Raw genomic sequence first — 144,179 nt, forward strand, 5'->3', positions numbered from 1 at the left:
TAGAACGACACTGGAGAGCAAGAGAGCAGCTCTCGTAGTTAAAAGCTGAGAAAATCTGTGATCTGAGGGGATTACTCAGAACATCTTAGGAGGCTGTAAAAACCTTACCCTGATAAAAGTTACTTTGAATATATCATCTAATCTTCTTGTGTGAAAGAATGTTTTCCTCTCCTGTCCTCCTAGTAAATTCTGGCAAGCTCCTTATAGCACCTAAAGCCACTAGGATTTCTGCAGCTTCAGGAGACAATCTACAGAATCCCAAGGAATCTACATTAGCATCTCTGGAGTTTGGCTAGGTTTTGTGTTCCTTGTAGACTGCTCTGGGGATTGTATACATTTCATGCCAGTGTGTTGATGGATGTTTCGTGATGCTATATAAATATTTTCCTACTTTTCTGTTATATTAAACATTACAGGTGGAGAGTAGGTATTTAATGTCTCAGCTAGGGTGATTGTGACAGACTTTATCAGAAAGGCCAAGTTAAAAGGACTGCTTACATTTTAAAATTCACCAGAAAAATGCTGAGAATGCCACATCTACTTATTCTTTGTTTATATACTTTGTGGCTGTGCCACTTTCTCTAAATATTCCGTTATGAAAGCATATGGACATATTCAGAGAAATATATATCACACTACAGGACACAGCTTTGTCTTAGCTCATTTGCTGTAGGGTGACTGGTATAGCAATTTTCAATATTAAAAAGGCACTGCATTCTATTTCTGTAGGACCACAAGAACGGGATTTTATAAAGAGCTATTCCCAAGGGCAGGCCTGTGGGAAAAGTTGTAATAAACTGCCTCCCACCATTGTGTTGTCCAGCAGACAAAAAATAAACAAATACGTCTTCCTTTCTTTTTAAAGAAACATGTATCATTGCAATTCTTTTTTTCGATCTCCATGTACATGAATAAAAACTATCCAGATCTAATCACAGACAGTTGCAGGATCACCAAAAATGAGACTGGTCTCTCCAAAGAAAAATGATACAACACTGTCTCAATTCATTGTGAAAAGGTCAACAATCTTAATCCCTTTAAAAATATTCTTGAGTGGCCTTCTAGTACTTCTTTTACGATCACTCTTCTTTTTTAAAGCAGTTCTAATTCAAGAAGACCACTTAACAGCACATCATTCAAAGCTAATGACATATCATCTCATTTTCTAGAAAATCATGCAGAAGAAGAAAGAGAAGAAACACCGAATTTTTTTCCACAGGCTACATTTTTTATATCTTTTTTTATTCACATTTTTACATTATTGTATAAAAACACAACAAGAGCCTGAACAGCTACAAAACCTAGAAACACTTAAAGCTCCTTCCTGAGAAGGATTACCTGCATGAGGAAAATTGCCAAAAGGCATTAAACCCATAGTCTATGTTGGGGAAGACAGCAACTGAAAACATGACTCAGAGAGGCAAGGATGATCCCCTCAGCCCAAACACCATTTCATTCTTGTGGGGAAAGCACAGATTGGGATATTTAGAGGATTTCAGGCACCTGGGCATGGCATTGCCCCTGCTTCAGGCAAGAATTGAGAAAGAAATCTACTCCAGGACTATGCCAAGGTTTTCCTGAAAACCAGCAGGCTTGGGAGCCCTTGGCTCACTCACAGAAGCCTTCTGGAGGTACTGAGCCAGGATGTGGTATCATGCCCTTTTGGACCAAATTCTAGGGTAGCTTTTGCTCCCTTTCAAGGTAATAAAAGCCATAGCTAAATAAGACAAAACTAAGTCTACTCAATAAATATTCACTGAAAAGAATTTTCCTATTTAAAAGAAAAACTATTTTTTATATTTTCTTGGGGCAATGTCAGAAGACTACTCGTTATTAAAAGTTCCCTGAAGCAAAGCAAACAGCAAACAGCAGAAGCCTGTCTGCAAACTTTGTTTTTGATATAAAAATGTAATCCTAAAACTAGAAAATAAAGAGAAACTGTGACAGATGATGCAGACTGTGTTACATGCTGCCAGGTTTTGGTAGGTGAGCGACAGGTTCACAAATCCTCTTTGGAATTTGGAAAAGACAAGTGTGCCTCCAGCTCAGAGCAAGCAGACAGCTATCTGGGAAGACAAGCTGCCAGTGACTTCACTCTGCTTTTTCCTCAGGCCCCATCTTCTTTAGCACAAAATAAACTTGGTAATTATTTCCTAAATTCTTGTTTGGAACAAACTTGTCAGTTCTCCCTCTGTGATGGAGCTCAGGAAGTGCTTTGGGCAAGTAATGATTTCTCAAAGTTTCTCTGGACAAGGTCTGAGTCTCCCTGTTGTGTCCTGCCTTTAACACTGCCTCAGCAGGTTCAGACTCCTCAGCTAACTCTCCTCACCTTTACTCCATACCTCAATTAATGGAATGTCTATCATGACCATCCCACCATCCTGTTGGGCTCTTCAACAATCTCAGTTTGGTGCTTTCAACAGCACAATCACAACAAAATAATACAGCTTTCAGCTGGATACCACATGAGCATGCACACCCCCCATACTCAGCATGCATACAGCTTGTGTTCTTCAAAGAGCATCACGATCTGCAGCCCGAAATGTGACTCCTGCTCAGAGACTTGGCCTGGGCTTCAGGGAATGCTCCCAGGGGACATTGTCACTGGCAGTGCAGATGAGGCTAAAATCCAGTAAATATGTGCTTTCAGTGAAAACTACTGCTAAAAAGCTGGGTGCTGTTTCGTGGGCAGCTTAGGAGTTCCAGTTGATGTGTTGGGGCTATATAAAGGCATGAGGGAGACAATTTTATTCCATGAAAAGCATCGTGGAAGCTAAGGTGAATAGACACATTTAATACTTCCTTCCCAAGCATTAATGAAATGGATTTGGGCCAGCCTGTTCTCTCTCTTTTTCTCTCATTTTCAGTACCATTGATGTGACATTTAATCATATAAAACTTCTAGGGATATCTATTTCTTAGTTGTAGCTCAATGTGTATGTGAATACTTGATGAGAGTTCTGAGTTTTCACAAGATTATGAGGGAATTATTTCCATCTGGCATCCTCAAAATAATAGCCAACATACTTTAACAGGAAGTACATTTTGCTTTTGAAATGCAGAATTACTCAAGCAATGACTGAAATGCTGCTAACTTCATAGGCTGTGTTCATATCAGATGGTGCTTCTGTACGTTTCAATGCTGTTTCATGTAGTGAAAGCTGATGTCAGTTTTGATTAGTGTGATGTGGTAATTTTTTAAGGATTCAGGTAAGACCCTGCAAAAATTAAGAGCTTCAACACAACGCTTATACTCCTTCTGAGAAAAATTATCTGATCTGGCTTGTTAGCAGGTAATGCGTGAATAAAAAGAAAAAGCTGCTTCTATTTGAGGTTGAGTTATTTTTAGCCTGCCTTCCCTCGAATCTAAGTTTATGCAGCTTCATTCACACAAGATTTTTTTATCGATTTTTCTGAGGGGGGATGGGAAAGGGAGGGTGGGAACAGTGTAGTAGTAACTCCCTAGTTATTTGTGGGCTTTCTGACTAAGATATTTATACTCCCTATCTGTAGTGATTCCTCCACTTCAGCCCATTATGGGTTTACATAACAATTTTGTTCATTTAAAAATGATCCCAATATGAAAACTGGCAAAATTGCAGTTTTATAAATAAAAATACTGTTATTATATTGATATACCAAATCCTTGAGTTGAGCAAGGGAAAAAGGAGTTAACAAGCTAAACATATCTGAAGTGGCTACTGTTGGCTGTTCCTCACAGTATTTCAGAAATATTCCATATGGAAGGAAGCAGATTTGATAAGGCTCTTCGAGAGGGAATCAAAAAATAAGAGGATGAAAAAAGACAGAGAATCTTCTGTCATAATTAGAAGCATTTGGTCCCTCAGTTTTGACAAGTTTGCCAAGAGAAAAAGTAAGTTTCCTAGGAAGAGATGGTAGGGAGGAAAGAGAGATGACAGTAATGCTATCAGTCTGAGATACTAGAATCAGAAAAATAAAAAATGTGAAATCAGTCTTTGACACTAGGATTTTTGAGGAATAAATACTATTGTGTGTATTTGAGGTCTTTTTGCCTTTCTCATGTTTTTAGGGTTTCTTTTAAATTTATTTTGCAGTATTTCTCCAATGAGATGATATAGATTTAACATTTGTATGTGGAGTTTGTAAATAGTGGAGTAATACCATATGTAAACAGTCTCCTACAGACAATTGTCATTATTGCATTAATGCCGTATCCTAATTAAATTTAAATTCCATTGTAAAACAGTTTGGTTTGATTTTGAGCAGAAGGCTATGTGTCATGGTCTCGGTTAATGGTTCTGGGCACCCCTCTTTCACCTGGCTTGTCATGGTTCTTTATGTTTTTCCCTGCTGACCTGTTTCTGTCAGATACCTCTGGCAATCCACAGAAAGTATTGCAAAATCCTACACTCAGACTTTATATTTGCATCCCCCTAGGCTGAAGCTGCATGCCTGCAAGCATCTGAGTTGATCTTGCAGCCTGCCAGAGCAGATGGAAGTCAGGCAGGCCTCAGCAGGTCCTCCTCCTCATTCCCAGCTCCTTGCACCCAGTCTTATCCAGGAAGGGCCCTTGTGTTGGGTCCTCCTCACACCCTTCCTTACTGACCCAGCTGCTCCTCCATGAGGCGAGGCAAAGCTTTGTGGGAGCTAGAAAGAGTTAAGTGGAAGCACATAATAGAGACATGGTGTGTTGAATAGTTTGGTGGGGATGAGCAAAGGAGGAGAGGGCAAGGGGAGAATTGGACACATGCAGGACATGTATGTTTAGGGGCAGTAGGAGAATAAAGTGAGGGGTGGGCACACCACCATGGAGGACAGGACAGACTATGGTCATTGAAGGCCTGCCAGAAACTCTCTAAGAGTCTTCTGGTACTGTTTGTGGAAGGAGCAATGCTGGGAGCTTGGGGCACATTGTGATGCTGCCAGGTGTCCCCACAAGCCAAGAGCTGTGCTGGCTCTCTTCTACCCACCGCTATAACCTGCTTGCTGTGCAGAGCTCTCATTTGCTCCCAGCTTTCACTGAGATAAGGGAAAGCCTGAACATTAGCTGAATGGATATTTCTCTCTTTCTGTTTGAAGTCTGCTAACTGCTAAGCTGCCCTGAAATGTACTTTTGATCCTGTAAGCTTAGTGAAGGCAGAAGATAGGGCAGGATTATAGAAAGGTCTTGATTTTCTCTTGATACTTCGGTGTTACACTAAGTAGATTGCCAATTTGTAGATTCCCTGGTCTACAGCCTATCTCACTCATAAATGTACTGATGTTTCAGAGTTTGCCCTACCTCAGTGCTTGTTGTGACTTGTAGTGAGAGGTGATCATTACATATTTTTTATTTCAATCAAAAAACAGCTTTTTGCCTGAGAAGTTTAAAACTTTAAGTGACAAAATACTTACATGGTTATAAATACATTAAAATGCGAATAGAAGGAATTAAGGTACGCAGAGTCAAGTCTCTAACCTGGGCTTTATGTCAGGGTCTGCTTTTAAGAAATTATGGAGAACAACACTACTTACGGTCTTCAATAGTTGTTTTTGATGTTCAGCAGCTAAGTGAGGTACTAAGTATCTGAAGAATTAGGTCTTGTGATCAAGTTTGGCAGTTAATTTGTGGCAAACACCTTTTAACACAGATATTGTAATTTCTGGTGTATCTACAGATAAATTATATCTATAAATGTGCTCCTATTTCATTTCAGTACAAAATAAAATAGATTGATTAAATCTTTTGCACATGAAAATTTTGCCAAAATTTTGCAGTTAATGTTTTAAAAATATATTGACATTATTAAAGGCCTAAATAGAATCCTGCTATTTTTTTTTCAATTAAGATGAAAAGCTTATTTTATGAAACAGCTATGTTTTTAGTAAAATTTTTATTCACAATATAATCACAATGTCTTTTTTGCATAGCTAGAGAAATAAAAATACCAATAAGACAGTATTTTTCTTGCTCAGAAATACTCAGGTATGATACCTGAGCAAGCTTTTTGCTGAAAAAGCTTTGTCTTCTTTCCTTCTTCCTAGCATCATGTTTTAAGTCCATCTGCCTTTGCCCTCTCAGAAACCCACAGCTGGTGTTGATACTGTCAATCCTACACTGAATCCTAGATTAGATTTGGAAAAAGCTCATGATGAAGTGCTTGAACAGTACCTCTTTTCATCTGCATCTTATTTTATTCTGGGCTTGTTGTACAGACATGATAGAATATGAAACTAAATGGAGACTTATGAAAATCCTCATTGAATGTTAGTATCTACCATCTCAGTACTCTGGCATTTCCTTCCAAATTAGTTGTTGTTTTAATATTCAAAAGAGATTAATTGTTCTTCTGTTGAGCCTGATGACGTGTTGCTGGGAAAGTCACTGGCTGTATGAGTTGTTCCTTTTGGTTCAAGAACTCGAGTCATATTGCAGCTATTTGCCCCCTTCTGCAAAACAAGATGTTGTAAATAAACATAGACTTAGTAATACTACTCTGAATCTTGGTAAGATACTAAAATTGATCAGGGTATAAACTTTGGTAAGAGCTCTTCCATGGTGGTTGTCTTAGAATCTTTTTATACAAAAATTAACTTTATATAAAGTCTCTCTTTGAATATTGGTAACTCCAATAGTTTCCAATGAAGAGGCAGAACATTCACTTGTATATGAAATATATGGAATTGCTGGTATAGAAAAGATAATTTTCTAGTGATTATTCTAGGAAAAATACACATCTCATATGCTACATATTTTCTCATCTTTTCTTCATTAGGGATCACTGAGCCCAGGTAATTTTAGTCTTTCTTGCTATGTGAAATCAGTAAATAATTTCACTTAGCTCTTCCTTTTTCTTCCACATCACCCCCTTCATAGTATTTGTTTACAATTGTCATGTGTGTTTGTGGTTTGTAGTTTTGTTTTGGTTTTTTTCACTGCCCAATAACTAATAAGGAATGGAAACTGAGTTTCAAAGAGATTAAACTCATTTAAAGCATAGTATATTGTTGTAGTGCTAGGTTTAGTTTAGCAAGCTGCAGCTTTTCCTGAGAGCTCAGCAGAGCTGCTTAGGGCAGTGTGACCATTGTTGCACCCCTGTAGTCCTTTTCCGACTCCGCGGTTTTGCTCTGGCAGCTATCAGCCCTACAACACAGTGACGGTGAAGGAGGCCAGAAGGGTCTCCCCATGAGGGCTTCAGAGGACATTTAATCACATCTTGTCCCAGCGACCCCCAGAGGCAGACAGACCTCCTGATCTGGGAGCAGGGGGGTTTTCTCAGGGGCTCAGGGGCAGTACATGGGTGGAGTTGGGGTACAGGAACCAACAGGGAGAGCCCAAGGGAGTGGCCAGGGCTAAGGGCAAGGAACGGGGAGGGGGGAACAATGTGGGATAGGAAAAAACAATGGGTAAACAAATTGCCACAGTATATGACCAGTTTTGAAGCAAGGCAGAATATATATTTTTGCTGTAAGGATACAGAATTAAATTTTTCTATGCTTTTTACACTGTCATGGGTCAGAAAGGAATGCTTTCTCCTTAGGAAAATGGAGAGAGTATCTGTAAAAAACTAGTGTCCAGGCTTGGGTTTCTGATTCGTTCACTTGTCATACACATAGCACAATGCAATGTTAACTCACTCTTTTGAAAGATTGAAAGCTTTTTCTCTTCTCAGTCTCCCTAGTTAAATGAAGAAGATTATTTTATGTCTTGGTGCATATGCAAAAAAAACCAACAACCCTCACAGATAACTTACTTGAATGTAAAGCAGATTGTGCACTGGGTCTGAGTCTAATAGCTATTCATCTGAAGGGTGAAGTGAAAGTATTTATGTAGTGCATCATATTCCAACAAATTTCCCATTAAACTGGAGAAATGTAATCACTGAGGGTATTTCATTACCCTGCATTTAATGAGGGGGGCAGGGACACATAGTATGAGGCAGAGAGCAACAGGACCTAAAGAAAACACAATGTGGGTATGGTACCCTTCTAAAAGTATGCTAAACATTGGCAAGCTTTGGACCAGACAATCTCCATGCAGCCCTTCCAACCTATGTTCTCATCCTATGGTTTTGGTCAGATAATGTGGTTTAAGCATAGACAAATAAACATGTACCTCTCAATTCTTCCACTTTGGGGACTGAACTGTCCCTTTTATGGCTCTATTACTGGCTCTGGGGTTTTTTATGTGTGATAGCACATGCCCGAGAAAACAGATATTCACTTGCTTCCCTGCTAATCTTTAAGTTTTTCAATGTGTTATAGGAAAAAGATTGAGAGCAAAACAATTCACATCCCCAAGCGCTCTCAGTATTTCTGCTAACAATGGAGAACTTGTCCTTTCAGCCTCGCCTAAAACCATTTACACGAGACAGCCCTGCCTTTGCTCGCCTTCAGTTGACACCAGCCATTGGAAGCTGGCATATGCACAAGAATGTTTCATGGGGCTGTGCATGTTCAGATGAAATATGTATGCTCCAGTGTGTTCTGCTGTGCTCATGTATCTGTCCTGCTCAGTCAGGAGGAGATGAGCAGCTTCCCAAACAATCTGTGCTGCAATAGCAGAAGGTCCATTTGGGGAGCTGCATTCCTGGAAATACAGTGAAAAATAAGGAAGTCAGAAAAGCATGTTCTGAATCAGACTGCAATAATAAGCAACAGTCTCATTAATAGTGCTTTCTGCCAAACATTGTTTCACTTGCCTTCAGAACTGTCTGCATTAATGACTACTTCCACTTGCTACTTATTTACATAAAGTATTGTTCTCATGTCACTGCTAGCAGCTAGATAGCAGCTTCTTGCTAGGTGAGATGAAAAAGCAACAGATAGACCAAGTCGCAGATGAATTTAGAGAAAGCTGTGTTTAATGTGTTGGTAGCGTCTCGGTTTTGGAGACAAAACTTCAGGAGGAAACACTCCGCAGTGAGTGTCTCCTCTGAAGGAAAAAGGGCCTCCCCTTTTCCTCCACCAATAAGACAAGTGGGTCACAGCAAGTGAGAGCAGAAAAAAAATGGTGTTTATTAACAACAAATAAAAACAGGGATAAACAGGGAAAAAAAACCCTCAAAATACAACAAATGCCTGGAGAGGGAAGAGAGACATAGGTTCGGACCAGCCGGGGCCACCCCACAGGCCCGGCAGGGCCACCTGCAGGCTCCCCAGACTGGAGAGGAGGGAAGGGAGGCAGTGAGACAAGGGGGGAAGGAAAGGGAAAAAGAACAAGACAAACCAACAGAACCTTTTTCCCGCTAGCTGGAACACAAAAGAACCCCAAAGAGCAGCACAGCACTCCTGGCTCACTCCCTCCTGAGCCCGGCCGAGTCCCCCAGAGCCCCCCAGAGCCCCCGAGCCGCTGGGCCCGGCCGTTCAACTGCCCTGCACTTGGGTCCATCCTAAAGAAAAAGCGTCCTTGGGCATTGAGCGGATGGTTAAGGAATAAAGCGGCTTCATAACATCACCCCAGGACAGGTAGGGAGGACGAAATATTCCTCCCACAATGTCCCCACCATGCACAAGGTCAAATACATCACCACTGGGGATGCCCTTACAAGAGACCCTCACAGACAGATTAAGAGGATGAGCCAAGGTAGTCTGTGCTTCCCTGCATCTCATAATTTGATGTGTTTACTTGTTTCCAAACCTTTCCTGGCAAAAATGGGTGGACTTATAGGGACAAAAAAAAAAAAAAAAAAAAAAAAAAAAGAGAATAGCAAGATTCTTGAGGAGAAGTCATAAGAAAGAAGAAATTGCAGACCTGCTCAGTGTCTGTGCTAGGTAGCACTTTTCCATAGTCTCTGGTGGGAATGCATGGTGTCTAACCCTCATGACCAGCTGTGAAGATCTTCACACAGCTAGAGAGGTCACCAGGCTTTCTGCCGAGTCTGGTGTTGCCACATTGTTCCCATCTGTGTCTTGAATCAGCTTCAGGTTCCTGATGGTGGATAAGCAAATACAAATAAGTCTGAAACATTAAATTCCTCACCTGAACTTAAGTGTCTTCCCAGAGAAAAGGAGACCATTCAAATACATTCATACAAATTCATACAAACACACTTCAGTGTGATTTAAATTCTGCTCAAAAGGAGCTTCTTTTGTGCTTCTGGCCTGTGACACAGAATTGGCTACAGATCCAGAGGTTTTATCTGAAAAGCAAACCTTATCATATGCATATCCACTGGTAGCACAAGTCAGCTACATACAATTCTAATATGCTTTGAATAAGTTAGAGCTCCAAAGGGTGCTATAATGATACTGCAACTTGACAGTGAGTGACTCTTCATATAAGAACAAGAAAGGCTGAATGTAAAGCCCATGTCTAAAACCATAGGTTTTACTGCACTTTGCTGCTGAAACGTCAGAGTCAACTGATCTCATTCCAGTATGACTCAGAGAGCTCTTCATTGTTTTGATTAATCTGCTCAAAAATATAAAACTTGATGACTTAGGATGGCTGTAATGATTGGAGCCCAAAAATCAGAGCATTTTTACTTAACTGAACAGGTATTTAGAGACATAATTACTATATAACTTATGTAATGTGCACTTACTGAAGGCAGTGAAATAAAATACATCAATATTTTGAAAAATTCCTGTAATAATCAAATTTATTAAAATCTTGGGTGAATAATTACTTTCTGGACTAATATGTGTTTTCCAGCTTTGTACAACACATTGATCTAAAGGATTTTAATACTTTTCCATTTTTGGCATTTTTATTGCACCAGAAATGTGGCTGCAATGGTGACTTAGCAGCAAAATTAATTTCTATCAAAGCACAGTTTAAATTAAAGCAAGAAAAACTTATTAACCCAATTTAATAGACTCTAAATGTATAGAAAGGTTTTGAAGAGAGAAAGGTAATAGTCTGCTGTCCATTCTTTAGGAAAGCAAGTAACACAGTGCAGCAAGAGAGCAGTGAGACACTAAAGGACATTATTTTAATGAGCAGAGACTGCTGTTAGTTGAGTAGACCCAGAGAGATGATGAGCGCATTAGCACTGGCAAGTAAAAATTGCTTATTTCATAACTGATTAAGATAATACTGACTCTGTACTGGATAGAGGACAGGTTATTCTTCTAGCCTGTTTTCCTAAAATACTGAAGTAAGAAACTGATCAATTTTGAAGCTTTACAACATAGTAGGAACTTTTGATAGAACATTGCATTTTATATTTCTAGACACAGGGGAGAGGGGAACTTAGTTATAAGCAGGGGGAAGAAAAAAAGGTGGTATCTCAAAACCTGAAATATCTGTCTTTTATTTCTTTGAGGCTTATTAATATTTGTATCTTTGTTATGCTACCTACTTAATAAATGAGGTTTACCTAGACCCACCTTATCATGCCCAACCTGAGTTAGAGCTACATAATATTAAATAGATCTTTCAAAAAATTGGTAAAGATTTTTTTAAAATGAAAATGCTTTAATATTTTTTAATGTTTTCATTTGATGAAATGTTCTAGTTTTTTTGTTCCTAGAGGTAGGCAGGAAAGGCCAAACAGGAGTTGAAGACACACACAACCAAAAGTGGGTTAAATTTAAGAGAAAATGATTGCAAACAATCGTGAAGAAAGGGGGGAAAAAAGGAAAAAAGAAAAGTACGATAGTCCTTGGAATAAACAATGCAGATACTATGCTTGGCTGAATTCTAAATGTAACATTTTTGTAGACAGTAATCAATTTCAGACATGGTAAAGTAAATATTCCCAGTAGATGGATAAAATGTAACTGATGTTATTTTCTAGGGCAAAAACTGAGTCTTTGTCCTCAAGGTTACTGCAGGAAGCATAATCTGCACATCAGAGCTTGCAGCAAACAAACCAAGTGACTCAGAAGCTTTTCTTGAACCCAGAGATGTAATATCTTAGAAAAAGCACTTAAAAATTCATTACCATTCCATGTCTCTTTGTAGCTGCAAGGGCCAGTAAGTTTGGTCATTTTTGCCCCACTGGTGCTCTGAAGTCCTGGCTGTCATTGAGAAACTGTCTGGAATGAGCAAAGCATGCCTCAAATAACGGGAAACTAGGCAAGAAGGGAGAGTTTAATCTTCTTGATTATTGTGAATCTAGTTTCTAGGGAATAACTTCAAAACTGGAGCTCATCCTTTGATATTTCTGAAGATCTTGTAGTATGACCAAGTATCAGCTTCTGTGTTGCTATTCTCAGTTTGTTCTCAGGATGGCTGATTTGCAAGCCCACTCTGTCAGCATGTTTGTGTGTTTATTTTTAGCAGCAGACTGCATACAGATGATTGCTATTGGCTGTGGTGTGATTTCTTCACATTTTCAGGTGTCCATTATCAGTCCTTTGCTGGATGTTGCCTCTCCCTCCAGAGCTGGCAGAATGTATGATGAGAGAGGTCCTCAACCCCTTGTAGTGCTCTATCGCCTACCTCAGCTTCATTTATTAATAGCAGCAGTTTTTAAAAGTGTTTCAAGTTTTCCTGGTTGATTTGGTATTGAAACAGTGAGAAAGGCATACCTGAGCTCTTCTGCCAGCTTTCCTTTGAAAGCAGTAACCTCAGGCAGAGGAGCTGTGATAAATGGCGGGAAACTGTAACACACACAACCACTAGAGACTTCTCTGCAGATAAGCTTTCACTAGAGCTGTAGCTTTGGTTGAATTCCAGAAGTGCTAAGATCCAAAACATGTTGAAACAGAAAGAATCTTTTAATGAGATGGGAAACAATTCATAAACAGTTGCAATGGAGTTCAGTTCAGAAATGTATTTCGTGGCTTTGAAGGCAAGTTGCTGACCTTACTGATAGAGCAGAGAAGTATCTAAGGTCATAGAAATGGTTGTGAACAGAAAAGATATCTTACACTCTTCAAAAAAATCACACTTGTGTTGTTTTGCTGCTTCCTCCTCAAACAGATTTTTACATTTCCATGAAAAGTAACATCTTATCAAGTAGATGGCATGTTCTGATATTTCAAATGCTTTATTTAATTGCCAGAACCAGATAATGCTTGCCTCTGTGTCCTGCAGGTGAACTTTGCCCTTACTAGAGCACTGTTATCACTTCATAGAACCACACAGAAAAGTTTGAAGTGGAAATGATGCATTTTTTTTACATAATGACAGTTAATACTTTTCTGCATAGTAAAACTGCTTTCATATCACTTTCAATTCAGATTAAATAGTTATTTGCAATGTAAAATGTCCATTATAAATTGGCAGATTAAATTCAGGAATACCTGTGTGAAATTCCAAGGTTTATATACAAGAGTTTCATATAACTATCTGGTAAGCAGGAATGAATAATTTGATATGATCTCCTTGTCTTTTATGCTTATTCTGCCCTCCAAAGAAGTCACAGAATTCCAGAACCTGGAAATAATTTTCTCTAAAAAATAAATGACATGCAAACCTCCAAAACCTGATCTCTTGAGTGCATAGCTGCTGACTTGTTTATTGGATGTTGGGGTTTTTTAAAGTTTTTGGGTTGCTTTCTGTCACTATTTACAGAGCTAGGCAGACTTAGCAGAATTTAAAACATTGCTGTTTTTGTAAAGGCTATTTTATTTCTTTGCTGATGCACAGTTTCTCAGAGGTATTACATTTTCCTAATCTTAAAAATGTAGAAAAGTCAAAGTTTCTAGTTTATTTTCAAGCCACTGTCATGATATTTAGACATGGTATTTACAAAACCATTAGGGAATTTGACAATAATCTTGGACTGACTTCCTGCATTGTTGTTTATATTTTCTTTAGAGATGGTGTTTTTATTTTGATGCTTTTATTTCTAATATTGGCATGAGGCACTTGCTCCCCATCCCACCCCACACCCATCATTGCACACAAGGAGAATATATTCCTCCTATTACTCAATAGCTAAATCCCTAAAGCATTTGTCTGTGAAGGAGGGAAAATGAAATAAAGGGCTTCTAAACCTCCTGCTCACCAAGCTGAGTGCATGGCCATGCTTCTCTCTCCCTTTGAATCTGGGTTGCTGCGCAAAATGAAGTGCAGTACTCCTGAGACCAGGGCAGATAGAAGCCAAAGACTGGCACTGCATGGCTTCCCACAGCCTGTGGAGCAGCACTGCTGTTGTGGCGTGAGGAGGCAGTGGACACTGTTTGCCTCCAAGGACATACACCTTTGTGTCTGACTGGTCAGCACAACCAAGCCTGGCCTGGGTGGCCATAAGAAGGTGCAGAAGGTGCTGGAAAAGGTGCATTGCATGTGTTTGGTCTGGAAACATGTGTTGCTCCTCAGCCTTTGTCAACACAGCAAGGTTTGGGAATGAACATGGAGTTTGGGGTGGGAAGAGCACAGGGCTTGATTTGATTCATGGTTGGATAGGCAAGGGCCAGAGGAGGTGGTGGGGATGTGGCAGGATGAAACCCAGCAAAATGAGCTCAGGCTATAATCAGTCTGAGCAAGATCAACAAGAGGGTCACGAGAAGGAAAGATTAGACTTCAGTCCTGTTCAGGAAGTTTTATCAGCAGGAACCCTATGAGAGACAACTGCACGAAGAAGCATCTGATTAAATTGACCAGCTCTTGCTATCTTAAATCTGATGGGCAAATATTTTTAGAAGAAAACAGGGTTAGCCTATTTATTCAGCATAAACTGTTTGTTCCTCTAAGGAAAAACTCTGTGGGAATTTTTGTACTCGCAGCTGGCACGCATACTGCTGTGCAGTGCAGTTTGCAGTCAGACCAGCAGTAGCCCAGTTACAGCTGACCCCAGACGTCTGATCTTTTGCTAAACATTTTGAAGTGTTTTCTTCCTAAATACTAACTCAAATGTTTACTGTCTGCATAAAAAACTGCTAATGCTAGAGCTGCTAACTGCAACCAGGATACATGATGCTTTAATTGCAGAGTATGACTCAACAGGAGAGAACTGGAAGTCTGGGTGGGGGCTGAAGGAAGGACTGGATGACAGGAGACAAAGGTGTGTGTATGCCAGAGAGAGAAAACCTGGGGCTTTGCTGAGTTTCCACTTATAGTCCAGGTTGAAATACAGAAGACCAGTTATGCAGCCCAGAGCCAGATTTTTGGCCCTCAATGAAATAATGTTGGTGGCCTATATGGAAAAATAGATGGATTCATTACCCAAACCCCCAGGGACATGGTAGGTGTGTGTGGTTCTGGCACATATAGCCATGGAGCAGGAAGGGCGATGGTGCTGAGCTGCCAAGGGAGGAGGAGAACAGCACAGCGTGGGATGCCCAGTGAACCTTTTGATCAGTGCATGGAACTTGGCAATCCTGAGGCTGGCTCTCGCCAAGGGTCAGATTTGTGAAGAGATTCTGTAACATGCAGCCATTCCTTCAGGGTATATGACTGAAGTTCATGGCAGTTACCTGATTTGCTAAAAAAATTTTCTAAATCCAAGCACTGCTTCCTCCTCCACCCCCACCAGCAGCCCTCATCCCACACACACGCACACTACATTACAGGTACATTAGGATGCCCACTTAAACTTTTCTATGTAGCAGTGACTCTATTTGAAATGCAGTGAGTAGCCAATTATAGCACCTAATAGTGTTCTTCATTCCCACAACTCTTTGTTTGATCCAAAGTTTAGAGCATTTAAATTAAAATCAAGAAAACACAGTGCTTACGGACTGAGGCAATTGGATTCCTCTGGAACAGTATGAAACAAGACTTAACAACAAACTGCCAAGTGGTACCACCATGTCAATTAGATATTTTCTTCTCAACTTCTGGCAAAGGAGTAATTGCCTCTAAGAACTCATTGCTTATTCTCGGGGATGATATTTAAAAGATTTAGATGCTATGTCTCTGCCTTCACTGATGCTATTAATTGGTTTTGAGACACATCCCCATTTTGTCATTTCTAAAGGTGAAGGCTGTTCTGTGTTTTGTTAATGATGACAGCATTGCTGAGAAAAAGGAAGGTCTAAAATATTTGACTTTAAGAACATGACAGATTAAATAACCTGGGGGGGTCCTAATAATCATCATTCACAATGTAGGAGATGACAAGGTGAAATTTCTAAGATGACATTTTGTCACTTGTGGTAGTCACTTAAAATGACAAAAGCTATACATTCTGCTCTGCAGCTTCTTTACTCTAATTGGGCCAATTTTGCTATCATGCTATTATCCTGCAGAGCAGAACTGGTGACAAACAAAGAGGCTTTTGTGATCCCAGCTGAATATATTTCCATGAGCTCAAGAAAATATCTTGCCAAAAAAGAATGAAAATTGTCCCCGCATTTTGTGACTGGACAGAAGCCCAAGGCTCATGTCTGGAAAAAGTCTCATCTATATTTTTAGTTCCTGGTTGCTTATGGTGGGATTTTGTAGAAGGAGCCACAAGTCAGAGGAACTACAATTGCATTAGGGATTTTTCCTGTTATGTGTGGAAATAACTTACCTTGGGATATGGCAGAGGAAAAAGAGGACTAAACTTCCATTCCCTCACTCTCTGCAATTTTGTCAGTCTGCTTTAATTTAACCATGTTTTCCACTATACACCAGCACATAATAATTCTCTTTAAGTATGTAATGACACAAAACTTGATTGTGTTAGCACATGCTTCTTTGTAGCTATTGGGAAACTTAATCCATTTTAGAAATGTTTGAACTTTGGGAGAAAATTTATCATCAACAGCTACATGAAGAGTAGTAAGGAAGTGGTTCTATAAGCTGTTAATGTAGTGTGAAATCCTGTAACAACCCATCTTGTTAAGACGAAAACATATTATTCATTACCATTCAGAAACTTTGGGGAAAAATATGTTTTGTAACACACATTTGTTAACATGGACTAAAATTACACTGGAATGTAACATGGAGTGTATGTGGTGTGGGCATATATCCAACTCATCTAAAACACAGTTATTTCATGGAACTGTTAAGCTGTTAAAATGTATTGCTATCAAGAAACAGTTGTTTATTAAAATAAGCATTGTTTTTCTGCATGACAAAATTAGGAAAATGTTATTATTAATGCTGTTCGTGACTTGGAGAAAGATAGGCTTTGTTTCCTTCTACTGAACGAGATACTTATATTCATTGTTTTGGAAAACTAAAATTAGAAAACTGAAGGTAAATATTTCTCTCAATCCTCTAGCACATTTAAGTCTGCAGGGTTCAGATTAAGCAGTGGTGGTGGTGGTGTATAGTTAGTCAGCATTATGTAAGGCACCAAACATTGTAAGACAAACCACCAAAAATATTACGGTGGTGTCTCCTTGGCTGAAGGTACACATTTTCCCATACTTTCCCTCTTGCCCTTCAGTCCATCTACATATGTTACAATTCATAGACAATACACTAGTTTGGGTTGCAGAAGTCCTTTAAAGACTATCTAGAACAGCTCCCCTGAAATGCGCAGGGACATCTTCAACTAGATCAGGTTGTTTTGAGCTCTATTCAACCTGACCTTCAGTGTTTGCAGGGAACTCTCTGGACAACTTGTTCCAATATTTTACTTTTCTCACTGTAGAAAATTCCTTCTTTATATCTAGTCTGAATCTGTCCTCTTTTGATTTAAAACCACTGTCCTTTGTTCTGTTGCAACAGTTCTACTAAAAAGTCATTCTCTATCTTTCGTATAAGCCCCCTCTAAGTACTAGAAGGCTACAATAAGGTCTCCCCAGAGCCTTCTCTTCTCCAAGCTAAATAGCCCAAGCTCTCTCACCCTTTCTTCATAGGAACATATTTCATCCCCTTAAACATTTTTGTGTCCCTCTTCTGGACCCTCTCCAACAGGTCCATGACTCTTCTGTGTGGGGACCCCAGAGCTGGATTCAGCTGGATAGGTTCAGTATCATTGGTGCCCGATGGCCTTTAGTGTTAGGTCTGGCTCGTTAATTTCATCCATTATGTATAGGATTTGTAGGGATGGTAGGGCAAGCATGATTAGGACGAGTTGTGGGAAGAAAGTGAGATTTACCCCTACAAATATCACTCCGAAGTGAATTTTAGCTCATGTGGAGTGGATAGTGTAGCCAGTGAATAGTGGGAATCAGTGGGTGAATCCTGCTAGGATTGCAAACACTGCGCCTATGGAGAGGACGTAGTGGAAGTGGGCTACTACGTAGTATGTGTCGTGTAGGGCGATGTCTAGGGAAGAGTTTGCCAGGACGATTCCTGTTAGTCCTCCAATAGTGAAGAGGAAGATAAAACCTAGGGCTCATAACATTGGTGGGTCTCATTTGATTGTTCCTCCGTGAAGTGTTGCTAGTCAGCTAAACACTTTGATTCCGGTTGGAATTACTGCCGTAATCATGCTGCTGTTTATTATCTGAGAAGCTTTCGCCTCAAAACGTAAAGTGCTTCAACCAGAACTAGTCAGCACAAACGTTGAATGAATCCACGGCTGCCCACCCCCATTCCATACATTCGAAGAACCAGCCTTCGTTCAAGTCCAAGAAAGGAAGGAGTCGAACCCCCATAAGTTGGTTTCAAGCCAACCGCATAAACCACTTATGCTTCTTTCTCATTAGAGGTGTTAGTAAAATCATTACATAGCCTTGTCAAGACTAAATTACTGGTGAAAACCCAGCACACCTCAACACAAATATGGCCAACCACATACAATTCGGTTTCCAAGACGCTTCATCCCCTATCATAGAAGAACTAGTACAATTCCACGACCATGCCTTAATAACTGCTCTTGCCATCTGCAGCCTAGTATTATACCTACTAACTATAATACTATCTGAAAAACTGACATCCAATACAGTTGATGCACAAGAGATCGAACTTGTTTGAACTATCCTTCCTGCAATCGTCCTAATCAATCCACTTCAAGTGGAGTCTCACCAGAGTGGAGCACAGCAGAGGGCCAGAGTCACCTCCCTCAACCTGCTGGCCACGCTGCCTATTTATGCAGCTCGAGATACATTTGGGACCACTCAGCTTGGTGTTGTCTGTAAACATGGTAAGGGAGCACTTGATCCCATTGTCTGTGACATTGATGAAGACCCTTCCCAGTACAGACCACTGAGGGACACCCCTCACCACCAATCTCCATCTGGACATTGAACCAGATTATCAGTTACCAGATCCTGACTTCAGCAAGAGTTGTTTTGTTAGCTAAAAGTGCTCACATCTCATTTCTAGGTACCCTGCTGTTACTTCTGCCTTCCTGAAATTCCAAGTCAAATTGGACTTTTTGTTGCATTAATGCAGCTTCCACATGAAATACGTTCATTTCCAACTCTGCAGCTAAATGTTGCTCATGCAGCCTCAGCTGAACTGAGTGCCATCATACTGCCAACCCACCTGAGCCTCCAGAGCTGCTCCTCAGGGCATGACTCCTGCTACACCATCAGTGCAGGTTGCTCCATGGCCTTCTTCAAGCCATCAGCTCTACGCTTCTGGCCGTGTCCAGATCAGCGGCCACAGCTTTCATTTATGTCCATACCCCAAATTCTGGCATCTCCAAATTATGTTCCCTTGTGTCCCAGTCCATTAATCCTGCTCTACTCTTCCTCATCAGTCCTGTCTGTACCTCATGCTTATTTACAAATCCCTCTGTATCTGCCTACTGCAACTTCCCCTCTCATTCTTCCAAGGCTCCTTAATGCTCTCTGAGGCAGGCTGAAAGTCTCAGCAGGTTTACCTCTTAAGCTGGCATCTTTTCATTCTCTCTCAGGAATGGAGAGGTGCCAAACTTCCCCGGGCAGCTCAGTTTTTTCCATCCCATCCTAGACTTCTTACAGAAAAGCCAAAATAAACTGCTGAAACCTTAAAGGAAGGATGCCATCCTTACAGGATAAGCTCTGGTTTCTACTGAAAGACCCTGGTAAATGCCACTCACTGGAAAAAAAGTGCATCAAAATGAAATGTCTGCATCAAGTGAAGGAGTCTGCATCAAGTAGCATATGTTCTGACAGAGAATTCTTCCAGATGATGATAGAACTTAAAAAGGTCTTAAATGGGACTGACACAATGCAATATACTAATTATTTGACAGTGCATAATATCTTTATTTAGAACAATAAAGTATATGTATATAATGTAAATTCCAAATTTGAACTGGTATAAAAAGGGATCTGGTAAAACATCTATCTTTAAGAGGACACATATGTACATACACATCACATTTTATAAACTTCGTTGATTACCTTCAGTCAGAATGTAACTATGCAAAACTGTGCTGACATTTACATTGAAATAAATGAATTTGCCCATGATGCAACCAGCAAATGTCTGTGTCTCTATCACTAAAGAGTCTGAAGTTTCTGCGTTCCATCAATTTGATAACAAAATAGCAACATGCCACCATTACTGTAAATCTGCATTTAAGACAGTTGAATCATATTCCTGAATTGTAGAATGTTGGATAATTCTTAAATGTAAATCTAACTCAAAATATCAGTATTTTATATGTACAGTTAGATTTTCAATTTAATAATTCTATTTTGTGTGCTGAACAGTTTCAGCATATTACGTAGAGAACAGAGAAAACAGAGCTGCTGCAGATGAGAATCTAAAAAATGTGCAGGTTGTACACATACTCCATAGTAAAGCACATTTTATAAGCTTGCTTATATGACCTCGTGATGAAATAAGTACCATTAATTCATTCAAATAAACACACGTCTAAAGTAGAACAGTTACTCAGTATAAGACTATCTGCTTTTTTATTCTCACAAGGCCACTATTAATTGCATGCAAATTTGACTATTTCAAAGGAAACCTAAAAATGTTACGTTTCTCACCAAACCACAGACATCCAAAAGCCAAATTTGGTTGACTTATATATATAAAAAAAAAAAAAAAACCACCCATTTTTCCCCCAATTTTATTTTAAGAGGAAGGGTGTTAATTTTCCAACTGTGTTAATGCATGGGCCCTGTATACCCAAAAAGAAGACTGAAAAACCTGATCACTCTGTAGAAGTTAAACAGCTTACAATGGAATACAGAAGCAATTAAAGGACGATTTCTGCCAAACCCATCTCCAACTGAAGAGTAACTTGATCTATTTCCATTGATTTCAAAGATGTCTCACAAGTCTGTAGTCTTTCAAAATTTCCCTATGTCCAAAGTAAAGATCTCCTCAGTGGGCACAGAAAGTTTTCAGTAAATTCACAATCCCACTTCCAAGTGCCATGCCATCTAGTGTATCCACACATGTCTAGAAGTTTCCTTCTGCTTTGCAAGAGGATTGAGAATGCCCAATGTTGTGTTCAGATCTCGTAAAAGGGGGGCAAAGAATGGGAAAACCATGTGGTCCAACAACAGTTCTGCTATTCCAGGTGTCATATGACTTTCATGCACATTCAAAGAACAGTGTTTGTGATGTGAAGGTCAAAAGTTTATACATGAATTTTCTTTCTGTTCTCATATAACCTTAAATTTACCTTGCTCCACAGAAGAGGTTAAAGTGTCTGACATTATTTGAAAGTGACTTACTTTAAGATGTTGCTCCTGGAAGGTGAACATTTTGTCAAGGTCAAAGTGTGTTTATTGTATATTTCAATTCATAACTGATATTTTCTATAGTACTGAAGATTAAGAAGCCTAAAATATCATGCTTTTGAATATTAAAGTATAATTTGGGGCACACCAATGTGCCCCAAATTATATGTTATTGGGTATTTGATTTTCCGTAAAGAATGCATTTAGGAAAATGAATATTTTTTATCAACAAAGAGCATTAATAAATACCAGATTTTTGTTTTACTTAATATAAGAAAAAAAACAAACCCTCAAATATATAAGCTAGCCTCAAGAGCACATAGTATGAAGTATTCAAAGTTTTTATACAATGTGTAAGGATAATCACTTCCATTTACTGTGGATACTTTTCCATTCAATCAAAACCAATACACAATTATTCTCTGCATTACCAATAAGGTGCAAATTTCCATCAATTAGGTCATGCTGACATTTCTTTTAGAGTAACTCTTCAATAAATTTGAAACTCAAAATCTGAGAGCCTTGTGGGTAAAGAACTACACAGTGTCAAAGGAGACTGAGCTTCAGATGGGGAATTCCATTGTTTGAGCAATGCACGTTTTAGAAGTGGTGAGCAACCCTGATTATTAACTGGTGAGTGCTCCAGAATCTTCAGAATAAACATGAAGGCCTAATCCCCACACTAAGCTTCTTTTGATCTTGTCTAAGAAAATTTCCTGAGGTGATGCAAATCCCAAAGTTCTGTTATGCTTAATGGAACTATGCTGATTTATACCAGCTGAGTAGGACTTGAGGACCCTTTTCTGACAAACATAAAGTGCAAAAAGGGCCTGAGTATAAATAAAAATTCTACATGATCAAATCCTTGCATCAGTGAATTCATGAGAAATTTCAGCACTGATTACAGTAGGGTCAAAATTCCACGTGGTGTGGCTACATGCACACATCAGCTCTGTCATCAAGTACGGTAAGGTTCTGAGATTCTTCCTTTTTTGTAAGTATGAAAGACAGTTTTACCAATAATACACACACACACATGCACGCACACACATATATATTATATGTATGACATATTCTTTTTATGCATGGTTCTCAGAAAATTCAGCAGAAGATTAAAATTTCCACAAGAACTCTTAAAAAATTCAGTAACTATACATCTTAAAGAGAACTCAAACTTTATGCAAAACTTTAAAAGGGTTGTTTTGGTTTTTTTTTTAAGTTTTCAAGTTACGTAAACTAAAACTTGCTGACCTGGTCAATATCACAACAGATGACAGTGTGTCACCCGATGTGAGCTGCAACACTTTACCTTTCTGAATTACAACCCTAATACAGATAAATAACTCATTATCTGGCAAGAGACAAGATGAAAAGATGCACAACTACACTTGTAACTTCTACTATGGTATTTTTAGGATTTACTTGAAAATGTACATCTGTACATCAGTCCTGTTCATATTCCATGGATGCTATAACAGTCATAGATGCAGAAGACAGGTGGGAAACAAAGCCTTTCTCCTTTGTTTCAAAAGAATTAACTTTCAAGAGTGGAGAATGCCAGGATATTGAAGCTTACTAATCACTTAAAACACAATGCAAACATTTATTACAGCTGATGTAAGTAAAAGCTAAATACATTCTCAGGATCTTTCAGATTTGCTATGCTATACATTTAAAGACAAGGTATCAATGGCATGCATCTTCAGAATTTAAAATGCAATTCATGGGTTTGTCTTTATTCTGATGTTTGAACGCAATTCAGACTCTTTACTTTCCTTTAGCATGACTGGAAATTTCACCAGTGTTCATATAACCAGCAGTTACTCTTAATTCTCCAAAGCTCCATGAGGTACATTCACCTCCTCTTTACTTTGTCTTCATCCAGTATTTGCTTCTTCTGAACAGAGACCACCAATGCTGATGAATTCTTGAGGCTTTCTGGGGTGGGCAACCAGCCACCTGGCACCCGACAGAGACCACATGTTGCTGTACACACAGCCCTTGACAGACATAAACACAGATCCTTACAAGTCTAAGTCTAGAACACGAGCTCATGGCATGACTTTGCTTTCAAATTTTATATACAATATTGAAGTGTAGGTTATCTGTATCCATTTCTGCACTTTCTGTCTGCGCTTTATCTGAAGATATCAATGTAAGGTAGAGGACACAGAATTTAAATTAAGGATGCAAAGGTATTTATGACTTGCAATGATTACACACAGTTGGAGGCATTTGAAAGATGCTTTTCTGTTCAGGACTTATTTGTTTGCCAGAGTCAGCTGAAAGTATTAATGCAATTAAAAAACATCAAATGTCACACAAGGTAGATATTCATGTAAGATACAGTCCTGCTAAGTGCACACTCTTCTTGTCATTGTTCAATTCAGTGTTGGTTTCACAGTAACAAACACAAATTGTCCTCATTTCTGTATCATGTCTATGGAGTCATGGGCGGCAACAACAGATGCAGACTCAGTCTGTCACTCCAGAAGGAATACGAATGTGGTTAAAGCTGCTTCATTTATGAAGCGAACATGGAACTGTTACCTGCCTGAAGAGAAAAACAGAAATTCTTATTTTGCTGATTAGTTTTCCTCTCTGTATTACTAAACACTAGAGCTTTTCACAGACATACAACATAGACATTTTTTCCTTATACTTTTGGAAATAAATTTAATGACACTTGCATAGAGATTTCTTTACTCAGAAAGAAAAATCTTACAAGGTGTACTTCCCTGGTCCAACAACATACTTGCCTGCAAAAGCTCATTGATCTCATCTAAGCTAATGAAACAACTCTAATGGTTTTTCAGAACTGTTATGTTTGTGCACTTTGGTACTGGCAATCTCTGGCAGCAAACTTCCCTTTGAAGTCATCTGGACAAACCAAACTGAGCTTAAATCTTTGGAAAAATGGAACGAATTGTCCAATGCAGTGACAACTTTCCTTCTCAATGTACAGATGGTAGAACAGAGCAATTAAGGAGACTGAAAAAGCTCGCAGGTTGTAGCTAACGTAATCATATTGAACACCTGAGAGTAACTGCTACAGGATGAACTGCAAAACTGAGATTGTCTGTTATACTCTTATGCTGCTCTTTCCACTCATGAAAAAACGAAGAACTCAGCACTGACTGAGTTTTCCAGACCCTTACATTGATTCCCATGGGTTAAATACAGCAGTTTCTATGGTAAGAAGCCTCTTGCCAGAGAAGTGCACTTTTCTGCAGAGGACAGCTGAGACTGAGAAATCTCACTCACCTTTGCTCTTCCCTCTTACATACTAAAGCAAGAGTGATGCATCTGATAAGGCTACAGAGACTACAAAATGTGCTGACTAAGCTAAAATTAATAAAAGCTCAGCTCTACTCAGCCTGTTCTCCTACAGTCACCTGCTAATTTTACCAGATTGTGTTTTTTAGTTCACATTGCCTTGAAACAGCTGCAGTATAACAGCTGAAGGCTTCTCTGTATCAGCTCTAACACCAAAAAAGAGAAGCAGTAGCTGTCCTTCATTCTGGAATTCTTGTAGATTTCATTTTTAAGCATTCAAGTTAAAAATCAAAGGTTTAAATTAATGATAAAGGATTAATTAAATTAGCTGCTAAAGATCTTATGCACAAATGAAGCCTACTGGTAGCAAGGTTTATTTTTTCCCCAAAATGGACTCTGAATCACTTTATATTGCAGCAGCTGAAAGTAGTTAAGTCTATGGTAAGACTCTCACCATAAGAACTTACCAGTACACAAAACAGTAACAGTGTTGAGGGAGAAAAAGCAACAGCTACACCTGTAGATGCTCCTTTTCTTTTTGCTGCAACATACTGGAATAGAAAGGTTCTTTATTACTACAGTACTAGTCTTTCAAGGAAATAGAACAGAAGGGTTTATAAGTTAGTTAAAATAAAAGGGAGCCCAAAGAATTATAATTTATGTTTGATATTAGGTCTTCCTACTTACAGATGAATAGTCCTAATTTCTCAGGGAGGAGAAATTTGTAATACTCATCTATGCCATATATGCCAAAACACATGCCATATATTTAAGAAGACATCTGATGGAAAATGCAGTCTGTTTCAAGTTCCTGCTAAGGCCCTCTCCTGCATTTAACTGTTTAATCTTCCTTCATATAAAACAATGCTTTATATTTTCTGTGACGTTAAAAGGAAGATGTATTTTCCATTCCACAGGTTTTAACATTTATGAGGATGAGGTGCAGAATGACCTATTTGTAGCAACTAATATACTTGGTGAAATTAATACACAGTCTTCCATTCTACATACTGTATGTGAAGAAAATTTGTTTAAAGAATTTATTACTTTAGCAAGCTTAAAGACTGAAAATTTCAGCTCCTGTGACCAAACTGCTAGATCAGAACCTTGCCTATTTCTGCCTTCAACAATGGGCAGCACCAGGCATTTCACACACTGTGAGAAAACTACAGGATGTGTCCTTCTGCCACCTGCATCAGATCTTTCCCTAAATCATTCATAGTTAAAATCTGACCAAACATCATGAAATATGAAGTTAAACAATACTCTCAAAATGCTTTAGCATGGACTATTCTAACTTAAAATGTCCCTAAGTGCTTTCCTGGATTTCACAGAATTCCTCGCCCAAGTCATATTCAAGGAGCTTCAAAGCCTTGAACTGTTATTTCTAAGGTATATTTGATTGGCTGAGAGCTTTTTCTCTTCAAAAATCAGATAAAGCAGTGTATAAGTAGGAAGAGAGCCATGAATCATTTCAGGATGACCTTAGGAAGTTGTTAGCATTTGAATGAGTTCTCATTAACTTTCTACAAACTTTAAAAAGAAAATAAAACAGAAAACATAGTACCCTGGGGAATGTAAAAAAAGTGAAAGAACATAAAAATGTTATTGTAAAGGGTATTTTAAAGGATTTAGGAGCACAACCAAAAAAGACATTGCTTTCTATTTATTTCCATAGTTTTGACCTAGCTTTACACCCCACAGCAAATAACAACATTTACTTTATTTTGTTGCTTTCCCTATAGGTCTCAGCAATCCTTTCTCACAGTGGGAATAAAGACAGACAAAGTAATGTCCCTGTAATAAAATGCTATATGCAGAACTATCCTCCATATCAATTTCTATGTTTAAACCAGAAAGTCCTTTAAAGGGCACACTCTAAGCACATATTTTACCTCTGCAGCAAGAGTTTGTGTTTGTTCGGTTTTTTTGTGTTTGTCACAGAGCTAAATAGGAAGTAGTTCTCAGAGATAAAATTGAATATGCAAATACAAATATTAAGTGAAACAATGTACCTTATCTCATTTTCCTCTTGATAGTCAGGACACTGTGCAGTTTCATCACTTTCTGGTCTGGATTTGGGATGTATTTTCTAGGAAGAAAATGTACTAAATATAAATATTCTAAAGCTTTAGTAACTCCCTAAACAATTGTATGTTACAATTTGCTTCAGATTTTCAATATCAAAGTCATCTTGCAAAATGTAGGCCAAATCTTGTCCTCTAACATACATCTACTACTGATATAAATTTTACTATTGAAGTTTTTGTATTGTAGGCAGGGGCATAGGGGGCAAAAGCAAAAAAAAAATCCTTTCTCAATATACAATAGGAGAAATGGCAAATTGGGTGAATCCCACAATTTTTGTTTCCAATTAGAGAGTGATCATGCTGATAAGACAGGATTTGCACTTTGATGGTGGAATTCAAGAATTTGACACACAGATTTACATCTGCAAGTCATAGTTAAGTAAAGATCAAAAGAGGTATCTCGTGCTTTCAAATACAGAATGGTTCTGTTATTCCATCTCCCCACAGCTAAGAAATGTAGCATCACAATGTAAACAGTTATATGTAGTATGTCTTACCTTCCAGTATATGGCTCCCAAAATAAAGCCAATAAGGAGAGACAGCAATGATGTCAGTGCTATGCTGATCCCTTGCAGGCTGGAGCTGCTAATGAAGCCAAGTGCTTCTTCTGTAATTAAAGATACTCTCATTAGTGAAGACAGATTTACAGCAGAAAACTATCTTCAGGGCAACACTATTAGCAAGAGGACTTTCATGCACCACCTACATAACAGCATCTTAAATAGCAGAACAGATACTTCGAAGTGCCATGTACATGAGAATCCCTTCATACAAAATCTTACAGGAAATTTTTGATCACAAGGATGCTCCACCCACTTCTGAAACAACCGTGTTGCTAAAGTACCAACACCAATTCTCTTTTTGTCATTTGTAGACAATTATCTCTTTCGCACACTTCAAAGTTTTGGATTGAATAATTTTTGAAGGTCTTACTTTGAAACACAAAGCAATTCTGTGGAAAGTAATATATGTGAATTTGTGAATTTGCATTAGTTCCATCAGACAGCTCCCACAGACTACAGACTCTTTGCCTTGGCACTAATGAATGACAGGAGGCCTCTTGAGGGAGGCTGATTTAACAGAATAAGACTGACCGCTTCTAATATCTTCCTGGAAAGGTACCACTGACTTCAGCAAGATCAAACTCTTGTACCTTGAGGTTTACTGGGTGTTATTTGGTTATAACCATTTCTTCATAGCTTTTAACATTTTATCTGCAAGAGCACCAATCCCATTCTTTTACATACACAAACAATTCCATTCCCCTCAGTGGGAGCTGCATGCATGCTGAGACTAAAATTTGGCCCTTCAGTTATTTCATCAAGAGCAGTATGTGGAAAGTCCTACAGAGTCACCTGGAGACCCTCCTTCTGAAATGCAAAGTGAACCACAGGAGACTGGTAGTTTAGATGTTGTCCACCCAGGTGTGGTTCATTTCAAATTGGGTGTCTGCAGCTCAAACGGTGGGTGTATTGACAGATTACAGGAAAAGAACCAAACTGTAGGCACTGGAAAAGTGTAGGTGATTGGATACATAGAAATGAAAATGAACTGACAGCACTCAAAATTTGTGTGACTCACGCAAACAGCAAATGTCTAAGCACATACAATATGACATACTGGGTCAAACAACATGTGTTTAGTACATTACTAAACAGCCTCCAAGAAAATACTTTAGTTTAGAAAGGAGTGTTCTTATAATTAACTAGCAATTAATTTTCAACTCTCAGATTTTCTTGTTGACATTTTTCAAGTTTTAGACTTGAAATATTCTTTTTATCTCTGAAATTCAGCTGTGTTTTCTAGGTTCAATGTAGACAGAAATAAAAAGACAACATAAATATCTTATATATTCATATACTACATATATGTCTGTGTCTCATACACTGTTTACAAAGGCTAGGTTCTGACTGTAGGGGCTTGAGTTTCACTTATATCTGGTAGATTCGGCACATTAGAAGGAAACATCAGTCAAGCAGAACAGATGCTAGCTTACCATGAAAGAAATCTGTCTACAAAGGGAAAGACAGCAGAAAAACTTCTACGAAGTTCTACAGAGCTGAACATCAGCTGAGAAAGAGGGATTAGTCTGCCTCTGTCTGCTCAGACATTAAACCAAGAGCAGAAATTAACTCGGGAGACATAACTTTGCTAACTTTCTGTCCCAGACGAGGCACAGAGGGTGTTTGCTTGCAGAACTGATCTTCAAGAAAACTGGGCAAACTCCGGTGGAAGGAGACAGCCTGAACAACTCAAAAAATGCTCTCCTGTTGTTACTTTACCTGAATTGTAATCTCAGAAGAAAATTCTGATATTGCTCTTGTACTCTAGGCAAGTAAAAAGCAATATTCATTTGCCCAATGCCATTCTTGTCAGTGAGAGATTGCTGAGTTTTACAACTAAATTATGTAAATCATATGGGGATGGCCATGTTTTCTGGATTCCACCCCACAAACTTCAGAAAAAAATTAAAAAGTGAAATAAAAATCAAAGCAAAGACTCTTCAGGTCATGCATTTGATAACATGCTATGGTAGAGTGTATAATCTCAAAAACTCTTTGCCTACCTGTACTGCTGAGCAGCATGTCACGGCAAGCATGCTGTTTTTTATATGAACTACTAGAGAAATGTTCTGTATGCAGATTAATCAGTGATAATCTTGTACCTTTGTTTTTAACAGTATTTTTTACAAACTTAATGCAATTTAAGAAGAGACCCCTTTGCAATGAGGCATCTAAAACTGGAAAAATCTGATTTCTGAGAAGATATCCCCAATGCAGATGACTTCATCATCATCTATAGAAAACTGAAAAGAATTTATAATTAGCTTTCCATGTGGGGACCTGCAACCCAGGGATTGAGCCTAAATGCAGTCCCATTGTGGCACTCACCTCAGCCTACCTTTTAAAATTGACAACAGATTTTTTTTTTTTTTGCAAAAACTGAGAGTGTATGAATTAATTTGTAAGTTAAGTAACTCATAGCTACCTTAAAAAGCAAGGAACAATGGATTATTTAATTTCACTTTCAAGTCCAGAAAAAATTCTCTTGAAAGATCTGGGGAGAATGAAATGAGTCATGGCAGGTTTCTTCATGTGCCTTTTGTTTATATTAAAATTTAAAACAGAACAGGCTGAAAAATTTTCAGTCTAGAGAACCACCCAGTGACTTGTGTCCTAATGAAGAAAAGGGAGAGAAGGAAAGAAAGCTGGCTACCACAGGGACTTTTCCCTCTGTAAGAAACTTCGGAGCTCTACACAGAAGGAATAGCAGGAACCAGGTGTACCAATAACTTTATGAACTCTTTGGGCAATTCCAGAGGAACTGCTGATTCCATCCAACAAAGTGGAAAAGGGGAGCGGATGCAGGCTAGCATCTCTCAGAGTTCTCACTCTGCCTCTTGTGGAAGATTCCCTAAGGAAGTGAGCTCATTTGATGCTGATTTACATACATGGACATGGGGATGTTAAGCTATCAACAAAATATATTTACATTAAAAGCCACTCAGCTACACAATGAAGTTATTGAGCTGCTTCCTACCTTGAGACATGTGTGATTATGATTGAAAGCACAGGCTCAATTATTTTTTGCCATATATGTCTCAAAGGAATTTTCAGTTTACCTCTGCTCAGTTCCAACACAATTACCACAAGATCTTATCTGTAAAAGTGCAGAGCAGCTCTCACCTGTTCATTAGGGTTTCCCATTAACTATGGAGTTGGAACAAAGAAACAAAGGCACAGACGGCTGCATCAATTGCATTAAGCCATGGGTGAATATTTTCAAATTGTTGTGCAATTACTGAATTAAACTATGGTATTTTTTGCTTAATTAAAAATTGAGAGCTTCTTCCTAAAAACAGTTACAGAGATCTCTGTGTTTACATGTTCTTTGAGCAGCTCATTACTAAATAACAGGGCTAAATTATTGTGAGGAAATTACAGACAAAAATGGAAGGAGGCAACACTGAACTCTTAATGAAATTATAAAGAACATTATGGCATTCAGTTGAAGGAGAAGTTTTAGTCAGAGCTGGTAAGTTCAAGCTTTGATCAGAGCAATATGGAATTCATCTGATGGGTTCAACCACTGAGATAAGAGATTAGGACTCAAAACTTATCCTGACACTTGTTCTTTACATATGAACCATCACATCTACATTCTCTAGACCATGTGTGGTATAATGATCCAGAGAAATATGAGCAAGACTGGGACTCAAACAGTTAATTGGAACTTCAATGGACTACAGTCATGTAACACAAAGAGGAAAAAACAAACCAGCCTAAATAAATTTGGGATGGTGGTGGTGGTGTTTTGAGAATTTTATGGGGGAAAAGATGGAGTGGGAAAATGCCACAAATCTATATTCAATATTTAAAGAATGAAAACAGCACTATTACCATTCAAAAAAAAAATTAGAATAGCATAATTGTTCTATTTTTCATTTAGCTCAGCTAAGACTTTTTGTGTAGATTTAGTTGAGATTCTACTCTATTATCATAGTTTAATTTTATTGTTGTGTAAGAACAATGGAGTCATGAAACATGACTCTTTCAACAAAAGTAGTAACAACAAAAATCCATAACTTAGCTAATTTATATACAATTTCTGTGATAAATATTTCACAAATTATTTTATTAGATGATGCACTTCAGGTTTGTCTAAGTTAAATTTAAAATTGGGGCAGTTCAAGTCATCTGACTACACAGACTTTATTAATAGATTCAAAATGTATTAATCTGGAGGGGTCCTTTTGCAAACACTGAATGCTTCTAAATGCTCTAGAAACGATTAAAATGAAAAATAGCTCAATTTAAAACTGTTTAAAATTAAAAGGTTAATTTAAAATAAAATATTGTAGTTTGTGTCTGAAGATGCTTTTTTTCAGGCTTCCCCTCTTCTCAATGTTTTCCTTTTTGAAATTTCAGTCTAGTGGAGCTGTTCTGAGAACAGTACTGAAGCCAAGGGAATGCTGTGCTTGCAAGTCTTCACAGGGGAAATACTAAGTTTTATTCATTGTTGTTCCTTCCAAGAAGGTAAGGATTAACTAAACCAAAATTTCGTCAGCAATAAAGCCAAGACAAAACTAAAACTGGCACTGAAGGCCATTTCAGGGAGTAAAACAGTGACGCCAATAAAGATTCCCCAGCTCCCTCCCTGCAAAAAACCTCCAAACAAATAACTACAATGTAACCAGTCAGCATCCAAATTAATGTAATTTAATCTGATTATGCGTTCAGACTGTCCCCAGCCAGACATGCAGTCCTCATGTCATTTCTACATAAGGCTGTTAACTGATATCCAATTTTCCAATAAATTGCTTAAGAGAATGATAATCAGTTAAAACACACCTGTACAGCATATGGTAGCCAAGCAATTTCTTTGACTTACTGCATTATTTTAATTAGGCTTTTTTCCTACTTGATTATCAGTTCCAATTATAAAACAAGATTAATAATCCTGCTTCTGCACTCTCCTCCACAGTACAGACACAAGTGCCACACTCCACTGCACTGCCCGGCATCCCTTCTGTTACTGTACTGGGTCAAACTCCTTTCATCTGAACAGCTCCTGTAATCTGTTTGTCTTTTGGCTTCTTGATCCATTCCCATTGCTTCAGGCTGTGGCTGAATATTTTTCCTTTAGCAGTGACAGAAAAAATTATCACATGTTCAGACCTGAGAGAGAGACAGGTACGCATTCTTTAACCCCTTCCTAGTGCCTCAGAGTAGGCCCTGGGCTCATCAGGTTATTTGCAGACAGCTCTGTGACCTCTGGGCAAGGAGTCTATGCCAAGGAGTCTTCTCTTTTCCGAAGAGTCAGGCTGGCAGCCAGGAGTGGAGGGGGTTTTTTAATTCCTTCTGCTCTGAGGGTTCTGGGCTATGATGACTTAAGACCTACTCTTAATTAGAAAGCAATCAAGAAGGCCTTCAAATCTGATAGCAGCTGTGAGCCAACTACGAGGTAGCATGCATGCTGCTAAAACCTCGGAGGGTAACTAGATTACACATTCCAAAGAGAAAGAGCATGAGAAAAAACTCAGGCTTAGTAGCAACAGTGTCACCATCAGGAGCTACCATTGTGCCCACTAGACTACATCAGGCTGCCCCTCTGCACGTGTTTCTTTAAGCACAGGGAGTACCAGCCACATACTTCATCACCACACATTCAGATAACATAGATGTTTGTGAAGTGAAAAGGGGAAATTGTAAAGAGAGCTAGATACACATTGTCATCCTGACATGTCTGGGAAACAGGAACAAGAAAACAACAAGGTTAAGCTTTGATCACCATTTCAGAAACCTCTAAGGAAAATCCCCTTTTGTTCACATGAGAAGCTGCAGATAGTGCTCACCTTGTTGTACATGATGTCACTAAAAGCCCCTGAAATGTCACTGTTTCCTTCTACCTCAGATGCCTATACCCTTTCTGACCTCGTGACAGGTAATGTTCAGGCTCTTACAGTAACATTTCTGGACTCTTATCAGGTCATGGAACGCAGTGACTGAGACAGATAAGAAAGGTGGAGATGAGTATGCCAGAGAGAAGATTACAGCCTGCCAGAAGGGTAGTGACTTTGTCATTGACCCTAAGGGAAAGCATGCTGACCGTGGAGTGGCCCTACTGTGACTACAGCAAACAAACACAGGGACTGTCCTCAGGGCTGGTGTAAAGCTTGGGATTGACAGTACTCTCAAAATGCAATGTACAGGTATCCTCTTTGTCCATGTGAGTACTCTTGTCTGATTTAGGATAGCTATTCTGTTCATTTGGAGCAACTTCCTTTTCTGAGAGTTAAAATGAGGTGGCTGGGACAGCCAAATTTGCTGAGGCCATATGACTAGTGAGACCTCATGACAGCCAAAACGAAGAGCCCTGCCCTTTCCAAGTTGTAGAGATCTGTCACATAATTGTAACTTGATAGCATCTCTACATTTTGATTAGATAAGTTCATTGCATTTCAGTATGACAGCTGAGAAACACATGGTACACCATCAGGAACATGTAACTTCCCATTAATTTGCACAATTAATGACATTCTTTTCCTCTGAGCTCTCATAACAACCAGCTACCAGAACAAAATGAAGACACATATATTCAATCACTTGTACTTACTGTTACTGCTAGTGCTACTGCCAATGCTGTCATTCCTAAGAGAGCTGGCAGCAACAGGAGGAAACAAAAATGTTTTTGTGACAGCGACTCTGGAATCTAAATAGAAAATGAATTTGTCAGCATTATGAAACTTAAAATACAGTTCCCTCTATATAAGATGATGGGCTACAGGACTACTCTGAGCTGGCTATAGGGCTGTCTCAAAAGCTGGCTGTAGGGCTGTTTAAAAGCAGATTAAGCCAAAAAAAGTAGTTTTATCAAGAGGCAGAAGTGTCTACATGCTAAGCTGCTGCTGAATAGCTAATTTGGAAAAGCAGTTGCTGCTAACAAGTTCTTAGGTTATGGCACTGATCTGCTTCTAGTTACTACAGAGGTAACTATACAACTGGACACATTGCCCTAATTAAAAAGCTAATCTCTGTCACTAGAGAGAGTAACAGAAAAGGTAATACAAACCCTCCATTTGCTGGAAGGATAAGAAAGAGCTACAGGAACCTGACTTGAGCTTGTTAAAAATTTTAAATGAAGTAAACATCGCCCTGTTCAGGAAACATAGGATGAAATTGAAAGTGACTTGAGGCTGCTGCGATTTACAGCTTGTCCTAACTTCCTCTCCTTTCAGTTGTACAATCTTAGGCTATTTTACTGCCTTATAAAACTAAATAGAGCATTAAGAGAAGATAAGAAGAACAATGTAAAAAGACAATCCAGGATATATTTTGGATTAATAGAAACAGAGCAGCATAATGCAAGGTTATTTTGATTATACTGAGAAATGATGTATCTAGGAATGATGGCACTAGAACTTGACTTCAAACAGAAATACAACCTTCAGTGTCAGCAGTTACTTTAATTTGCAGTAAAAAGGTGACATGGAGGCATGGTATCAGATCCTTAGCATCTCTGAAATCCAAGGAAAAACACACATTTATATCTACTTAGATTCTGCTCCCCAAAAGGAGACCCCTCTTACCATTCACTGATGTTTCTACTGTTGAAGGCAAAATGCAGTCATTCCTATCCAATCTGTCTGCAGACTCTTTGTAGACCTCAATGGTACTATTAAAGTGCCTAAAAAAATCCTCAGGAATGAAGTGACCTTCTTCATAAAGGTGACCATTTTCTTTTACAAAATCCTACAGTAAAATAGAGAATTCAGCTGAAGGAAGGTCAAGGGAGATGCTAATTTCAACACCTCAACAAATGATAAAAATATCCAAAGATGATACAAAACAGTTTAAATTTTTAACCTGCAGACAACCAGACTGGCTGTATACAATCTTCATAAAACATACAAGCCTGATCTGAGGATCAAATTAGCTTTGCAAATAGAAATGAATTATTAAATACAGTGTTGCAAAATTGCTAAGGAATGAAAGACTGTCTCCCATCCTATACTGAAAACCAAGAGACTTTTTAAAATACCCCTCATTAAAAAAAAAACCCCTTGATTTCACATTACTTTGTAAAGTTTTACACGATCCTTTTATTCTGAACACATGAACACAAGACAACCATTGGTATTGTCATTAAGAGAATGGGGAACAGAATACAATAGCTGGGATACACCACTGCACAGAAACAGGCTGAGATGCCTGATAGTGTACCTAAAAATAAGAGTGACTATAAAACAAGGAAGCCAAATCACTCTGAGATCTAACAGACAAGTTTGTTATGCCTGACTAAACAACATGATTGAGATCCATGTTAAGACGATTGATGGGTTTCTTTTCTTTTTTTTTTTCTTCTTTCTTTTTTTTGTCAGCAAGTCAAATTTGGCCTGGGGTTACTCTGTACTCCCAAGGAGGACAGTGATAAGAACATGGTCTAAGTATGTCCTAAGGAAAACCTCCTGGTTTTGGCTCCAAAGTTATTTTATGCTTGATGCGGAAAGTACTAGACTTAACATCATTATTCTCTAAGGAAATCAATAGCTAGTTGTTTTGCTGAATTACAGAATAATTACTTTTCCATTCTAAAAAATAAAATTCCTCTTCCCCAGCCACATCCTAGCTGAGTGCTTTGAATCATCAGGACAAAAATAGAAAAGAAAAAAAAGTATATATACACTGAAGATTGGAGATAATTCAGTTTGAAATGGAAAAGTAGGGAATGTCTAAATACTCACAGCATTGTAAGCCAAATACATGATAACCTTACAAAGTTATTCCACTCTAAAGGCACCTGAGTGTTTTAGTTCATTTGACTCATTCTGGGTGTTAAAAAGGTGCAATTACAACAACTAAGGACTTAGCTGACCAAAATAACTGTATATGGAAGATTAAATACTTGCTCTAAAGAACATGATGGATTTTACCTGTTTTATTCAGAGGGACAAAACCTTCAACTATAGAACTTATTTTTAATTACTGATATTCTGGTCAGATCTGGATAAGAGACTAGTAAATTAATTTCTTCCCCCTTTCCCTGCCTGTAGAGAGAATCAGACATCTCTTGAGTAAGACTCTTGGAATCCTTCCAGCTGCTGTCAAAATCCAGAAACACATTGAAATGGACCTATATCCTTTGCTGTGCCTTTGTATAAAAAAGTTCATTAAACCATGGAGAAGCTTTCAGAGCTTCACACACTGTGATACATACTAAGAGTATATTAATAAATTCAACCACATCATCTTTAAATTTACATTTAAATCACTAGCAAAATATATAATTTAAGCTGGATACACAAGGAAGATTTCTGCTAGTTTCAAAAAGACTGGAATGAATTAATTATCTTAAAGAAGATTGCTGCATTTCTGACTATTTAAACAACTGTATACAGGTCATCGTATATACTGTAATTCCTTGTAAGCCATTTTTCTTTGAAAAAGGAGATAACAATTAGCCAGTGTCAGCACAGTGTACTCAGTGCATTTCTAAACAAAGTAGGATTTTAGATGCACAGGAACAGAAATGAAAACAAATCTAATAAAGCCCTGGATATTTCTAAACTATTAGTGAATATTGCACAACAGAAAGTAAGAAATAAATATCCAGTATAAAAGCTGAAACTCTGTATAACATTACCTTGTTTTTATCAAAAGCAAGGCATGCCATAAGATCATTAATTATCCTTGTGAGATTATTGATGATTAAATAGTTGCTTAAAACATCCGACATATCTGAAATATCTGAGAATTTCTGGAGAAGATTATGTAGACTCCTTGAAAATTCAGGCACCATCAAATGCAACCAACAGTGATTAGGCTGTCGGGGGATAAAAAGAGAAAGAGATGTAAATTAAATATCAGACATCTGTAAAAACTGGTTAAACATCTCAATGTGCAAAAGTAAATTTGTTCTTTCCAACTTAAAATATCTCAAAAGTATAAATGACAATTCTTCTTCTTTACTGTGGCCAATTTTCTCTTCAGTCCTTTTGGTATTATTTCCATTCTTACAGATACTGACATATTTATGGTTGTCTGTTAAATGCCATCCCTTCATTAAATCCTCAGTGATTGCCAAGTGTCAGTGTGTTGAGAGTTTGAGCCTTGGAACATGCTACTATGAACCCTAGTCTATGCTTTCATTAACTTATTTTCTTTTCAACTCCTACTGCTTTAACAATTCTTTCAATATCAGTTTTCATTCATTATTGTTACCTTACATGACTCAGTTAACCCCAAAGATCCTTGATTTAAATTCCTTATCAGGAAGGTTACCATAAACATTTTGCATGGAAACCCTGTGTGCTTTTATCCACCTTTAAACTAGTTAGCTGAGTTAACTCCTTCTCTTCAGCTTTTTCACTAAATGCCATTACTGGGAACAGTTTCTAGATCTAGAAGCCTTTCTTCTCCCTGAGTCTTCGACATCAAAAGTGTTCTGCACAGCCTGTCACTGTACATTAACACCTATGCAATTAGTTTGCAGACAAAGTTTGTACAGCTGTTCACATGACTGAAACCTGGTAATTCACTTTGCTGTCTTAGAGGGAGTCATTAACTTCTTTTACTTAGATATACATAACAGTAGTCAAACAGACAAAAAAGTCACCCAGCTCAGGAAAATCCCTAACTGGGTATGAGCAGCAAAAATACAGGTAATGTATTAGCCAGACTGCGATTTGTACCTGGAAACGCCTTCCTAATAAAAGCTAATTTTTTAATGGCAAATGTTATGAGAATTTATTCCATATATGAAGTTATTTTTTCCAATATTGAAAATGTCTCATTAAAGCCTTCCAGATACAAAGATCTTGGCCCAACAAACGCTAAGTATTCTCAGTATCACTAAACCAATTTCCAGTTGCTGCCCAGCAGATAGGCAGCACCCACTGAATCCACATTCTGCAACACACAGCAAATGTTTGGCAACGTACACACTTCTAGGCTTAATCTCATTTTACTCGATTTCTTCAATAAATCCGCATGCAGTTTCTTTATTAAAAAAAAAAAATCCACAGGTGTTGTTCTGCTTTGATGTGTGGATGTTTCTCACAAGAAAAAATACACTTCACCTTTTTGAAGACTATTCAGACTATTAGGCTTCCAGACTGAGAGAACCAAATGTAAATACATTGTCCAGCTCCACCTGAATTTCCACTTCTGTGTACAACTTTCTCACACAATGATAACTTGTGGCAAGTCAGTGATATCACCTTATGTAATTATCTCAACAATGACTTAAAAAAGAAAGAAATGGAAAATGAAATGGATTGCATTTGGCCTGAGTCTGCTTCCCTTTTTTCCTTCAAGGACAAGAAGATGAGGAGGGAGGCCGAAGGAAATAAATCAGAGAAAGCTTGTTGAAACATACTCTGTTCAAGCAGCGTATCTTGTACCATGTCCCACTACCCCCACGAGACAGACAATGCATTTACTTTCCTCTGCTTGGTGTAGGAACACTGACACAGAACTATTGTACTTCCTTGAACTGGAAACCTGGAAAACCTTTTCCTTTGAGGTTTTGTGGGTGAACATTCTCCTCTGGCAGGGACTAGCATAAGCTTGCTGCTTCTCCTAGTGAGCATTTGGCAATTCCAGCAGGGAGTCTATTTTGTTGCTCCCGCAGTTTAGCATGTGTGTAGGAGTCTCCTCTAACTGAACTGTTCTGACCTACAAAGCTGCATTTCACAAAAGCTCTAAGTTCTCTTTTCAGTAATGTCAAGCTGTGCAATCACTTGCTATGTCAATACCTATCAAACACAGGGATGAAACTGCTCAAACTGAAAAATGCGATATTGTTTGAAAGGAGAAATGGAGGTTTAACTCTGATATTTTGTGTAAACTTTGACCAAGATTTACATTTTAGGGTGATTGCAAACCTGATTTCCTTTGTACTTCGGGGTAGCCCTCATTTGGCTTTTGCTTTCTACACCTACATAAAACTTTGAATGTTATTTCCTCTTCTGAATTCAGCCCTTTGCTGTCATCTTTGCCTTTTAACCTTCAGGTTTGACTACACAGTTCACTCTATACAAGACTACTTTTAAAGCCACTCAGTTGCCTTGAGCTAGTGCATAATGCAACAACCCTTCTGTTTAATGGATGGGTCAGTCTGTTCCTGTTACATGCACTACACTGGCTTCCCATCTGCTTTGCCTTCACCCTGCCTTTCTACCTTTAGTCATCTGCATTTGGGACTTGCTACCTTGGGTACACTTCCCACTTCACGCACGCATCGAAGACTGAAATCTATTGAAAAAAATCGCAGAGCACCATTTCAATCCCTTCAGAGTTGAGCAAAGGGCATATACTTTAGGCAAAGTTGTGGGTTTCCCAGCTTGCAGGGACCTTGCAGAACTCAGAGCAAAGCCTACTTATTCAGCCAGCCTTGCTGTGGTATGCATAACACAACCTGAAATTCCCAGAGAGGAATTTCGCAAAGTGGGATCCGAATACTGCTGAATATTTCCTCCTGTGAAGGCATGTGGCCAAGAGCTGCACCTTACATTATCATGACTGAAAGTTGTGTACAAAGGGAACATGGAAATCTCAGCTCTGAACTTCTCTTCTTCCTTTTTATTTCTTGGCTGCTTGTTGTAAATGTAAACTGGATCTAAATTTCTGGATATGATGCATCAAGATGACATCTTGATCTTGGCACTGAAACTATGGAAAAGAATCTGTGTACTGGCAGTCAAAACTGAACCACAGAGAGAGGCGAGTGAGAACAACCAGGACTCATTGCTCAAGCAGGCTCCCTGACCTTCTTCATCTGCCAACGCCCCCAGGAACAGCCTTGATCCAGCCCAACAGCTAATGGGCTCATCCTGGAAGCTGGGGAAACAGCATCTGACACAACCCTTCATAACGTCACAGCTGAGGGCCCTTCACTATCCCGCAGCCTCCTTTTCCTCCTCCCATATTCTTGTTATTCAGGACTGAATGTTGCTTCCGGCATCATTTTCCAATATCAATAGGGAATACTGCTAGGTTTGCCACATTGCTTTAGGGTAAGATGCATTTTTATATGTGTATCACATACAAATTGGATTTTTATAATGAAAATTTCGTACAGACACAAAAACTCCTTCTTACACCTAGGAGATGATTTTCAGCTACTGATGTATGTGTACAATGATTCATTCTTAAGACAGGCACAGTATTGTTCAGTTTAACTGACAAAATCATAATTTTCTTACTTTTTTCCTTGCCGCAAAACAATATAGCATTCAGCATAATTTGTACTTTGTTTCCTTATCTCCCTTTTATTGCACTGTATGCAACAACCAAGAGAGCATTTTCAATACATCATTCCGAAATGTTTTTTTTTAAATCAAGGAAAACACAAATTTAGTAGATTAAGCAATTAAATAATATGACTTCTTAATAAAAACTGTTATAAAATTTCAAAGTGTGTAGATAATGCTTATTTGAAAGTATCACTATGTATTAAATACAGGATTATACAGAAAGAATAACATAAAGCATGTTTGAAATCCTAGTGTTTGTTTAGTTACTGAGGATACCATTCGCTGAATTTGGGATTCTCTTTACTGGCTACTAATTATTTGTTGTGCTCTAATGGCATTTCCACTGGCTGAAACAAGAAGGACTTCTACAGTATGTTCCAAAGCACAATTAGAGAGAACCTGTTTCTTTAAGAAAGCCATATTTTTCAATTAGCACAATGAAATAATACTGATGAAATAATAACATGATGAAAATTTGACTTTTCCAGAAAAAAAAAGTTAAAAAATTTAATATGAAGAAACATTTTCCTAGAATTCCTGTAGTTAAAAAGGTTTTAAGCGACTGCAGGAATCTCTCTACCTTTCTTTCAAGTAAATACTTGGGAACCATATGAAAAGTGAAATAAACATTATTTAACTGTAACTTGGTAAGGCATAGGACTAGGTACAAAATGTTACAGCCATCACTGGTTCCAGTGGGCTGTTTTACTGGGATTAACTTGAAGTGGTTGTACATACCAGACTATCCATCTTCGGGACATATTTAAGGGTTATCATATAATCATTTGGGAGATTTCCAACCTACAATAAACAGATAATAAAAATGTTATTACTTACTACACAAAGTAAGATGTCATTTCCATTACTGCATTCAACAAAATCTACCAGACATTCAACACAAATTTTCAGTAATTTACCAGGTGAAGACAAGAGGTTACATACACACTTATTTTCCTGTGGAACTGCTATTGACCCTTATTTGCTCACAAGAGAACCATCTTTCCACAGCTCTGTAATATGCCCAGATTTGATCTGATCATGTTCAATGCTACTGCTTCCCAGCAGAATTAAAGTCAACAATGGGTTGAGAAGAAGTGATCTGAGGTTATTCATTACTGCAGGAACTCCACTGCCCTTCCACCTTTTAATGCCTTGAAGTGTTTACATGACAATTTGTACTGTAGACAGTAGAGGACACAGAAGTATCCAGCCCTTTTTCCTTCAAATAATGTCGAACATGCATCTGAGCCTAAATAGGTGTCTGCCTTGTGCTTGGTAATGTACCAGGTCAGAAAAACACTTGAGCACAACTTTAACTTTGAAGTTGTGCCTCTTACTAATGATGAGCAATATAATTATATCATAGAAATGTCCTGGGGCAAAGGAGAGCTTCCACACATGTAAGCTTGAGTGCACCTTTGCAGATGTGGCTGAGCATGAAGTGTGCTGCAGCAAAGATAAGGAGTGGAAGAAGGGTTTCCACTGAATTATACAATACAATCTGCCACAGATGGGATCCAACACTACTGTGAGACATGGCTGAACATCTGGGGAATGTGCTGGGTTGGGAGATGAACAGTCCAACAGCCACTGGACTGCCGCAAATCCACAGTCTTTTGAAGTATTTATTCAAAAGGTTTAACCATAATATAATGCTTAATGATACAGTAAACCTATTTTCTGTCAATGAAAAAGCCAATTGATATTTCTCATGCTGGTTTGAAATCCATGTAGTCAAAAACAATATGCACAGATGTAGCTCCTTTGGTGCAAAAGCAGTTCTCCTTCAGGTTAAAGATCATTCTGTTATGGTTGCTTTTGATTCTGCTGCTATAGCAACCAGCACAGGGATTTCTTTTCCCCCTGTGCAGTTTTTAGGCAGAATTTTGTTTGACAAAACATAATGTTTTATTTCTTAAATTAAAATTTTGTTTCAATTAAAAATTAAAACAATTATTTCAAAATGCTATGGTTCTAGAAATGATCAAGGGCAATACTTATACACAGCCAAACACAACTGAATCCCGAACACTTCTTTTTAATTTATGTGGACTAAGCCACAATCTTCCCACTAAATGACATATATCCTTCTCCTACAGCTTTAAAACAGTTACTATACAAATGATCCTTCTAAATTCCCTCACATAAATCAGGTTTTTTTAATCTTCTTTTCTTCTTTTATTCTTCTTTTATTTTTATACCTACACACTCCCAAAGCAGAAGCATCACTAAAATTGTCAATATTAATTTCAATTTACCTGGCATTTTGGAGAGCTGAGTCAAGACGCTATAAATACTGAAAAATATGTCAATATATTTGTTCTTTGTTTAGAGCACCAGATTTATTCTAAATCCCCTTTCAATTTTTTTGTCTGTTATTCCTTTATTTAAAATATCACTGCATCGTGACATACGTATTCCATTTTTTTTCTAGCTTCCTTTGCGTGCCTAGAGAGGTAGGATTAGCAGCACTTCAAGCAGCATACATAGTGAAGATGCTACTCTATGTGCAAAGTTTCCCATGCTCACTCTAGAGGGATTTCACACTTAGCAATGCCAGCAAAACCACTGTTCTTTAAGAAAGGTCACTGGAAGATTAAATTTGTTCCATATCAATGAACACTACAAGAATTGATATGCATTATGTATACAATCTACTCTCCTGGCATCAGAGCCTCTCAAGCACTTTTCATGCACAGTTAAAAAAATTTAACTGCCCAAGAGCTCTTACACCTTCTCAATCAGAGCTGGAGCATACAGCTCAGTCTCAGATATTCTTCTCCTTGACAGACTGTGAATCAGATAAGATATTTTTGAATTTACTACTAAAAATGAAGATCACTGGGAGGAGGGTGTCAAAGACAAAATATATGCCCTGCCTCAAGATGAAACTTGTTAAAGTTTTGTTGACTGAACTCCACATGTCAGATGCTGTGCTGGTAAACGATGGATCTCAGTCAAAGCGAGGGAGTCACATTTGTGTCTCACTTGGACTTCCCAACTCACGCACAGAAAATAGGGTAAAGCCCCTGATGTAAGAGTGAAGGATACGTCTCTACTAGATCTGCACTCTGTACTCTTACTTTGCTGAAATGTGTCTTGAAATTCTGTTGAACACCAACCACCAAGATTTTAATCTTGATTTTCATCTGCTGAAATGATCCTGAAAATAATGAATGGACTCTGCACACCCACTCTGTGCAGGGTGCCTGACTGTTGTGGCTTCCAACAAGGAGCAGAATGACAAGGCGGCTCTGACCTGCCTAAGCAAAGGTATTTGGAAAAGAATTGTCCCTTGAAACCATCTGAGTCCTGGAATGGCTTTTTTACTAGTTCCTCTACTCAACTCCTTAAGTACAGTGACAAATTTGGGGGGCCACAAAACACCTGCCTGCATGACTTACCTTGGTTTGAACAGAAGTAACAGTTTTGATGATTAGAGAGAATGTCAAATGATAATCTTGGAAAGGAATGTATAGAACTAAAAGAACCCTGAGTTGCAATTAAAATGTCACAAAAATTTTCTCTGATTTAGTGGGTGTGTGTGATTGTAGAAGTCCTAACAGGCTCTGAGAAAAGGTGAAGAGCAGGGAATCTAGACTTATGTCTATAAATCCATATAAAACCAACTGTAAGTACTATATTCCCAGTTGTAACAAAAACTCAAACTGGGGAATGTAAGATTACTTTTGACATAGAGAGGTCTGAATATTTAATACAGCACTGTTAACATTGCATAACCCAAATGTGTTTTAAAAAATGCTCACGGTCACATAGATGGGGAGATGAAAAAAGGATGTAAAAGTGATTTGGGTTCCATAAACTACTCTATCATCGCAACAGCAGACATGAGAGATGACCCATCTGCAGTCACATGCTTTGAAATGAGGGCTACTGCTCTTGAAAATTCCCTTTATCATGCTTGTTATGAAAATTATAAGGAGACAAGCATAGATACAATTTTTTTATACACATATCAAAGATAAAGTATGTTAATAAAGTAAAAATTACCATTTTCCATTGTAAGTGTTTTCTTTTTTACTCTGAAGCATATGATGGGAAAAAAAACATACTTTCCTTTTGGATACCATTTCTACCTTGAATTTCTCTCTATTTGTTTCCCTTTTCCTATTCTTTTCATAGAATCATAGAGTGGTTTGGGTTGGAAGGGACCTTACAGATCATCTGGTTCCAACCCCCCTGCCATGGACAGGGACACCTTCCACTACACCAGGTGGCACAGAGCCCCACCCAACTTGGCCCTGACACTTTTCCAAGGAAGGGCCATCCACCACTTCTCTGGGCAACCTGCTCCAGTGCCTCATCACCCTCAAAGGATTCTTCCTTATATCTAATCTAAACTTCCCCTCTTTCAGTTTAAAGCCATTCCCCCTTGTCCTATCACTACATGCCTTTGTCAAAAGTCCCTCTCCAGCTCTTCATCTTTCTCACTGCTTCCCTGGCTTTTCTTTTCCTGCAGGAGCTTGTCTGTACATCATCTCTGCAATCTACTCTTATCTCATCTGCTAATGAAGCAGTTAATAAAATCTTCATCATTTGGCTTAAGACAACATGCTAACGATTTCCGTTCACACTTTTTACAGTCATAGTGGCAGATTATTTGCAGCATAACAACTCTGGATAATTTTTTATAACCCCTTCACTCAGGAGAGTTAGCTCCATTTAAAAATAAAAATCAAATGTGGCAGAGAGTGTCAAGTACATATTTCCAGCAAAGATGTAATGTGAAAGCAAAGTATTTGACAGCATGTCTCAAACAAGGAACTGGTCAGTAAATCCTGACTATTGTTTGGGCTTCCAAAACTGAAAAGAAGAAAATTGCTTTAGAGAAGTAATTAAGAAGAGGTATCTTAGATTTTGTTAATGGACAAAACAAAAATATGTAGGTATATTCTGTACATACTGCAGAGCTCAGGGAAAATTCTATTTATAATTAGGTTTTGATGTTCATATTAAACAAACATATATACAACTGATTCCTAATTCTTATGCAAAATCAAATGCACAATTGCAGCAGCTTTCTGCTGACTTACTGTGCTGAAAAGAACAATGGGGACAGACTTTATTGGCAGGTGCTGCAATTACAGTTTCATAATACGGAACATTTGTTCATCAAGTAATGTGCTTTCCTCCAGACATCTTCATTACAAATGAAGCAGGAGTTCATGTGATGAGTAGGGCAGAATGAATGCTCTCTAAATACTTTCATTCTCTATAGGTATGAAATCATGCTCTTTTAAAGTTCTCACCATGAAAAAACAAAAATGGTTGTTCAGTTATTCTTTGCTTTTTAATATCATTTAATTTAGGACATATTCTTCATATGACAAAATTATATTACCTAGATATGAATAAATTTAATCTTACGGAAAATAAAAGTAATTTTTTTATTAACAGATACCAATCTGGTTTGGTCTTACATTGATTAATGCTCAGAAACCTTGTGGTTATTGAATTTCTTTCTTTCCAATTCCATCTTCTGATGTGAGTCTAGCATGATGCTAGTGAAAATCCAGATTAAGACCATTGAAAACAAGTTACGCCACACATCTGTCCTCAATTTATTACTCAACACAAAGTTGATTAGGCAAATGACCCACATTTTCAGGCACTGCACAGCATGCCTTACTTATTCTCCAGTAGCTTAGGCTTAGTAGACATCCCATGTCTATATTCACAGAGGGTCTTGACTGAGGCATGTTCTCATATCCCTGTAGTACAATAAAGTTGAGCAGAACACAGCCACAGTCATGCTCAGGAGTTTTCTACAAGTAATGGAGGGGGTTTACAGTACTTGGAGCAAGTCCAGTACCAAATAAACAAAGACTAGGTTGTAGGGAATTGTGGCACTGTTTTGCAAGCTGTTAGGTGCACTGCAGTAGAAGTGTGTGTGTGGAGAAAACCTAGTGGGGAAAAAGCAAAATGAAGGATATGGATTCATGCTGCAAAGAATTTTAGCGTGAGATAGGAAGAGGATGAGAATCTGCCTGGAGTTCGTCAAGGAGCATCTTTCCGGTGGCTAGAAACAGTGTAACAGATACCATGGAAATAACGAGGAGAAGCTGAGGGCAAACTCAGCATGTGTTACGACAACACAGGCAGTGTTAATAGTACCTTTGAAGATAAACCCAAGAAGCTTGCCATTGATAGTGAAAAAAAAAAAGGAGGAACAGCTTGAAGGAAATAAGTAGAAGATAAAGGGTCAGAGCAGCATGTGAACAGACAGAAGAGCAAAACTACACAAGATGAAGCTAGAAAAAGATTTTTCATAGACTGAATTTTTATCCACCAAGACTTTGGAAGAAAAATGTACTTGTATGTCCAGAGAACTACAAAAAAAAATTTCTACTATTATGACAAGAAAAACAATGAAGCTTTTAAAAGTGAATTTGAAGGGTCTGTGAAGCATCAAGAGCCAAATCAGACACCTTTGTTGAAGACCTGAATGGCTGGGAAGAGATGGTGATGTAACTTTACAGTGAGGAGAAATGGCCCAGGAAAGGCTAACATTTTGGGGAGATGAAAGAGATCATAGTCTGCCTCTGAGGAAGATTCAGGCCAAACTGAATCTAGGCTGATGTCTAAGAATTTGTGATGAGACAGGGAGAGGCCAGTATCCTAAGGCAAGAGATGGGATTTGTGTACTACCGCTGAACAGAGAGCTTAGTGCACACAGAGATGGGACTGTACTCACAACTGTGGACAAAAAGGGTTAAAGAACATGACAGTCTGGCTGAGAATAAAGCATTTAGGAACAACTATTATATCACTGTTGCCAAGTGTGACAGCTTGTGGATAACATCAGAATAACTATGGGCAATAACTGTACACGCAACACTTCTGTGAAATCCTACAGGCTACAATTTGTTCTTAGTGTGAAAGGGGAGGATATTTATTAAAGACCCTATGTTCTACAGGCACAGATTCTTTGGATCAGTTTAGAAATAAAACTTTTACTTAAAGGCCAACAGGATCTCCAGTCAGAGGGAAAGGCTCTGGATGTTTTCTAACTGGATTTCAGTAAAGCCTTTGATACTGTCTCCCACAGCATCCTCATGGGGAAGCTGGCAGCACATGCTTTGGACAGGTACACATTTCACTGGGTAAAAACTGGATGGCCGGGCCCAGAGACTGATGGTGAATGGTGCCACACCCATGGGGTGAATTAGTGTTCCCCAGGGCTCACTATTGAGGCCAGCCAGTATCAGTTTATTATCTTTATTGATGATCTCGACAAGGCAATCAAGAACACCTTCAGTCACTAAGTTGGGCAGCAGAGTTGGTGCTGGAAGGCTCTGCCAGAGGAGCTGGACAGGCTGAGCAATTGACTGGGACCAGTTGTCTGAGGATCAATAAAGCAAAGTGCCAGGTCCTGCACTTCTCACAGGAACTCTACACTGTGCTACAGGCTAGGGGAACAGTAGCTGCCTGGGGGCAAAAGACCTGGAGGTGCTAGTTGACAGCTGGCTGAACATGATCCAACATGTGCCCAGGTGGCCGAGAAGGCCAATCATATCCTGGCCTGTATCAGCAAGAGTATGGCCAGCAGGACCAGGGAAGTGATTGTCTCCCTGCACTTGGCACTTGTGAGGCCACAGCTTGAGTCCTGTGTCCAGTTCTGGGTCCCTAACTACAAGAAGAACAACAGAGAAGAAAAGCAAAGCTGGGGAGTGGTCTAGAGAGTGAGTCATATGAGGAGGGGCTGAGGGATTGTGTAAGCCTGGAGAAAAGGAGGCTCAGGAGACACTTTATCACTCTCTACAACTACCTGGAATAAAGGTTATAACACGATGGGAGACAGCCTTTCCTCCCAGGACAAGAAAAAATGGCTGCCCAGGGAGGTGGTGGACTTGCCAATCCTGAAGGTGTTCAAGAAATCTCTGGATGCTGTACTTAGTGCAGTGCTCTAGTTGGCATGGTGGTGTTTGGTCAAAGGCTGGGCTCTACCTTAGAGGCCTTAATGATTCTATGATTCTAATAAAGAACCCAACCACCCATGTGTGCAATGTCTAATTCTGAAGATACACATCATAAGAATATCATTCCCTAATTCAAGGAGTATATTGTGTTTCAAAAAGCAGAAATGGTACAAAACTTTTACTGTAATTTGCAAGAGTTTTAGGGTCTCCTGAACCATATTTTTAAGTAATTTCACACTGGAGTCCTTTTTATCTGTAATAAGGATATATTGCATAGAACATAAAAAACTTGTACTTGCTACAAAGTAGTATGATCAGTCAGTATTCTCTGTAGGCTTCTCCCTTCCCATATTCACAGTGTCAGCTAACAAAGTTTTGCTTTAAAAATACTTTAAAACTTATTATGTATTTTTTCATTTTGTTCTCAATGTCAAGTTGCCACACTGTAGAATTTCAAAAGAGAATGACCAACATGCAATATAGTCACATTAACTGAAACCAAGGGTTCTTACACTAAATTGAAGTACTAAACTCATTTTCACTATATTCTTTTAATTCTCAAGTGACTTTATTGAAATTCTTTCTGCAAATATTAACACAGACAAAACAGGGAGACAGACATTCCTCAAAACATTCTCAGAACAACTCAAGAAACTCAAAACAGAGAGAATCTATGTGTCTGGGGCTTTGTACTTTCTGCATCTTTCTTATTTCTCCAACCAAAAGTGTCTTTGAACTTGCTAGTTAACTTCACCCGAATTTTGCATTTGTACGGAGATCTGAAAGACATGGACCTAAGTCAGGAGAATGACCATACAGCATCCTCATGGAGGATTGTCTGAAGAAACTCAGCCCAACCCCACTCTGCTCAGGCTTGGCAGTAGCAGAAGAACAGTATAACCTGGACAGTGTGATTATTCAAGCTGCTTGCACATTTTTTTGTAATCTGTATTTATACTGTCTTGAAATTTAAATTGTACTAAAGGGAAAGTTAAAGCATTTGTTCTCAGGACACATAATTGATGAAAAGTTATTGCTATCCCTGAACTACACAATTTCACCAGCCCTCACAGGAATTCTGTTGTTCTTTCATGCTTTCAACAGGTTTACACCAAAGCTTAATACTCTTCCAAGAGATGAAATATTATCTGGAATAAATATGCCAATACTTCAAAATTTTGCCTAAAGGGACTAATTTGAAGCATTAAACATTTAATAAGACTACAGAGCACGCCTAGAGAGGTGCACTATGTGCCAATGTATATAATAAGGACCAAAGAAAACAAGTTAAGAACACTGCACAGGCAGCAAATACTAGGGGCTCCAATTTAAGTGTTTGATAATAATAACAGTGATGTTGCAACTGTTTTTCCATAATGAAGCCACAATTTTTAGTTAGATTCAATATGTAGATGAAAATATGCTTGTTAAGTGTTCAGTATATATTATTTCTTAAAAACTTCGGTGTTATATCCTGCACTACTGCAAAATAGCATAATTATTAACTCCAGTGGAGTTAAACAGCAATTGAATTCACAAGCAGATACAGTTTTTCAGGTTAAGGCAGTGGTCAATTAAGTAACAGTTAAAATTTCCTTAAATGAATTTAGTTTTTATATGAAGCCGTGAGTCCTTCAGACTTAAACTTCTGGGTACAGCAAGTAGAAAAACACATAATGAGTGTAACCCACTCACACCTAAAGAATGTGAAACCTGTTCAGTTGTTATTGCCTTGATTGATACAACAATGTCTACTATCATAATATTTTTATATATGGCACTTTCATATTCCCTAGGTAAAGACTTCTGCTTCAATTCAGCTGTGTTTGCCACCAGTCTGCTCCAAGCAAGTCAGTAACACAAAGACGATACTCTTTCATCTGCATGGGGAACAGTCTGCTCCGAAAGAATGTTTGAGGAAATAAAGATTTTTGGCGATTTTTATTGAAGTTTGGAGTGAGGAAACTGCTTATGTACATACACTATCTTGGTCAAAGTAATCTCTTCAATTAATGCTGAAACTACTCTCCCTGCAAAAAAAGGTTTTGTTCAAGTGACAGATACTGATGGATTTTTTTTTTTTTTTTTTTAATATTCCTCTGGTTCTAATGCAGATTTACTAACTTCACGTAGAAATGTAAGTGCCTTTAGACACTGACTGTTGTCTGACATACAGAATAATGTAAAATAAAAGGTACTTACCAATTTTGCAATGTCATTCACATCATCTGTGACTGGATTCCCGCAGGAACTCTGGGCTTTGACAAGAGGATTAAGTAGGAGTAGTTGAAGACAAAAGCAAGTGATAATCCAAGTCTGTTTAGTAAAAAAGAAAACAGAAACAAGAAACAAGAAACCTCAAGTAAGCAATTGCCAAACATGAAGTAACAAGAGATTGTAGTAATGTTTCTCATATGTGAAGTCTAGAGGCAACAACACTCTTTATCCTTCATGAGGATATACTCGTACCATTATAGTATCATCTTCATGGCAGGAATCCACGAAAATGCACTTAATTGATCTTTTCTGGAAGCAAACATTAATGGGAAACCTAGTATTGAGCCATAAGGTTACTTGCACAGGATCATGCTTACCTGAGTTTTTGCAAAGTTTACGGATAACAAGAGAGAAACTTTGCAATATTCTCTATCATCAAAATAAAGCTGACTACATACTTGTCATTCATCTGATAGATCTGCGTCCCTAATGTGATAAATGATAAGAAACAAAATTATACCAGACTACATCAAGACAAAAGGAGAAAGTTCATGATCATAGCCATTTAATTTGAGTACTTAAACTGCAAGCAAACCCACAACTGGACTCTGCCCAAATACTGACATCTCAAGCAGCAATGCAGTACATTTTCTCCAAGTGACGTGCTCTGGCCTCTCAGAAGTGCCAGCTTGGCTTTGGCACTACATTCCCCTCCTAAATCCTACTGGAAACAGCAATGCAATGTACTTACACAGGCTTGTGAGACTCACACAGAAAAGCAGCAGATAACTAGCTGCCATGCACCTGGGTGTCTCCTTGGCTACACTGCCTGAACTTCCTTGCCTTCTGTTGTTCCTTGTGCTTCACTGGTTTCCCACAGAGCCCTATGCCAACTTTAAGCTGCAGATCTTTATTTCCAGAGTGTTAAAGCATTTAAGTTATGGATAATCAAAAGTTGCCTCGGTTGTGAAGCTTCTTGTGCCAGCTGACTGGAGCTGTCAGCAAAAGCCGATGATGGTGTACATCTACAGCAAGTATGGAATTTGCCTGTGCAGGCTCCTCAGCCTCCATAAGGGCAGGAATGAGATCAGAATTTGCTTTTGCACAAACCAAGATACAGTTCAGCTCCGTCTGTTCTGTGTGACAGGTAGAGAACTCCTGCCTCCACCCTTGCATTCATATGCTCTCCAACATTTCAATTTAAGACCAAAGCAAATGAAACAACAGAGACAAAATTCTCTACGAGAACAAGAGAAAAATCACAGATTAAAAAGATGAAGTATCATTATAGTAATCTAGAGGGCCTAAGAAAGAATGATAATAAAGATTGCTCAGGAGCTACATAAACTTGACAGAACAGTGCCAGGCACTTTACCTAAAAGAGCTGTTAAATGACAAGAGTAATCTCTTTCTTGTATCTTGTAGCTCTTAAATCTTGTATCTATCCTACACGTAAAACTAGTTATTTGTTTTCTTAGAATACAGCTTCCTGACTCATTTACGTAAAATCAGTGTGGGCTGTTGGTGGAAAAGACAATCCAGCCTCCTCTCTCTACCTCTTGCACTGGCACTGATGGTTTAGCCAGCTGCACCAGGCAGACAACTTCCATTTTTGTTTTCATGTAGTATTTGTCAGCTTTCTGATCCAAGTAACTGAGACAGATGAAATGCTCTGTCAAAGATGGGACAAGCCAGGACTGCTGATTTCAGTGGAGCCTACACTTGCCTTTCCCTTAATTGTACCCTCAGATGACACAGGACACACAGAAAGAAACCAAAAAAATTCTGAGCAAAGAGCATTTTCAATATGCATTTTCAATATTGAGACTGTCCCTTGCTTCAACAAAACTAGCATTTAGAAATACATTAATTTAGTATTTTTACAAGTAATTACTGAGCATAATTACCAGTGTGAAGGATTGAGAATAATTAATAGTTCATCTTACAAAATCTCTGTATTTTATGCTATACAAAGCTTTGTAATTATGTATAACGAACAACTTGAGCTCTGGGGAGATGCAAAGAAGATGCTGCTAGCCTCAGAAAGGACCTTTGAAAGCTCCTTTCAGTGTATAAGAGCTCAAAGCTGTTTAAGAACTTAAGTGATCAAGAGAAACATCTCCCTTTCCTACATAAGCTCCAGAATCACAGAGGAAACCAAAGGTGACCAAGTTAACAGGCTACCTCCTCATTCACAGGTTTTGGAAATAAATTGTTGTAAAAAAGGCAAGGAATTCATGACAACTAGCTCCAAAATGAAGTAACTATTCTGCTTTCAAGAATAAAAACTGAGTAGTTGAACCTCTGGAGTAAAACAGTGCATTAGCAGTTACACTGGCAGGGACTTTTCCCTGACATGTTCGTTGGAGACGGAGTTCACACCAGGAACTGGTGATTTCTTTATTGGATTCCTCAGTATTGATTAGTTGGTAAAGAGGGGATTTTTTCACTGAACTGTGTCATAGTCATAAGATGATGTTCAACGTAACAGTCTAATAATCAAAAAAGTAACAAAATTCTTTAACTGGAAATAGTTTTTCAGCAGATCAACTAAGTAATATTAATAAACACAGTAGCATGCTCCAAATAAAACCAGAACTTTGATGCACCTTGTCAATTTTCATTCTTCTGGATATAAAGACAGCCCATACATGAAGCTTAAAATCACTGTACATTTTAAAATTACGTAAATCAATAAGAACACTTTTTCTATGTAAATAATGGGATTTAAAAGCATAGTAATTTTATAACTGCTATTAAAATCAATGATTTGTAAATTCTGAGATTATTTGAGGTTTTTCTTGCTTATTTGCTCCCTGTGTCATCCAACAGGAACTGCAAATCTTCAAAATACTGCTAGTTTCAACATGTCTGTTATCCAAAATCTTTTAATTATTTGCACTTACAAAATATTTATATTACACATGCCTTCAGGCACATTGTATGTAAGGACTGTACAGATCAAAGAGCTGAGCTATTTTTGTGTTATTTACTAATGAGCAAACCTGCTGTTTGAGCAAAACTTGAATAGACTGAATTAAATCAAGGACAGAACAAAAGGGAACCTTAAACAATAGCTTTATAGAGATGCCCATTTTATACTTTACTAAGCATAAATAAAAGTTACCTACACAGCACTCATAACAGATTTCCATATTTAATTACCCCTAAGTTAACATGGGATTTTTCAAAGCTGGTCTCAGAATTTAGTCACACATCATCTTAACAGATGATTAAATTGAAGATATATGGCAGACAGGAAGCAGACCTGTAAACTAAAGCGCCTCTTCCTATTTTTGGCTCAAAAAATATTCAGTTGTCTTTAGATTCTGAAATCTCTTAAATACGGAGTATTTAGGTTTGTGCAAGGGGAAAAAAATAATGATTAGACTCAAAAGAATAATTAAAACTAAAGATTTCATGTATACACGTTTGATTATTATGCACTATTGCTTGCAAGCCATAATCTAGAATTTCAGTAAAGACCATTTTAGAAGCTTAGCTAGCTGTCCAGTGTGTTGAAGACCACCCTTTAAGTTGTAAATCAACATCCTTTTAATTATGTTCTTCATTTACAATCTGAAGTGTTGACAAAGGCTGCTGAGTGAGTGGTTTAGCATCTCTTTCACAGTATGCTATGAAAGATATTCAATCATGTTAATGTTCAGTTAATTCCTTAAGTGGAAAGCAGCAAGGGGAATCCCACATTGCTAAATAAACCAAACTTTGGAAAGTCTGGACATTTCCAAATACCTAGTTTGTCCTGGTAACACTTTTAATCACAAGTAGAGAGAAGTCATTAATAAAAAGGCAAATAATAAACCCACAAAAAACCATTAAGCACAGGGAGAGGTAGTTACTATCCAGATGAATGGGTTCTCCATTCTAAAATTTCTTGCATTCAAATCATATTAGCCATGGAATTTTTCGGCCCAGTTTCCTGAGCAAATCATCCAATTAACCAGAACCAAGCCACAGCTGAAGTAAGTTAGCTGACAATGTGGAACAATATTCACCCTGGGCCAGGCTTCCCAAATTTATTTTTCACTTCTGTTAATGTTGGAGTAGGAACATCTCTCAATATCGGTCCCTCAGACAGTGCTTACATGCTGCTTTGCTGAGACACAGCTTGTGAACTTCTGCCACAGACAACACTGGTTGGTCAGTCATGGATAGCTAACTTACTGTTCACACTTATGCCTCAAAAAGCCTTTTGTAAGAAGATTCAGAGAAAATGAAAATAGCAAGGAAAGATATTTCTCATCTTATTTTTTTAAGCCACAAAACATGAAGATGCATAAAAACACAGTAATTCTTTCCTATGTCTATTTCGTTATTTAGTTGTGACAGAGATTAAATAATTAAAGTCATGGAAGAACTGTCTTTAACCAATTAAGAAACTAACTGACAGCATAGAAAAATTTTTAAATGAAAGAAGAGCATTTATACAGAATGTAATCCAATTACCATTTTCATGGTATTCAGCGATACCTTCACACCAGCAAATGGCAGTGCTAACTTTAATACCCCACACGGCTGTGCCTAAATACTGCTTAAGTGCTAAATATTGCTCAAGCCTCTCAAAAAGCGAGTTAAGTGTGGAAAAAGAAGTAACCCACCCATGACCACCTAGTTCTGGAAACAAGTAATTTGGCAAGCACATTTGGAACTGGGAATGTCCCCTGCACACTCTCAAGCACCCAGGAAATGACTTCAGAGTAGTAGAAGGAAGCACTGTGTTAACTCTGAACGAAACACAGTTAAGTATTAAGTCTAGTGTGTACACCCACTGTCCATCAAAACTGGCACTAGTCTCACCAAATACAATAGCCTACCAACTAGGGTGCTCTCTAAGCGACAGACCTGGGTTACATTTCCTGTAATTCCAACTCACATGAGTTGGGCTACGCTCCTCTGATGTATCTACCTTGTGACTACCATGGAACCATAGAATCATTTAGATTGGAAAAGACCTCTAAGATCATCAAGTCCAACCATAAACCCAGCACTGCCAAATCTACCAGTACACCATGTCCCTAAGTGCCACATCTACACATCTACCACTGGAGGTGCTTTCCTATCTGTGACGGTTTCCTGGCTAAAAGGGGCAAACGAGGGGTACAGCTGGTATTCCTGACCCTTATTTTTCACAACATTTATGCATTTTGCACTGTCAAGCCAATATGTAGAAATATAGACATGTTCACTGAACAGGCATCAGAATGTCTATGTGTATCCTTGCCTCACACATGCTCTTCCATCTGGGCACCCTAACTTCTGGGAAGCTCCCCAGTCAACATGTGAGTCTTCCTGAACAACCTTTTGGCAGTCCAATGAAAAAAACACATAACTCCAGCTCAGTGAGTCACTCTGCAGGGGCGAGACACCTAAAAATCTCTGGATCATGCCCTACATGCTTTGTTATGACTACAAAATCCAGATGCATACTTTTCTAGTGACTGATAACCACTCTTCATTTTTTGAACCTTGATGTGTAGTAAGGAGTATGATGATAAAAGTAAGCAACAGAGAGAAACAGAGTGATTTTTCTGGGTTTTGATTTAAACACAGACTATAGAAATACTACTCACTCTTTTTCAGAGTAAGTTTTAGAGTGTTTTGGACACAAAATATTTGAACATATAGTTGGTCATTTACAAACCACAGAATATATTCTACCCAGTTCTGCATGTAAAATCTAAAATACATAGTATGAGGGTACTTCAAGGGGTTAAGGGGAAGGAAATTAACAAGTTTGTGCTACAATTATAAGCAGGGAAAGGTGGCATTGCTACCTGCATTCAAATGAGTTCAACCTGCTTTCACAGTTCTTTGATCTTTTTGTGACCATTCTGTATTTGTCCTTCTGTGATTTTCCCAACCACAGAACCTCCTCCCCCACACCTTTGCACTCACTTGCTTCCCATAGGCAACTCCCAGAATGCCGAACGATAACTGACAAGAACAGGAGTTTTCATCTAATTGTCCATTTGGTGGCAGAATGTTAAAGTGGCACTTGCCACGTGTGCAAAAGCAAAGCCAATTGCAATCAGATGCTTATAGGCCAGTTCCCTGATAAGGTACACTGTTAATGAACTGGAAACAATTCTATTCAGGTCAAGGGATAAAAGGTAGTCCCAAACCTGTTCAGTGCTAATGCAGAAATACTTTTTTTTCCAATATTTTTCTTTTTCAGTTGGAAGGAGAAACCATTCTCTAGTTCTGCCAAGTTATACACATCTATTTTCTGAATTAGACAAATTTAAGATACATAGTCTTACAGTGCTAAGAAAATGATGAGTCACACCATTTTTTCCCACCATCCAGATCTTGGGAAAATGGGGAAGCTGCTTAGCCTATATGCCAACTTCATTTCATATGACCTCAGCCAATTGCTATTATCCTCTACCCCTTGCAGCTCTTCTCAACAGAAGCATCTGGCTGCTCCAGCCAATGTGCTACTGCTGTACTTGGTAAAGAGCATCCAAACTCCTGCTGAGTTTGGTTTGTGTGTTTCAGTTGAAACCAAGATGAATGTGATAAGCAAGAAGTGTAAATTGATACAGAGTTTGCCTTGTAAATCAGTGCAATCCAGGTATTTTGCAATTGCATTCAGTTAACTACAATAAAAGTCTTTTAAATGTGCAAATTAAAATATTTCTTTTCAATCTCTATAAAGATACCATTGCAAAATATTTGGCTATGACAAAAATATAAGCTCTGGCTCTTTAAAAATGTTAGCTGATCCATAATAAATTTTGTCCACTCTTTAATCTCACTTGACTATTAGGGATTCAGGCAGTTTCCATGCAGCCTAAATCTGTCCTGGATGACAGCCAGTTTGTTTAGTTCCCAAGTACTGGGAAGTGAAGTTACCAAGAGACAGGTAATTATACACCAATGTTACCTCTGGAACTCGTGTTAAAAGCGTCTGAATAAATATTTACTAATAATAATCCATCAGGTGGCATTCTAGTTCTGTAAAAGAAACAGGAGATTTAAAGGACAAAAGTGTTTCAGTTGGGAGAAAGGATAAAAAATTTAAAAACTTATATAATTTGAAAGAAATCTTCCTATTAAATCAGAATCAGAGAGTATGAGGATTTCCAGAGGTCCTGCACTTAGTCTTTTTAGGACACGTGTACTGGCAAGAAAGATTTTCTTTTCCACTTCTTGTGGAAGCATACATAGTTTGTATTCTTTGTATTGCTTGTATTGCTTTCCATAGCAAACATCCAGGATTGATACTGAAATTTTTCATTTTTCTATCTACAGAGTGATAAAGGCCAATACTTTCTCATTCTGTTAACGAAGACACTGAGATCCAAATCCGTGCACGATCAAAATAGAAATAAGCAGAACACCAGACTTCAGTTGACTCAACAAAACCTCCCACGAACTCCAAAGAGGAAGTTGTCTCTTTTTTTTTTCCCTGCTGGGAACTTACTGAAAGAATTTTCTAGCATAGATCCAAAGGCATGTTTAAGTAATTTAAAGGGGAAGGCAACGTAAGATACGAGATTATCTTTGCAGGGAGGACAAGCTCCTCACACTGTATGGAGGTGGATGATCTGACTTCCTCAAGGAATGAAAAGACATTCTCTTAGATAAAATACTTAATTAAAGATTTTTTTCTAAAGATTTCTTTCAGAGGTCCTGCTTGCTTGCCAAGTTAATGCAAAAAAAAGTCCACTATATTGAATATTCTTTTGAATTATAATGAAAATATAGACAGAGCAATCTTCTTTAATCTTGGACTTTCAAGCACCAGTAAAGGAAATGAAATAAGACTTGTTACAGAAATTCTTTACTGGATCTCTAATTCTTACCATCTGCTACAAATTATATGGTATTTGAGTTGGAGGAACTATTACTCTGACAAAATAAATTAAAATAAATAAAATCATCTAGAAAAGTGAAAACAGCAGCTATTTTGATACTTGGCATACACTAAAACCCATGTACATGATGAAAATTACCTCCCTTGTATATCAGTCTTAGTATGAAGCAAAACATGTTAGGTGGACTTTCAGTCTTTCATGCACAGAAACTTTGCTAGAAAATAAATTGCATGATAAATCTGAAGACTTTTCAGCTCATGCTTGAGCCTGTGGAAAGCAAACATCAGGAAAAAAATATATTCTTATACAAAATGAAAAGGAATTTAGGTGCTTTTCTTCTTTGGTTTTTTTTTCAATCCTTTTATACTTTTTGTATAAGCAGAGGAAGATTTTTGAAATATAAATCTCAGAATCACCAACCTGGTTTTAAACCAAAGACATGTTCTCAGAAAGACACTGTTCTGTTTCTGAACTCTGATTTTTTTTTATAACATCCCTGATAGGCACTGTACCTTTATAGGAATATAAATCCAGAACTAATTTCTCTCACATGCTTGATATGAGACCTCATAATTAATTGCTGAACACAGACTGAAACTAGATGCCAGTGCAGTCGAGACTGTGTTTCATCTACCTCCCTTAACTGTATTACATTTTTAGAATTACAAGCTTAGCTGTGATTAAAGAACACTGTTTGAAGCTCCTGGATATGCCAACACCAGTATAAGCTTTGACAGTGCTGATGGATGACAACTTTGCATATCAGTATTGTACTGTATATTGTAAGACTATTCATTTCCTGACTTTTTATAGCTGCTGTCTACATTAGTGGTCTACAAGAATACTCAGGATAAGGTGAGGAAATAGAGGTTGCATTAATGATATGGTTTGCATCATGATAAAGATCATGGGATCCAGCACCAGCAGTTTTCCTCAGTCCCCCTCTCATTGTGAAGGTCTCATGACCAACACATTAGGCAAATTTGGTCCTCTGCAGTCCATTCAGAAAGGCTTTGGCATCATCTGCTACTAAAGGCAAATGATACCAGTGACCTGAATTCCAACATACAGGGATAGGTCTAACCAGTCCTCCTTGACAGGCATTCAGAAGCTTGGTATTCCTGGAGCATAAATCTCTTCAGTAACTTTATCTGTCCCACGCCACAGCAGGTATCAGTTTTCAAAGTCACTGTGGGCTTCAGGTACCTGGGACAGGTAGGCTGAGGATAACATTTTGTTATATGCCACTCCTTTGATAAGATAGCTTACATTTTTAATAGGACTGGGTAAAACCAAACAGAAAGTGTGGAGTAAAGTGGGAGTGGAGGGAAAAATCACAAAACCATTTAGGTTGGAAAAGACCTCCAAGATCAAGTCCAACTGTAAACTGAGCATTGCCACTACTAAACCATGTCTCTAAGCATCACATCTATGCATCTTTAAAATACCTCCAGAGCTGATGACTCAACCACTTCCCTGGGCAGCCTGTGCCAGTGCTTGGCCACCATTTTGGTGAAGAAATTTTTCCTAATGTCCAATCTAAACTTTCCATGGCACAACTTGAGGCCATTTCCTCTTATTCTATTGTTTATTACTTGGGAGAAGAGATCAATTCTCGCCTGGCTACAAACTCCTTTTAGGTGACTGTAGAGAGTGATAAGGTCTCTCCTGAGCTTCTTTTTCTCCAGGCTAAAGAGCTCCCCAGCTCCCTTAGCTGTTTCTGTTAAGACTTGTGCTCCAGACCTTTCACCAGCTCTGTTGCCCTTCTCTGGACATGCTCCAGCACCTCAGCGTCTTTCTTGTAGTGAGGGGTTCAGAACTGAACAGAGGATCTGAGGTGAATCTTGGGAAATTATTCCAGATCTTCACTGTTCTGATGGTTAAAAACCTTGTGCTGTCCAGTGTAAGTGTACTGACAGTGGTTTATATCAATGCATTCTCATGGCAATGCTGCTCCTTTGCTTGTGTATTTATACTCTCATCTTTCTGGTGTGTTGTCTTCATGTACTTAGATCAACCCTACCATTTGAGTCTTTGCTATGCATAATTAAAACATCCATTTGACTTTTATGGCTTCATGACAAAAAAGCAACACAAAACCCCTGCGAAACCTCATGGAAAATAAAGAAAATTTTCTCTCTTACCTCTTCTCAGATTACAAATTTTTTTTATTTGCTTTCTACTTAGTTTCACAGACTCTCCAGAAAATGTAAATAAAGGATTGCCCTAACTCTTACTAAGTATTGTTACAACTGTCACAATGGGCACAGTATCCAACCAGGTGGTTGCTTCTGAAGCAAAGACAAGCAAACCAGCACTAAGTCACGCAACCTTTAAATGGGATCCCTCATAATTACTCAGAGCAGCTTCTCCTATTGATAAGTAACTGCTGACATAAAAAGTATTCCACATTTACTTTTCACAAAAGCTGGCTTCTTTGGATATATTCCAGACAGCAGCACCTGCATCAACTTAAAAAGGTTTGAAACAGGAAATAATAAGTTTTCACTTTGATCGCTCAAAACCCCAGCTGAGAACTTTTCAAATTATGATGTAACGTGTATGTTGGTGAGGAAAGTGATTTTGTATTTTGAAGACTGTTGTGGTTTAACCCCAGATGGCAACTAAGCACCAGCACTAACAGAGCTGCTCATTCACTCTTCCTCCCCAGTGGGATGTGGGAATGAATCGGAAGAGTAAAAGTGAGAAAACACATAGGTTGAGATCAAGACAGTTTAATGGGACATAAAAAGAAGAAAATAAAAAGGGTAACAACAGCAACAAAATAATTAGAATATACAAAACTAGCGATGCACAATGCAATTGCTCACCACCTACTGACTGGCCAGCTCCCAAGCAGCAGCGACCCTCAGCCAGATTTCCCCCCAGTTTATATGGTGAGCATGATGCCATATGGTATGTAATATCCCTTTGGCCAGTTTGGGTCACCTGTCCTGGCCATGTCCCCTCCCAGCTTCTTGTGCCCCTCCAGCTTCTCAGTGGCAGGGCACGAGAAGCTGAGAAGTCCATGACTTAGGGCAAGCTCTACTTAGCAACATCTAAAAACATCAGCATGTCATCAGCATTATTCTCATACTAAATCCAAAACACAACACTATACCAGCTATTAGGAAGAAAATTAACTCTATCCCCCCTGAAACGAGGACAAAGAGATTTAAAAAAATAAAACAAACCTATCAGATAGGTAGCCAGGCCTGTGGTGAAAGTTTTCAACACCAACTACAACACTGATGAAAGAAGGTCATTCTGCTCTACAGCTGCATTAAGTCTTGGATCTTTTGGGAAATAAATAAGTGATATTTTAGCTTTCCTTCTATCATCAGTAAGGACACCTAAAATTTTGAACATAAGTAATAAAAACTGTTACTCATTCTTCAGAATTCAAAAGATACTTTTATAAACATTATTCTAAACCTAAATTATTACCTTGTGGCATGTATCAAGGATGGAAAGTATTTTGAACACATTGATCTCCTGTAGGATGAGGGAGTGCCATTACACAACTCAGCTGCAGAAATGGGGCAAGGTTATGGTCTTCCTTAGCGAAGCCTGAGTTTATGCTCCTCACTATTTTTCATTTCAGCGCAAAATTTACTATACCTCACATAATGTCTATTAATGATGTGCCATTCATGATTTAGAAACATGGTTTTACAGATTATATATTTTTATGAATTTATTATGAATACTATATTTTACAGCCATCTTGTACACTGTGCTAAGTCAAGAGAAGACCAAGTATGTGCCATAAGAGAATGAATGAGGAAAATTCAACAAAACAGTGCCTTGTTTGTTAGAAACAGTTTGAAATTTAAAATAAATACATAACCTTTTCCACATCATGTTCTGTCTGTTTTGAACAAAACATGTTGTTAGGCAATGAAGTCAGCTTCTGGCCCCATAAACGGCTCCTGCAGACATTTTAACAATTATTTATAGTCAATTTTTACAAAAACTGCAAAATGTTTTGCTAAGATACTTTGTCAGGGGAAAAGATTGAAAGCAGCTACAGGCAAGCTGCTTAAGAGTCAGCATACTGAAAAACCAAAAACGTGAAAAATGAAACCTGCATCTCCTGGCCTTGGTGCTAAGTTTTCATTTTCTTTCATCAAGACATATAAGAAAACCCCTGAGGACTTTCAACATGTTGAACATTTTTGTCACAACAAAAATCCTGTTCTTTGTACACAGCGTTTATTGCTACAGTAGTTACCTGACCATTAGCTAGCATAATGTCTGCCAAGGTATTTCCCTGGGAAATGTGTAAGTTTAAAACCTACCATTCAAAAACTTGGAGCCCATGATTCCATATTTGTCAATAACAAATGAAGTTTCAATGAGCCTATCACAAAAACTGCTAGGTTTCCAATCCCCCTAAAACTATTTAAAACTATACATTTCCAAGGTTTCACTAATCTTGATTTTGCACTTCTTATCAGTGTACATGAGAAGCTGTACATACTAGTAGTGCTTCAAGAAATGTTTGTGAGAACCATGCAAGCTTATCTCAGCTGTTTCCAAGTAACACAGAGTAAAACCAAATCAGTTTTAGAATACTTTCTGACTGGGAAAAAAGCCCCACAAAATGCCACAACTTTTTCCAGATCCTGATTTCAACTCAGTTCTCTCATAACTCTCCGACAACATTTTATTTCCTACATAATTTGAATTGCATGTCTTCTTATATATACTCAAAACCAAAGTGAACCATTTAGCTTTAAGGCAATGATCTGTAAAAGGATACATTACATTGGCACCATTATTAGAATATAAATACATTAAGAATAGATCTATATTTTTTGTGACAGGAATATTTATCCAAAGTGATAGACCAATGAATGAGATTATTCTCGAATGTATTGAAGCTTGTGAGACTGCAGACAAATCAGGTAAGAGGCACATCAAATTAGAAACTAATCTTCAAAACATTTAAGTACGCTTGCAGGACAACGTAAGCACTGAGCAGCCAATAAGCCATTTACCTCAGCAAGCTGGAATTACAAACACATTATGCCTTGTCTTAAAGCAATTACATTAGTATGTTAGTAAAAAAAATCAAATATACTTTTTTCAGGTTTTTGATCTAAACTGAAAATATTTTCGTATGTCAAAAATACTTTAGTTGTTATTATTACTCTAACTGCAAATTTTTACCATAGAAAATGAGCATCAATTCCTTTTTCAAGATGTACTAAAATGCATCACACCATTGTTAACTTTAAAAATTCTTTCTGGAATTATTTTACTGAGACATATGTTTGGTGGTTTTTTTAAGAAAGCAAATTGTCAGGATGGCCATTTTAGGAATTTCAACCCATGTGTAAGGTTTTTCCAGGAAAATGTAAGTTTAAGATGGCAAAAATGGGATGGGTGGGACTGATCAAAATGCTTCCTTAATGCAAAAAAATCCAGCAACTGTATTACCGCATCAGAACTCAAGCATATTTTTAATTCCTATGCACCCCTACAAGGGGACACACACTTTTAAGTGCTTTGTCCTGCTAATACTGAAGTGCTGTACAAGAGTATCTTTCAGGGATGGTGCATGGAAACTCCACTGGTTTTCAATGGCTAGAGCTATGTAACAACTTCAAATAAAATTTTGAGTTCTCACAATTGATACTCACATGCTAAAGGAACGATCTTTCAGTATAAACATCTCAGCTGTCATTACTTTCACATGCAATTGAAGTTCAGCTACAATATATCTTAAAGTGTTTTCCTTTCCTCTAAGCTAAAGGCTGAATTGTTACAGATGGTAATTTTGGCAGATGGTTGTATATGAAACTGAGTTTATAATTAGGCCAAATCTGACTTGTACAATTAAGGCAATGAAGATTTGGAAAATAAGAAGTGTCAGATCAGTACATGATTGGTCTGGTGCCCAGCGAAGACTGAAGAAACCTGATCATTCACATTTACAGAATATATTGCCTATATGAAAATTTCTTCTGAATTGCATGAATTAGAAGATAAGAAACCTTTCATGCATATATTGTAAGCTAAAGTAACCATGGCATTTTACCTACTTAAGTGTATAATCCCTTTTTGTTCAGTCGAGGCTAATGAGATGGTCTGAAGCCATCTAACAGCTCCCTGTTGAGCTGAGAGGGCTCTCAGCATCTCCTTCTCCGCAGCTTCCCTCCCTCTGACATTCACCTGACCCCTAAGCAAGCCAGTAAATTCAAAGATAGTGACTAGCCAATTCAGCTCCGAGACAAAAAGTAATCCCTGAGGAATGAGCAGAGGAGGAGATGAGATGTGCAAGGATGGGAAGACTTACCCCTTTCTGGATGTGACCTCTCGGGCTCACTCCAACATATATCAAGCTGCATTTCAAGCCATATACTATCTAGTGTCAAAAACCTTTCCAGACTGGTAATTTTGTGTTAAGGTAGCATTGCCTGTTTTAGCCTCTTCTGTTAAATATTTGTTTGTTCTTGTACCAAGAAAGGATCAGTAATGTCCAGCAACTATTCTCTTTCTACTTCCTGCATATCATTCACTAGTTTCTTGCAATCAACTTTCACTCCCTCTTTATAAGCAAATTGTTCCCTTATAATGCTTTTTGCCTAGTTTAGGATCCCTATTTATGCTATGCTCTTTTTTTCAATGAGAAAACCAGAACTTTATTCAGGATGGCTGATGATCACTATCATAAATGCACTCCTCCTTCAAATTTCTTTCTGCTCCTACTGCATCCCAATATGCTGGCTGATTTGTTCTACTATGAGCACAATATAGCACATTCATTTTCCTGACCAAGCATTGCTACAGGAACATAAATAAGAGCTTGTGAGAAGCTTTGAGAAGCAATTGAAACTGACTTTATTAATGCAGTTACAATTAGTTCAAAACATTTCTTCCAAAATGCATTCCCCTTGCTCTTCAACACAAACTCCACTTGCCATCAAGCCATCTGTTCTCCCATCTCCTCTAAACCTTTAAAAAGTTCCTCAGAATCTCTTTTAGTTTCAATTAACCTGAGTAATTTATGTAGCTTGCACATGTTGTCATCAATCTGTGAACCCTATTACCAGATTGAACTATATGAGGTTACTGACAATTAGAGAACATTACCTTTTAGGTTTTTTCCATGTTACAAATTAATGACTTGTTCCCACACTTTGCTTTCTGTCACAAATAATTTTTTTCCCCAAACTGTTATGATAAGGGAGATACACTATGAGGCTACTTAGGTTTTTTCTTAGATCATTATTTTTTAAGAATCTAAATAAGTAAATTCCATTCTTTCTCCTTATTCATCCATTTTGAAACACAAACATTTTTAGTGCATTGAACGCATTTCTTTTGCGGGAACTGGGCTTTTCTATTCCTTTCATTGAACTCTATTAATACAGAGTTCCCATCTGCCTTCTACCAAGCAAATTAAATACAGCAAGATGTGCTAGCAATGCAACAATAGAGGCAAGCTGGTAAGAATTCTTTTCAACTCTGGACATATTAATTAATTCTAAAGACAAGAATTAAGAATTAATGTGTTAAGAGTTACTATATATTTAAGAAAATGAAAGAACCACCATGTTGACCTATTTCTATGAAGGTATAATCACCTTGTCTTTACTGTAAAATTAACCCAACTTGCAATTTATATCCTGCCCCGAACTTTACATCTGTTCACACGAACTGTATTTTTAATATCCTGGTGGTTTGTGGGTGGCTTTAGAGGGTTTTCTGGTGGGTTTTGTTTGGTTGGTTTTGGTTTTGATTGGGATTTGTATAGATTAACAACTACAAACTCCCTCCAAGTGTTTCTGGTATTCCAGTGTTTCCCCACAATTCTCCTATGTGTCCAGGAAGAACAAGCACATTACTATGATATATACCAACATGCAAGTGCTCTCAGCTTACAGCAAAGAGACATAGGCTATATCCCAGCTAACTTCATCATCACAGAACTGTGACCACAGAATTAATATGAGTGTCATTCACATGCTGTCTCAATGTTTTTATTTGAGTTATGCTAACTAGAGAGAGCTGTAATATCTAATCTTAAACCTGAAGATCCACTTGCGGCTTTCCTTAGAAAAAACACAGAAATTGTGGGGTAAACATTCCAAAAATAAGTTAAGTCACTCACTTTACAGTTTGGTATGACTAGGGAAATGCACATAAAACCAGACAAAAAAAAAAAGCACATATAATGGACCAAAGAAAAAAATCTGAGGAAATAAAGCTCCCTAAGTCTGTACAATTTTGAAGAAATATAAATGCCTATTAGATACAGATGCCTATAAAACATACTCTTACACCAGTAACACAGTATTATGAATTTAGTTAAATAACTAATACAAAATATTAGGTATTCTCACATCTTCTGCAACAATACCACAGAAAACAACACTGAAAAAACAGCTATTTTACCTTACTTTTACTGATAATTTTCACAGGGGTTACTCATTAAAAAATGTAATTTTAAATTGCATGTAGTGTGATACAGAGCTTTACATTTGGTCAAAAGTATTCATGTGAATTTGAAAGAACAGCAGCTGTCAGCAGTGAAACTATTCTGGTACATGTTCAACAGCATCCTTGTTACAGATGTGCTGATAGAGAAACTCATACAAATATTAACATAATATAATATGATTTATTGGATTATTTTTACATCTAGTTCTCAAGTGTTTCCTAGGATCATTCTTATTAAAGAAGACACATTAATTTGCCTGGCGTATTATGAAATTTCTTTGGCTTCCAGAATTAATCTCACAGAAAATATAACCCACTGTTGAGAAGATTAGTGTAAATCTCCACAGAGCATATAATTTTCAATGTCTACACTCTAAAATTCCAGTTATGCATTTTCATAATGGATACAATTTTTGAGCAAGTTTACTTGAGTGACACTTGTCAATTTTTACAGGAAAAAAATCTTCCCAGTTTTATAGGAATTGTGCCATTTACTTTGAAATAAGTAATGCAATATGTATGTTAGGAAGATGACTCTGTCCTAGTGAATAAAGCCAAAAAGACCATAATTGTTTGACAAATAGCACTTTGAACAGGTACTAATTCAACAGCAACTGAAATAATGTTCTTGGATGCAATGGACTTGTTTCAATAGAAATAAACCAGATTTTAGTAGGCTAAAAGCAGATTAACTTCACATATGTCTCAGGCCATTTGTAAATGTCAACAACATTCTGTTACCCTGGGAAATGACCAAGAGTACTGTAGAGAACCTGACCATTACTGGCAAATGTTTATCTGATCCCTAAAACCTGCATGTGAGAAGAGATTATTTTTCAATGCACTGAGAAGAAAGAGAAGATAGAAATTCACTTCAGTTATTTAAAGAATTTATTAGGCCAGAACTTTTTAAAGGTAAAATGAAAGCACCAAATCAGGTATTTCTGACTTGGTTACGTAAAAAAGCTGAGAGGTATGGGGGAAAGCAATAATAATTTCTTCTAAAAGGATTTCTTAGGTCTCAATAAGTACCTGACCATTAAAATTAAAAAAAAAAAAAAAAAAAAAGCAAGCATTTTCTTAATATATGAAGAAAATTACTGACTTTACAGAGAAAAAAGGTACTGTCACTTCTAGAAATGGCAGATCAGTATTTCAGAGGGCTCTTCCTAGCTGTAATAATAGCTTGCAAGTGTCATAATACAAAAAACCCAATATATTCCAGGGAACAATGTATTCATTCTAAGCCTGTCCAAAGAGACACTTTGTTTCTACAGATGATACAAAATACAGCAACAACAGGTTATTCAGAAGACTAATATTTGAAGCGAGCCCCAAAAGGCAACAGGAAGTAAAAATGCCATAAAAAATGTAAAGAACATTCACTGGAGATGAAGCTTAAGCTGTAGGGGAGCAAACAAGACACTGACAGATACACCTTTAGGATTGTAGATTCCAGAAGTGCTGAAGTTCTATTGTCATAGGTGAGAACACTGACTTAAACACAGCAGAAGCCAGGAAAGGTGCACAAAGAAATGCAGGCAGTTTTCTGTCTTAAGGGGAAGAGGAGGGAAACTTGCAGGATAACCAGTCATTTTCAGATGTGGCCTTGAGATATGATGATAGGGAAAAAAAAATCCAAAAGAAAATGGATGGAGTATTATGAACACCATCTGACTTGAGATTAGAGTAAATTTTTTAAAATAGCAAGATTTTAACTGATTTTAGTGGCCTGAAACACTGCCTAGCGTTACACTATTAATGGAACAAACACTAAAGAAATATATCTAAACAGTTTGGAACAGACTACAATTATGGGCAGAATTTTTAGAGAGTGCATGGCAAATCTAGGGCACATTCTTTGCCAGGGATTATAATACAGCAGATCAAAGTACCTTCAGTGACAGTATTTAAATTTACAGTTTATAAGAGGTTTGCATTTCCTAGAAAATAAAGCAATGCCCATCAGAATCATTTAAACTGGTGTCAAACACAGCACTGGTAGTTTTTGCTGTTAGAAGAGAAGTGCAATCCACACATTGCTGAACCACAGTAACTTGAAAAAGACACCCGTTATGAATACTGGAGATATATTTTTCCCTCCTTTTTAAAATAACCACCAAAAAGCTCTGTTTATTCAGGAACATGCTTTTTAATCCAAACGAAAGAGGGTGCCAAGCAGTGTTATACAAGCTTCCTAAATTCATTTGGCTGACTAATGTTCCTATTCCTGCATGCTTCAAAGTAGTAAAAGAAAAACAAATCTCAGGAAGAACTGACATTCAGATCTGTATCAGTTTAAAGACATGATGCATAATGTTGTCGGCTTGTTATTTAATGCAAAAGACAAATTTTGCTGAGTTCACTTAATAATGAACAAATGGAGGGTGGAAATTAGAGGGTTGGAACTTAGGACTTTTTTACAATAGACTATTAGCATGTTTAAATTTCAACCTCCCTAAATTTCTAAGCACTTCTTTTCATTTAGTGAATTATTTTGCATATATACAGCATATTATGAATTTAAATGTATCATGCCTGACTCCTTAGCGTCTTACTTCAGATAGACCACAAAAGCCAGCACCTTGATATCATACTCCCATTTTATACAATTATGAAATCTCCATAAAGAGACAGGAATTTTTTTGGACCGACATGAAATGGAGGAAGAAACTTTCCTACACACTTTTAACCCTCCACATTTACAGGCACTTTACAACATTAAAAATTATATTATATTATATATTATTTCATATCAATATTATATATTAATAAAATATTTAAAGTTTAAATATATTAAATTTTTTTAAATTACACCACATTTTCAGTATGTGCTGTATACACATCATCAAGTTCATTCTTTTGTCCTGGAACAACTCTTATAAAAAGAGTTGCTGTATGCTTTGCAAAGAGTTAATTGTCTGTTTTAAACAGAGATAGATTGCCAGAACATGCACAACTTAGTTTTACAGTCTGACTTATACTGCCAGAAAAACTTTTTTCCAAAAGTAATTAAAGTTCATGTGCTACTAAACAGACCAAAGAACCCATCCAGCAATGATGTATCATGCTGCAAATGTAAAAGGAAGACATACCTTGGTTTGTTGCTACCAAGCAAGCACAAGCTAATGAGGAAAGTTACAAAACAGTCTGATTCATTTAGGAGGAAAGACACTGGAAGGTTATCAGTAAAAGTCATCCTGACTACAGTGAGTAGAGAGATTCCAGCCACAGCAAATGCAGAATCTAGGTCCACAATAAATACACCACATACACTTAACATATCTCTAAAACTGTATTTTAGGGTGCTTCCTAAAACTTCTCTAAGTGTATCTAAAGAAGAGATGACACAGCTAATTGGACTAAATCTATCCTCGGCCTTAACTGTCAAGTGAACTGATGTTCCTGGAGCTGATGGTAACAGAACAAATGAAAGGCAGAAGGCCTGCTAAATAAGACACTGGATAAGGGCTTATTGTCACTAAGACAGTTAAGGTGATTGAAGCCAGGTTCAGTCACATGGGACTGGCCAAGCTACAAGAACAGATACAACAGACTGATATTTTCAGACTGACTTGAAAATGCTTAAATATTTCTGAATGAAGGTTCAGAGGGTGGCATGATTCACAATCTGTGAATTAGGACTTGTGTTCTGAAATACAGTCTCCCCTACATTCTTAGCTCATGTGTAAGCCACCCTCAAGATTGAACAAATAAACCTTCAAAAGAACAGCTTCAACAAGATAAACAAGATATTCAGAACCTTCCCAGAGACATAAGATGCTACCCAAGAAAATAAATGAATGTGTGTCTCTCTCACGCCAGTGAGTATGCTCACGTAAATTTTTCTAGATTAGCTTTTCAGTCTGGATTGAATCAAGGTTGTTCACAAACCCAGAGATAACCTCTGTAGATCATACATGTATCCTTTTGTGACAGCCCAGACTAAACCTGCAGACTTTGCAGAGCATCAGTCTAAGCTGAAGTGTGTAGCCCATCGCCTGGCCCAACTCCAAGGCTGCCAGGACACAATACCCCTCTCTGACTTCCCAGCTCTGCTGCCTAAAACCAGTGAGAAGCCAGTGAAGGTAGAAGAGGACTGAGATACCCAGCTGGACTCCAAGAAATGCTTCACTAGAACGTTAACAAATACATGCGAATGTTGTTATACAGGAGCCAAATCACAGGTAGGAGAAAGGGTGGCTCTTGTGTCTTGGGCTAAATATGATCTTGAGGGTCCTGAATTTGATCTCCATTAAGTAGGTTTTGCAGCAAAAGTGAAGAAAAATAACCAAGTACTGCTGTCCCTGAATGCTTTAAGTGTTGTTTAGTAGCAGTGAAAGTTTAGGGCTGGGAGGTAAGTGAAAGGTGACCTTTCAGAAGACAGGCTTGAGAGATCCTTCCAGGAGCATTGACCATTGTGAATCAGCAGTCAGCTATTGGCCCTGAAACAGAGGAGCCTGCACTTGGTCCCCCAAGCCTGCACCACATGGTCTCACCTTTACTGTTGCTTCAAGAGGTGATGAAATAGCTGGAAGCTAAGGATTTACCTCCCCATGTTGCAAAACAGTGTGCTCCAAAGTATGGCTGCAAAGCAGTGAGAACAACAAGGGACCTCTTCAGGTAATACCTGCAATGATATCTGAGACCTGATGCTATTTTCAGCTTGCACCCAAAATTAGGTCTGCTCCACACAGCAACAATAATGGCAAAATACATATAGAGCAGAAATTCCTAATGAGATTTAAAAGCATTACTGCATCCATCTACCTTGTATAATTTAAACATGGTTTAAACAGAAACAGCAACCAATCATTCACCCAGTGGTTATTAGATAACTGGAGGAAATTAGATGACAATTTATTTCCTACACTAATATGATCCAAAGTGTTCATTAATCTGAGGTCCTAAACAGCCTTTTATTCAGACATACAGTAGAATTAATGTCTTCATTAGCATACTATCAATGACCTCTGATATTATACATGCTACTAGCTTTAATAAAACAACTTAACACCGTTTTTGTTTTCTCATATTTTCACTCACATACTAATAGGTGTCTGATACTATTTACATTTGTTAAAAGGTAAACCATCCAGCAAAGAAATCTGTATTTCATGGGCTCCTTGCAGCCAGTTATTTCAGCACGGGTAATATTTACGAAAAGTCAGTTTTGCAGGTTCACATATGACTGGGTAGGCAGTGCAAACACGAGCCAAGCAACAAAATTAAAGAGAAGTGCTACTCCTTGCCACTCACCTTACATTTGTCCATCTCCTTTTCCCACAAACACACGGAGAAAAAAACAATCAACAAAAAACAAGCGATTTTACAGTGTGTTTAAAAGGCTGACTAATCTCAGGTTTGGCACACCAAAGACCAGGGCGAGAACGAGCACTTTCGTTTTCATGTCAGCTCCCACAACACTCAAATGGAATTGCGTAGGGAGATTTTTCCTTCCTTACTTCTAATAAATGGGTGTTGTGTTTACATACTGCATACTGAGCATTGCCCATCTGAAGCCAAGGGCTGCATCTTGCCAACTCTTAACTTTCATACAATATGGCGATTACATGAGCCAGCATACCATTAAATCACATAACAAAACTTGGAGAATGGCACTGTCAGCTTGGAGAACTGTACCTGAAGGACTGACATGCACTGCATAAAGGGAAAAACTAGATTTCAGTGCAATGGCAGAACTGGGTCAGGAGAAGACTGGGTTACTGGCCTCACTTTAAACTACAAAGCCAAGTGCCAAATAGTTCAGAGATAAAAACTTGCAGGCACATAATAAAAGCAGGTGAAGAAAAGAAATAAATTAAAAGATCACTAAACATGCCTTACAAAATGCACCCCCACCCTTGAATCTTTCAGATCATCCGCTGTTTATTCTCCATACAACTCTTTACTCCAGGATGTTCTTTCCAGCTGCAGTACTTGCAAACTGGGTTCCCTTGAGCGGAGTCAAAACCAGGGGAACAGAGACCATTGCTGAACGTGAATAGCACAGCATCTTTCTGGCTCCAGCAAATTCTCTTTTTCTATTTAATGAGCAGCAGATCTATACCTGCCATGAGCTCTAAATGTCTTCTAATATCTAATGTTCCTGTTTTGCAGAATGAGCAAGAAAGATTGATGATCAGAAGTCACTATTTCCTAAAAGGAAGCTCACACCAAGGTATCAGGTATCTGATTTGCATTTCTGATTTAGCCTGCTGATATGAGACTGGAACTGCCAATTTGAGTACTAATTCTTATTCCAGGTACCAGCCCACAATAATTTCTACAGAGGCTTCCACTTTAGTGGCACAAACATACAGATAGGACAACCTGAGATGGCAATTTAACTGCCAACAATAATGCACACGTTCAGAGGTAGAAAGCTGCGCTGAGATCTAATACTCAGATTTTACTCTCTACTGGAGATTTTAATAGCTAATACTGAGATTTTAATACTGAGGTTTCTAAGAGGATGTGCATCTAGCTCACTGCAGGAGATCAAGTGCCTGAACCATGTATCTGTGATACCTTATCAGCCTTCGGAGCTACGCTACAGGTGACCCCTCTTTGCAAAATATTTCTTAGTAACTTAATCCTATTTAGATTGTCTTCAAATCACACAAAGAACAAACAAATCAGAAAACTGCTACATGTTTTTGCAAGGCCGTATCACACTGGCATCACTGACCCTGTTTTAGTCAAATTGTAAAAGGCTGTCCAGGCATCAGAGACATTTTATTGTAATATTAGCATGCAAAAGGACATAAACTCACTTCCGATAATAGTTTTAATTACTAAGCATATAAACCTACAAATCATCTCATCCAAGTAATCCTTCAATAAGATTAAGTCATGGAAATAGCCCCATTGAAGAAGGATTTGTATGACTGAACCCTAAATGCTTAATCACATTTTTAAAGAAATCATGACTTAAAAAAAAAAAAAAATCCAGGTGTTGGTATGTTTAAAACAGGGGGGTTATATATCCATCAAACCACAGAGTTTCATAAACCACTTCTAGGAGTGACACTGTTGGGGAACGTGCTTCTGCAGTTCCTGTGGTTTCTCAGGTTAAGACTGATTTAAATAAACAGACAAACTTGCTCACGTTGCGTCTAGTGCTCAGCACGACTCTTTTCTTTCAGCACTTTCGTTGTACTGATCTATGACTCAGCTACTCCTTCAGCTGTACTAGTTATATATTATCACTGTGCAATATTACCTCAAAGATCCAAATCCCTGATTTATTTTAAGCAGTATCCAAGCATTACCAAGTGCTTGCAAGGTTCAGTGAGTTTGCAGTTCTTGCTTTCTGTACTATGTCTATTGCAGAATATTTTATTATAAGAAATATTAATGTCTTTCCTGGGTTTCCTATCTTGTTCTTTTCACTATGACAGTTACCAGTCTAGACAATGACAGAAGTACCCACAGGAGAGCATACAGATTAAGATTTACTTTAATGTGTCGAGTGCCCCCATGTGCTGAAGTCCTCCTTCTTGTACCCACTTCACCTGATCTCTCTCTTTGCACAGGCTCTTCATGGTTTTAACGGCAATTCTTCTTGAAGTATCTCCTGCTCTGATCCCTTGGAATGATTAATGGTTTGGTATCACATTTGTTTGCTACTTCTTAAAATATAGGAAACAACCCTTTGGAGAACTAGGAGTCTGTCACTGCCTCCAAAAAGCAGGAAGCATAACTGCTTGAAGGCTGACAGATGCTTCACCACCATGACAAGAAGCTGTTCCACAGGCTACAGCTTGTGAGCCCCTGAGTCAAGCCATATGGTCCTGAATGCCAAGACAGCCTGTCTTTCCCAGTTTATTGGGAGAGAGGGATTGTTCCTGCTTTGCCCTGAATTTGCAAGAGTACTCTGTTGATTTTTATAAGTTTACAGTTCAGTGTAATAAAATGCTCGACTGCTTCCACTCATAAATCCTCATTCATTTGCTGAACATTTTTCCTTCCCAAAAGAAACAGCCCTTCTTGTATGTTTCCATGGGTTAGGATAACATCTTGTGACTTTTTTGCTACCCATTCCAATATTAAATGAATGCATACAACCGAGCACGCATAAACAGGGCTCTCAGACTTTAAGAGACCAATAATCTATTCAGCACATATAAATAATTGTGTTTACAGAGTCTGAAACAACATCTTTGAGGTATAAGGCATCTATAGTAATCTAATGAGAATAACAGCAATGGATAAACATTGCTAGAATTCAGAGCTGATAATTTAAGATAAAACCCTGGTGTACTTCAGTATCACAAAAATTAAGCCCCCGAGTTTTAAGTTCTTAAACATGGGTATATTCTCCAGTGCTTTGGCCAGGTGAAATTTAAATATTTCAGGAAGTATTTCTAATTCCTGTCATCTCTCAAAAAATGATTTAACTACTCACAATACTTCAGTAAGGTCTTTTAAAAAAAAATTTAAAGTAGGTTTTATGTCTTTTCCATTGACTATATCCTGAAGTGTCTTTAGGCTACTGGTGTGTAGGTGACCCAGCAATGGCCAAGAAACAGATGACGGCAAAAAGTGTCTTGCTTCTAACCCAGAAATGAAGGGGGAGGCAAAAGCCCCCAGCGCAGAGGCAGCGGTGTGCGTGTTTATGCATTTTTCTCTCCCGGAGCAGTCGTGGCTCTCGCTGAGGTCTGCCAGGATAGAGGGTATCGGCACCTTGCAAAGTCCAGCCTTAAACTTTCTTCCTTTAGAGTTTCCTCGAGCTGCTTCGTTACCATTTTCTACTCATGTCTGTTCCTCTGCTTCCTTCGAATCAACGCACAGCATAGCGACTGCAATCCCTACAGAACCTGCAGAAATAATGACGGGGCCCCCGCAGCGGCACTGAGCAGCACTTCCCGACGGGATGCGGGAGAACGAAAGGCGGAATGCCGGGGTTCCCACAGCACCCGCCCGGCGCCGCACGCTGGAGCGCCGTGCGGGGAGACACCGGGAACCGCAGCCACGGCACTGCTTTCCCCGATCATTTCATGGTCTCACACTAGTCAGGGTAACACAGACAACTGATTTATTATGGCAATTTTCCCCAGTGCCTTCAGAGATCCCCCAAGGCTCGGCCGCCGGTCGGGCCGCTTGCTGCAACTTTTCCACGGGCTGCGGAACGCCGAGGGCAAGACCGGGCGGTAATCTTTTTGTCCCACTCATCTCGCTCCCCCAAACCGCTCCCCGGCGGCATCGGCTCCCATCCCATCGCGTACCCCCCACCCCTCGGACAGCCCAGGAGAGCCGCCGCCCCTGCGGACGCGCACTCCCCGCCCGGCGGCTGCCCCAGCCCGTGCCCCCTCCGCGCCGGCGGCCCCGGCCCCGGCCCCGGCCCCGCTCCGCCGGGGAGCCGCGGGGCAGCCCGCGGGCAGGTGGGTGCCCCCGCCGCCGCCGCCCGGCCGCACTCACTTGTGCCTTCTTCATAAGGAACGGCAGCGCTGCAGTCCAGCCCAGCCGGCCGTGTGCAAACTCCCTTCAGCGGAACTGTAGCTCCAGCATAATGCAGCAGCCGATAGTCCACGCATTGGGGTTGCCCACGGCGAGCCCCGCGCTGCCTCCGCCTGTCCCGCCGCAGCTCCGCGCGCCCCGCTGCGCCCTCTCCCCACGGCCTGAGCGTCCGCGCTCACTGAAGCCACCGCCGGCCCCCGGCCAGGTCTTTTATATCTCCGATCTGCCTCCAACAGCGGCGGCGGCGGCAGCCCAGGCAGGACACGCCTTTCCCCTCCCTCCCGCCCTCCCGGAGGACCGGGAGCCCAGGCAGACCCTGCGGGGCGGGGGAAACCCGAGTTAACTTGGGGGAAGTTGGAGGCAGGAACAAGCCGAGCCTGCCCCTCGCCAGCGCCGGAGGGGAGCGGGGCCGCGGGAGGGCTGCCGCGGGAAGCGGCGGGCGGGGATGCGGGGAAGGGTGTGGGCATGCGGGGCGGGGCGCCCTGGCTACCGGCCTCGGGGGGTGGGTGCAGGGGGCTCCTCCCGCCCGGGGCCGGGGCTGCCACGGCTGCCCGGTGCTCCCAGCCGACCGCGGGGAGCGGGGCGGGGGTCTCCGGCCTTGCCCGCGTGGGCGCTGGCAGCGCGCAGGGAAGCGGCGCGCCGCCGCGGCATTCGGGGTCACTCAGGCTGCGGGTGCCGAGCCCTTGGGTTGGGTCCCCCCACCCAGGCTAGTGAAAAGGGGGTGCCCCCCGGCTGAAGCCGCCGCCGGGCGCCGCCTCGTCCCGCGGCGGGGAGGGCAGCGGGCTCGGAGGCTGGCGGGGCTCCCGGCCGGTGCGCGGTGTTCCCAGCGCAGCAGCCGCTGCAGCGGCGCGCACAGCCGAGGTGGCAGCTCCGGGTTTGCCATTGCCATTCCAGTGCTGCTTTCCCATACTCGGTTAGTGCAAGTTAAGTACTGGGATAAGCATTTCAGCTGGAGCTTAGAAACTCCTTTTACCTGCTCCAGACACAGAAAAATTGTTGAGCAGTGCCTCCTAACGCTTCTGCAAAGGTGATCCTGCGGGTCTTTCCACATGCTATTACAATTTACATCCCGTGTAAATAATGCATTAGTGTTGGGTGTGGAAAAGCGAATTGATTGTTACTGCTTGGAGTCTTCTGGCCAATCCATCATAGCTGTAGCTACAGAATTTGAGTCCTCTTTAGAGAAGGCAGCTCCCAAGGTTAATATTGATTAAATTTTGAGTGTGAATGAATGTCGAGCAGTTTACGGAACTAGTATTTCCTGAAACAGTGATACTAGATGAAAATTTAAAGAACATTAAAATGAAGAAAGAATGGTCTGCCCCTGTCAATGGTCATTTCCTAAAAGAGATTAGGTATGCTCAGAGTGTACAGTAAGAGATTTCATTAGAAAATTCTGTCTAGTTTTCACCTAGAATTAATGATAAGTTTTTTAAGGACTATATTTCTGCCAAAGGAAAGGTGAGCTGTTCAGGTACAGAAAGGTTTTGAACTCATCCCCAACTCTGCTATATATTTGGAGTTAAGTGTAGAGCAGATAAACATCTAATATTTTACTTCTGCATCCAATCCAGAAAAAATGGGTCAATACTTTTCTTTTACAGCATGACAGTATTGATAGGTTAATTCCTTTTTTTTTGTTGTTGTTTTTTTTTTTTTTTTGCATTTCATTATTATTACTGTGCTGAATTACCGTGTTCTTATGTTTCCCTCTGAGCTTTGTCAGACTTTTATATGCATATAGTAATCTCTTCCTCTAAAGCAATAGACAAGCAGTGAAAGGGAGGAAGCCTGTAACAACAAAAGAAATCAAGGACCTCATTCACTGAAAGGATAGTTTGTGCATTATCTGTAGTGATCAACCAAAGCTGCTTCCACTGTCTACACATTTAAAAAATCGGGCCAGAAAATTAAGATGTTGTGGCATATTTCCTCCTTAGAACAGATGACCAGTTTAGTCTCCTGAGGAGAAGCCCTGGAAAGTGTGAAAGAGCAGTATGTTGCAGCAGTTACTTATCCTGTGGAAAGCACTTCTGGTCTTTTTTCCATGTTGAGCCCTATCACAGTTCACCATTAGTCATGACAGGAAAACTTTAGTGGATTCCCTGAATCCAGTTACCTTACTGATAGTTGTGCAGAGAGAATAACACTCTTGGGCATCATTAAGTTTCTTTACCACCCTGGCATCATGCACCTTTTCTCTGCATCCCTGACCTGACTTCTTGAATCTGCCTTTGTGTTTAACCAAGCCTAGCTACAGTGGAGTAGTGCCCTTTTCATCTCTTCCTTTTGTGTTGGCAATTTGAAAGTGTATTACTGCTGACATTGTCCTCAATTTGGTTTGGGAAGTCTTTTCTATGAAATTCAGAGCTTAATAGTTTAAACTCATTAATATCTTGTGTCTGTATCCCATAAGAAAGAATGTTTTAATTAGTCTTGCCCATTTCCAGCACAGTACCAACTTTTGATTTCCCAGGTGAGAACTGATTAGCCATGGACCGTTAGTACATTGACTGGTAGCTTTCCAAAGCACAACTACAAACCACATTCAGTCTTTTATGGCCTATCTGATTTGCATTTCTAAATGCTTTAGGGTGAACACAGGCCTCTGTCATACTTTTGTGAAAACCTGTTCCTTCACAGGGAAGATATGGAAAACAGTATTAGTCATCCCAGCTCTTCACAGGATTTAGTTCCACCCATTCAGCAGGATTGTCCTCACCAGGAATACTGTTCAGCTTGTATGGAATTACCAGGAACTGAAAATTAAGCCTTTGCATTCTAACATGAATGGAAAAGCCTCACCATCTTTACCGGCTTAGAAATAGGTTTTAAATGGCTCTTAAATGGCTGGTTTTTCTAGAATTTTATGGAATATCTGCTGTGCTTTCCATAGCTTCAGCTGTGTGAAGAATGTCTGCACTCAATCTGTTGATAGCTTGGCTGCTGGCTGGAACAGCTGGAATTTGGGAATATGCAGGATCACATCCAGCCTCAGCCACTGAGACTGCCGGATTAAAAAGTGTTCTGTGTCAGCTTGGAAAATTGAAAAATTCCTCCTATGAAACCATTTAAGCTGCGAAGGCAAACAACAGTGTGTGCGTATTAGAAAGATAGCCCACTAAACCTGTATAATCGGTCGCAGACTGAACATGTAGGGGCTTTGCTGGCACAGAGACCTGGCCTGTAGCGTCAGCTCACTTAAATCCCCTCTGACTACGCGTTTTTAAGGACACAGAGCACTAAGTACACACATTCCTAACCTACTTTAGGCACACAGAATTGAAAAAATTGGAGTTAAAATTGAGGTATGTAGAGCCAAGAAACTCAAAAGATGACCTCAAACTTCTTTAGGTTTTGTTTACAGAAGTACATGATTGTAAAGACTTCTCTACAGAAAAGACAAACCTTGCAAGCTTGCAAGATCTACAGAAAATTATATGAATTACTTTGAGGAAGTACATTGAGATAACTATCTCCTTAAGAGGTCTTTATCTTTGATACCACAAAATGTTCTAGGTGGTTTTTTTGTGATTGTGAACTTGTGCATTCTCATCTGAGAGCACAACCACAACCAGTATTTAATATTCAATCAAAGTACACATTTTGAACTTCTAATTGAGCCTTATGCTCAGCAGTTACAAAAGGGACTGTTGCTTCTTCTAAGCATCATACATTTTTTGTGCTGTATACAAGTGACAGGGAGAACTTCTGTGGTTATTCAATATCAGTGGTCAGTGAGTAAATGAATGACTCAATCAAGACTTAGTCCACGGGGACACAGACACCACTGCAGAGCCACTTTTTATTTCATTGAGCACCATAGGCACACAGGATTCAGGTCACCTGTAAGGACTTAAAAAGCACAGTTGCCTGTCTCAAACACTGTTAAGGCCACAGAAGGACTTTGCCATGAGATAAGCACAGAACAAAGCAACAGGATGGCATTGACTCCAGGCCTGGTGGAGGACAGATCCTGGTTAACACATCCGGACAAAAATTCCCACTGTGGCAAACTGTGTAAAGAGGCAACTGCTCATACGCATATCACCGGTCAAACAAAGATCACCCCAAGTTATGGGACAGATGGCATCTGTGACCACCACCAACCACTAAAGCCTCCCTGAATATGCCTCTATGGATGCCTGGAATTTAGACTGTAAATTAAGCCACCACAGGGAACTTGAGATAAGAAAATGATGGTACTATTGTCCGGGTGTTATCTCAGACCTAGGAGGTTAACAAGCCAGGGGAGAGGAATCTATCACTGATAATGGACATAAAGAATGCAGAATTTACAGCCACAAGAACAGCTGTGCTGAAATCAGCTCTGACTGGGTAAAAGTTAATTTTGGCAGAGGGAGATAGCGATCACTGACTTACAACCTATTGACCCAAGAAACCCACTGACTTGGAAGAAAAGACTGACTATGGGACTAACTAGCTTTAGAAGTGGGGGAATAATTTAACCAGTAGAATAAGAGGACCGTGTAGCAAATGAATATTAATTCCTTTGTTTGTTAAAACATATAAATAGTAAAGTTTTGAATGACCTCAGAACCCCCTGAGAAGCCCAGGGTAAAGGAGGACGAACAGAAACACTGTTGGATCCATGGGTGGTGATTGTCTTCTGCTTGAACTCTCTTCTCCCACCTCGTGCCTCTTTTCTATTTGTTTCTATCTCTCTAATTCACATTCATTGATAAATAAAATCTATGTTATTGACTTTGGCATATGTTCTCATTTGTACCTTAACTCAGGCAGGGGCATCTCTCATTAACCAGATCTTAACACCAGCTGGGGGAAAATGCAATGTTCTGGATGAACAGAGATATCTCCAAAGGAAAAAAAATTGGATTGAAATTCAATTATTTATTGAAATGACGGAATGAGTAGCTCAGTATCTCATTATGATGCTTCTCTAAAACCCATCTAAATACAGGAAAAAGAAAAAGCAAGCAGTGCATCATAGGAGTGGAGCCGGGGGGCTTCAAACTGTTAGAAATCTGTTCAAGGAGTGCCAGTGAAGGAGGCTGGAGTTACATGGTTGTGTGTGAGATTTATTTGCCCAGAGGCAGCTGTGGAGACAAGCAGGCAGGAAAAAGCTCGAGTGCAGTCTTTGCTGTCAGTAGAAGGAAGGTGGGCTTTGTTTATTTGAGTACCATCCTGGCCTGAAATATTGATGGAGTGAAGGAATGATGGATTTTTATTGAAAGCTTAAAAGTGCTTCTGTCTATTGGTGTCTTTACTGGTTTACTTTCCATTAAAATGACAGTTTAATTAGCATGCAAGGGATACTCTGTTTTGATAAGAGAACTTTTTGGCAAAGAAGACAAGCCCAAAATAGGAAGTTGCACTGATGCTGTTAAAACTCAGTCAGAGCCTGTAAAAATATAGTTGTACATGCTAAAAAGTAAGTAACCATTATCTGACTTACACGAAAGCTTATTTCTACTATTCTTTCAATATGCTACAGTTTTAGACCAGTCTAAAATGAGCCTCTGAAGATCTCACTGGTAGGGGTGAATTCTCAGCTTGAAAAGAAATGGTGCTTGGAGAACAAAACCTGGGAAAAGCTGATGCTGCTGAAGTTTTGTGATAGTTGGCAATCCCCTTTTGGCTTCTGATGACCCTCCTGATATTCACAGGCGTTAGCAGAAATGTGAAGCTCCTTGAAGCTCTTGTAAAATTTTGCAGCCACTAAGGTTCCAAGAAGATCAGAGGACAGCAGCATTTCAAAGATTTTTTTAAACTCACAGAGTTTTCTTCACATGTGTGCCAAGAGGGGTCTGAATCTGGGATTGCACTAAAAAACACTATGTTTGCTTTTGAAGAATTACTTACATGTGTGCTCTTGAAAGATCGGGGAGACTCTGATGGCATGCCTCTGTTTCCTTCTATGGTGGAGAAGGTTGCAGGGATAAATGGTGCCCATCCAACTCTGATCTTGGCATTCAGTCGAAAAGACACTGGAGTATACCTGGGCATGGACAGATCGGCTGTTTTTCAAGCCTTGAGGTTGTGTACACCATGCTGTGGTAGTTTCTAGTGGTTAAGTTCAACAGTGTTCAGCATGGCTCAGTTTATCAGAGTACAATCAACACCTTTTTTCTGTTTCTGAAATGATGGAATACCCAGCCCACAAGGACAATTTGCTCTTACTTGCAGAGTTTTTTGTGTTGGGTTTGGTTGGAGTATTGGAGAGCAGTGCTCAAATCTTTGATCAGCAGATGCAGTTATTAGCCCTAACTCTAAAGAATACTCTCTTGCTGAAGTCCACCAGCCATCTGCTGTGGAGTGTCCCCAGAGATGTGGAATGAAAAAAGAGCAGTTATTGTATTCTACAGATAGCAATTTCTTCAGAGTGCTGTAGTTAATATGGCTACAGCTCATGCTTCCAAGGAGCATATCCAAGGAAACACACTGCCTACAGCAATTGCAAGGACTTATAGTTACTGTATTAAGTAATCATTATTTCCCCAACATTCACATGATTTTTAACTTTCCTGCCATTTTGCCCATTTTCCAGTTTGGGAGAAAAAAAAGATAATTATGCACTACATCCACCAAGCCAGGCAACACTGGAGGTAGGCAGGTTCAAGCTGACATCCCCTTGAAAAACTACAGTGTAACTAGATGTATATTACAGGACAAGATAATCACTGCTTATTATATCTAAAATTCATTTTTTCTGCCTCTCATGAGATCATGCATAATGCATTCGTTATGGCTATACAAGCTCAAAAAAAAGTGTTGTTTTGCTTCTACAACTCTTTTTCCAAAGAAAATAACACTTTGTAATTTGTAACATAATTAAGTAGCTCTTTGTTATATTCATATTTTGATTCCAGTAATTTGGAGGTGATAAATGTATGAGAAATAAACACCTCTGTTCCCAGATTTGTTGCCTACATCTCTTGATTTGCATTAGTCTGTGTCATCCTAGTCACAGTAACTACAATCCTAGGGAGTTTCACAATAAAATGGGTTCATTTGGAAACAAAATGCTGTGAAGTGGTATTGGATATAAATATTCACTGTCTACAGGGAAAACTGAGGCTTTACTCTTCAATGAAACATTGAGGTAGTTTTTTCATAAAATGCATTTAGTCTGAAGAAAGGGAGTGCTACAGTGTCAGGTACAGTGACTTCACAGCCATATTATGTCATCCCTTTTCTCTTTGTTTTATACAGTCTGGTTGTGGTAGGACTGTAGCAAGGATTAAAAGACAGGTAGGAGTAGAAGGACTTCCTAGTCTGAGATTCCTGCCATCAAGAAGAACTGCATTGTTCAGTCCTTGATTTGAAGGTTTATCCATTTCCAGCATAAAATGAGTTAACCTTCTTGCTCTTGCTCTTCTATGGGAATGTTGCTTTAGAATTTGACTCACCTCGTGGTTGAAAACCATCTTTTAATTTGAAGCCTAATATATTCATTGTTAAGTTATACCTGCTTGTTCTTGGGCTGAAGTTACGCTTTACTGTAAATAGCTTTTTCCTTTCCCCACTGCTTTTTGATCCTCCTGCTCAGCCTACTGACAATATGTACAATAATAAATGAAACAGAGACCAAGCCTGAGCTCAAGTACTGGCATGCAATGGTCTCTGGAGCTTAACTTTTAGCACTCATTTTGGCATGTGTTCAGTCCAGCCAGTATTGTGATCTTCAGGCCTGAGCTCAGTCAGAGGAAGAGTACAAGCCAGGACCTGTTTCCAGCAGGCAGTTTCTGGGGAAGGAAGAGAGTTTTGCTATGTGGATGCAAACCATCCTCTGCCACTTACCCTGGGGCTGAGAATGAGTCCAGGCCTTAAGCTGTGGTTTGGACTTTCTCTTCTAGTGTGCACACTATAAATAGTGTTTATAAATTATACTGAGGAAAATAAAAAAGTTTGGTAAAACAGGTGTTCAGGAAGCATACAACCACAGCACCTGTGGTTTAAAAGTCAACCTTAATCCTGGAATTTCCTCTGTTTGAGGTTTGGAAATTCAATCAAAGCATTCTAGTAACAAGAACAAAGGGGAGAATGTAGATATGACCTTATGTTGGAGTATTGTCTCCCAGACTAAGGTCTTCTGTCTTGGAGCTCACTGAGGGAGTAAGATCTTGCTGTGCCAACAAGATGTTATGGTACACTGAGAAACTGTCATCATCCTGTATTACTGCAAGGAAACACTTGGCTAAAGCTTCTAAACATCTGAAGAACACCTTTTGCAGGATAAAGAGAGAGGAAAGGTAGAAAGTTAATGATTTTTTCCCATTTACAAGGAGTCAGTGTCACTAGGGTGTTTTCAGTGCTGCTCTAGAGAAGCACCCTGTTCAAAACAGGAGTCCTGGTAAGAATGATGAGAAATGTTTGAAATTAGTTTTTTGTGTGATAGTTTAACTCCTCCGAACTGATAGTTCATCCTACAGCATAAGGAAATACAGAACTAAACTATTTGACTTTGATTTTCATTTTCATTAAGATGGCAGTGCTAATCCATGTACAAGCCCTGAGATCTGACAGGACACATCATCAAGAAATGTGAAGATGACATTTTTCTCCCATCTCTCAGGTTTGAAAATAATGCAAAATGTAGAGCTGTGATACATTATTTAGCCTGAGTCATTCCTCAGATGGATTTCATGTGGGGTTAATCACCATACTGCTCTTCCACCGGACATAAAAAAGTGCCACCTTTATGTTGAAAGGATGATGTATTTTCTGTTCATTTTTCTTAAAATTTTGTGTAACAGTGGTAATTCTCATTTCATACATTCAATCTTTGAAATGTATTCATTTAATACATTCAATAAGTAATTCACCAATTTTAAAAAGTGGTTGAAAAAGTTCAACCTGGTTTCATTTATGAAGTAATATGAATTCAAATTATTATTGTTATAAACACAGAATCACGTCACAAATATTTCCCGAGAGTTTACAGCTGTGTACAACTCTGTTAAATGACTTTCACTTTCTTTCTTTTTCTCTATATCATGCAATGCTGTCTGTCAGTTGTCATCCTCAGCTGTTTTCAGAAAGATAGTTTTCCATACTTTCTTCAATAGTCCTAGATTTAGTAAAGGATTATTTCAGAAAGCATTAGAAAAGCATGAGTGAAAAAGAGAGGAAATGTAATGCAAATATTTTTGTTTTCCACTTAATTTTAATCTTAAAAATTTCTGAAGTTATTCCTCAATTATTTTATTGCTATCAATTTCACAAGCTAACTATGCATCTTGTAAAATATAAATACCTTTTTATTTTAACCAAACTGCTTTTCAATATCATTTAGTTACCTTGTGTTCTTTAACTATTGTAGAATTTACAGAAGAGCACTTAGTATACTTTTGGTGCTCCATTATTTGTTGCATATCTAACACATACCTGTTTATGTTTTCTCTAGACTAATAATGTAACCTTTTTAGTGCCTTTTTACAGAAAATCACACCATGACTTAGATAAATTCCATTTTCTACCTTTTATCATAGCTTACCCTCCTAAAAGGAGGCTGAAAGAAGGCATGCTTTTTCTGTCAGACAGGACAGGAGGTTATGTAGTGATGCAGACAGCATACTTCAGACTGGTACTGGAAATTATGTGGTTAAATCTGACGGGAGCCAGCAGCTAAAAATTGCCATCAACAAATTCTGCTGTTCCTTAATGTCAGCCTTTCCTCAGGAGCTTTGGCCTTCCGTGCTTGAATGGCCTTTCCTCCTCCTTCTCAGGCTTAGCCCTAGCTGTCCCCGCTTCCCTGTATATCCATTTGTATAGGAGAAGGAGAAGTGTATCCTTGCCAACTTCTTGCCTCCTGGCCCTGGCACTGAAATTGGTTGCTATTCCCTTGGCAGTGTGTGATCCTGGAGCTCTACATCTGTATACTGCAGCTAGTGACAAATAGACAGCTTTGAGCTGCCAGCTTCAACTTCTCTAAGACATTTACTTTCTCAACACATTTATTTTCTTTGTAAAATGAAATATTAAGCCCAATCCTAAAACACAAAAATCACAAATGTGGAAAGCAGAGGTTTTCTTTAGTGTTCGGAATAAAATTTTTCAGTGAAAAAAAAAAGCTTTGTAAAGGAAATAAAGTAAGAACAGTTGGCTTTTAAATATTTCAGAGATCCTTGTAGCTGTGGAAAATGTAGCTAAGGTAATTGGTCCACCATATACCCTGCAGCAATACAGAACTGTGGAGGTATGAAGCTCTCCTGAGTTCTCACCTTTAATAATGGGTGAAGAATTCTGTTAACACTGTGTTAAGAAAAGTTTATTAATTTTGAACACCTGTAGAGAAGGCTTATTTTGGATAAATAAAGGCATTGAGGGGCTAGAGTGAGTCCAGAGAAGGGCAGAGAAGTTGATGAAGAGTCTGGAGCACAAGTCTTCTGAGGAGTATTTGAGTGATCCAGGGGTCTTTAGCCTGGAGAAAAGGAGGCTCTGAGGGGACGTTATCTACAGCTCGCTACAGCTACCTGAAAGGAGGGTGTAGCCAGGAGGATGTTAGTCTTTTCTCCCAAGTAACAAGTGACAGAACAAGAGTAAAAATCCTCAAGCTGTGCCAGGGGAGGTTTAGGTTGGATATGAGAAATATTTCTTCACCAAAGGGGTTGTCAAGCACTGGAGAAGGCTGTTTGGGGAAGAGGTTGAGTCAGCATCCCTGGAGGTACTTAAAAGATATGACACGGGGTCATGGTTAAGGGGTGAACATGGTGGTGCTGGAGTAACAGTTGGGCTTGATGATCTTAGAGTTCTTTTCCAACCTAAGTGCTTCTATGATTCCATGGAAGGGATGATGCGTTGTGCTGGTAGGAAAGAATGATAGGTGGCAAGAGCTGGAGACCAGTGTCATCTCTTGCTGTCCTGCCAGAAGAGGGTTAATAATCATAACTTTCTGGTGAATATTAGTGCATGAAGTTCTTTACTATCTGGTTTTTACTAATAGCCAGCATGCCTCTATAGACAGGTATGTAATACCTCTCTACAATGAGAAGCATTTTCCTCTCAAGCATTGTCACCCATGTCCTTTATAATATTCTGTTTGTTCTTTCAACAATAGAACCACCTGATGTGATTTTATGTGGGATGTAGTGAGTGATACAAAGGAGATAAATTCTAAGAGAGTTTTCTCTAGCCTGCACAAGGAAGTGGTGCATCTCTTGCTTGCTGTAAGAATCAGTATGTGTTCTAAGTTCTTCATGTCATACGTTGCTATGAAGTGAATCAGGATAAATACCTAATTACACAGTAAAGGTAAGCTAAAAATGAAATAAATTGTGTTGGAAGGAGCTGGGAATATCTTAAACTTGTCTTTTACAAGACAGTAATGCTGACAAGAAGTGATCTTTCAAAACATGTATGAATGTGTCCATAATTTATATTGAGAGACTAACCCTTTGCTGGTGCTGTGACATAAACTAGATCCTCAGCAGTCTAAATCCCTTCTCTCTGTTCTTTCCATTTGTCTAGGGGAGATATGACATGTGCCAGGCTTTGGATGTTTCAGACATGTTCAGGTATCCTCAAGCAGTCCTGCCTATTTCAATGCTCTGAGAGCATGGAAGGGTACTAGAAACTGAAAAACTGAGAAAGATTTTGGAAACGGATCCTATCTCTGATCCAGGGTAAAGTGTTTTGGGCAGATGTAGTAATGGTTCTCACCTCTGTTAATTTTTAAAAAACTTTCAATAACCATTAGCCAAAGTACAGGATTAAAAAGGACTGCACTCAATTCTAAATCATAATTGCCAGTACTCTTGGATTAAGTGAGAAGTGAAAAAGCTGCAAAATTAAACTAAATGGGTTACAGCAAAATATATTCATCCTATTGAAAAGTTCCTTTAGCCAAATGAAGTTTTTATTTCAAGCAATTTAGGCAAGATATTGGATTTTCTTGCAAACAATTGCAAAATCCTGTCATAGTCTTTATCTTTTCCTGTTTGCTTTTCAAGAGAAATCTAATTTTATGACAATGTAGTGTTATATATTCTAGTCACTGTATGTGTGTCCATGTGTTTATTTCTAATTGCTATTTCGGTGAATGCCACAATAATAAATTAGATCTTTGGCCAGCTATTCCAACAATTTCATCTTACTCAGTGGAAATATTCTTTATTTATACACATAGTCACATGATCAGAATTTGACCTTCTGTTTAGTTTTTTGTTATGCTGTATGTACAATAACAATATAATGAACTTCTGCCATTTCAATGGCTGCGGTGGCATTAACAAATCATCCTGGAACACAGCAAAGATTCCTCAGCTAGATAAGATACTATAAATTTAGCTACAAGAGCACTGCAAGTGACAATGCTGAGGTTTGGTTTTTAAACAGAATAGCTGTGTTAATCCAATCTCCATTGAATGCATAAAGGAAGAATTCATGGTAATTAGGAAGAGAAAAATGGCAGCATTCAGTTCTGGAATTCTGGGCCCACAGGAGCATGCAGTAACCACGTTAGGTCTTTAGGTTTCATACTTGGTAGAAAAGGAATTATATGCAAGGGAAACTAGCATACTGGAAGGAGGCTCCACTCTGTCTCCAGACATAGAAAACATCCACATTGTGGAAATAAGTTTATAATAATTATACAAGGAGCTGAAAGCAGCCTGATTGCCTAATGTGTTCCATTGTCATTTTACGTTTTCCTTGTATCTGTGTTAAATGTTCTAATATCTCGTCTAAGGATGTTGCAAATCAACAATTAAGCCTAGAAAAATGTGTTTTCCTTTGTCTCATGAAACTCTCTTTGAGTTTGTCTAAATTAGAAACTGCAAAAAATGCAGTTTCTTTTCTGGGACTGGTATTCCCCAGGAAAGCCTTAGCAATCTGGTAAATTGCTAGCTGAACATGAGCAACCTGGGAATGAACCTGTTCTGCTCTGTAGAGGTATGTGCAGAACTGCAACTGCCTTAAAAGTTTTGGAGCCTTGATAATGGAAGTGGAAGGTGAGGGAAAAAGATGGGTTTATTGTCTCTGCTTTCCAGACTCCAGAAAGTACAAGATTCTAATGATGGAAAAGAAAAGGGAACAGGATGGACTTGGCTTTCTGGAATGGTGGTGGTGGTAGTGGTGGCTCCTGTTCTGATCTGGAGTAGAAGCCAGCCTTGGCTGCTAGCTATTCAAATTAGACTGGCAGCTCAAGCTCAGTTCTGCTTGTATGCTGAAGAATTGAGCTTAGGGGTTTTCCCTGATCACGTCACTTAATTTACAAACCAGAAAATTCTTCACCCCCTCGTCCTTTTAAATAAAAGATAGGAAATTCCCTACAGAAAGTGTGACCATTAGACTATATTGTATCAATGTTCCAGAATTTATTAAATGGTACATATACTGTGTCTGTTGAAACCACATTTATGTGTCTTTGATGAATTAATTTTACTGAATGTCTAATTATATGTCCATCTACTGCTTCTCCTTTTCGTTTATGATGTGGGACAGATGCATAAAGAGATAAAATGTCCTGAATAACCAATGCAAAAATAAATATTGATATGGCATTTCCTCAGATTCTTAGTGCTTTTGCATTCTAAGAATATTTTAATAAAAGCAGGATAGCTTTGGGTTTAGTATTTCATAGGCTAGAAAATGCACACCAGAACAGCTGTAATCTCTGCATATGGTTTAAAAAGATAACTCAAGCTTTGTGATTCTGGAGGTTCCTTATATACTGACACTTTGTTTTAGTGTTTCTTGAGGGAGTAGACATAACAAAGATGCTTCACTCAGAACATAGTTTCCCTCCTTGTGTATGTATACATAACATTTTAATATAGTCTCTAAGTATGTATCGGTCACTACAAACAGAAAAGTTAAAGTATATTAATTATCACATAGATATATTAGTGATTTTGAATAGAGTTAAAACAGAGAAGAATAGGAAAATTGTCACCTTAGAACAAGTATCCCCAGGAATCAAAGCTAAACCTCATCATTTTACAAATCTTTACACAGGAAGAATATTTACCACACTGGGTGTCAAAGAGCAGAATATGGTAACATAAATGCACCAAAAGGAATTAATTGCCTTGTGTGTCAAATGAAATTTGAAATGCCTCCTAAGCACAGAAAGAGTGTTCTTTTGCAAAAGATCATTCAATTGATGCACTCTAAACCTTGCTTGTGTGTTGATATTCATATATTTGGGGTTGAATCCCATACTTTGATCCTGGTGTAGAAATTCTTGGAACATTTAAAATGCAAAATACTAAAACCTGACATTTTAAATAATTCTGTTGAGGGCTTATATTCATGTGGCCTAAATCCCAGTACCCAGCCCATGCTTGTGCTAGGAAAGAGTTGCTATATGTGGAGTATGCAGCAGCTTAAAGTTTGGCCTTACTTGCTCTTATATTTGGGATCAGAAATCTCTTAAACGGCCAGGAAGGAAGTATGTGTATTTTTCCCTATACTTTTCAACACTTATTCATTGGGAGTAATCCTTATGTAGCTACTCTATTACTATTCACCTTCTGTAATCACAGAAGTGTTTCTTGTATAAGATCCTTGAATTGTGATTTCAGGTCAGTTTTGTTATAAAAATAAGTTAAAAACTTACTGCAACCTAGCTATTATTTGCATGCACTGAAATGGGAAAGAAACAGTGAAAGAAAACATTTGTTTTAACCTAAGCCCATGACACCAAGCTGTCTGAGAAGGATCATATCTTTTCAGACACTCAGAAAAATAACCACCTGAACATACCAATGGTCCCTAATTAGGAAATAAAGTGTTCTCACATGAATATACTCTTTAAATTCTGCAGCGATTACAGCATGGGAGCAGAGAAGAAAAGGCAGATTCAAAAATCCTTCTCCTAGATCTTTAAATGTCTCCTTGTGAAGCACTGGGAAAGTAAATAAAAGCCTGATTTTAATAGCAAAAAATTTTAATAGGGTGCTACTCATTTTGTTCATACAGTCTTTCAAGATGCTAGGTCAGATGGAGCCTTGAGAAACCTGGTATAATGGAAGGTGTCCCTACCCACAGCAAGGGGCTGGAACTTGATGATCTTCAAGGTCCCTTCCAATCCAAACCATTCTAAAATTCTATGATTCTGTGATCCTGAGAGTCTATGTTTTATTCATGAGGAATTTTAAACTTAATAATACTATTTGATGTTGTTGCCATTGAAAATTTACTTCCTTGACTTCAATGGAAGCAGGATGAGGCCAGTAATATTGATTTTGTTTGTTCTATTGCTTAGATATATAATTGATTTGATTACCTTTTGGATCTGGTCCTAAGCATCTTTCAGATCTGCACTAGCGGCATATTTGGAAGGAGAGCGCTAGATATCACTCTGCTTTTTTTTCATCATGGCAAGGATCAGCAAAAAAACACCTAAGAAATGAATTTTAACTTAAAAAAAAAAAAAAAAAAAAAAAAAGACAAAGCTCCTCTCTGATATCCCAGAAGAAATACTTGGTAAACATTATGAAGAAAACAGTATAGTTAGTGCCATATCCTAAAGTCAGCTTGGGAAACTCCTGATTAATTTCTTGGGAACTCTGGGCTGCTGACTTGTTTCTTCTGTCCAGGGAGCACCAACAGGGCTTGTAAAATACTTTAAGAGAACCTTTGTGTCAGAGGCATATGTGATTCTTTTCTAATGACTAAATCAATATACTTACTGGAATTAATGGAGTCCTCAACTTATGGTGCTCTTTGTGCCTCAGGAGAGGGCTCCTGCATGCACAGCTTGTCTTTCTACTGGAAACCCAAAGAAACAATATACCTGTCGTCACCAGAACTGGACTTCAACTGCCTGTTTTCATTGTCTTGATTTATGTTCCTTATGAGTTCATTCCCTCTGGCAGAGACTCAGGCAGGGAAATCTGTCTCTCCTCTTTCAGGTTATATTTCTTTAAAAACACTGTAATGTTTTCCTCCTGGAATGTTACAAACCAGCCGCCAGAATCTCAACCAGTGTAAATTGTCCTGCTGTGTTGACTATGATAAACGTCACTGGTTTACATTTGCTGATGATCTGGCCTATGTTTTTTAACTTTCAAAATGCAGAGAGCTTTTTCAGGGACCAAAAAAGCTGTGCTTGACCTTTAAAATTACTTACACACAAGCGAAACAAGAAGAGAAATACATGTGTTTGTTCTTAATCCCCTACTGCTTTACAATTTAAACAAGAGCTTTAAAAATAGTTAAGGCCAATGTTAAGCACTTTGGTGGGGCTAACAACCTTCTCACTTTTTCTATTAGTTTTTCTTCTGAGACCTTCTCCTATTTCATTTTAGCCAAGGTTAGACCTGTAAGTGCAGAGATAACTTTGCCCTGGGGAATAGAGAAAGTCATAAACCAAGAAAGACATTTTGGTGTTTTCCTTGTTACTGTCTAAGTAAGGCTGTGAGTGAATGAAACATTGGAGCATTTGACCCAGAAAAAAATTCACAGATAAATTGTAAGTTTTTCTAATCATGGTTCTCAAACTGAGAAACAAAACTCAACAAGCATGCTGTCTTTCCCTTCCTTAGCTTTCATTCCATCAAGTCTTCCAGTTACAATTGTTTTATCATACCTCTAGCCTTTAGCACCCACCATTCTTCCTTGACAGTGGCAGAGATGTGTGTCAGACAATTTTTGGTGCCTGTAAACACAAATTGAGTTGCCTGAGTTGGAGATTCGGGGCTTTCACTTCATTACCCTGTACAGCATTTAAATTGTCCTCCTGGTTTCCAGGTCAATGCTGCTTGGCCAGGATAGGTTGTGCCCCAGATCAATTTTGCCTAAGCCTTGTTTTCACAGCAGTCATCTCTACGCAGGGCAACTTTTGAAGTCCAAAAAGCACATAATTTTATCACACAGTAAGTTAAGGTTAACAGGCAACACCCTTACAACAGTTTTAGAGCTAGGTGCCTGAAGCTAAGAGAAGCAGGCAGAATGTCTTGCTCCAGTTGGTGATTTTCCAGACATTGCCATCCTTAGACAGGACCAAGTGGCTTTTCTTGTTCCAGTAACAGTCAGCCATAACTGTGCTGCTTTCAGGGATGATCCTGCACTTCTCTGATCACTCAGTTTTACCCTATCCTCCTTGTGCTGGAGGGGAGGCCATGCAAATAGTAAGGACCTCCAGCAATGGAAGGAGGAACATGAAGCATGGAGGAACATGAATCATGGAAGACCATGTGTTTCCTGGCCATAAGCCTTCCCTCCTTCTCCTCCCCTGAAGATGTCTGCATTTCAGCCACACCAGCCCTTTCAGCAGGGTTTTGCCTCTACCCTCCAGAAGGGCATTGTCAAGGAAGTATGTCCATTTCTCATATGAAGGTGAATTTTGCTGCTCTGAAGATGAAGGTAGAATTTGGTTTCACTTGCACAGATGAAATTCTGAGCTAATTTTTTTACCAGAATAAGTTTTACTTTATGTGCAGTCAAATCAGAAGACTGTTGACACTCCCATACTGGATGTAGGTTTTATGTGCCTGAACATGTTGATGCAGTGCAGTAGTGTAGTTTTGAAACTAACTCTAGGTCATCCCCACTTGATGCACATTGCCTTGGCTGTAGAGCAGCTTTTGTACACATGTAGTAGTTTTTATCTGCGTGAAATTAATCCAGAAGCTTTTCTGAAGGAATTTACAGATGTGCTCTAATCCCTGGTGAGGGTCCAAACCCCTGACCAGCCCTTGGAGCAGCTATGAACGATGGACATGATGGAGATGCTCAGTTCAAGGCATCAGACCAGGTCTAGTCTGAAGGATGAGCCCTGAAACACACATAAGGTGGATGTGGGGACAGCAGTAGCTTCAGTCTGCCAATCTGCTTTTGTTTGCTAAATTACATGTTAATGTACATGTAGGCTTAGGTGCCTGAAGAGAGATTTATAGGCTCTTCAGATATTCTATGCAACTAGCCCAGAGCTAGAAGGAGGAAAACTAAATAGTCTGTGCAAAGTGATGTCTATGGGAATACCTAGAGGCTTATGTTTTAGAAAGTTGTTTGGTGGGAATGCATAGTTTGTTCGTTCATTTCCTGGGAAGCGAAAAGCACTCCATGAAACAGATGCATTTGAGATGCTCTTCTTTCACTCCACATTGGGAGCTCTAGCTTTGATCAATTCTTGAACTTGCTAGTGGGCCTAAAAGGCTCAGAGACATAGACCCTATGTACCTTTTGAATCTTATTTATTGGTTGAGCTCAAAGTGATGAAAGTGAAGAAATCCATGTCATAGAATATAAAAGACAATAAATTCTAAGACAATATTTTTATTGACTTCTGCTTGGTTCCTGAATGGCTCTGGTGCTTCTCTCCTGAATACCTATATGAACAATGCCATTTTTCTATCCCTATCTATAGAATAATTATATTTATTGTTATACAAATGTATTAAACATATCTTGTGTTTGCCTGGTGCTGCCAAGACCAGAAGCCTTTCTTTTTCTAAACAAGCTTATACAATTATGCAGTTTACAGTACTGCATATTTTATATTTGAGTGAGACCTTTAAGGTCATTCTAAACTATGTTATAATTTTTCACTTTGACACATCTTAATAGCAAGTTTCATGTGTATCGAGGAGGTATTCAGAAAATCCTCAACTTCCATAAAACAAATGTGAATGAAAGACTTTTATATGAAGTCTTCTATATGAAGTAAGCCACATGTCCACATGTTACTGAAACATATTCATGGATTTGACTATTAGTCTAAAAAAAGAGTCTCATAATTAAGAGTACTGCAAGTAAAAACAAAATAAAGACTGTTAGATTTTGATTGAGTTATTCCTGTATTGGGCTGAAGTTATTGTGGATGCAATACTGCTGCATAACTGTGGTGTGGCCTTCCAGTAGAAACCATATATGTGTACAGAAGTGTCTCCTTTCTGCTGTGATGTGACAGTATGAATGTTCTTCAAGATGTGAATGCAAATCACATTATCACCCCTTCCACAGAGTACCCAACCTATGCTTTTGTCATTCCTGGGACTCCAGCTTTCAGCCAGTAAAGGCCCAAAAGGCTCATCAGTGAGTGCAGTAATTTCTGTGATGAACATATCCTAGCTCTCACCAGCCCAAGCTACTTTGAACAGATAATTACTCAGGAGAACCTGAGACAGATTATTTAATTTACTGTGCTTTATAGGCATCAAGTCTGACTGGATTCGCTTTCTGCACAAAGTGACAGAAATCCTGAAATGGTAGAAAAATGGCATATCGTTAATATGGCTCAGGTGTGCAGTTTCTATACAGGTCCTGAGTATTTTCCATCCCAGCTCATATTCTGCACACCAATTTTCTGTAGGATTGTAAGTTAAGGGATGTGAACAAGGGTGCTCCTCTTTTGGCCTCCAAAACAACATGATGTTGCTTTGTCTTTTAGCACCCTGCTAACTCCTTTCTGTTCTTATCCAGCTCTCTTCACCTGCTACTGCTCAATGACTTAACACTAGCACTTGATTTACCCCATGCACTTCTGCTGTTCCTTTATACTCCTTCTTTCTGATGTGTGTTTTGATGTGTTCCACCTCTTGTATGATTTCTTTCTGCTTCAGTTGCACCTAATGAAGCAAAAGTCATTCCTCCTCTCTTCTTTGTCTAGCAGGCTAATTGTGTGTTTTATAAGATTCCTTTCAGTTAGTACTTGCTCCCATTCTTTACTTTCCTTTTTCTGTACCTTCCCAGATGAAATCCATACATTCCTGAGTTAGATTTTAAAACATCTGATTTATTATCATTGTTTTGTTGCTTTCACTCCATCCCTTCCTTGCTCTTTTTTGAGTGGTACTGCAATATTTTATGTTCAATGGCATGCAAATGATTATGCATTTTCATATTTTCAACACTTCCTTCATCTATTATGCTGCTCTAAGGCAGTAGCCCCCTAATAATTCCCTCTACCTTCCAGATAAAAAAGTGAGCCTGAGCGTTTTTCAATATCTGGCTGGAGAGTCTGGGTAAAAACTTCTTTCAAATTTTCTCTTAAAGGACTCAAATAGGATATTTGAATCAATATTATTTGTGAGGACTTCAATATTATTTCTTCTTGAAAGCATAAAGGTAAAACTCAGAATGTGATTCTTGTTTCTTGAAGCTGGAATTATAAGTGACACATTCAGCTTGCAGAGATGGTGAGTTACTACTGAGCTTGGGTTTGACCATGAATTTTTAACAGTGTGTCTCATGTATACTTATGAATAAGATGAAAACTGGTACACTGGTTTGGACTAAAGCCCAGATAGCCTAGTAGTATGTTTCCAGCAGTGCTGAAACTTAATGCATCATAGACATACAGAATCATTCAGGTTGAAAGGCACACCACAAGATGTCTAGTTCAACCCCTGTCTTCTCAGTAGCCTCTTCTTAGGTATTGGAAGGAAGGAAGACTGCTATTGAGTCTGTCCTAAGTCTTCTCCAGGGGCAAAAAATACAGAACTAAAGAGAGCTTATAGTATTACTTCCCTGGAATATTCTCTGGACTTCCAAGAATTTGTGGCTCAGTGCCTAAATTTCTGTGTCAGGGGTGATTTTATTTTTTAGTTGCCTTTGATCATTTTGTCTTTTATTATCTCTTTGAAAATTTCTGGCATAAAGCTTCTTAGCTCAGCTACCTTATCTTTTTGTTGAGATTCAGCCAATTACAAGTTTTATTTGATGATTCCTTTTGTCAGAGAAAGATGGCACAATCTATTCTGTGGCATACTGATACTGTGGCTTTCTGTTTTCTTCTTAATACTTTTAAACATTGTTTGGTTTTCCTAACAGTTACTGAGTACTGAGCACAGAAACATCTACGTCCTTGAACTCATTCCTGTGGGGTCCATCAGCATTTTTGGTTTTCTCTTGTGCAGCACTTCACTGAGTTTTATCTGCCATGGGTTATTTTAACATCCAGTCATTATGTCTCATGCTTTCCTTCTACACTTCATTGCTAATGCTTATTTCCACTCTCCTTCAACAATGTAGTAGTCACATGAAACACTGCACTCCTGCTATTTTCTAAAATTCTGAGCAGCAAAATCTCAGCACACATACATGTAGACCTTCTTCCAATGATCAAATTAATCCTACACTGTTTTCTATCTTTATCTTGTCTTTAATTCGTGTGTAAATATTCTCTCTTATTCAACGCTTTTTGGAAATTCAGGTAGACTGCAGCAGTTGTGTTGTGGTTTAACTCCAGCTGGCAATTAAGCTGCCACTTGCTCACTCCCCACCCCCTGTAGAATGGAGGGGGGGTGGGGGGACAGAACTGGAAGAGTAAAAGTGAGAAAACACATAATTATAATAATGGAAAATAACAAAGAGAAATAAACCCCAAGATAGATAAGAGATGCAAATGAAAACAATTGCTCACCATCAAACAACCAATGCCCATTCAGTCCCCGAGGAGCAGCTTCCTGGCCAACCTTCCCACAGATTTTTATGCTGACCATGATACCACATGGTGTGAAATATCCTTCTGGTCAGTGTCATCCATTGTCTCAGCTTTACCCCTTCCAGCTTCTTGCATACCCCAGGCCTCTTTGCTTTTTGGGCAGTATGAGGAGAAGAAAATGCCCTAATGTTGCTCAGCAATAGCTAAAAGATCCCTGAGTTACTGACACTGTTTCCAGCATAAATCCAAACACAGGCCCATACTAGCTACTATGGAGAAAATTATCCTAGTCAAAAGCAGCACAAACTACATGTTCCCCATGAACAAGCTTGTTATCTCCTTCATAGAATGCCAGGAGGCTTGTAAGGCAAAGTCTCCCTTTCCAATAGTGCCTTGAGCTCTTTTGCACTACGTTGTATTTGCTCATGTGTCTGTTGATTCTGTTCATTGCCATATTTACCAGCAATTTCAGAGAATGGCTTGGGTTGGAAGGAACCAGTCCTTCTAACAAGATGATCTAGTTCCCCCCTCTGCCATAGGCACAGACAATTTCCACTAGACCAGGTCACTTAGAGTCCCATCCAACCTGGCCTGAAACACTTCAAGGCATGGGAAATCCACAATTTCTCTGGGCAGCCTATTCCAGTGCCTCGCCACACTCAGTAAAGAATTTCTTCCTAATATCTAATCTAAACCTACTCTCTTTCAGCTTGAAGCTTGTCCTCACTACATCCCCATGCAAAAAGTTTCTCTCCACCTTTCTTGTAGGCCCCCTTCAGCACAATTAGGTCACCTTGGAAGCCTTCTCGTCCAACCTGAACAGTCCAATTCTCAGCCTTTCCTCATAGGAGAGCTACTCCACCCCTCTCATCATCTTGGTGGCCTCCTCTGGACTCACTCTAGCAGGTCCGTGTCCTTCCTGTGCTGGGTACCCCAGAGCTGGATGCAGCACTGCAGGTGGGGTCTCAGAGGAGCAGAGGGGCAGAACCCCTCCCTGGCCCTGCTGCCCACGCTGCTTTGGATGCAGCCCAGGACACGTTTGGCTCTCTGGGCTGTGAGTGCACATGGCTGGGTCATGTCCAGCCTCTCACCCACCAGCACCCCCAAGCCCTTCTGGGCAGGGCTGCTCTCCATCTGTTCATCCCCCTGTCTGGATTGGTAGCAGGGGCTGCCCCAACCCAGGTGCAGCATCTATCACTTGGTCTTGTTACACCTCATGAGATTTCCATGGGTCCATTTCTCAAGCCTTTCCAGGTCCCTCTGGATGGCATTCCATCCTTCAGCTGTGTCAACAGCACTAGTCCAATTTGTCCAGTGAAAATGACAAGCTTACTAGTCATTAGCTCATTGGTTCTGTCCTGTAACCCATTTCAAAAAATGGAATCACGTCTGCTCCCTTCCAGTCTACAGGCACTCAGACAATTCTAATTCAAAGGTTGTACATCACACTTATGGCTGAACTATTTTATTCTTGAGTTCTTTGGTGAATGACACCTGGTCCTGGCTGTTATCATTCTTTTTATCTGTTTCTTCCATAGCCAACACTTAAATTCCAGTCAGCTTTTCTAAAAAATTCTCTATAAAGAAGGTTTCTGGCCTGGAAGCCTTTTCATGTGCATCCACAGTGAACAAAAAAATTAAAGGTTTAATTTTGTTTCCTTTTTTATGGCCCTGTCTTCCCTGAGTACTTCTTTTATCCTTTGAATATCTTCTGGCTCTTTGGACTTTCTGACAGACTTCCTGTGCCTGTGCCTGATATTGAAAAATATTTATTGTTGTTTTTTGTAATTTTTTTCCAGTGGTCTTCTGGTTTGCCTTACTCTGTTTTTATATTTAACCTGCCAAAGTTTCATCCTCTCTAGTTTCCATATTTGGACACCACTTCTACCTTTTCAAACTTGCCTTCTTGCATTTGCTAATCTTTCTTGTACTGTTGTTTAGCCATGCTGGCTTCCTTTAGCTTTTCTCAAATCTTTCATGACAGGAAGTATGCATATCCTTTTTACCTTCAGTTTAGTCTCTAAATTGTGCTCATGCTGCTGGCAGGGATTTAACTCTTTTAGTCAGCTTTTTAATCATCTTTTAGTGACCCTCTTTAGCATATTTTAAACAGGCTTCCTTACTTTTAGGTAATTATTTTTGAAGTTGACTGCAATCATTATTATTTTTCTCCTTTGTTTTGTTTTGGTTCTGCTGCCAATGTTTTAAAGTATATTGTGGTCACTTTCATAGAGTTGTTCTTTGTCAGTAAATCATGATGAATACAGCTGAGATGAATTGAAATAGAACATAACTCCAGAGGGTAAAAACACACCAAATTTTTGTCCAGTTTGATTATTTCTCCTAAAAGTTTTCCTTGGATTCTGCATTTTGGACTCAAACTTCCCTTTAAGCTCCAGGCTGGAGACAGGCTAAACAATTCTGTGTAGAAGAATCTACTGCATCAGTGTCTGTTTAAGAGCATAAGTGGAGCATACAGGCAATTATTTTAAAAATGTTTTAGTATATCTGGTTAGACTCTGTTGCAGCAGCATCCTGCTGATGTCTTGGCACAGACATATGCTAATAAATGTCAGAACAGTGGAATAAAACAGGCTGCTTGGACCCTAGGGATTCACCTAACCTGGAGGAATCTTCATGAGACTTTTTAAAACACAGTTATACCCCTTTTGTTTCACTGTATTCAATCTAACTAATATAATTTTAATATGATTAACAGCATTTGTTCAAAGTACATGAAAAGAGTATATATATTTCAAATGGATTGATCATATCTACCTTTACCTTCACTTTGAATATCTTCTCTTGTCTTCCATGACTGACTTGATGAAATAACCCACTGAATTTACTCTAGCAAGCACTGTGACATCCCCCAAAACAGTAATTTTCACCATTGTCTCCAATGAACCAAAAAACAGTTGTGTTAGTAGTGCTGGCCACCCCTGACTGTTTTTATCACTATGGGATGAGATTCACTGGTCACTGAACATATGGTACAGAGTACATCAGCTTGTTTTCTTGCTGTTTCTTACAGAATTAATAACTCCTACTATTTTTCTTTAAAAAGTAAACTGCACAGCTTCATATTTTCTTTTCCAAAGAAAATAAAATCCACATAGTTATGTTAATACTTTCCTAGTACTATTGGTCTAAGAAGTTTCTTCTTCAGCTAATCAAACTATACCTGCATATTTTAACAAGTCTTCTTCAGCCCAGCTGGAGCCCTTGCTTAGATAATGCTGTGCAACCCCAGGAATGAACAAATGATAGAGTATTTAAGTTAAACTGTGTCAGACATTTAATTCAGAGGACTTCAAGCAGAAGCATAAGGCTGTAACACAATTTTTAAGCTAATCTCTACTGGCATTACTAGGATTCTACTATTTGTCCACTCCAGCTCCATACTGCATTTCACGTCAGCATTTGCAGTCCTCTGATTCCACAAAACGACAAAAAAAATTGGTTAATTCAAAAATTTGGGTTTTTTTATTTAAGGGAATTAATTTTATGCTGGGCTGGCTTTCTGATCACCATGGAGTTAGAAAATAATGGGAACTGGTGGTAAACTCAGAGGAGGAAACAGCAAAAGCAGAAGTTTCTGAAGCTATGTATCCAACATATACAGTTTTTGACTTCACTGTTAGCTAGATCTTTGTGACAATGGGCATTAGTAGAACATTTGAGATTGTTAACTGCCATCCTCCAAGGCACCATCTATCTGTACTTAATGGTAGCCACTGCAAAGGAAAACAACCTGAAACAACAAAAAATATCTGATTTGTTGAAGTGACTGTGGTAGAAAATTGTATTTTGAAGTGTGGAGAGAGATATTTTTACAAGAGGAGAGGACTAAACAAGAGTTTTCAAAAGTACCTTGCCCTCAGTTACAGTTTTTCCTACCTGCTTAATGAAACTGTAATTTTTGCCAATTTCTACATTCTCTCACAAACTTGGTTAGAACTGTTATATTCTGTGAGACACCACAGTTATTCTCCCTGTATCTACAGTTGGCAGAAGACATTTTGAAAAAAATCTGGGTGAAGGGATTGGCACTATCGTGGTTTACACTACATGTTGTATTTTTAGGAAAGAAAAAATAACATTTTCTTTCAATGAAAGGGCAAGCCATGAGAAAATTGCACACCAGAAGTTGTGCAATTCAGATGATTATGAAATCTTCCCATTTTTGTCCAGGATGTGATGTATTTAGCTGCCAAGTCTGGAAATCATGTCTTTTTGTCACACAGGAGGCTAACTCCCTATGTACCACAGAAACTATCCCACATTGTACTTCAGAAAATGGAGACTGTTTACTAAAATTGAAAGCTCAGAGGCTAAATATCAGATCTCTCTTATTTCTCGTCATGTACTGTCTTTGCAATTGTGCATGACAGTTCCCTGAGTATTACTTCAGCTTATTGCCTATTGCATCCATCCCTTCTCTTTTTATGTTAAAAATAAAAATGGTTAATTCTTTTGTGTTCCCAGTTTCAGTGGCTGGACCACATTTGATCAGAGCCTATTGCAGCTGCAGCTACTTGTCAACAACAGATCATGTTTGAGAAGAGTTTGCCAAAAAATTCCTTTCCACTATTCCCTCACATGTCAGCACATAAAGAAGTAATAGCATTTGTTGCCCTGCTCTTGGTGGACGATTCCTCTGTCTTTCTTGATGAATGGGACTTCAGCTGAATGACACTCTAGTGACTGAAGAAGAGGACATGAACTGGTTTCATTAAAAACACTGTTGGCTGTACAGTGTCTCTGGTTGAGGTATGGAGCTGTTAAATAGTAAACCTGTATACAAGATCATTACCTGCTGGTTCATAGTGTGTGTATCTGGATCACTGCTCTGTTTTGGCTGCTTCCACTCCCAAATATTTTGGATTGGATCTTCATGTGTGGTGAAGAGGGAATGTAAATCTTTGATTCACTGATATCTTTGATATCTTCCCTTATTTTGGGTTTGGGGTTTTTTTTTCTGTATAATAAAACAGCTTGCTTTAGTCCCTTGTTTTTAGAATTGGAAATTCACATTAGAGACCAGTTTGCCATCAAGATGTCTGTGGGAAATGTTTCAAATATTTTAGTTTGATTAGCTTGATTGTTTACCCCAAAGATATTGTAATCTTCTACAATGTTAGTTTGCAATGTTATGCCAGAAATGAAAAGCTTTTTAATTTTCAGCTAAGCTATCTTCCTGATACTTCTTTAATGATTGTAATGCAAGGAGTCAGAGGGTGTTAAAAGTAGGAAACTAATGAGGAGATGCATTAAAATGCTTCAAATATCTTAACAGGATTAGTTAGTTTTATTTTGGAAGCAGGGTAAAACAGAAAATAGAAGACACAATATTTTTTAAAAACACCCATGAATTCTAAATTGTAACAAACAATAAGTTTTCTTAAATTTTAATCAGTTAAAAATGGGAACTTTTTTTCTTATGTTGTTGCATTAATACTGGTAACCTCAGAAGGAATTTCTTTGCTTCATTCCTCTGAAAAGAAAGACAGTGGCATGGTGATTTAAGGAAACAGCTTGAGAGGAAGGGGAGTGCAGTGCTAGTGCATAGAGTTTGAGGCAGACCCAAGAGGTAGGAGCCTGGTAGATTGGAAATGGAACTCTTGATATTGTTGGATGAGAAAAAGGGCTCAAAGAGGAGGGCTTGGTCCTTGTGAGAAGCAATTTTACAGCCTGCTAATTGTACGAGCAATTTTGCTAGTGAGCTGGGTTTGGTTTTTAGGTTGATGATCTCATAGCTAGAGACCTGTCTCTACCTAGGATGTCTATCATCATAAACTGAGAGTGACAGAGAATACTGAAAACTTAAGTAACAATAAATGGTGCTATGAACACCATTCTAACGAGGTGTGACACTACAAAGTGGTCATTGTGGGTTTTTTTCTGATTAAGGATAAAAGCTTTTTCTTAAATTTCAGTTCTGGATTTCCTAATGTTACTGTAGGATTACACTGACAATAGTTATGTTGTTTTACATAACCCTCTTTAGGATATTGATAATTATACTGGAAATACAGAGTCCTGGAAACTGGTGTTGGAGAGATTTGTAATTAAAATTAGACTGTAAAAACAGTGCACTTACTCTCCACATCTGATTTCCACATATTAGAAACTAATGCTTATTTCAAAGTCAAAGCTGGTTTTTATGTGTGGTTTTGTTTTTTTTTTTTAAATGTTGCTGTGCAAGTTAAGTATCTGTAAATTCAATGATGGAAATTTGAAGATAAAATCATATATATTAACATTTTGTCATTTCCTCTGCCCTCCACATGTCATTTTTCTATGATTATAAGCACTTCTACACAGGGGCTATGGATCCGATTGCAGCCCAGGCTGCAGTGCTGTGTGAGGACAGCCAAGGCAGCTGTAAGGACACCAGCATCATTCTGGCATGACATTTAGGGTGGTTAAATCTCTGATACACAAAGTACAGTGGTTTTCACCGGATCTTGTGTCTGTGGCTAAGTACGTTCTGATTCTTGTTTACAGCTAGCTCGTGTCACATCAGCACGCTGTCGTCTGTTTTGTATGTCAGACTTTTTCTGTGTTTGTTCTGGACACTTGGACAGCTCGTTGAGATCTAATTGGATCCTAGGGAAATGCACATACTCATATTTGATATTTATCTTGTCTATTGTGACAAAAAAAGTTAATTCATGTTACACTGTGAAATTCTGGTATTATTTAAACCTGTACACATCACTGAAATTACTGGTATTAAAATTTTGTCCCTGGAATCTCTAAGTCTAGTCTTAAGCCTGTTGAATATATTTCAGTGGATATATTCCTACTAACTTCAAGTCGTTTTTGTGCCAGCTCTTTGATATACACATGAGGAAGCCCACAATATGACATTTCAGAATGAGTATGCAAGGTTGGCACAATTACAAGAACATTTATTATTTGTAAACTGAACAGATACAACACCAAAAAAAAAAAAAAAAAAAATTGAAGCATGATGCCAGTTCCACAATTTATTTTTTAAGGACAGAACCATAATTTTAAGACCCCAGATCTATCTTTATGTTTAGATAGGAACAAAACCTGTCTTTCCTTTCATGTGCAGATATATGAGGTGATTTTTAACAGCTTCTGTCTTTAACTTTCTTTTGGGAAGGGTATATTAAGATTCCTGATGTTGTCAGTGTAGGGAATTACTTCATTTCCTTCCTCCTAAGACAATAATGACAAAAATATTATATATAACCTTTCTATATCAGAGAGGAGGAGGAAGTTACACCTATTAGAAGTGTAATGAATAACATAATCATCCTTGGCTGTTCCACCCTGGATATGACTTCAGGGACAGAAAACTAAAAGTAGTTATGACTCGCCTTTGACCATCTGAGAGATTAAAACAATATTTAGTTCTACCTCTGTTACCATGCTGCTCACATAGAACCGTGCATTTTTCAGCAGAACTAAAGGAAACCTTTACGATGCATACTAGCATTTACTGCGTAGCCACCAGAGTTCTGTTGCTAGAACTGAACCACTTCATTATGAGATTTTATTTAACTCTGGCCAAGAGTATAGCAAAGCAGATTGTGCAACATTCTGTTTTTCCATTTTCTGTTTAAACATACTAAATAGATTTTTTAAAAGAACTTCATGATACAGTCCTTTATTAATAACAAACAGAGAGTTATACATCTGATTTGTTATTGACTTTTAGAAATTCTGAGTATAGGGAACTTGCAAGATTAAACCTGAACATTATAATTCTAAACACTACCAGGGTTGAGTGAGACTCAGGCCATGCCAGCTCCACTGAAGGCTTTCAGAAAAGATATCTCTTGTGAATACATATGTTTCTGCCCATCCATTCAAAGCCTGCTCTCTTTTCTTTTTTTGTGTGTTCTCTAAATTGAAGCCAGGACCATTCCTATCTCTTTCCCATCCTTGATTCTCTTCCCAGTCTCATTTTTCTGGCACAGAAAACTCTACTTCTTTCTGGGTTTCTTCCAATCTACATATCTCTTCCTTTCAACTGTCTTCTGTTTACAGTCCTTTTCTCTTGACTCTGCATTCTATCTCATCAACCTTTCTTCAGGTCCTCAGATTACCTTCTTAGTCTCTACCACATCATGCCTTGTCCCCACTGCTTTGAGAGTTGTTGCTCTACTATTTCTAGGTTCTCAATCATTCCCATCTCTCTGTGCTACACTCCCCCCACTGCAGCTGTAGATCTCAACCTGTCCTAGTGCCAGAGTTACCATAAAACCACTAAGGTTGGGAAAGACCTTCAGGATCATCAAGTCCAACCTTGGACCAAATACTACCATGCCCACTAAACCACATCACGATGTCTACTCATTTTTTAAATACTTCCAGGGACGGTGACTCCACCAGTTCCCTACAGAGCCCGTTCCAATGCTTAGCCAGTGCTTCAGTGAAGAAAATTTTCCTAATGTCCAGCCTGAACTTCCCTTGGCTCAACTTGAGGCCATTCCCCTTTTTCCTATCACTAGTTGTCTGGGAGAAGAGGCCAACCTCCACCTGGCTACAATTTTATTTCAGGTAGTTGTACAACTTCCTTTTGGGCAGATGCAGAGAGTGATAAGGTTTCCCCTCAGCCTTGTTTTCTCCAGGCTAAACAAGTCCAGCTCTCTCAGCTGGTCCTCATAGGACTTATGTTCCAGCCCATTCACTATCTTTGTTGCCCTTCTCTGACACACTCAACAGGCCTGTTTTCAATTTTCCATTGTTTACTCACCTAGAGGTTTGCAAAAATGTCAGTACTTGACAAAGTACTTGAGCCAGTCAGCTAACATGGTTTGATTCAATGCATAAACAGTGTGCACAATGGTAGAATTTGAACTCAGATGTGAGCTGGGGGTTTGTGCTAGCATGGCAGCATAGAGGTACCTACTCAGTCTCTCCTGTTGCATCTGTTCCATTTCATAGGCAACAGTTGTATTTACAAGGGCAGAGAGGTAAGAAAGTTGAAAGAGAGTTGAATGAGTTGAAAGAGATTTTCTTCCAAGCTTGTGAGTCTGCCAGATGGAATAGCACCATATAAAAGAGAACATAATACATGTGCAACACAAGAAAAATTACTAAATGACGTGACAAGAAGAGAGTGCCCTCCCTTTAGCACAGGCCAGAATTGAGATTGTTGCGACAATGGTGCTGCTGCAGAACACTTCTTACAGGTATCAGACAAGGCTGTCTAGTGGGGCTTTAACATATTTTCGTTGTCGTTTTCTAAAGTATGATCATCTAGTTTTGTTTGTATAAATGTCAGAATAATAATTTCAGAGACTACTAATCTGTGGTGCTGTAGCCATCTGTAGATGTGTATAAAAGTAAGAAAAACACATCACAGCCTCAAAATCTTCTAATTCAGTCTTTTTTTTGTCCCCACAAATTTGAAACAGGGAAAGAAAAAATCACAGTCACATTGGTCTTCACCTGTGCCATTAAGAATTGCAATTTATGACACCTCTCACTTTCTTAGTTATAGTGAATGGTCTCTATTGGTCCAATTCTTTTGTGAATCTGCTCTAAAATTTAATGGTTCTTTACAGTCTGGGTTTTCTTCATCATATTCTACTAAAATTCTCTTCCTACATCCCCATATCAACTTATGTTTTGCTTCTGTTCTTAGTGTCTTACCCTCCACTAACAAATCAGCATAACTACTGTGTTCACAAATAAACTGCACAGATTTATATGAGCTGAGGTTTTGTTTCTAAGCATTTAGACATAAATAACAACTGTGAATAATATTTTTTATTCTCTAACCATATCTTAATAAAGAAAATTAGAAGCTCCATTAATTTCTTCCTGTAAGTCTTCCTTCTTTAAGCACTTTAAAAATTTGTGGTTCTCTGAACACTTGCTAGTTTGTCCATGTTTTTATTTTTGTGACACACATTTTATTACACATGTAGTGTCACCATGTGTCTCTACAGTAATAGAGGATAATTCCTTGTAGTGTGACAATTCTTCTCTGTGTGAAGCTTAGATGGTGCCAGTATTTTTGCTGCCAAATCTCTCACATTTAATTTATCGAACATGGCATCTTTCAGTCATAAACACATCTCAATAAGTATCTTGTCTCTATATTTTCTTCTCCAAAATTTATTGTAGTTATTTGCTTTTGGATAAGATTCTGATAGTTCTAATAAAGCTGGTAAAATTGGCATTTTATTTCAGAAAATTTGATAGTAATATAAGATGATATTCATTGTCAGAATGTCTAATGGTTTCTTGAGATATTCTGCCCATGTTTATACCCTTCCTCAGGTCTTTATTCTAATCTATTCTTTTCAATTGTGTTGGAATTTCTAAATGATTATAACCTACGATTTTTGTAATGTATTTTATATATTGCTGATATTGCAGTAAATGGTATTTGCAGAAAACTCAAAAGACTGAGAAGGATGTAACATACAAAATTTAGAGAATTCAGATAAAATAATAATAATAATGTATAATTATATATTTTTATATATTGTCTTTATAGCCACAGGGAAAAATATTGTATGACTAACCTTTCACCACTTTGGAGTTCTTCACTTTCTTACAGATATCATGAGGAGTCTTAAGGAAAACACTGATGGATTCTTTAAAGAATACTGGAGTGTTGTAATGAATTAAATAAATTTAAAACAATCCATTTTTTTAAGTGGAACTGTAGAAAATGGAAAGACAGAAATGTTGCATTTCTAGAAGAGCAGAAGGTGTCTTGAGATATGGCTGAATAACTTTCAGGATACTAGATTCAGGATATACAGAGAGAATAAAACCTTTGATGCTGAGAAGCAGCAGCTTGAATTTTATTCAATGGAGAATTTAGAATAGGCATAGAAAGGTCACAATGGCAGGAAAAAATATTTGTTTCTGTTTAGAGTGTCTTGAGCAAAGTACGTGTCAAGGTACTTTGACACCTACTTGTTAAAGAATTTCAGAGATGAAGATTTGAACAAATCGCTGTGCATTCAAGAAGAAACTGTCTCCTCAAGGGTAATTGAAGCCACTATCCAGTAAAAGAACAAGATTTTTTTAATAAAGAGCAGTGGTTTCAGTTGAACTAATAAATTTGGTTAATAATTTTAAGAACACCTAAGGTGACAAAGGTACTACTCCAAAGGTGGGAAGTTATAGATGCAAGAGTTCCTGCTGAAATTTAATTCGGCATTTTCTCCCTTTATGTCTTCATGTAGAACAGCATGCCTTTTATTCATTTGCTTCTAGTCAGCTAGAGGTAAGGACTTCTGGAATTTTGGCAATGAAGAAAACAATCCTTTATTGAGGGAATGAAAAACCAAAGCAATATTAGCATTATTAAATTTCCTGGAATAGTGTGAGAAATTTTTATTTGTGTTGCAAAGGTAGAATCATAGGCTTGAGTTGGAAGGGGCCTTAAAGAACATCATGTTCCAAGCCCCTGCCATGGGTAGGGAACCTCCCATTCAGTCAGGTTGCTCAGGGTCCCATTCAACCTGGCCTTGAACACTTTCAGGGATGGGGCATCCAGAACTTCTCTGGGGCAACCAGTTCAGTGCCTCACCACCTTCATGGTAAAGAATTTCTTCCTAATATCCAATCTAAATCTACCCTCTTTATCCTCTTTTAGAAATTGAGGACAAAAAAGATATTGAAGAGTGTGTGTGATTGGCAGTGTCAGGCCTCCTGCTTGAGTGGCTGTCACAGGGAGGCTGAGAACAAAAACGTGTAACTGGCTGTCCTGTCATCACTGGTTTTGGTTGCTGTTGATACCTAGCAAAAGGACAGGACTTGATGTAAGCAAAATGAGCTTAATATGCAACAGATTAACAGACATATTATATTTAACAGACAGTGGAAGATAAACCATGAGCAGTAAGGGAGTCTTGAGAAAGAATGTGAAGAAAAGTCTGCAGAGGTGAAAAATGTCAAAGATTATGTTTATCATCAAAACCGATGATGACGAAGATTTTCTTAGCATGAGTACCTCATCCATACAAATATCCTGAGTGCTTCTTCCCCCTTTCTCTTCACCCATTTCAATCCTGGTCTTTTATCTGGTTTTGGACACTACAACCAAAGGTTTCTATCAATGAAAGCTGGGAATAGAAAGCTGTCTGGCATGCCTCCTACTCAAATTTCTCAGGAAGCAGGGGTAAAAATACCAATAGCACAAGTTAGATTGGAAAGCATTCAACAGTATTTGGCATAATCAGCCAAGTGTAGATGATGGCAAAGCAGCAACAAGGATAAATTGGTTAGAAGGGGCATTGCTGAACAGCCTCAGAAGGTGAACCAGCTTCTCTACAGGTACTGACTGGGCACAATTCATCATTTACTAGTCATCATCCCTGGCGGCAGATGAAAAAGGGAGAAGATAAGGACTACCTAGAACATGAATGTCTGACTTCTTAGATCATGGTACTGGAAAAGGTTTTGGGTTTTTCAATCAAGAGTGAAATTCTAAGAAAAGGAGCAAAGGCAAAGAATACCTTTGGACACAGATTAGCTAAACTTGTGAGAACAGCATTAAAATAAGACTAGTGGTTTCAAATAGTACCACATCATTAATACTAACAATGCAAATTGGTAAACAGAACTAGGAAGTAGGGGAAATTTGGATATGTATAATATGGTCATAGAAGACACAAAGAGGAAAACAGTATGATAATCTGAAATATCCTCAGTGTTCAAGCAGCATAGTCAGTAAACGAGAAGACTTTGAGATCTTGATACATTATTTATTTTCTTCATTATTTTCATTATTTACACTTAAAGACAATTACTTTGGAATAAGTACTTCCTGTAAAATCTAAAGCCTATGACAGTATAAGTAAACAGTCCCAGGAGCACTCTGGGATACAGGGACCCAGTCACATCCTCTTTGAAATTAACAAGGTCTATGGCATGGTTTTGGCCTTGAGCACGGCTGCAAGTGTTCTTGATAACTTTGGAGTGGAGGCCATATGGTGTCACAGTCACCCCAGTTTTGAATCCTGTAACAGACTGCTGTGGAATGCAAAAACCCCCAGAGTATGGCCAGGATAACAGGCAAACATTTCTTGGTGAGGGAAGTGATGGAGATTGCACATTTTAGTGTTTATGAGAAGAGGGAGAGACAGACATGCACAAGGACCATGCTGAGGGAGGTTAGGCTGCAATCACTGGGATGTAGTATCACTGAGTATATAAAAATTCTGTCAAGACACACAACTCAGTGTGGTTACATCCAGTGCCATCAGACAGCACCATTGGATGTGGGTGGCCATTGACAAGAGGAATTGCTGACAGCTGCCCAAGAATACTTTGATGGCATCCCTCGTGTGTAGACAGTGTGGCTCACAGTTATGGGATGTGGCATGCTTTGTTATCAGGAGAAAGGGCCAGGCAGTCCCTATGTCCCAGGCCCTCCTAAGTCAGGCCTGGATTTCCCCTTTGGAGCCAACAGAGAGAAGGGAGTGGTTAGGAGAGGCAGAGGGGAGGAAGCTGAAGTCTTCTCCCTCTGCCAGGATATTGCTGCTTTTCATGTCCTGGCTGCCAGACCTGTTCAATGACTCATTTAGGAGGTGTCCCTGAAGGAAAGCTTGCATGCATCAGCTTTTTCATCTTCCAATACTCTTTTGCCCCAGTATAAGAGTATTTACTTCCATGTGCTCACCACAACTCATTTAGCAAGAGTCCCACTGTCTTACTTGTCTGGCACCCATTCTGTGAAGGAGGTAGTAAGGGAAGGACCCTGTGCTGGGCTTCCAGACATCTCAGTCTGCAGGTGGTGAACAAGGTCCATCCCTGGTGTTCTCAGTCTTTCTCATGTCATGTCCACTGGTCTTACTCTGAAGTGGATGGAAGGGTAGAGGACAAATTAGGATTTTAAATATGTTGTTGTGGGCTGCCCCAGTGCAAGTAGAAGCATAAAATCAGTTTGGGGTTTATGTCTTTGGTTTTCTAAAAGAGAAGTAATATTCCTTACTTCATCTGCCCTTCTGCTACAAACTGATCACAGTCCTTACTCAATTCTAGAGACCAGTGCACAAGAATTAAAGAGCAGAAAGGGAGCAGGAAAATATTATTAATTTATATAAATACCTAGACAATGGGAATGTTTACTAGCAAAGGGAAAATTTATGTCATTGAAAATTCCCTAAAACAAGTTAGGGAAACATACATCAAGAATATTTTTAAGGATGGTTGGTTTGGCCTTGAAACAGTCGATTGGATTAGAAGATACTTTGGGTTTCCTTGCCCTTCTTTCTTTGATATCTGTTGTCCTATTCTAAATAAAATGCAAAGAGAAACATAACTTTGGTCCTTATTTTAACATCATTTTATTTGCACAGTTCAAAAAAGTATGACCAGAGAGCAGCTAAGCATATTGATTCCTTCCAGAAAGACTAAATCCTTATGTGACAGCAACATGAAGAGGCAAAAGGGTAATAGTATCATTTAGTATTGAAATACATAGCAAAATAAAGAGGAGAGAAATTGAAAAGCAGTTACTATTTGCTATCAAAAATAATCAAAAGTAAATATTATGAAACAAAGCTCTGAGTTTTGTTTTCATAACCAAAGCTGGCTGTCACTATTAAATGAGAAAAAGCTTTTAAATATATAATATCAACACCCTTTTAAACAAGTTCTTACAGAACCTTTGATAAAGAAAGAAGTCAATAAGTCTGTATAAGCCTCTGGACATCTACAATTAGCTAAACCAAAGAAGATTAAATACCTAATGAGGGACAAAACATTGAAAGTATTTTTATGTGTTTTAAAATCTAATCTGTGTTTATTTTATTTATACTTTTGATGCTAGACTATTACAGTTATCATATATCTAACACTTATGAAGAAAATACTTAAACAGAACAGCATTTATTAGCCTCTGTAAATACAATCTGGAGTAAGGAGTACATAAACTAAAAGGCATTTTTATTTGAATAAACATTTTTTCAACTGCTTTGGCTTTAATAACTGAAGACGCAGAAGACTTCTAACTTAAGTTTCATGTAAGTATGATATAAAGCTAAAGCTTCATCTCCCTCATTTGATACAACACAGTCTCTATCCTGACCTGCAGAAGCCCTGCTTTAATTTTAAAATAAATGCTTGATTATTTGATTCCTTTGATTATTTCACGAGAACAAGCCCATCAATAAAATTGGAAATATAGTTTTATGAATTGGATGAAGACAACATAAAAAAGATCAGGGCCTCATTTTTGATATTAAGCAAAGACAGATCTAGTTTTCAGCTGGAAAGTTCAGTCATGAACACTGTGAATCTCAGATCTAAACCTGCAAGGTTCTCCATTACATTTTTGAAAATATGTCTCTATGGGACATAAGGGCATTTCTTAGCTTACAGCTAGCAGCTAGCATATGGTAAGCCATATTTCATTTTCTTCATAATGATGAAAAATGTATTAAAACAAGAAATATCAGAGGGGGAAAAGGCCTTTTATTTATGCAGTTTATGTACATTGTAGAAAGAAGAGTGTTTATATTCTAAGAAAGAATTGGATTTAAATTAAAAATATTTTCTAGATGCAAGTCTGAACAGCGTTCACAAAGATGTACTTTAAATAAGACCCTCAAACATAAATATTAACGCACTAAAATAATGTGTTGTCTACTACTCTGCCAAGGAATATTACCACAATGAAAAGTAGTTGGTTCTCCTTCTGCTAGGAAGAAACTAAATCAGAACACTCCAGAAATGGACAATAAGAGAGACTTGGAGACAGAATGACCTTGAAACTCTGGTACACGCAGCTGCTTTCTCATGTCACACTGGACACCGTAGAGCAAAGGTGTTGGCTTGAAGTTCCATTCTCCACCTCTTCCATGGTATGTCTGGACTACAGTAATCTCCCCTAAGTGGGCACTGTGACTGGATTAAGTTAGGGATCTTTAAGGTAAAGCTTCCATACCCAAGTCTTTTGGCTGGCTACCCAAGCAGTTCCGGAAAATTAGCCTCTGAAATTTGGTATTTAGGGTTAGGTATTTAAAGGTCAGCAATGCAAATATCTCCAGTTTAAGCTCTTTTATGAAGAAAGAACAAACAAGCCTACAATATTAGGGTTTTTTCATACTTGTGAATGAGTGTAGATAAAGTATAATTCCAACATGTTTGGTTTAAAATGTGTTGAATTAATTTCTAATTAGAATAACTACTGAGTACAGAGCAATGGCACTGTCCTGAAGCAAATAACTTCTGAAGTGCTAAGACCTAGCCAATATTTTAGAGCTAAATCCAACCAAAATTTGACACAAGGATGAGTCCAGCGGATAATTTGCTTTCATGTCGAAGATGGCAAACAAAGGAGAATGGGGCAACAAGTGTTGTCCATCTAAAAATGTATTGTTGTTGAAAAGCCACTCCTGCTGATCAGCATCTGCTCCCTCTGCTTTGCCACATACTGAATAACTTTCTCTATTTAAACAATTTGATCTAAGAGAAGAACAACAGATGTTCAGTGAATTGCATTTTCTGTCTATTGGTAATTTGATTTTAAAAAGGAAACAGGAAATATACACTTTTGTTTGAAAGCAAAACACTGGTTCAGCCCCCTGCTTCATCTTTATATTCAAATTCCACAGATTAGAAATCTTCTCCTGCAGAAAAAATTTAAAAACATGTTTTCGTGGATTTTTTTTTTTTTTTTTTTTTTTTTTTTTTGTATTTCCCTTTAGGGTATTTGCATGCAGGTATCTAAAGACCTAAACAAAAAAAAAAAAAAAACAAAAAAAAAAAACCAAACCAATGCTGTCTAGAAAAGAAAATACTGACATTGATAATTAAATAACTTATTAAAAGTTTGTTTTAGAATGAAATGAAACTAATTGCAGTAGGAATCTGGAAAGCATCTCCTTATTGTTTTTATAAAATAAGATTTCCCATTCATTTTAATGGGTTTCCTCTCACTAAATGCCGAACCCTCTATCCAATGCTTTTAGATGGAGAGAAAAAATGACCTTGTCAATTTTGAAATACATTAGTGACTGCCAGACTTTCATAACTGTAGAAAGTTATATTTCTGTGTAGCTACAATGGAAATCTAAGTACATTGTCAAGTTCTTATCTGAGATCATCCCATACCTACCAAGGCGAGAGACTATCCTGAATTCATGAAGGGAGCATAATTAAATGTAGAGAAATCACTACTCAAGTAAATGTAGAAGAGTTTTAAGGAATGTACAATGACTTGCAGAAGACTGTCAACATGATGCTTTAAAAAATCTACCTGTGCTAATAACTAACACGTTATAAAAATGTAATTAATTTGGTTTATAGCAAGAAAGTATAACACTGAAAATTCTTCTATGGTGGAAATTCATTAAACGAAACCTAGGGACTTCGTTGTAGATTGTTACATAAAGTCCACAGTATGTCTCAACTTGTTGTGTTTAGTGTGATTTTAATGCAGCAGATCAAAAGTATTTTTACAGAAAAACTAAAGTGAAAATATCTCTGGTATTTGAAGAGTATAATTTGTGTAGTTGTCTTACCTTTTGAACTTGTCTTTGAGTACATAACAAGCTAAGCAATGAAAGGTCTGCTATCAGTCTTTTTCATGAAAATAATGAGTTAAACACATAAATCCACCTTCTGGGCAATAACATGCTTTCTGTAAGGTGGGAGGCCAAATGGGAAGGTATTAATTATTTTTCAGGATGTCTAATTTTATGTTTATTATTCAGAATAAAAGTTCTTTTCACCTTTGACTGGATATTAAGTGTGTTGGAAACCTTAATAATCTTGTAGATTAAAGGCTTAATAACTTTGGAGAGGAGATATCACACTGGATGTAGCTCAAACTTGTTATTAGCTTTCCACAACTTTTCCTTCATCCTTGTCAAAGACTCACAGTGCTTTCTTTGCATCTATCCAGCTGACCTTTTTCTGTGAAATCATTAAAGTGTGGCTGAAAGAAGTTTGAGGTTGTGACACTTTTCAGCTGTGGAATAGGAAACTGGTCAAAGGCCAACAACTCGCTTTTGCACAGCTCATTGATGTTAACTTGTGTATTTCCCTCCAAATGCCTTTCTAACCTCATGTCTTCTCCCAGCTTACTCTTTGTGGGACCCTTTTTTGCTCTAAGCAAAGGTAAAGAATATTTTCCGAGCCCCTTTGATTGCATTTGTATTACTTTGATTGTATCTCTAGTTTATATTGTACATTTTATAGTTTTCTTCTCCTACATCATAGTGATAGATGATTATCAAAATTATGTAGAAGAAGGTCCAAATGCTGGCCAAAGCTCTGTATGGGATATTGTCACTTGGTCAGTCATTTTTCATTTAGTCCTGAAATGCTGGTTATTCATTGCACTAAGTTTTTGCTGCCAGCCTCCATTGCACTCTTTCTCAACATTTGAAGAAGTAGTTCTATTTTTCTTTGTCAGTCACACACACATGGATTGCTTCTCTGAAATTTCTGATAACAAGTTAACTCTTCCACTTCTCAATTGTCCTCCAAATTCTCTTTTGCCGTATCCAAAAATGGCTAGACAGACATTCTGGAAGGTGTTGCCAGCATGAATGCTACAGGAGACAATCTATATGTAGATGTAGAGACAATATAAAAAAAGCAGTAATGAGTTGAAGAAAAATTCTGTTTATAGTTGTGCCCCATAGTGGAGTACCATACTTGATAATTATAAAATACTGTAAAAATTGGATAGAGGTATAGGAGCAAAACAAGAAATGCTCTATACAAGAAGTCCAGTCTGTTCACATTATTAAATATGAGATGAAGCAATGAATTGATAATGATGCCTTAGCTTTTATATTTTTCAAATCCTGTACTGCCTAGTGTGTAACTCTGAAGTTTCTTGTAGTGTGTTAACTTCTGCTCTCTCATGCTAGGTAGGCATAACAAAGCCTCTCCAGGCCTGCTCTCCAAGGACACTCAGACCGTCCTAGGCCCAAAAAGTATCAACCAAAGAGCCTCTAAGGGGGGGTAAGCTGAGGGGAATTACATCATTAAACTGAAGCTTTAACTGGAGAATTAACCCTGCTATGCAAATGAACCAAACTTATAAAAGTGTGAAGAACTCGTGACCTGTTGTCCATCTTGGGGTCCATCTTGGCAGTAGCCTCTGGCTCCCCAGGGGGTACCTTTGAAGGCCTTTCAAATAAATACCTACCTTTATTCCCTTACTCCTGTCTAGTCTCTGTTTCCAGGAGGCCTCTTAAGGCATCAATAAAACTTTCCTCACATGGAAGAGACTGGTTCAAACTATGCCTGACTGAAATGTGGTGTATTTTCCAAGGAAGAATAAGGGTTAAGAATGTAGAAGATAGTGTAATGAACTACTTAAAATGCTTCCATCTCTTGGTGTTTTTATTGCCAAAACTGAATGCCTTTATTAATTATACTCTGGATAAATGCCAGTTATTATACCTATAATGGAGTTACTGGTTGTGCAGTCTGTAGGACTCATTGATCTAATAAATTTGTATCATTTAATTATTTTTTGTAACCACAGTGAACACTTCTGAAGGAAATATGGAATGCTGTCAAGTATTTAGTTCTGATCACTGCATTCTTTGTGTCCCAATCATTTCCTATATGGCACAATAGTCAAGGTATCATACATTACTTCATCAGCCATTAAGTTTTTCTACATTAGCTTTCTTCTCTGCTATGAGAAGTTATTTGATGCCTTAATTCTAAGAATATGGGTGGGCTTTTTAACTTTTTCAAGTGAAACTACATACTAATTTACAACAGAGCCTTTCCACAGGAACAGTCTGCATATTCTCACCCTGTGGAAACATGAGAGAGCTTATCCTCTGGAGAGAGGAATAACCTCTCTATCATTTACCTACATGTGCCTCAGGGTAAGAACATTGAATATGGTAGCTCCTGAAGAGGCAAGGTTTCAAACATTGGTGTGCCTTGGAACAACTTGTTTGTCTGCTCATTTCTTTAATTTTCTAATTTCAGGAATGTTTTCAAATGCATTTTTTTTGAGCATTGTGATAGCTACCACAATCCTGGGAGTTTGAAGAGGGTATATAGTATGAAAAATTATTTTTGATAAAATGAGAGAACAGTATGCCTTTGTAAGTCTGTATCAAGTAATCTAAGGTGGCATCTTTTTTGTAAAACAGAAAAGAAAAAGCAACTTTCTCCTTATCCCCATTTAATCCTCAAATCCCCATCTAAACCTCATAAAATCAATGCAAAAGTTGGTGTGAGAGCAAGATTTGCTCTTCAACCTCCGGTTGAAACTATGCTCCTGGTCTTAATTTTTATTTATTAACTTAAAATTTATGCTGATATCTTGAAGTGTTTCAAGATATGTGAAACTAATAATGAGCTATTCACCTTGAAATCACAGTAGTGCAAAATTCCTTGATATTTTTTGGTTTTGAGAAATACATCCTGTTTGGGGACCTGGACTATTCAGTTCATATATTTCATCTCTCTGCCCAATTAACTCCTTTTGATTTGTGATTTTTTTGAGCTAGAATACCTTACATCCTTCTTTTATGGCTAAGCAATTTCCTTCAGGTTTTATTCCCTTTTAACTGACTTCGGTACTACAGATTCAGGATGTTAGGTGAATCTTTATTTTAGAAGGGTGGTTGGTATTGCTCATGATTGTGCTTTTAAGTAGCATTAAGGCCTTCACTGAAGTTTTTTACATAATTCATTTTAATATTTTCATTAAATTACTGTCCAGGACTTATTCTTTCCAGTCTTGTCTCCTGTAGAATTTTTTACCTCTAAAATTATGGGACTTGATGTAGATTCACTTGGGCAAAGTCTTATAGCCTAGGGGCTTTAGATGTTAATAATTTAGAAAACATAATTTTTAAAACTTATTTTAAAATTCCACACTGATCTCACAGTTTTCAGCATCATACAATAATACTGTTATCATCCCTAGTGTGAAGGGAAATTCAACAGGGTTGAGAAAGAATAAAGCAAAGGTCTAAGTTAGAAAAGCATATTTCTGTGACCTTACTTCAGATTACTGTTTGGTGTAATTATGGCCTTTCCAATGTAAAACAATTTCCTGAAAAAAATCTACAGATGTTGCAAGAGTTAAGAGCTCATTGGTTTCTTTGTAAACTTTCTTTCTAGTTTTTAAAAAGGTAGGGGAAAAAGTTTATTATCTTGATGGTTCAAGAGAGGCATATATTTCACAGTCCACAGGTTTTGTGAAAGCTCCACTGAACAGATTTGGAAATTCATTTTATAAAGATGCTTTTTTAAAATAATGTCTGTAACAGCATACAGTATAAATTATTGTATACATATACAATATATATATAATATAAACTAATATTAATATAATGTAATGTAATGTAATATAATATAATATAATATAATATAATATAATATAATATAATTAATGGAATGGAATGGAATGGAATAGAATAGAATAGAATAGAATAGAATAGAATAGAATAGAATAGAATAGAATAGAAATTAAATAAATGAAATGTTTATTTTTTTTCAATTTGGAGTATGATAAAATGTTTTGTTGGCACTTGAATTGCTATTTAGAGGCAAGGAATGAAAGCAAAGTGTGATTTTAGCAATTATTTCAAAGCAGAAGAACGGCTTTTGAAAACCGTTTAGAATATTTTTCTGGGATCAAAAAGTTATTCAAGGCAATCCAAGCCTAGCTTCCTTCATTAAGAAGCAGAAAAAATATTTTTTATGCTCCTATGGACTATTTTAGAAATATTATTGTTGAAAATGATTTCTAGTAATGTAGTCTAAAACTTCACTTGCCAAAATGCATATTGTCTAAGTTTTCTTTACTTTTGAATTTACTTTTTTTGCATTTAGGTGACAATTCAATTTTCAGATGCAAGCTCTTTAATTTTAATTGTTTGAATGCTTAAAAGGATTTAAGCTTCTTTGATGATGTCAGTTTTCAAGTGTTTCACATGCAAATGGTCTAATATTTTTGGCACCTCTGTGTAAGCAGCATTTTTTCTAATGTAGCAATAGGAAACCAACTGACCTTTAGATAACTGTAGCAAGGATATTAATGGCTGAACAGATATGGGGTGCTCTTTAAGAGCCTCATTTATGAATCTCAACTGCCAAATCTGTCTCTCATGATTAAGATGAGTTAGTAAAGAAACTTTACAATTCATAAATAAAAACAAATACAATTCTTTTTTGTCAGTAGAGAAGAAATGCTCAGATTGCACAGAATTAAAGACTTGAAAAGGAATGACTGCTGTATTTGGGGACAGTTTGTCACTTTAAAGGAGGCATGCTCATTCTGGCCCGGGTGTGAAGTCAGGGAGGGAGTTCAAGGATTTTCCAAAATGATTTCGTTGCTGAGGTCCAATGAGATAGTTGTGAGGAAGACGGATACCATAACGTGGTTCATCTATCTTGCTGTCCCATCCAAGTAAACTATTAGCTTTCAGCCCCGTCAGTCTTCAAGGGAACAGCAAATTGTTCCTCTTATCAGTCCTCATCAACTCATTCATTTACTGGAGGGGCAGGAAAAGCACTAGCAACTGCCAAAACTTTTGGGGCATCTTGGAGAGAAAATTAGCTCTCCAGGGTATAAATGCAAAATCTCAGACTCTTTCAACCAAATTAAGAGTTCAGACTGGCAAAGTAATGAACAGCTGCTTATGATTATGGATAACAAGGTAATCCGTTTTGTATCACAGGGAATTCTCACCCCACACCTTTGTTACACTTTAGCTTTATTAGTATTTTAAATTCAAAATTTATTTAACTGTTTTTCTTTTTCATTTTGATCAAAGGACATTAAAATATTTCTCTTTGCCAATAATCCTGTGTCTGTATTCCCACACACACACAGAGTAATGTTGTTACATTCCCATCAAGCAATGCCCTTATTTACCTCAGATACCATTAGCTGCATGTCTGCCAATGCATTTTGCAAACTCCTTTAGGAAGCATTTTTCAAACTTGTGCCTTTCAAGTATTTTATGCTGTGCCAGCAATAATTCTTATTCCATCTGCTCCAATAGGTATCCCATTCTTAGCCTTAGTATGGGAGCATCTGCTGCTAACTGCAGACATCAGCAAGTAAAAATGTGAGGAAATTCTTCCTGCTTCTTCAGTATAAAGAACTTCAAAAAAACATTTCTCAGCTATTGTGGCAATTATACCAGTTTTCACGTTAGCCCAATCTCGCTCAGCAAAGAAATGGTGTATTATACCTATTCTAACCTCCTAAGGAAAACTGAACGGCATCTAAACCTAATGCATAGCAAGAGAAAATGCAAGTCTGATAAGAAATCTACAGATGGAAAACCTATAAATCTGTGCTAAATGGTGATTTTCATTTCAAAATTGACCTTATCTAAGGAGGAGTCACTTAAAGAGTCATTAAAGTGTTTTAAGGATTTTGGGGAGGAAGAAAAAAACCAACCAGAAATTAAATACTTTTGAGTATTATTAATTTGTCAAATTTCCTCTTCTGATTTTTCTTTTCTAGATCAATTTCAGCACATCCTCAAATTCCTCTCTACTGTTCTGTGGTCTCTGTTCTATCAGTGATAATGCTGATTTCTTCTCTTTTTTAGTGTGCTTGCTTAAATTAATGATAGATGTAGGTAGATATAGATAAAGGTAGATGTTTATGTTCTTTCTAAGCCCTTTTTCATTAGTTTTTCTCTGTACTTGTTGGCAATACTAGTGCTTTTAGATACACAAATATTTTTAATTAAGGTACTTTCTCTCCTATACAACTAGACATACAAACTTTATAGAAAATTAAGGGGTTTGTTTGAATTATTTATTTCCAGTATCTAAATGTATCTGTCTAACTGCCTGACTCTTACCCTGCTCTTATCACTGCAGTTGCCTCTTGGCCTTATATAAGTCTATTCAAAATACTATTAATGTTATCCTCATAGCTTACTATTTTTTCCATTTGTGTTCTCCTATGAATGAGTAGCATTATCAACTCATCATAGTTTACAGCATGAGGAATAAGCTTACCATTCCTGCTTTGAATACTCTTCAAAATTTTTATCCTAATTATTAAATAATAAATCTTACATCTCATCAAGTTTCCCAGCCCCACTACTCTGCAAGTGTTATAACTTTGGCTCTTTTTTACTCATTTTCCCTCAGTTTCCTTATAATTGCTCCCCAAGGCTTCTCAAAAGGTTTGCAGTGCTTCACATCAAAGATTATCCAGTTCCTTAAAATTATATGCTTGTCTATCTCTTTAAAAATAAGTTTACAACTTTGTCAAACAAAGTGTATGTAACTAATCCTCCCATTGTTAGGACACTTCATTGGAACTTGGTTTTGGTAGAAATACTATTTTATCTAAAAAAAAAAGCAAAGCATTCTTGGTATTCCTAAAAATTTGCAACTTTTCATCAAGAGAGCAAACTCTTCAAAATCAGCCAAATTTAAGGTATTTCATAATTCAAATGTATGCCCCGACTCAGTAATCACTTCTATACACTGAGTAAGATACAGAAGGCTTGCAACTTGGACACAAAATGAAGTTGCTTTGACTGGGTTCTACTCGTGTTCTCTTTCCCTCTTCACTGTTGGACAGTGGGCCACTGTCTTCAGAAGAAGGCCTGGGATTGCATAATCCTCTTTATATTTGGAGTTGGTTGCCAGTTTTTAAGACCAAGCTACAGAGTAAGATTACTAAGAAACAGCTACCAGTTTTGGAAGTTTATTAGGACAGTGTGAAGTAGTCTTTCACTGACCAAGGTATGCTTACGGAAAAAGTACCAGAAGCAGAAAACTGGATACACAAGTGAGACGGGATCAGATCAGGAATCATGAGCCACAGGGGCAGAGATCAAAAAAACCCTAGGGGATTCTAATCTGAGATCAAAGAACTGCTTCAAACTGCTGAGGAAACTGAGACAAGGGAAAGCATGTAGGTGTTTTATCTAGATTTGTATACTTACCCTAATGTTGGAGGTGGAGAGATTTGGTATCCTTATAGAGCCTGTAAACCTGTTTACTGTAGCTATCATTTGCCCTGAAGAAATGAATTATCCCTTTCGGGTTTTCTTTCTTTTTTTTTTCTGTGTGTAGCCCATCCTAGCCTAACAGTTGCAGTGCTCTAAGATTGTGTGGTCTTTGCTCTGTGAAGAGTAATGATGAAGACTGTGTTTCATAATATCCAATGGTGGCAGACAGAAACAAGGATTCATCAGATCTAGCACTGTGCAAGGGTTTTTACTGTGGCAGAACCTATGAACAGCCTTTTGAGAAAGCACTATCAATGCTGATTTGACTAGGAATGATTGTGGTAGTGCTTTATGCACAGGTTCTCATCTAGGTGGATGCTACTATTACTGCTATACTTCTCCTGGGGGAAGAAATAATTGAAAAGGTTAAAAAATCCCAAACCACCAAACCTGGGCATTTTTGCTGGACAGCTTTATTTCACTGACACATAACTGAAGCAATATCCCAGAAAGTTTCAGGGGTCAGGCAATGTTTTAATTTTCTCTTTTCAAACAAAGTTGAATGAAATCGTTCATTTAGCATATGCCCCACCTTATTTGAAATTTATTTAAAAAAATAAAAAACCCAAACAAAATATATAATTTGTAACCATTCTTTCTCTTTGCAGAAGGATCCCCCAGAATTAGCCCCCAGGAACTTCAGCATTCATTTTAGCAGCTGGTATGTATGAAAGAGCAAGAAACTTGTCAGAACAGATGACACAAGGATGAAATTCCCTAAATCTGTTTTAGCCTGTGGAGTACCTTTTGCTTGATAGTAATCTCTCTGTGATTTAGAGAGAGGTTATAGTTTGCAGCAGTTTGAGTCCCTATCCAGCAGCCATGTTCTCCTTAGTTCTACCCAGTAAAACTGACTTGGTATTAAGTCCTATTTAAGAGATTTTCTGTATTTGTTTCAGAAATCAAGTCACGTATATCTCTGGGATATTGTAAGGCACATGTTATGTGTGTTTGCAAACTGTATCCTGAAGCTGCAGAGGGGCATGTATATAAACTCTGTGCCTTATGGTACATGTCAGCTAGCAGGACCAGCTTAAAGAAAATTTTCACAAATATTTTGTAAGTTTTGGAACATGTAGCAGAAAAAAAAAAATCCCCTTTTCAGTGAAATAGCAGAATGGCTTTTTGGGAAATAAGTTAATTTTCTTCACTACTGATCTAATTGACAAGACATTTCTGCCTTGAAAAAATTATCTAAAAACCCCAGAACTATTCTTTATTGTTTACTAATAATTACAATAGCCTTTTGTGAGAGGTATTTATTAGAATAGAAAAAACCCATGCATCGAATAATCCACTTAGTCCAATTAGTTTAAAAACGTGTATGTTACAGTTTAATTTTTTATATTGAACCACTAACACTCTGCAGCATTGCAGAGTGAACTATTAAGGGAACTCTTTTAGTAGTGTCCTAGAAAGGGTCGGAAAATCGTCATTTAAGAAAGACACACCATAATGCTTTGAAAATGTTTTGTTGACTACTAAGTTTGCAGATAAGCTTGCACATTTTTATAAAACTTTTATCTTCGTTTTTGGTTCCTTGATATCAACACTAAAAAAACCCAGTACTGGAACTGTTTCCAAAACAGTTCTTTTACTACAGCCAGAAATATACCCAGTATCCAGAAATTACAGCTACATGTCTGAAGGAATGCAAAAATATTTGGAAGCATATATGAAAGTGTTTGCTATAATTATCAAATTATTAAATGATCATCATTAAATATAGAGAGTGCTCTGAGTAAATCACTTTTCAAAATTATATTGAATAGACAATGGTATGATATTTCAAAGATATTCCAGGAGAAATTCTTCACACATTTATAACAAGGTGTTGGAACAAGATCAGAAGTCAAATAAAGAAGATCAGAGGTTTCCATATTTTAATTCTGTTAAGATAATTATTATAGCAATAGATTCAGATCTCTCATAGCATTCTGTGAAGAATTCTCTACAAGTATATTTTTCTAATATTTAAAGTATTTCTGCATGCACATGAATTTGATAGTCTTGATATATTGCAGGGAAGTCAAATGGCTGTTGAACATGACAGTATCTGAACTATTGATTGTCTAAATTGCCCAGAAGTTTAACCATCATTACCACTCCTTGTTCAAGAGAATGTATTAGTGCAGAAGCACCCTCCAGACTTGGGCCTCCCTTAAATACCTTTGCCTCATTCTGCAAGAAGAGTAAGAAGTAAAAATCAACTCTTTCATGATTAAATCCTTTGATTTGACAAGGTGGTCTTGCAAAATCTGTGTGATGTGTGAATGGCTGGTTGCTCAGAATGACATGCCATCAATGTATTACGAAAAAGAGATTGTTAGTGCATTAATCTGTATTTCTTGCTTTTATAGATAGCATGAAGTATATGGAGGAACGCTGCTGATTATTGAGTGTTCAATTTGATGTCTGTGGAAGTACATCATGTGTTAATAGAGGGAACTACATAGTTGTTTGGACATCTAAATTTGAGTCAGTACAAATGCTGAGAAGTTACAGGTAGAGTTCATAATTTAATTTCTTTTTAATTCTAATTTTTATTATTATTTTTAGATGACAATATCAGGTTTGTTTGTTATATATGTGCTTAAAACAATAGACTTACTTTTTGATATCCTAATGTTTCTATTGCTGTGACACAAGCATTTTCCAGAGTGTTGACACGATTATTATTTTCTTAGGATAGACATTGAAATAATAAAATATGTAACCCAAAAGATAGAATAATTTTACATATATAAGATGTAGTTTCAGTAATTAGCTATCAACTGAAATGGAGAACAACAAGCCTTTCTTATTTATTCAGCTGATGGCACTTTACTCTCTTTGAATGTTTTTTGCCTTAAACTCCTTTTCCTTATACTTTCTGTGTTGAACTTTCCTTGTATTTTTTCTAGTGTCTTCCCTTGCACAGTACAGTTTCTCAGCTGCTAATTCTCTTTCTATTCCTACAATATCTTTTTAAATCTTACTTGTTCTTCATTATACTGAGAAATCAGAAAACATCAGATCAAGATACCTAGGACAAATTTAATTTATCCTTCCTTCCTCATCTATGAATATATACAAGGTGATATAGTCTTTAATTAGATGTTTAAATAGCTTTTTTCCATATTCTCCATCTTCCTTCATTGTGTAGGATGGCTGATATCTTTGAAAGTGGCCAGCCAGTATTTTACTTCATTACAATAAATGGGGCTACATTAAGGCTCATTTCTAGAAGAGAACTCAAGGTTCCTGAACTTGATTTATGTACGCATCTAAGCCTGACATTCTAGAAATCTCCCTCAGGTGCTAAAAAAAATTCTGGAGCACCAAAAGCCTACCTCAGGGAACTCCCTGCAGAGTACTGTGGCTTTCAGGGCTCCTGAAGGAACTAATCCTTTGCTTTTATTCTGTAGGGCATATTACCTACCACCACTTCAATAGACACAAGATCACCCTGCTTCTGTTCAAAAGGAAGCAAAGCCAGGAGACTCCGCAACAAATGGTGCCACCAAGCCCGATCAGCCCTGCTGCAAGGCAGAGAACCTCACACATGAGGAAAGACTGAAGGTTTTCACTGAAACCTTCACTGAAGTTGTCAAGATGTGACTGGACACAGCGCTAGATAATCTCATCCAAGCTCCCTTTCCCATGAAGGGTTGGACAGGGTGATCCTTTAAGGTCCCCTCCAACCTGACCTGTTCTGTGATTTTGTGCTTCTTCTAAGCTCTCCGCCTTTTTCCCAAGGTCACATGACTCTTGGATGGCTCAAGGCAGTTCATGTTGTATTTGCATTTGCTGAGTAACAAGATACCTTTTAAATGACAGCATTATATTGTGTGAGCATTAACTTTGAGAGCTGACTCTGCTATGGACTTCAGCAATTCAACCTATCTCGGTTTGGTGTCCAAGTGCTCAGTTCCTTCTGCTTTGAAAATGTAACTCTTTTTCTCCCCCCGATTGAAGAGGCAGATGTGACCCCTTCCATCATGAATTATGCTATGATCCTTTGCCTTCTCTCAGTAGTAATTCCGGAGAGGGGGAAAGATTTGTAGTACACACTTTAGTTTCAGGGTTTCTGAAGGTTTCTCCTTGCTGAATGCACTGCTTTTACACACAGTAGTCTAAAACATCAAATTTTACCTATGCATTTTTTAAGGATACTAAATACAAATTGAATTTTGTCACAGAACCTGCAAGCAAAATATCACACTCAGTAAGTAGAAGTTTGCAGTGAAACATATATCCTTCTAAAACCCCCTCCTAACAATACACAAATAAACTATGTTGCTTGGTCTGTCCAACTATTTCTGATACTTTTTCTGGTATTTCTATCCAATAACTTTCTGAAACTCATCCATGTACTGTAAAAGAAACAAGATAATAATTTGTGATCCAGCAGAAGAAACCCACTATTTTTAGTGAAAATAGGTCTAGCATATTTTGCACATTTAAGTAATGAGAATATTTTAGTCTATTGTGCCTTCATACTCTATGGAAAACACTGGGAAGATGCATTATGGAATCCAAATTTTAACATTGTATCTAGAGAAAAGAAAAATCTTTTTCTTGATTGAGGGGAAATAGAGACAGTAAGATAACATCATTTTACTGGAACAAGTTATGCTCAGCTTTTGCAACTGAACACTGGATTCTCAATTCTAGAACCACTCTAAAGGTATCTTTTAAAGAATTTTAGAAGAAAAAGCATAGGAATCCTCTCAGAAATCTTCTCTCTGCAAGATGACCTTCCAGAATGCAAAAAAGTCAAACATCTTAAGCAATGTTGTGAACCCACCTTCTGTTTCCACAGGACATGCTCTCATTCAGGAAGCCTGATGCTAATTACTTTGGATCACAGAGCCGGATGAGCATATCCTTCCAGTTTGGGAGATATGCATCTGGTGGTAAGAAGAGATTCTGCTAATGCTCAGGTAACTGCTACATGGGAAAATATTACCACTTATCCTGCTATTTAGCAAGAGTTATTACTTGTGTGTGAGTCACAAATAAATGGAGGCTAAATGGAAGAGACAGAATGACAATTCAACTCTTCATCTTCTTTTTTCGTATATTTGTATAGAAAAATTTTCTCGGGTACTGGATGTTGTAGGATAGGAATAAAAAACCACAACAATACAAAAAGGGAAAAAAAAGTTGCTTTTTTTGGGTACATTTGCTCGTGATTTGAATGAAATTAACTGCTGTGCCAAACCCAAAAATATGGCCAGGATCTTGAAACTAGTCTTGAGGAATTCCACTGTGAGATGCTGATAATAGAATTGTGGAATGACAGAATGGTTGGGGTTGGAAAGGATCTCTGGACATCATTTAGTCCAACCCTGCCGAAACAGGTTCATCTGGAGCAGGTTGCACAGGATCGTGTCCATCCCAGCAATTGCCCACCTCTATAGTCCACCTAGTCCCTAGTGGACTAAAATGTCTTCCTATGTCACCGTAGGTCTTAAAAGTTGCCATAATACAGCAGCAGTATAGTAGCAGTAGATGTATAGCCATAGTAACTTGAACCTTTGTGCTCAAGAAAATGTAACTCATGTGCAATGTGCAGTTTTGCCAAGAGCAGGACTTCTTTCATGAGTTGCTGAGTTTCTCTTAAATACATAGTGCCTGCAGAAAAAGAGCACAATCTGTTCTCTGTATCCATGGTGGATAGAATAAAAAAATGATGGGCATAAGCAGCAAGAAAAAGTCTGGTTTGAGTTTAGGGAAAAATTTTTATCTCTGAGGAGAGTGAAATTTTGGAGCAGGATAAAATCTGGATTCTTAAAGCAATGTAAGCAGAGGTGATGAGAAATGGGCTTTGGTCTCTAAGGATTCTTTTCTGCTTTATCTATACATGTGTATATGATATTGTTAGTGTGACATGGTTCCAGATTTCAAAACTCCAGGAAAAAAACGTTGAGTTTAAAACAACAAATAGGTATTTAAGAAGCAAAATGGTGATGTATCAAGTCAACTTCAGAGTCAACAAATGTTTTATAAACAATCATTAATTTTATGTATAATATTTTTGTGGTCTTTATTATATTTAAACTAAGGGGTGACGTTATTTTTATTGTAATTTTTATGGTTAGGCATACACATCTGAAAGATTCTGTTTGAGCAGAGTCATTCTCTTTCCTGTACATCTATTTTCAAGTCAAATCCCCTGGTTTTTATTAGCTATTTGTCTGTCTCAGAGAAGTGGGAGTTTTACAAGCTTTAACTAAAGGAGCAGAAGCACAGAAAACTTTCACGTAGATACCTTTGTTTCTGAGACTCTTGTTTAAATAGGCTGTAAGCAAAACAAAAATGAAAGGCTTGGGTTTATAGACTCATCTCACTTTGCTTTGAACATCTGAAGCTTCACAGAACAGACAGAAAAATGCATAAAAGGATGAGAAGATTATATTGATGACAGTCATGTTGGAAGATGAAGAAAACAATTCCTGAAGATCAGTCTAAAAGCTAACATTAATTCTTGGAACTTTGTCTACATCATCTGTCTGCAATGGTCAAAGCAGTGCAGATGGAATTAATCAATTCAACTAACTGTAATTCCTAGGTTGCTTTATTGTAGGAACTGAGCTGTTCTACCTTTGGGCAGCAGTGATTCAGTGGAACAGAAATGTTGTCTTGTTAACTGATATTTCTCTATATTTTCTTAGCAAAACTGAGGGCAAGAGTGGAATAGCTGATTTTCTGAATCAAACAGTTTTACTGAATTGAATAAAATCTCTTCTACCTTCTGCTAACAAATTTCAGTCAGCAGATGCTTTAATTTCTTAAACATAGCCTCTTGCTCATCTTCTGAATGTTCCTGAATTCATAATACCCTCATTTATCTTGTGAAAAGGTAACCTGCAAATAAAATTATTTTTTTAAATAGAAAATAAGAAATTTATCACAATTGTATTAGTGAAACATTCATACAGCACTTTCTGTGATCCACATTAAATAATTTTAAGTGAGATGGTGAGCGATGAAAAAAAAAAGAGTACATTAATGATTTTTGTTTTATTTCAAAATCTGTTACAGGATTCCTATCACTACTTTCTTAATGAAGGGTAAATGACAGCATCAGCATTGCTATTGTGATATTTTTGAGGGGGTTAGGTCTTTAAAAAAACAGTCAAAGGAATAACTCTGATAGATTTTTCTGCAGTTTGTAGGATGTTATTTATCTATTGCATGCCGATCCTGGATATGGGTTTAGACAATACTGATATCCTCATATTAGCTATTTAGCTATTCTATTTTCATCACCACTGGAAACTAATGGCTTAGATGATATCTACTTCTCACCAGCCTCCACTGGCTCTCCTGTGGATTTTGAGAAATAAGTATCATAAAAAAAATAAATTTAGTGGATCTTTGTTTCATTTAACTTTTGGCACACCTCTCCAAGACAGTGTGAGAAAAGTTATTCTAATGTTGGCTAAGTAAACCTTTCAAAGATGGAATTATCCTTATTTTTTATTGCTAGAAAGATAGTTCAAAAAAAATCAGCAACTAAATATTTAGCAAAATGTTAGCTTAAAGGTTGTACCTGGTATTGTTTTTTATTTATTCTATAATATGCATTTTAATTATTTGGGGAATAATATATACATGTAACTTAAATAAATTAATCCATAAATGTGTCTTATGATGCAATATTACCTGAGCGTGTATTCCCAGTAGGCACACATGCACATCCACCCACCACAAATACACATGTACACACAGCCAGCCATGCACATAACAGAGAGACATGCTCGGCACTCACACAAACAGGACCAGTGGCCTCATCCTGGTCCCCGCTCTGGCTGAGCAGGATGGAGGTCTGCTGGTGGGAATAGATTTACAGGGTGTATGCACCTAGCAGCTGAACTCAGATACTCAATAGAGCCAGCAGCAGCCCCTAGGTCCCAACCCCCCCCGCTGCTGCCACTGGGACTCACTGAGTCTGCAGGCCCACTCCAGCTGCTGCTCCAGACGTACATCCACTCTCCAGCTGATCTCACCCTCAGAGCCCCCCAGACCCTATGGTCCCAGACCTATGGTCCCTCTGAGAGCAGGGACTACCCTAGTCCCTTCCATAGCCAGGGCATCCTGTAGTCTCACCCTTGGAAACACACATACTTGCCTTGTTCCCAGACCACTTCACATACTTGCAGCAAGTCCAGCTTGTCCAGGACCCTGCTAGTCCCCACACACCCACTTGCACACCCTCATTCGCACCACAGGGCGTCTGAGCCCTGGTCCCTTCCCAGGAGTTGGCACTTGCTTTCATTCAGGTTTCTCCAGATGCTGTACCCTTTGTGCAGAACATGAACAGGCAAGTCCACTGATCACCTACTATTTATGCTCTGCCAGCTCAGTTACCACTTTATGCCTTTATTTTCCCAGGCTTCTTCCTGCCTCAAAACTCCATTGATCCTCCTGTTTCCCTACCTAGCACAGTGCTAAACCATAATGACTTACGTACAAGGCCCTTTTTCCAACACCCATGGTTCCACTTGGTGGGACACATCTGGGTTGCTCAGATTAAGACAACAACTTAGTGCAAAGCTCTGGTCCCTCTGTCATTGCACCGTCATGACTAGGTGCAGCAGTTGCATGAGACGAGAGGATGCTGCTAGGATGGTGTGCCTGGTAATCAGCATTTTCCTAAGAGAATGAACACAGCCACTCATAAACTGCATCTCCAAGACATTAACTGTGATTAATATACTCTGACTACATTATGTTAGAAAAGTGAGGAATCTGCAAAGAAACAACTGTCTACTGGACATGGAGCCTAGAAGATTGCATACCAGATACAGTGGATGAAGATATCCCCAAAGTGGTTATTTTGTTACAGAGGTGGTAGATCTGTTCTTGTGTCTTTCAGCATTAACATTCTTGTAGTCTCCTGTTTCTTTAGACTCGTTTTTATTTATCTGCAGATGAAATGCTTTCAAGAGAGGATCCTGGTTTTCTTAGAGATATCAAAAAGAGGTGTGTATTTTCCCAAATTTCTGGGTAAGGCTTTTGCTACTGGTTCTGTTAAATCGAGTTTAACCCTAGATATTTAAACCCAACCTTGTTACCACTATCAGTGCCTGGCCACAAAAGCACAGTTAAACACTTGTGAAAATGAATGAGAAAATGAATATTAAAACTTGAAAGGCAATTATTACATGTCCTCAAGGAGTATGTCAAGAATAACAAGTCCACTGATGCTTCTTTGTATTAATATTCTCACAGTTTTTTCATGATACTTTAGAAATTAAAGTGTTGACACTTCACCTTTTATCCAGCTAATCATATTCTGTAAAAAAAAATTTTGATATCCAGCCAGACTGCCAAGCAATCCTTCATCATAACTTCACTCATGAACAATTTACTATTTTACCTGTGGCAGTGTTGTAAAATAACAAATTATTTTTAAAAGAGCCTTGATCTTTGTTAAGACCGTCTTAGCTCCTCTTATTAGCTTGCCAACTATAAATTGTGGCTGCTCATTGTATGGCCATAGCTCTCAAGCTCACATTGACTCAACATCAATCAAATATAACTATGGTTTTGTTGTTATTTAGAAGAGTAATTTGCTTTCTCAGAACTGATAGAATTGGTTTCCATACAAAACATTTATGCCAGATAGACAGAAAAACAATGGAGGTTTTCCTTTGGGAAATAGATAATGATCTGATATTCACACTGATATTTCATGAAATTTGCTGATGTGTTATGCTGATTAGCCTAAAGATGCACCTGAAGACCTTGACAGAAGCAAAGAGAATAATTCTTCATTCTTGTCCTTAGATGAAATCTCAGCTAGTAGTCTATCCTAAGAGAAGTCTCAAGCATAGATTCCCCTTTTTGTCATCAGTGTGTATTCCCATTGTTAGGGGAGCTGTTAGGAGGCAGAGGAAATAATATTACCAGTGAACTGCTTGTATGTAGTCCTGTGTCTGAGGCTTGGACATTGCAGCAAAGGACTGCAGACATCATCTGCTTGAACTGGCAGCATGAAAGGAGCAGTTTGTCTGAAACTTAGACCATGACTGTTATTGTCAGAACTCAGATGTCAAATAATGAGCTATGGAAACACATACAGAAAAAGAAAAAAGTGGATGACTGAGAGTAAGTCTGCCATTGCTTGCTAAAATTCATGAAAATGGGAATTTAAGACATCGCTAGGCTTCCTAACTCCTGTTTGGTGATCCTGTTGTACGAGTTAGCCAGTAAGAACATTATGAACTGTGTTTGGTCAGTAATCCACCATCTTTTGAAAGCATCTTTTTGCTACTGCTTTCTATTCTTTTGCTACATTGAAATTTGACTATTGCATCAAGCTGATATAAGCAGTCATGGACTGAAACTTATAAGGAATAGAACACTCAAATTAGTGAACTCTCAAATTTTGGGAGGCAGGCAGCATCACATCTATGGTATGCACTGGTTGCTTAACTCTTTTTAGAAGCTGTTTAGGATGTTGTAAATCATGTAAGCCTACAAAACATTGTATTATCCAATTTCATATTACCACAGTTGCTGCTAGGAAAGAGCTCAATGCTGATTTCTTCTCATTGTCCCTTCCCTTACTCATTTTCTTTTTCCTTCTCACTGTGCACATATATGCAATTAGATGGGTTCTCTGTAACTGCTCTAGGACTGTAAATATTGCCTCTAGCACCATCTGAGTCTGTAACTGCCTGATGACAATAATCTTTTTCAGGTTGTAAAAGACATAATTTTGAGAGGGCAGAAAAAAGGTGTTGGAAACTGTACATCCCACCAAGAGGTTGGAAAGTAGTGTCTGTATCTTTCCTGTTTGCTGAGTTTCCAATGAAATTAATGTTGATGTATTGTGTTATTAATAGTTAGGCTACTTAAAGCTTTGAATAAGTGCTTATTTTTATTTAAGTAGATGTATCTTAAATTCTAGTTATAATAGCAATTTATAATGCCATTCATTCTTAAGTATTTGCATTGAGCTCTAGACTCAGTGGAATGAATTCTAATAGTTGAAGAATAAATAATGCTATATATAAGTTTCGTAGCTTGTACTAAATTATAATTGCTGGATGGAAAAAAAAATGGCATATTTTGTATTTGCATTTCCCTGGTTGAATTTATTAGGCACAGGAGATAGGTGGGTTTTATTGCATGTGAAACAAATGGCATATGCAGTGAAAATCATTCACTGGTCTACATTAATAAAATATATTTTTACAGACCATGAAAATATTTAATAGTGAGTATGTTACATTCAAAACCCAGATAATTATTATGATAATAATAACATAAGACATATACCCAAAAGGACAACAATGGTGTTAGACCAGATTTTCATTCTCATTCCTTCCACATGTTAACATTACTGCTGTTTTATAGCACATATTTATAGCATATATTGTCATTTTATATTTTATAACAATATTGCCTTAAATGAGAAATGAAAGTTACAAATAAAAAAAATTAAGCCTGGTTCTTTAATCTTAATTTACTTGCTATGCCAAGATTTTTGTAGAATAGAGATGGCAATTTTTACAGTGGAATATATCTCACTCAATATTAGTCTTTAAACATACTGTAAGTAAAATTTCTAGGCTTCCTCTAGAGTTAATGGAAAGGGATGAGCACACTCACCTGAGCCTTATTTTTTTATATTTCTATATTATTATTTACAGAATAGAAGGAATTTGATTCCAAAATGGGCATTAGAAAATCATGGACCTGGACTGAGTTCTTAGTTTTATATACGATCAAATATGCTGACGCAGCTCCAAAATTTCAAATATGGTTATAAATTATGCAGCTATGCTCTGGTCTCTACTCTTTGGATATCAAGAAAAATTCTTATGGAATGAAATATAATCATTTGAAATTACACCATTAGAACACCTGCCAAATACATCTCCAGCTATTGGGTTCTTTGTTATGAAAACATATATTTTGCTATGTGTATTGCTGACTATACTTTAAAAGCAAAATATAATGGCTAAATTCTTATTTAAGCATAAAACTTATTTTGAACAGAGAAAGATAGAGATATATGTTTTGCAAGTAGTAATGTGTAAAACTCAAATTGTGGCATGGGAAAATATTTTTTTCAATATAGAAGATGCCTTTCAATGTCTTCAGGGGAAGTTAAATTATTTTACTGACATCAAAAGAATGTAATTAGACACCTACGATGGCTAAACAAAATAATAACAAGTAGAGGCTTCTTCACATTACATGAGGTAGCTATACTCTCAGAAATGGTTTGGGCATTTCTTCTGACAGCTTATTTATGAAATTTGATTTGGACTAATTAAAATCTGTGATGAAAATAACATATACATTTATTCCACATCAGAAAAATTAAAATAATTAACAACTGATCTCTAAGTGTGGCCTTGCTGCCATCAGCAGCTTTCTAGTATAAAAGGTGTTGCCTGTCTACTAAGAAGTGTACTGTTATTGAAAGCACAGATAAAAACACAGAAGAGAACCTCATATGGCTAACCCCTAAAAAAGCCCACTAGACAAGAATCTTCAGTAGAGAATTCAAGTAGAGAAGAAACTTAGGAACCAAAATTTGTTTATCTAAAATTTTAAAGCCTGAAATTTTGATTCCTCAGTTAACAGCTATAGTTCCCACCTTTGGCTTATGTGATCTTCTAAATAACCATCTTTCAATGTCTTTTAATTTCTAGTTTGTGTCTAAATGTACCTTCATGCATAAATCCACTCTGTGAGTACCTAACCTGGAATGTGAGAGGCAGCAACTTCTCCTTACTACTCCCAAATATTTAAAGACAAGGACTACATAGAAGACAAATTGTTTAGATGCCTAGCTTTTAAGTAACTGAAGTCACTTAAGACTGGCATTGCTTTAATATGGTTTGAAAACATACATCTTGTCTACAACAATTACTTAACCAGCTAGCAACCACCACAGGTTAATAGAGATGCCTCCTTTCCTGTATTAGCATTAACTCTTCATTGCAGAGGTGATAAAATTTCTTCTGATACATGGTTATTTCCCCAAATTTTTTGAGGAGGAGTTTTTTTCCAGTCTTTAAACTTCAGATGTTACTCCCTTTTTAAGTCTACAAGACACCAGAAGAATGCAAAACTTTCAGCATTTTCTGTTTCTGAAAATGGGTAGGAGACCTTTAGAGAAAAATTATATATGGAGTGGTTGGATGTACATTCTTTCTCCCTGTCTTCCTCTCCTCCCCTCCCAAGGCATCTACTGGTAGGTAGGTAAGGGATTTTCATTTGGCTGACTCAAAGGCTTCTGATGATGTAAAAATTATTTTTTCATGCATTACAAATCATTTTACTTAGTACTGTTTGAAGAGATTCAGAATTAAACCAATTCCTTGGTTTTGAAGGCTTTGAGAGCAATACAAAGATGTAGATGTGAATCTATACTAAAGACAATACACTCCTTATTTCACACAAGCAAGAGTAGTGGTTTTTTTTTCACGAAGGGGAGGAAAAGATATAAAAGGGCAGCTGAAAAGAAGATCCATGTCATTAAACAGAAGGAGATAAAGTTAACCAAGATCCTTATGTCTATTTAGAAAGTGCTGAGGGTGTGCTTTTGTGCATGCTGTGAAAAAAACCCCATATTTTCTTGCATTTTTCTTATGTCACATTGTAAAATTTCAGCTATAAATTATACCATCATCCCTTTCAGTTTACTTCCAGGGTACATAGAGAAAATACTTACTGACTTTAGACTTGAATAGTAAAGCCAAAGCCTAGAGAATTAATGGCCACTATAGTAATGTATTACAGACAAAATCTTGCAAGATCATAGGCCAAGTCCTGCCAAATATCTTCATCTCAGCTGCCAGACCATGTAACAGGAAAAGTTTTATGCCTCAGCTGTATGCAGCAAGTTCTGTCTGGATTATGCTAATATGGGAACACTTGCCTATTCCACTTTTAATACCAGCTCAAAATGAGATTGCTAGTGTGATTGGTTTTATGGGAGAGACATAAGCCTACAGGCATATTACTGAGGTTGTTTATGGCAAGGAGTCACGAATTCAGACAAGAAATCAAAGGAATTCTCATCAGCATGAATATTTAAAGAAGTCACTTTAAAATGTATACATTAACATCATATTGAAAAGGTCAGTATTATGGAAATAATTATATTTAAGGTGTTAGCTTTCAATGTTATCAAAAGGCATGCATGTTCAGACATTTTTCTCATCAATGAAAAAAAGACTGATCAGAAAGTCAAGCAAAAGTGACTGTTTGGAGAAGACAGTTGGGTTTTTTTGTTTTTAAATCCTGGAAACGAAATTCTTTGGTATCACAGAGAACTGAGTCTGTACCATCTGGGCCTTCATCATGTCAGCAGAAAACATTTGTGTGCATAACATTTAGTGCAAGGGAATATTGTATGTTCAATATCAGCCAGCCTGTGGCAAACAGGACATAGAAAATAGACTTCAGCCAAATTACCAATAAAACCAATAAAGGTTAAAGCACTGTGCTAGGACTTGAAAACCAAGTACTTTGTGTCAACAAAGTGCTCATCCTGTGTTACCCTAATTCCTCTGACATGGTATTGGTACAACTGTTGAATGTTAATTTGTGACTCTATCACAACTTGCTATTGGCAATGTACACAAATTTGAGTTTTTAAATGACTGTTTGACAAAACCCTACTGCACATGCAATGGTGATTTTATATTATAGAGAATAGTCTATCTACTATACAAAACAAAGAACAAGGGAAAGGTTGGTATAGGCATTCACATGTGTAAGGAACTTGTGCTATTTTAGGAAATCTACTCAGAATGACAAGAACTGGTGCTCTCATGAAGCTGATTCTAAAACATCCTAGAATTTCTAAGTATTTTTCTTTCTAAAAATTGAAACCTGAGGCATGGTCATAACATGGAATGGTAACATAATCCTCATTCTGACAGGTAGAGGGAATTACAAACAAAATTAAAAATAAGTTATTTTTAATTGTTGCAAACAATTAAACAGTTTAATGATCTTATTGAAAAATAAGGTTTAACAATTAAGCACAGTTGTAAATGATCTTATTGAAGAATTGGAATCATTCAGGCTGGATGGGACTGCTGGAGGTTCACCGTCCTGCTTAAAGCAGGATCAACTCTGTGATCAATTCAGACTGGGCTTCTCATATCTTCATCTAGTCAGACAAACCTCCAAGGACAGAGGTTACCTAACCAGGCATTCTGTTCTAATCCTTGGTTAATACCACAGTGATTTTTTTCCTTGTGTAAAGGTGGCATCTCAATTTTCCCTTGTTTTTCTGTCATGCACATCAGTAGAGAGTCTGGCTTCATCTTGTTGATAACCTCTCCTTAGGTACTGGAAAGCTGCTATTAAGTCCCCACAAAGCCTTCTTGTCTTCGTGCCAGGAAAGCCCTTATCTCAGCCCCTTCCTTCATCTGTCATTATGCTCCAGTAAATCACATTTACAATGTGCATATAGAATAGAAGAATAAAAGTAGAATATATATGTAATGTATTAAAGAGATCCTATCATAAAGGCAAAAAAACACTTATAGCTAAATCAGAGAGTAGTAAGAACTTAGCACAAATGACATTTGGATACTACTTAAAAGCATTTTACTAGGTGCTGTCAAGCTTGTTATCAGTCCATTAGGAAGATGATGCTCATCAAAACCAAAGATATGGAACTAAACAAAAGGCCTCAGCATTTAGGGAGGAAATGAAGAAATTAACAAAAATACTTATAAGAAGTGGAAGATGTGAGAAGCTAACGCTACTGAACATCAAACAGAAACTAAGAAGTATGGGAAACTATTGGCAAAGATAACAGGTACAAAAAGAAGATTTTGGTAGAAAGTATAGAGGTAAGTAATTATCTAATGTACAATAAGAAATAAAGGATTCATAAGTTATCACTCATTTTCTTAATAAGTAGGCACTGGAAAAAATTTGCTAATAAGACATTTAAGGGATCTCTGTGTTCAATAACTGTTGAATAAATAAGCAAAATGATCTGCATATTTACTGGCACATCCATCCAACTTTGATTAAAAGCAAAATATAAAGTACCTAATCCTAGACATTATTAACAAAATACTTGAAGGGGGTAATCTAATAAAAAACAGTCAGAAATTATTTATAAATGATGACAGTCATATATATACACTGATACTTCTCCTTATGAGCTAAAAGCATGCTTTGTAAAGGTGATGATGAGTTTTTTGTAGAAACTTATGATTAAGTGTGGCACTACATTTTTGTTAGGTGGATTAATGTGAGAGCAGTACCAAGAGTTCAGTGGCTTACAAATTACAGACCTGCAACTGCTGGCATTTCCAAGGAGGTCTTACATGAGCTTATTCTTAGTTCAACACTTTCAACATACTTTATCAATTATGTGGTGTGAAACTACCACTGGCAAAGCTGTAGCCATGACAGTGGTAAACACTTAGGAAGACAAATCAATTCTGCATAAGAATTTAAATCATTTAACAACCTGGGTGCCATCAAAACATTTGTGTGAAGTACAACCAAGTATGAGGTTGTGCTTCTGGATGAAAAAGACAATGTGCTAGAGGTATAAGAGGAGAACATAGTCTCCCATTAAAGAGACTTAAACTGATTCTATGCCACAGTGAAAGCACATACTCAGAGTACTGAGCAGGCAGCTACTGGATACAAAAATCATGACATTTGTTGCAAAAAGAAGCAAGATCATTTTATATCACACCCTTTGGCATTGTCTTATTGGAATACTGCAGTAAATTAGGGAATTAATAGTTCAAAGAGGAAGTTGAAAACTCAAAATTAGAGCAAAAGCCATGACAATTCTACTAATGTAGGTTTTATCTCCTATTAGAGAAGAAAGATGATGTGACAGTACAGTCTTTACTGTTCCATTGCCAATTATAGTAGCTTTTTATCATGATTTGATACCAGTTGCTAAATGCTAGAATAAACTTATCAAATAGCAAAGCTGTGAGTCCTGTGCCTGTTGCCTGTCAAGAAAGTCAGGGTGTGCCTTCTCTGTTACTGATAGTACTTGCTTTATCAAGCAGACTGAAATATGAATAGCTGATAGGGTTTTCTGGAGGTTAGATTTGGCACATACTGACTTGATTGCACAAAACATAGTCTTGTGGACAAGTTTAGAACTATGATTTTGCTAAATGATTGAAAGAATAAATAATGCAGATTTTGAAGCTTCCTCTAAGATTTTTTTAAATGAAGTATGAGAATGTTTGTATTTTCTAGCTTGTTTGATTTTGAAAGATTACATCATCTTTTCTTATAATAATTCCTTGCAACTGAAATTTCCTATTCTCTAAGGGATAGTTAATTTTATTTTGTAAAGTGAATTCCTTAAAGTATTTGCTTTGAAGGTGGCTGTTGCCTACCATTGTTTTTTAATGAGGTTAATTTTCTCTTCAAGTCAGATGGTGAGCTAAAAGCATAAAAAGCAGTACTTTTTGTTTTTAGTTTAAGTGAATGTAAAAACATGTGTGAATGAAATAAGAAAGAGAGTAATAGCAGATAAGGGTGAGAGTCCAAAGAACACTTCTCACAGTGATAAAGTGGAATTTTACTAGTTACTCATTCCAGCAAATTTAAATAAGCTGAAAAAGTAAGAGGAAACACTGCTGAAGACCAGTTATAGTGACCAGTACACTCCATAGATTAAATGCCTGTTACAATGTGGAAACTTTAAAATAAAAACCGTATTTTTCTGTAAAGAATATACTTGTTCAATATGAAGTTGTTTAAGATGTCTTAAATATTAATCTTTGGTTATAATACAATAATACCTTGCTGTGCTACAAACATTTTTTGCCTCTTACTGAATAAGGTCAGAGTTGTGCTAAATTTTCTAAGGTAACTTGGATTTCATTAAATATGGTATACCAACAATATTGGAAAACAGCAAACAAATATACTTCATAGCCTTAAACCATTTTACTTTTTTTTAGAGTTTCTTAGTGAATGGATTGCCCTACTTTTTAAAAATTAAGCTCCTGTGTATTGGGTTGCATGGCCAGGTTTTGGTACTGGGAGGATACAGGGGTGGCTTCCCCCATGTCCAATGGAGACAATGACAGACAGCTCCAGCATGGGCCCAAGGACAAGTGCATCAGCAATAGAGGTAGCACGTCTGGGATAACAGGTTTACAAAGGGGTAAAACTTCTGGGAAACAGCAGCTGGAGAGACGAGTGAGAATATGTGAGAGAAAGAACCCTGCAGACACTAAGGTCAGGGAAGAAGAAGGGGTAGGTCCTCCTGCACTGCTTAGGGCAGGAGGAGGTATTGCAAACTGGGAGTAAGGGTAAGCCCAGGAAAAAGGGAGGATGAGGAGAGAGTGTTTTAAGATTTGGGTTTATTTCTCATTACTCTATTCTGAATTTCTTGGTAAAAAATTAGTTAATTTCCCCACGTCAAGCCTGTTTTTCCCATGACAGCAATGGGTGTGTAATCTCTCCCTGTTCTTATCTTGAGCCAGGAGCCTGTGGTTGTGATTTCTTTCCCCTACCCCACTGAGGAGGGGAGGGATAGAGAGGCTTTGGTGGGCACCTGGTGTCCAGCTGGGTCAACCCAGCACAGTCTGCTGAGGAATCATGTATGATTATGTACTATTGTCAGTGAGCTGAAGTATGAGAGAATTTGATGATAGAAAACTGAAATAAAATTGAGGGCATCCAGAGAACTGATATGTTAAAAGCAGAAAGCATTTTAGAGCATAAGGATTTGTATTACATGAGTAATATCACTAAATGAAAGCAAGGTTAGTGAAATATACGTTATCTTGAAAATTATTTGATCTGTATATATGATTAAGTACTCCTAGGTGAATGTCCTGCTAATTCTGGGAATAGCAATCAGTATTTGTGACCTGACACATGACCCTTGAAAAGGAAGGATATTGCACAATGGATATATGTATGCAAAGAAATTTAATAATTTGTTATTTGCTGCTTTGTGTCTAGCACGTGAACTGAATGTACAATGATAAGAATGGCTGGCATTTGACTGTATGCTTAATGTATGGACAACAGCCTGTTAAGAAGGGCATGCTAAAAATGTGAAAGAAGGCAGTAACCACTGGAAGACTTATCATGGGACTAAAAAAGTATTTGCCTGAGGAAACAGGATGTTTTAATCTTTGAATTCCAGTCACCTTATTTTGTGCTTTGATAACCAATACCAGTGTTATACTTGCTACCTCTGGTACACTCTATTTAAGAACGTCAGTCTGATCACAAAGCCACTGAAGCACAATTAAAAGCAGGTTTGTTGGAGGTAAATTACTAACTGTCCCTTGTGATGCCTGAAGAACAGTGAAGTTCCTTGAGTGCCCAGACTGGTGAGTGTACACCTGATGCATATAAATAAAAGTACCTGCCCATTTCTGAGACTTCTCAAAAGGTAAGCCCTCCATTCTCATGAAAGTGTTTTATTAAAATAATATTTTAAAATCTACTGTTGTCTCAGTTGCCTGAAACACATTCAATGTTGGTCTGAATTGTATGGATGTCTATGGATGTGCATATGATGATTTTGAAGTGGTTTAATACTTACTTCACCATTTCAACACCAAAAAAATCAATGCACTTCAAGCTGATGTGTTTAAACTCACTCCAGATATTCCATTTATGTGTCATACTCTTTGCATATTGGGGTTGGGTAATGAGTATTGCCGTGTTTATTTTCTAAAATGACAGTAGTTCTTTTGTAGATAGTGTACAAACACTTCTCTTGAAGATAAGTTTCTCCAAGATTATAAATGCTTATTTTCTAGCCTAACTTCCTCCATACCAAATTAGTTCCAAATCAAAATGATTATCAAATATAAGATTTTTTTTTCAGGCAGCATAATATACTTAAGCTGAGTTGGTGAAGGTGCCTGCACCCAATTAAAAATTATTTTCCTGTGAACTGCCACCTACAGAGTGTATGACTTTACAACAGACATTTTCTTTATAATTGCTCTCATCAGAATGGAATTCAGTGTAGCAAAAATATATCAGACATATCGCTTTTTGCCAAGAAATTTTCTTGCTCTTTACCAAAACTAAAGGAAAGCATTGGCATTATATTATCAAATCACTTCCTCCATTTTTCAGTTCTTAGGATATTTACAGCTCAGGAAACCTCTGATATGTGCAATCCATTCAGCAAATTCATTACTCAGTTTCCCAAAAGAATCATTTATATGCCTGTTTAGATTAGCTTTTTGTGATTTTGTTTCTAAATTCCTATGCACTTGAAAAATAATAGTAATCCAAACAGTTGTAAATCTTCTAGTCAACTATAACCAAAACTAAGAACCTTACCAGTAATTCAGCTTAATAAAGTGTGTTGGAAATATGCTGTTCTTTTTAGGAGAGCATCATGGCTGCATCTGATATGTATTCTTATTAAACCACAGTTTTTCTCCAACTGAACTAATATGTCACCGTTGGTAAAATGACTATAAATAGCATCTGAAGAGCTAAGCATATTAGGTAAGTTACCATATTGTATATTTTTGAATCAACAAGCAAGGTTTATCTAAATTAATATCTTCACTCAGTTGTTTATAACTTATCAGTTGTGGTCTTTTGCAAGCTGCCTGTTTGTACCGTGTTTGCATGCAGAGAAATTTTGTTGCATCATATAAATTCTGAAAGCTCATTAAGCAGTGAAAAGCCATTCATTTAAGTGTTTGCATACAAAATAGGAACATAAGTACCATCCTCTTATAGGTATGCATTTTCATGAATTTTTAAATTCAATTTTGTATTGATATATATGCGAACCAGTGCAATGCATATGTAGTAGTGTCTAGAAACTGCCTATTTGTGCATATTGCTACTGTACCTATTTAATTGCAACAAATGCTGCCCTTCTGTGAGACTTTGTTTTCATTAGTTAGGTCCTGAAAAAGAATTCCAAAAGAAATGGGAAAAACTAAAACCACAGAACTTCATTTCACCATCTGAAACCTAGACCCTAAAATGGGTCAATGTGGCTTCTTTCGCATTTTCTTTCTTCTTCACTTTGTGCATTCTGTTTTCATGCACCCATCCCATGAGTATTTATTTCAATGGGATTTTCACACTAGAATGTCCTTTAGCAACTCTAGCTTGAGCCCGACTAATCAAAATCATTTTACCCAGAAGATAACATACAATGTGGGCTGGGTTTACCTTGGCTGGCTTCCAGACATCCACCTAATCACTATGTTACTCACCATACTCGACAGGATGAGGGAGAAAATAAGATAGAAAAGCCGATAGGTGAAGATAAAGATAGGAAGATCACTTGCCAGTTATCCTGGGTTTAAAGGACTTGGGGAAAATTAATTTTTTGCCAATTAAAGTTGCAGTAGGAAGGTGAGATACAAAGACAAAAACTAGACCACCCTGCTCTTTTACCTCTTTTATACTTTATACACTCAGAGCAGTGTAAGGGGATGGAGAATGGGGGGTGCAGTCAGCCCATAACCGTTCCTCTCTGCAGCTCCCTCCTCCTCATGCTTCTTCCCTTCTGCAGCATGAATCCTCCTCAGGCTGCAGTCCTTCGGGATAAAACTGCTGCAGTGTGGACTCCTCTCTGCAGGCAAGTGTTCCTTCAGGG

The 144,179-nt window shown here is 37.9% G+C and overlaps 1 protein-coding gene across 1 annotated transcript; it reads right to left on the bottom strand.

Annotated features, from left to right (window-relative positions):
* Positions 1-19,873: 19,873 nt before the first annotated feature.
* KITLG (KIT ligand) lies at positions 19,874-76,589 on the bottom strand. The gene is made up of 10 exons (XM_068999940.1): positions 76,313-76,589; positions 50,583-50,696; positions 41,179-41,241; positions 36,828-37,007; positions 34,774-34,936; positions 33,801-33,896; positions 27,182-27,291; positions 26,610-26,686; positions 25,062-25,145; positions 19,874-23,872 (listed from the first exon to the last, which is right to left on the bottom strand). The coding sequence occupies exons 1-9, from the start codon at positions 76,325-76,327 to the stop codon at positions 25,106-25,108; spliced, it is 858 nt and encodes a 285-aa protein (XP_068856041.1). The 5' UTR covers positions 76,328-76,589; the 3' UTR covers positions 19,874-23,872; positions 25,062-25,105.
* Between the last annotated feature and the right edge of the window lie 67,590 nt (positions 76,590-144,179).

Source organism: Aphelocoma coerulescens, chromosome 1A, assembly GCF_041296385.1.
Source record: "Aphelocoma coerulescens isolate FSJ_1873_10779 chromosome 1A, UR_Acoe_1.0, whole genome shotgun sequence".
Taxonomy (NCBI): domain Eukaryota; kingdom Metazoa; phylum Chordata; class Aves; order Passeriformes; family Corvidae; genus Aphelocoma; species Aphelocoma coerulescens.

Excerpts from the sequence above, each read along its gene's own strand:
- KITLG (XM_068999940.1), bottom strand. Across the intron at positions 41,242-50,582 it reads TGAATGACATTGCAAAATTG|GTTGGAAATCTCCCAAATGA; the intron begins GTAAGTACCTTT and ends TGTTTATTGTAG. Across the intron at positions 37,008-41,178 it reads TCCCGAAGATGGATAGTCTG|CCTAATCACTGTTGGTTGCA; the intron begins GTATGTACAACC and ends ATCCCCCGACAG.